Here is a 144,179-nt window from a genome sequence, read left to right on the forward strand (position 1 = left end):
CTCCAATGGGACAGGCCCGCCCCACCTTTGTCAGCAGAGAAGGCATGCTGCAGATCCTGTCGGAATTCCGGCCTGCAGGTTTCAGAGCCTTCTCTGCCATGGCACCTGTTTCCAAGGAACCTTGGAGGTCTTCTAATCCAAGTCCCTGCTCAAGCAGGAAACCCTATGCCATTCCAGACAAGTGGCTGTCCAGACTCTTCTTGAAAGCCTCCAGTGATGAAGCTGATAACCTTGGATTACTGCAAGAAGGTGGAAAACAATGATACATTCATCTCTCTCTCTCTCTCTCTCTCTCTCTCTCTCTCTCTCTCTCTCTCTCTCTCTCTCTCTCTCTCTCTCTCTCTCGCACACACACACACACACACACACACACAAAACACCAGCTCAAATATGGGAAACCAAGCTATTCCTTTTTAGTAGTTTTCTGACAAAATATGGCAGATTTCTTGTGGGTCCAAAAAGTGCAATGGACAGGAGACACAAAGGCTGCATGTGACTCACAAATGCTCATCTCTGGACTAGAGAACTGCAGCCTTACAGAAAGGCTGTATTTACCACCTTAATATTCAGAAGTCCTGTTGTTTCCAATTTAATCTTCTAATTAAATAAGTAATTGAATTGCGTGGGCTGAGCGAATCTCATTCCAAGAAGGAATTCATTGAGAGCCAACAGATCACAGGAAAGGATTTGCAGTATAGGATACAAAATGAAACTTGATCAGCATGTTCAGCAATGGATAAACTGGAGAATTCCCATATAAGATCTGCCTTTCCCCAGGGAGAATTCTTCAGATCTCCATTGCACATTTCTCAAACCACATCTGAAATGCTATTATGCTATTATTATTATTTTCCTGAATGGATTTCCTGTTGTAAAAAAAACAACACAGAAGACTTGATGGAAAAGTCTGGGAGGGTTGCAATGGGATGTCAACTGATGCTTCTAAATTTGCATAAAGGAGGCCTTGCAGTTACTCATTAAACATCACATATCCAAGCACCATTGTTAAGTGAGTTTTGCCCCACTTTATGACCTTTTTTGCCACTTTTTTGTTAAGTAAATCACTGCAACTGATAAGTTAGTAACCTGGATGTTAAATGAATCTGGCTTCCCCATTGACTTTGCTTGTCAGAAGGTCGCAAAAGGTAATCACATGACCTTGGAACACAGCAATGGTCATAAGTATGAACCAGTTGCCAAGCATCTGAATTTTGATCACATGATCATAGGAATGCTGCAAAGGTTGCAGCTGTGAAAAACGGCCGTAAATCACTTTTTTTCAGTACTGTTGTAACTTTGAACAATCACTAAAAGAACTGTTGAAAGTCAAGGACTACCTGTACATGGAGCATAGCTTAGTAATTCAGAACTGCTAGTTTGCCATTACTAAAAATGTCAGTTTGAGGAAAGTCTGTGTGCAAATGGCAGATATTCATGAATATATGCAAATATGCATTCTATTAGGTGAATGATTCCCAAAAATGTATATTATAAAAATACATAGGTTTTGTAAAATGTGCACCAAAATACATACACACTATAGTGTAGACTTTAAGGAACTGGTATTTTCAATGAACTAAATTTGATGTATCTGCAGAAATAAGTAAATTGAGCTTACAGGTAGTCCTCGACATACGACCACAATTGAGCCCAAAATTTCTGTTGGTGAGACATTTATTAAGTGAGTTTTGCCCAATTTTATGACCTTTGTTGCTACAGTTGTTAAGTGAATCAGTGCAGTTGATAAGTTAGTAACCTGTTTGTTAAATGAATTTTGCTTCCCCATTGGCTTTGCTTGTCAGGTTGCAAAAGATGATCACATGACCGTGGTACACAACAACAGTAATAAGTATGAACCAGTTGCCAAGCATCTGATTTTTGATCACATAATCATGGGGATGCTTCAAAGGTCATAGCTGTGAAAAATGGTCATAAGTCACTTTTTTCAGTGCCATTGTAACTTTGAATGGTCACTAAATGAATTGTTGTAAGTTGAAGACTAGCTCTAATTGGTATTGGGTTGTTGAAGACTAGTGGACAAAGAACAGCCAGAGATCTTTACTATTATCCTCACACAATTTTTCCTTTTCTAACTATTCTGTGATATTTTTATTACTTTGATCTCTGCTATCCTATCCTATAGTGGTTTAAATGTTATTTTTACTGTCATTCTGTTAGCTGTTCCGGAAATGCATGTAGTGAAGCAGAAAAGTATAAAGGTATGAGGTAAACAATAATTTCACCTAAGATCACCACTCTCAAGTCTTTAACAGGAGTGAGTCAGTGTGCTATTCAGTTTGAGGAAGAATGCAACCTTTTACCATTATTCTTTAAATAAACTTTTTTTTCTTCAATGAATGGCTTTTGCCCATGAGTAAGCATCCCACAATCAGTTTGTTTCCAGACACTTTGGGTTATTTTTAGTTTTAAAGTAATGTTACATTTTTGCTTCTTTGTCTTTAGGGCAGTCTTCAGATGGGTGACTGTACAGATCTATGGATGTTGACCGGGCATTGCTCAGTGACTAAAACCGTTGCTGTAACATTCTGACTTTTCTACTCCTCCAAGTAGCTAAATTTCCTTCACTTCTAAAGCCCACTCTGATAGGACAGGAGTTTCCTTCTGCCATTTCAGTTTGTGACAGACTTTTGTTTCTACTATTTCTTGAACCTGCCGCTCCACCAAGTAGTCAAGTATCTTAAGGACTCTTTATCCTAGATTTTTTTTCACAACCTATAATTTTAAAGATTTATTCTATGCTCCAAGTAAATCCACTGAAAGAGCTGATAAGAAAAGTACAAACATCAAAAAATGAATGAAATTGATCTACATGATGTAACAGCATTAATACAGAATTAGCCCCGAAATAAAGAAAAACTGCAGAATTGGATCTAGAGTGCCAAAGGTAGGGATTTAAATTCTATAGCATTTTTTTTCATTTACAGGGGAGAAAAAAGTAATTACATAATTACATTAAAAGTATGTCCCCCTACTTTCTATTACCATATTATCTATTCAGAATGTTTGGGGGCTTGTTTGTTTGTTTTGCAATTTTCTGACAGAAATTGCAACGTGTGGGTAATTTTTAGAAAAATTCACACTATCTGCCACCATCACTATTAATGCTAAATGTGTTGGAGACACTAGACTGGTTTGTTCCAGAGTGAGCCACATGTTCAGATGGGATTTGTCATTTTTATCCGCCTAATAGTTCCTTCCCAAGGACCTAAGAGGCAGATCTTGATGTTTGATGATGATAATCTCAAGACGTAAGTTGTTCCAAGTAAAGCTCTCTTTTGCACTTGACTGATGGTGAATTTATCAATGCCAGTGGTGTTCAAATGGTCTCCAGTTGTTTGGGGATTACACCTAAAATGCCTATTATTATTGATACGACCTTTGCTTTCTTTTGCCACAGTCATTCTATTTGCAGATCTTTGTATTTTGAAATCTTCTCTAGTTCTTTTCTATTCTGCTGTACCCAAGAACTGTCATGTCCACTATCCACTTTTTTGTTTTTCTTATTTATAATTGTTAAATCTGGGATGCTGTGTGGCAGTTGCCTGTCAATTTGAAGTCCAGAGCACTTTAGCTTCTTTGTTTCCGATATCTTTCTGTATTTTATGGTCCCACCAGTTCTTCCTTGCAGGCAAATAGTATTTCTTCTAATGCAGCATTGTTGCTACTTTGTAGTGCCATTGCTTGCAGTCAATCTGTGCAATCTTCTTGCAGCAGCAAAACAGGGTGGTCCAGCCTTTCTTTAGCCTCTTTGCAGAGATGGTATTTGCTGTCTGTGATTCTGGCTTGCATGCATCTGTTCGTAATGCTTGGCAGAACTAAAAGCTTTGGATAAGAGGACTATAAAAATAATGACAATGAATCATACCCTTCACCCAATCAGTGATGTTGGGAGACTCTTTTTACCAAAGAAAATATGTGGCCGTTGTATATTGCAAGTGCATAAGACAGCTGAAGAACATCAGGCATCAGACTCTGGAAAGATATCTGAACAACAGTGAAGACAATGTACTAAACCATGAAGGCTTAGTCAGTACTGGGGAGACCAAATTGGTTCAGAAGAATGAAGAAGAGAAAAGAGACACAGCAAGGCAAAATGTTACATGGCCAACACATTAAAAAATAGCAGGTAAAGCAGGTAACAACAAGACCTGGCAATGGCTGTGAATAGAAAAATTGAAGAAAGAAACAGAGAGGCTACTTCTGGCTGCACAACACCAAATGTGTACAAAGACAGAATTGAAAAGACAAGAACAGATAGCAAATGCCTCCTCTGCAAAGATGCTGAAGAAAGTTTGTTTGGTTAGATGATTAGCTACTGCAAGATGGCACAGAATGATTACAAACAATGGCATGAGAAATAGAATGACTGGCAAAAGAAAGAAAAAGTAGTACCAATAGTAATAGGGGTCTTTTATACAATACCAAAACAACTGAAGCACCACTTAAACACCACTGGCATTGACAAAATCACCATCGGTTAATTGCAAAAGGCAGCTTTACTCAGAACAGATTACATTCATTGACTATACTTTTAACACTATCAAACATCAATATCTGCCTATCTCAGGTTCTTGGGAAGGACTCAATAAGTGGATAAAAATGCCAAATCCAGTATAAACATCTGGCTAAATATGCAATAAACCAATCATTATATATATATATATATATATATATATATATATATATATATATATATATATATATATATATATATATATATATATATATATATATATATATATATATATATATATATATATATAATTAAAATTTACAAAATGCATACCCATGCATACTCATACTGGAGGATTGTATGAGTTCATCTATAAATTTTGGCCCGATTCAGGTTTGTCATCTTTTCCAATCTGTTCTATAAATGAGTTTTTTTTCCAGAAAAGCTTCATGAAAAGTATTAAATATTAATCCATTAATATTTGGGTTTTGTTTGTATGCTTTTGTATGTTTTTGAAAGTGATTTCCCTTGACATGTATCCTCCTGGGGCACATTTCTCCCTAAAATAAATGATTTAATATGTATTTTAAAAATATGATTGAAAGACATTATGTTATATGATTGGGAAATCTGAACTGATATGTTTGTATTAAAATAAAGACCATGGTAAAACATCTGTTTAAAAGAAAATGTAAAAGAAAATGCACTGCTCCAGGTGGACTACAAGGTGATGGTTTGCTACAAATAGTTTATTATTTGTCCTACAGCAAAGTGATTAGTTATTATTTCATGTTATTATTACACATTACAAGAAAATTCTAAGAAAATGTACCATTTTTTAAGCATTTGATATATCTTCTCTTTGACTTCACCTTACCTTTTTCCTACAATTCCAGGCTTTAAACTGAGAGGAAATGGAATAAAAGCTGTTCTTTCCCAACCTTAACTACATCTTCTCTAGAATGTTTTTTCCTGTTTCGGCCTAACCCAAGGCCATCCACAGGCAGTAGTCACAGCAGTGACAGCTCATATTCGTGTAAATTTTTTGGATTGCTAACAATCCTTTAATTCTTTGTTAGCAATCCAAAAAAAATTCATATATGTGTGTGTGTTTGTGTGTGTGTGTGTGTGTGTGTGTGTGTGTAAATTTTTTGGATTGCTAACAATTGCCTAATGTGCAATTGGCCCAGGTTCGAATCTCAGAAGGGTATGGCTAACTGATGAGAACAAATGAGTTTGAAATGGCCATATTAGTCTCCCTTTAATTCTGTGTTAGCAATCCAAAAAATTTACACAAATATGAGCTGTCACTGTTGTGACCACTGCCTGTGGATGGCCTTGGGTTAGGCTGAAACAGGCAATAAGATTTGTCCCGTGTTTGGGGCCTAGCAAGGTATTCTAAAATACATAACAAACACTTAACATATATATGAATATGGCTGTTTGACAGATACTTCAAATACATATATATACATAGAAAAAAGCCATATATATATATATGGCTTTTTTTCTCATAGAACGCTCAGAACAGCATTCCGGAACCTTTTTTTGCAAAAAAAAAACCAAACAAAAAAAAACAACAACCCAGCTCCCTTATTGGTTTTCCTAAGCCTATTACAGGGCTAGCAATCTTGGCTCTTTTTTATGACTCGTGGACTTCAACTCCCAGAAATCCTGAGCCAGCCATGCTGAGGGGAAAGGGAGAGGTTTCCAAAATGAGCCATGCTGGCTCAGGAATTCTGGGAGTTGAAGTCCTTGAGTCATAAAAGATCCTGCACTAGAGGAGGACATTAAAATTATTTACAGGATTACTTCTTTAGGAATTAAATGTTTAGAATTTAAAACAGCTAATTCAGAAAAGCCAACAGGAAAGAACCTCACATTTTTCATCTGCTTCTGTCTTTTGGAAGGTAAAATTAGGTAACAAAATAATCTATTTCTTATGTTAACATCTCTGCAATGAAATCAATGGTAACAGAAAAGAATTGAGAAACATTTTTCTCAATGTAATATGTCTAATTTAGCTGATTCTAGAAAAAAATACTATCTTTTGTACACTCTTGAAAACTATTTTGAATCTAAACAATTCTTAAGAATGAAATATTCTTAATTTGGACTTTACTTTTACTGTTTGGACTGTTGTGTGTTTTGAAAAATAGATTATTTAGAATCTAGTTATGTTGCACTTCAGTCTTTAAATAATTAACCTAGTATATACATAACAATATATGATGTTTTTCCTTTATTAAAAAGGCTAAAATAATTTCTGGGGGTATTATCTGTATAGTAAAATTTTGGACAAGCAGTGATCATGTTACATATGTGCATAAGCGTAGTCAGTAGCATATGCCTTTTTAAAAATATCAAACATGCAAAGAAACAAAAATAAGTCCAAAATATCTGTATTACATCCAGAAATGCCAACTTTGCAACCAATATTTCTCATCCATAACTATGGCACCCTAAGGATACCTGCATATATGCAAATGTTTCTCTGGGATCAGTAATGCAACAGGGATTGCTTTTTCATTCCAGTAACATATACCTAAAAGCAGTTTATTGCATTTGGCAATTGTACTAAAAAAAATCTCATTCATTTAATTTGAAATCAAGTAAAAATTGATTTAAATTATTTTATTAAAACAAATTAATGGCAATTCTTTTATAAAAAGTTGTCTCAAACAAAATGAGTTTGACATGCCTGCTCTAGCTAGTTGAATGCTCCAAAATAAATTCTAGACCAGGCCTGTACATGCAGCCTCCCAAGCACCCTTAGACAGAGCACAGACTTTTTTTTTAAAGTAATAAAATCACCGCCACTGCCCTGAAAGTACCCTTCTAGAGTCTCGACATCTTTTTTACAACGTGGTGACCAAAACTGGATGCAGTATTCCAGGTGTGGCCTTACCAAGGCATTGTAAAGTGGTATTAGTACTTCACGTGATCTTGATTCTATTCCTCTGTTAATGCAGCCTAGCACTGTGTTGGCTTTTTTGGCAGCTGCAGCACACTGCTGGCTCATATTGAAATGATTGTCCACTAGGACTCTGAGATCTCTCTCACAGTTACTACTGTTGAACAAGGTACCACCTATACTATACCTGTGCATTTGATTTTTCCTGCCTAAATGTAGAACCTTACTTTTTTCACCATTGAATTTCATTTTGTTAGATAGTGCCCAGTGTTCGAGTCTCCAGATCCTCCTGTATTTTATAAGCCTATCTTCTGGAGTATTGGCTATTCCTGCCAGCTTGGTGTCGTCTGCAAATATGATGAGTTCCCCATCTATCCCCTCATCCAAATCGTTGATGAAGATGTTGAAGAGCTGCACAGACCTCTTCTAGATTTTCCTCTTGCCTTTCTGAGTTAACTCCTTGGTCTGTCATTGAGTAAGAATTGACTTTGTAGGGAAGCATATTATCATTTGATGTATATTTAACATATGTTCTACCTTTATTTACCAATTATATAATATTTATATGCAATCCACATGGCGAGCTTTGGGGAAACTTACAATAGAAAAAAATATATTTTTAAAATCGTAAGATTAAAACATCGCCTGGCCCGCACCGCCTCCGCTGCCCGCATTGCGCAGCCCCGCCATATAGAGAGGACTCTCGTGCTCCCACAGCACCAGCTGCGCTGGCTCCAGCCCCAGGGAGGGGAGCCCGTCGCCAACACCCTTCGCACCTGTGACTGCAGCAGCGCCGCCCCCCCCTGCCTCCTGCGCCCGCCAAGATGAGAGTTCCGGCACCTTTTTTTTAGAAACAAAGATATATATATATATATATATATATATATATATATATATATATATATATATATATATACACACACACACACACATATATATACATATATATAAGTTCTAGTTGCATTCACGTAAATATTGTTAGTTCTAAATATTAATAGTGGCATGGATTAATGGAATTCAAGTACTACATTTACCAAAAGCCATAATTCAAAAATCTTTTAAGCTGAAGAAGGACAAAGGAAATGCACACATTAAATATGCATAGCAACATTGACATGCCTGTTAGAAAATATATCATACAGTATTAATAAAAAATTTTAGATAGCTGCAGAAACGTTGGGATCATTTGCTGTTCTCCTGTGCAAGAGATGAATCAGTACTTTAGTCCAGAACAATATGATTCAAACTTGGCTAAATTTAACGTGTAGACTTAAACTCCCAGAATTCCCCAAAATGCTGGCTGGGAAATTCTGGGAGTTGGAAGTCCACAATCTTAAAACTGCCAAGTTTGAAAAACAGTGGTCTAGTAATTTTGTTTAGATAAGGGTGGAATGCTGTAGCTCTGAACAGGCATTTCCTACTTCTCAGCTAACATTACTTAACGTTTAAAGATGAAGAAATTCCAGTTCGAACAAATCTAAAGAAAAGCTATAACTAGAAGGACAGTACCTCCACCAGCAATTTGTTTCTGGAACAATCTGGTCTCCTATTTCTAATGTGCTGACCTGACAATAGGGCACATTAACATTGTGTTGTGGGTTATCCAAAGGTTAGTTTTGATGTAATGTTTGGTTTCATTATGAATTATGGGTGTGTGCCATTTTAGGACAAGATGCAAATTGCTCTAGAGAACAATGCTCAGGTTGATCTGTGTGGACTAAGAAGTTAAATTAAGAACAAAATGTAACAATAATATTTGCTGATTTCCATTACAATACAGTAGCACATTCAGTAATGCTACTGTACAATACTGTACAGTACTGTACATATTTCATGTTTTGAATAGGGTAGATTAAGGGAATGGGATTGGTCCATAGCCATCTACTAAAATTTTCTTCTAATTATGGTTAGTATATGTTTAGAATAAATAAATTATCCTATTTATTTCTCTCACCTATGACTTCTGTGAGAATGGATCTGTACCTATATTATAGCATATATAGCATTTCAGTCTTAGATGTTGACGCATTCAGTTGGAAAGTTTTTGCGCAGTAAAGATGAAAATTTAGCTCAAGCTTTAATCACTCTGTCCCCAGAAATAAACAGCAGTAAATTCACACACAGCCTTTTGTTCTTCCTACATATACAGATACTATGACTGAACAGATGTGAAGCACAGAAAGGCATGTCATTACATAACACTCTGCAAGTCAGTACAGCAAAATAGACTATTTAAAAAAACCCAACAGGAACTTGGCATTTAATTGTACATTCCTATATAAAATACTAATAAAGGAGGAAGCAAATTCCATTGGAAGTCTTCATCTTGTAATCTCACTTGATTTTATTCTTTACCATCCTTTAAATAGCAACTGCTTGAACTTTTAAGAATTGCTTGCATGTGCATGTCACATTAGACACCCACATATACATTGTTTAAAGCTTTTATCACAACTTCTAAAGGTATGCTTATATCCGTTAATGATCAGAAAGATCATAAGTGTTGGAATAAACAGAACAGGTTTTTTTTAAAAAAAAACCAGTGTGACTCATACCTAGCCAATTTTAGTAAAATACACAAAGGAAATATGAAAGTGATGGATTAGGAAGAGCAGGATGAAGTTAGCTTCCTGTATTTTATATCTTCAACAGCCAAATGCATTGCAATTGAATGATTCACCTGTTGAACCCCTTGTTTTGTTGATAAAGTAAAAGAAAAATAGAAGCAGCAAGAAATATAAAAATTCAGGTATTTAAAATATTTCTGATATAACAAAGAAAATAGATAAGAATTTGATATAGATTAATGATGGGGCAGAGGCTAGAAAAATGTAATAAATAGATGCAATATGAAACTATGTTTTATATGTGTCTCACATAAATATATTGAAATATTTCATCCCTATTTAAACTGTCCTTTTTCATTTCAGTTTTATAATAACATTTATAATGATTTATTGGCAAGATCACCGCAGATGAGGACTGCAGCCAAGAAATTAAAAGACGCTTGCTCTTTGGGAGGAATGCTATGGCAAATTTAGACTACACACTAAAAAACAGAAACATCACCCTGCCAGCAAAAGTGCCTATAGTCAATGCCATGGTTTTACCAGTTGCAATGTATGGCTGTGAAAGTTGGACCATAAGAAAAGCTGAGCGCCAAGGAATTGAGGCCTTTGAACTATGGTGCTGGAGAAGACTCCTGCGAGTTCCTTGGACTGCAAGGCGATCAAACCGGTCAGTCCTAGAGGAGATCAACCCTGACTGCTCTTTAGAAAGCCAGATCCTGAAGTTGAAACTCAAATACTTTGGCCACCTAATGAGAAGGAAGGACTCACTGGAGAAGAGCCTAATGCTGGGAAAGATTGAGGGTGAAGTAGCCGAAGGACCGCTCGGGACGACAGGCTAGTTAACAACAAGTTTATTAGAGCAAGGCAAACAGAGAATAACTTGTCCGGCTTTTATAGCCGGCAGCTGGTAGCGAGGACCAATCAGATGTATTTATTTTGGCGCCGTGTCAGGCAGGGACCAATCGGCGTCGTCTTCTGTTGACAGCTCCGGCTTCCTCGTGGTGTGGTGTTTTGACAGCCGCGAGCTGTCAGTGGCTGCGCCTGCGCAGTGTGGCGGACGCTTTGACAGCTCAGTCTTCTTCACGGTCCGGAGTTTGACAGCCGCGAGCTGTCAGTGGAGGCGCCTGCGCAGTACGGGGAACTTTGACAGCTGTCAAAGTTCCCGCGTGTATTCCTGTCAGGCGGCTTCCCTATATATATGCTTTGACGATACTTTTGTGCTGTTAACATATACACTCTAGGGAATGTTTACATCATGTTACATCATATATAATACACCCCTTACCCCTCCCCTGGTGCGTTTCTTTCCTCTTGGATGTTTGACCCTGCCCACTGATAGTCCTTTAGGTAGGTGGGTGGTCTTCGATTCCTGGATGATCGGCGAAGGGGTGGTGGATGGTCTGGTTCTGGTTCTTCGTTTTGGTGTTCCACTTCCTGGTTTGGGATAGGCAGCATTTCCGGAGGGGGTTGTAAGTCGGCGTTGGTTGGTTGCTCGGAATTGTGTGGCGGTTGTCTGGGTCTGAGCTGGTCAATATGGCGGCGTATGTTGCCCTGTGCCTGCGTAGCTATGAGGTATGAGATGGGCCCTGTTTGTTTTATTACTGTCCCTTGAACCCACTTGTTTTTATCTGTGTATGATCTTGCCCATATTAATTGACCAGGTTTGAGTGTGCGGCCGGGGTGGGGGTGCTGTTTTTCTTCTGGGTATGTGTCGGGGTGCAGTCTGTCGAGACGTGTTATTAGCCTCCTCCCCCATCTTAATTCCGCCGGTGATTTGCCCGTTGTGGAGCATGGCATTGTGTGTTGTGATAAGAGGAACTGGCTGAGTCGCCTCTGCCAGTTCCCTTTAACGAATTTTTTTAATGCTTCTTTCGTGGATCGTACCATAATTTCAGCCATTCCGTTCGACGACGGGTGGAACGGCGCCGACGTGACCAGCCTAATACAATTCTTCGTAGCGAAGATCTGAAATTCACGAGAGGTGAATTGAGGTCCATTGTCGGAAACTATGGTGTCAGGTAGGCCGTGCGTTGCGAATATTTTTCTTAAGGCTTGAATAGTGGCTGTGGACGTTGTTTTTCTAAGGGGCGTGACTTCCAGCCATTTGGAATAGCTGTCTACTGCTATTAAGAAACTTTGGCCCTGGATAGGTCCTGCAAAATCTATATGTATACGTGACCAAGGGTTCCTTGTAGTCTCCCATTTATGGATCGGTGCCTGGGGGGGTTCGCTCCTGGTCTCCTGACAGGTATAACACCCACCCACATACTTTTCAATTTGTTTATCTATGCCAGGCCACCATACATAACTTCTAGCCATTGCCTTCATTTTTACAATTCCAGGGTGCCCCTCATGTAAAATGTGTAATGTTTGGTCTATGTTTTTCTCTGGTATGATGACCCTATTTCCCCATAGCAGGCATCCTCTATGTGTTGAAATCTCGTTTTTCCTGTTATAATAAGGTTGGAATTGGGGTTGTGGGTTTTGAGCTGGCCACCCTGTTGTGGCCCATTTGAGGACTCTGGCAAGTATTTTATCTTTTGCTGAATTATTAGCTATAATGTTTGCCGTCAGGGGGCATTCTGGAAGCTGAGAGATTGCTAAAATTAGGCTGGCTGGGGCTGGATCTGAGTCCCTGGTTTGTATGGGCAGTCTGCTGAGGCAGTCAGCATGTCCCAATTCCTTACCTGGTTTATGTATTAGTTGATAAGAATAGGCTGCTAGGAACGTTGACCATCTTAAGATTCTCGGGGAGAGAATTTGTGGTGTAATTTTATTCCAAGTAAATATGCCTAGCAGGGGTTTGTGATCTGTAAATATCGTAAATGGTCGTCCATACAGATAATCATGAAATTTTTTGACCCCTGCTACTATCGCTAGGGCTTCCCTGTCAATTTGTGCATAGTTTCTTTCAGCTTTGGTCAGAGTGCGAGAATAGAAGGCTATGGGTCTTTGTGTGCCGTCCTCGAGTAGGTGACTTAAGACTGCCCCAATTCCGTAGGGAGAGGCATCGCAAGCGATGCATATTGGGGTGTCTTCTCTGAAAAGGGTGATGGTTGAGCTTTGACAGATGATCTTTTTTAACGATTGGAAACTATTTTCATGTTCCTTGGTCCAGGACCAAGTTGTACCCTTGTCGAGGAGCCTATGGAGAGGCTCTGCAATAGTGGCTTTGTGGGGAATGAAAGCATGGTAAAAGTTTAACAGTCCCAAAAAGGATTGAAGCTCTTGCTTATTCCTAGGGCTGGGTGCGGTTTGAATAGCCCTTAGTTTCTCAGAGGTGGGGTGGATGCCCTGGCTATCGATTTTATACCCTAGGAATTCTGTAGAAGTGACTCCAATGGAGCACTTTTCCCTCTTAAGTTTGAGGCCGGCTTCTCTGAGCCGGCTCAGCACAGCTGACAGCCTGTCAGCTAAACTAGCTTCATTTTCTCCGGCGATGAGAACATCGTCGAAATAGGGGCAGACCCCGGGTATTCCTTTCAGGGTCTTTTCCATGATACCCTGGAAGATACCCGGGGCTGCAGATATGCCGAACTGAAGCCTCTTAACTTTAAAAGCACCGCGGTGGGTGACAATAGTTTGCGCTTCCGCGGTGTCGTCTGTGACAGGCAGCTGTAAATACGCCTGCGAGAGGTCAAGCTTGGCGAAAATGGTGCCAGAGCGGATGGAAGCAAATACGTCCCTTACCGCTGGCACCGGGTAAGCATGGGGGCTGAGGGCTAGGTTGACTGTCGCCTTATAGTCAGCGCATACTCTCACTTCGCCATTAGGTTTGATTGGGGTGACAATAGGGGTCTCCCAGGTTCCCCCATCTGTTGGCTCTAGCACCCCTAGACTCACTAGTCGGTCAAGCTCGTTTTCAATTTTTTCTTTGAGGGCGAAAGGTACCCTCCTAGCTCTTATTTTAATTGGTTGGATTGCTGGATTTAATTGCAGGGAAATGGGGGGACCTGTATATTTCCCTAAAGTGCCCTCGAAAACGTCGGCGTACTTTTCGCACACGGCTTCCAGGCTGGGTGTTTGAATGGTATTAACCCCTGATAAGGCGATGCCTAGTGGAGTGAACCAGTTAAGCCCTATCAAGTTGGTACGGTTCCCTGGCGTAACTAAAACCTCTAGGGTGCCTTTGAACCCCTTATACTGTACAAGGACCTTGGCTTTCCCTTCCAACGGAATAGGGGTTTTCTGGAAGTCTGCAAGGTGAACCTGAGTTTGTTTCAGGGGAATTTGTCTTCGGCCTTTCTGACAGATCTCCTGATAAGTAGTTAGCGAAATTAAGGAGACCGCTGACCCTGAATCCACCTCCATGTGGCAAGGCACCCCCTGAATTCTGACCCAGACCTTAACCTTGGAACTTATGCAGTTTACCCTATCGATTGTCTCAACCCGGTTGCCTGGTGGGGTTTCCCTGTTGGCCTGGGCAGCTGGCCTACCTGGGGGGTTTGCCTCCACCTCATTGACGTTGTCCCGGCCCTTGCTGCGGCACACCGGCTTGATGTGGCCAGTCTTCCCGCAGTTGTGGCATTTTGCGTTCCTAAAGCGGCAGTTTCCACGGGCATGGTTGCCCCCGCAGCTGGCACAGGCGGCTCGTTGCACGTAACGTGGGGGTGGCGGTGGAGGGTCCCTGGATCCTCGGCGGTCCGACGTTTTTCCCCTCCTCGGCTGTCGGTGCTCCATCCTGCGCTGTAGGGCTTCTCCATCGGTGAAATCTACCGACTCTCCGCTGTCGCTGAAGGTTGCGCTTTCCTGGTAGACGGTCGCCGGGGACTCTGGGGTCGTGTTCGTCGGCTTCTTTTTGTGGCTGTGTTCGTATGCCATGATCTCCCTGGTCAGCTCAGCCAGATTCATGTCGGGTTTGGACGTCAGTTTTTTTTGTAGCTTCTCGTCCCTCAGACCGATCACCACCTGATCTCTGATGCGGTCTTCCAGGTCGGGGAAGCAGCAGTTCCGCGCGGCGTGTCTGACCCCAGCGATGAACTCGTTGGCGGGCTCGTCCTGCCGTTGTTTCTTTTGTGCGAATTGCACCCGCCAGTACAGTTCCGAGCGAGCCGGCATGTAATACTTGTTCAGCTGGTCCACCAGGTCCGCGTAGGAGACTTCCGTGATGGGCACTGGGCTGAACAGCCCGACGGCTGCGTCGTACACCGGGGGCCCGCTGATGTACAGCAGGGCGGCGGCCTTTGCTCGGTCGTCAGTGATCTTACTGACGAGGAGAAATCCTTCAACTTGGCCGAGGTGTGATTGCCATCTCTCGGGATGGCGGGTATCAAACTCCCTCACACGGCCGAAGTTTGCCATGTCGTCCGGTCCTGGGTTGCTCCGATGGAAGTTAAAACTTCCGTGTCAGCTCTTGCCGGGAACTCTCTTCCTCGGCCGTGACTTCAGCTCCGGAGCGATCCCACCTTCGTCGCCAGTGAAGTAGCCGAAGGACCGCTCGGGACGACAGGCTAGTTAACAACAAGTTTATTAGAGCAAGGCAAACAGAGAATAACTTGTCCGGCTTTTATAGCCGGCAGCTGGTAGCGAGGACCAATCAGATGTATTTATTTTGGCGCCGTGTCAGGCAGGGACCAATCGGCGTCGTCTTCTGTTGACAGCTCCGGCTTCCTCGTGGTGTGGTGTTTTGACAGCCGCGAGCTGTCAGTGGCTGCGCCTGCGCAGTGTGGCGGACGCTTTGACAGCTCAGTCTTCTTCACGGTCCGGAGTTTGACAGCCGCGAGCTGTCAGTGGAGGCGCCTGCGCAGTACGGGGAACTTTGACAGCTGTCAAAGTTCCCGCGTGTATTCCTGTCAGGCGGCTTCCCTATATATATGCTTTGACGATACTTTTGTGCTGTTAACATATACACTCTAGGGAATGTTTACATCATGTTACATCATATATAATACAGAGGGCAAGAGAAGAACGGGATGACAGAGAATCAGGTAGCTGGATGGAGTCACTGAAGCAGTAGGTGTGAGCTTAAATGGACTCCAGAAGATGGTAGAGGACAGGAAGGCCTGGAGAAACGTTGTCCATGGGGTCGCGATGGGTCGGACACGACTTCACAACTAACAACAACAACAACAATTAGCAATCTCCCAGCTGAAAGTTCAGATGATTTCCTTCATGTGGAAATTAAAAATCATGTTGCTATTGGGTTTCCCAACTTTGTGATACAATTCTCTAAAATGATCAATAAATTTAGATGACTTCCCCACAATTAATAGTTAATTGTGATGAAGATTGAGGAATAAATAAATATGCCACTTACTAAAAAAATACATAACTGCCATCACACTTTCTTGATTTAGGTGTACTTTTATTAGCAATATCAGTAGACTAGTCTTCTTTAGCTTCTTTCTTACCATCTAACAAAAATTTCAATTTTGCAAGTTAAAAATGTAAAATGGATAAAATATATTGAACTTCACTAAAATGTACACTTCTATAAACACTTCAGAGACCATGGATATACTATGAGATATCATAGTATAGATAGGAGTCACCAGCCCTCAGGAAACCAACTGCCAATCAAAAATCTTTTCAGGCTTGCTCAACTGTTTTGTCTGTGTACGCCCAAGCTCAGGCTTTTCCAGGCAAAGGGGAAGTGAGTTTTGACAGCACTCAAGCTTTATCTGTGCAAGTCTAATCAGCTGAAAAAGTTTACAATCTCTATTTTGTCCATGATCTCCTGGTAGACTATGAGTCACAATTTGAGAAACCTCAAATTAGAACTTTGTGATGTACCTTATAATCCCAGGGCACCATACTTGGAAATCATGTCTTCTAGCTCCTGATAGATAGAAGGATGCAGGTAGCCTTCAACTTATGACCACAGTTCTGCCCAAAATTTCTGTTGCGAAGCAAGGCAGTTGTTATTTAGTTTTGGCCCATTTGCAACCTTTTTTTACCACAATTGCTAAGTGAATCACTGCAGTTGTTAAGTGAAACATGCAGTTGTTAAGCAAATCTGGCTTTGCCCATTGACTTTGCTTGTTGGAAGCAGGCTGGGAAGGTTACAAATAAGTGATCACATGACCCTGGGACATGGCAATTGTCATAAATACACAAATACAATTGCCAAGCGCCCAAATTTTGATATGATCATAGGGATGTTGTAGTGGTCATTAAGTGTGAAAACAAGTCATAAGTCACTTTTTTAATATCGTTGTAACTCCGAACAGTCATTAAATGAATGGTTATAAGATGAGGACTTCCTGTATTTTAGCCATATGATACCAAATGTTACTGAGAATGAGTTGTAACTTTGAACCATTTTCCCAAGCTCAAAGGCTTTAAAGAAGTTGTTAGTGAATCTGAGTTTGTTACTGATGGTATGCAACATACTATCTATTTGTTGTTGTTGTTAACTGCGAAGTCGTGTCCGACCCATTGCGACCCATGGACAATGTTCCTCCAGACCTTCCTGTCCTCTACATACTATCTATACATACATGCAGATATACGCATAAGCACATTCTCAAGGCATCACATATCTCTACATAATCAGTGTGTTGGTTATGGCTTCATAAATAATCTTCTAGTTAGCTGTTTTCTGTTTGTACTTCAAGTACTAGTTGAAATTCTAAACTAAGTTATCAGGAGAGAGGTGCTTCGTATATTTCAGTGGTGTCAAACTCGCAATGTCACGCGACGTGTTGTGATGTATCGCGACTTTCCCATTGCTGGCAATGGGGGGGGGTGCCGTTTCGGCATGATGCATCTGGCCCATGGGCCAGCAGTTTGATACCCCTCGTATATTTCATTCTCATGTTGATATTTTTAAAGCATATATCTAAAGATTATTTGATAGATAAACAAAACACACAGTCATTAGAATGATAGCCTCAGGGACAAATGTTTGCTGCATGGTTGATTCAAATCCAGAGATACCTTTTTCCAGTATTAAAAAAAAGAAGCAACTGACCTGTATAAATATGAGCTCAATTGTTTCTGTATTATCCATAATAGCCCTGTGAGCCCATCTGCTAAAATTCTACATAGAATTTATAAAATTCAATGGGATTTAGATAAACGTATAAAGCACCTAATAGGATCAAGAAGAACTATAATAGAGGTCTAACTTTAATAATTAATATAATAAATTATAGGTACTGAAAATGATACATGTGATCACCTATGAGGAGTTGTGTATGGAGACATAACAATCCACTGGAACTATTTAATTATATAGTGACAACAAGAACAATGTGTAGTAGCAGTATTTGTTATGAATACAAGAGTCATTATAATGTAGCGGCTGAGTTAACAGAATTGAATCAAGGTGTTCCTGACTATAGGAGCTACTGTCACTTCAAATGGATCATACCGTGTCTGAAAATAATGAAGTTACAGCAAACAAACGAACAAGGATACAGTAGATGAAAATGTGTTACACATTACATTAGAGGTATGGAGTATCTTGATGTGGGAATGGACCAAATCCAACCTCCTCAGGACTATGCGTCTTGGGCAGCAGTTTGGCAATTTATGAAAGTAAATTCTTTGAACTGAAGCAATGAGCCAAACACTGCCCAAGAATGATGTCGTCCGAAGGAATTTTGGCATGTTTCCGAGGGAATAGAATGGTACACAATGCACTGGAACAATACGTTCCTAGACTGATGAACTTTGAAAATCTTTACATCACATCTATTTTTCTGACAAACAAAGCAAATTACATTTTGCAATTTGCAATACTTTCTGTTTTGAATAATAGAACTGATTTTCTGGCTCTGGAATAAGATATGCTGGAAGGGGGCCTCTGCTGGATCTCAAGAGGAAGGGGGTATTTCAGAGGGTAGGGGCTGCCACGGAAAAGCTTTGGTTTAAGGTGTTTTCAGGCACTTCTAGTATTTAAGGTCTGAAACAGAATGTAAATCAACAATGTTGGTTTTAGTGGTAACATTTAAAATGGAGATAGCACACTAACAAAACTTCTCTTTATGGAGTGCTTATTATAATCTACAATATTTTAAGAATTGAAATCTCTTTAATTTCTTCAAATTAGTACAGCAACTAATTTTTCCCCAGCTTTGTTGTTATAAAATCTATTTAATTCGTTTCTAATTATGTTTTCCATCTATCAAGAAAATTGTGTGTTTCACATAGGGGGTCAGAAGAGTTTATGTAATTTCTGGATATCATGTTCTTCTTATTGGGACAACCACTCTTTGCTTATTTATTCCAGCTGTCCTAAGGGCAGACAAAGTACACCTCTCCAATAGGTAACTAGAATATTTCTCCTTTAGCGTTTCATCCCAACACTGTGACTAGTTGAAGATTACATGCAGTGCTTTTTTTGTAAAAGAAAAAGGTGCCAGAACTCACACATGTCATATAACCCACCTTGCCCTCCCTACAAGGTTCCATCCAAAAAAGGTGCCGGAACTCCGTTCTGAGCGTTCTATGAGAAAAAAAGCCCTGATTACATGAATTCAGGATTAACTTCCTTCTTCAAATGCCTCCTAATGAGTTCTGAACTTGTACCTTGCATTCTCTTATTATTTTATACATTGATCTAGCAAAGTACTACCCTAATATAGAACTGAAGAGGATGGAGGTGGGGGAAATTAAAGGGAAGTTTATTGTAAAGAAGCACCAGACTCTAACAAAGAACAGCTGCATACAACACCTTCTTAGAAGACTATTTCGCTCAGTGTTCCAGCAACAACAAAGCATTCAGTGTACTGAAATATGGTAATTTTAGCTCTCTATCTTGGGAGAGAATATGTTGTGATGAGTTTTGCTATCATGAGACAGCAGCTCACAAGATCAGATGCTGGGTTCCCAAATCACATGACTGGTAAGGTCCCACTGCCAGGACAACAGTGTAACAGGCATCCTATAGGCCTTTTCATCATTTAGTGATCACAAGCGATAATACATCTTTGTTTTAAACAGGAAAGCTGTTCCTTTACTAGTGGAATACTTATCTTCTGCAAAATGCTGGCCATGCAAGGTAGTAAGAATTGTGATGGGAGAAATATGTTTTCTGTGATATTTTCCTGTGGTCTGGATCTAAGAAATTTTAGTCCCTGGATTTCATACACCTATAGAACTCCCTTTCTGAATTGTGAGCTACTTCTGTTACGAAGCATGCAATCAGCATGTGATCCACTATTCCATATTTTATGGTTTATAATTGATCTTCCTCACTGGAGTGAGGCAATTTGTTTGCCAGAAAGAGAGGGGAAAAAACACATTGGGCTTTTCTAAAATATCCTAAATTCACTTAAATCAAATTGCATAATGGCTACTTTTATTGAGTTTTATAAGCAGATTATTATAGTAGAAGACTATGGTAAGCTTTTAAATAAAACAATATAATAAACTTGCACATGCTACTGTAGTTGCTCCAACTATAAAGAGACAAAACAACAGAATAGCAGATTTGGAAGTGACTTGGGAAGTTTTCTAGTCCAAACCCCTGCTCAAATAGGAGACCTTGTATTTTTCCAAATGGTTGTCTAATCTCTTCTAAAAAACTTCCAGTGATGGAGCACCCACAACTTCTGGAGGCAAGTTGTTCTACTGATTGTTTTCACTGTCAGAAATTTCTCCTTGGTTCTAGACTGGATCTCTCCTTCCATCCATTCCTTCTTGTCCTGCCTTCTGGAGCTCTGGAAAATAGGTTGATCCTCTCTTCCTTGTGATAGCACCTCAAATGTTGGAAGGCTGTTATCATGTCATCCCAAGTCCTTTTCTTTATTAAGACTAGGCATCCCCTGTTCCTGCAACTGTTCTTCATATTTTAGCCTCTAGATCCCATCACCTTTGGTACTCTTCTCTGCACTTTTTTTCCTAAAAGTGTTTCCAAACATAATAAGGAATGAATTCTGCAATAAGTAGCCTCAGCCCTAAGAGCTATTGGCACATCCATACCTGCCAAAGTGCTGTTTCTGAGTCTGGTTTCTATCACTGCCATAATTGGATGCTTCCTAGGCAGTCATGATCATTTGACGTTTCTCTCATGATTAAATCCGAGTGACGAAACCTCTAAATTGGGGTGGGTGGGTGGGTGGAGTAGACTAACAACAGATACCTCTATTGTGGATTATTTCATTTATCCTTCTCTTATATAATCCAAATTGTATGGATTAAACTGTTGTGCTATGAAACTAAATACAAATTGCACCAAAGAGATCTAATGAATCAGTGTCCAAAATGGTTTTGGACTCATTTTGTATGCAAGCATTTTGACTAATTACTGCAATGACAAACATTCCTCTTTACTTTTATTTTTACCAAATGAGAACCAGATGAAGAAATGGATATGACATACTTAAATAGCCAACCACATTTTAACCTACTGTGATCTATAAACCAAGCCCATTTTGCCAGTTTATTCCTTAATGTGTCATATGAACCCAGAAAAAGTGGTGAATCAAATAAAGCCATGGTTTAACTAAGTACAAATAAATTTGAATTGAGAACACAACCAATAAAATAGATTTTATTAAAGGCTTAAGAAAAAGGAGGCAGAAGTAGAAAGAATTAAAATTAATCACCATCTAGATTCTGGAAACACTGCAAAAAATATTAAGTTATCACACCTCTTTGAATAGTGTGGAGCCAGGCATACAAACATTTTCCCTAAGACGTATTTTCTATGGTATTACTTCTGAGCTGTATTTACTCAGAATATATGATTACAAATATGTAAGTTCACTTCAATTAATAGTCCTATTTCATTTTCCTCACAACCGATATCACAAGAAATCATTAGCACTCAAAGACTGTAGCAATCCAAGTTTTCTGACTTGTATTATGAGTCCCTTCATATAGCCAATCTATGTGTTCCCTAGGAGTTGGAAATAACTTAATAGCTCTTAATCATTCATGAGCCCTTATCTGTTACTACTGATCTACAGCAAAATCTTGCTTTGACTACACCAATTGTTCTCCTTGTCTGCATGATGGTGCCCTCTTAGTTCAACCCATGAGTGAAATAGCCTTGCAAATTATCATTAGCTCTATTGGTATAAAAATAACATTTCCCCATTTATCTTTGCACTGCCCAATTCATATCTAAGATGAATAAAACCGGATATACTTTGTGACCAATTATCTTGCAGGCAAAGTCAGCTGAGCTGTTGTGGGTATAACTGGAGAGGAGTTGGGAGTGTTGATGAGTGTTGGGAATCTTAAGAATGCCCTTTTCTATCTGGTCACTTGCTAGCTTCCCCAGTTGGCCTTCCCCTCTCACCATCTGCTGTCTCCATTTACATGTCATCAAAATAACAAAGGAGAGCAGAGCAGATTTAGTTACAGTAATTCATTCAGGGAAGAAGAGACTATGTTTTGCATTTTCATAACAGTTAATATAATAACAATTTATTAAATCTACATGGTCCCCCACTCTGTGAATCTAGGTAATTACAATTGTTAAAACATTAAAAAAGAATAATTCAACATAATACAATCAGCACAAGATGAAGGAATACCAATGGCAAATAAGCCCAGAGGGGAACACAAAGAAGGCACATCTGTCAATTAAAAATTAATCTTTTACCTTAAACCCTGCTTTTCCAGAAATTGAGGGATGTTGACCTGTCCTAGGCCTTTCTTGAACACATGCTGCTCTCCCTATGTGATCAGTTCCAATTACTCCTTGTTCCCATGAAGAATAGTCTGAGTTCTTTTCCCTATAAGCCTACCTAGTTACACAGTCATAATGGGGTCTATCTTTCTTCTCTCTGAGGCAATTTCTTTCTTGGTTCCATATATTATTTCAACTTTAAGGATGCTGCAATGGAGTGCAAGAGGATGAACAGGCAGATTAGCTTAATTAAGACAATGAAATGAGATCCACCCCATTTCTGCCACTGTGCCTGATTGATGGATATTTTATTACTGGCTGGTGAGAGCTGAAAAATAATAGCAAAGCTAGAGATGAAAATCATTAATTTTGCCTAAAAATAGAAGTATACTTTCAAATATTCTAATAGAAAAACCAGTACTTTAGAACAGATACAATAAGAGTAAGGTAGGGTCTAACAATGGAGACAAAAGCATGGTAGCATTGTTTTGTCAGTCCAAGGATGATTAATTAATGAAAAGTGTGGATTCTTCTTTAACTTATTTACTTCTGCTTATGTCCAAATAACATTTTCCTTGCAGAAGAATCTATTTATTCATATATATGACCTTATCAAAGCAAGGTAATTTCTCTGAACCAGCTATCAAAATTATGTCCAAACGTGTTACCCATCATTTACCACCTCCTGGACGAATCACAATTTTGTATCCAATAATCACACTGGCCAAAGTGAACCAAGTCGATAGGAGTAATTAAATTTAAAATCTCCCAAAGTCATGAAGCTCATGAAATAAACTGGGCCAAACACAAAGGAAATTTGTGCATTACAGTATGACACAATGTGGTTTGGTTTATATACTAAGAGTACATATCACTACCTCACAGAGAAGAGTGGAGAATCGTGTAAGCTATCTTTAGTATGTACTAGACAATTTGTGACCCACAGGGTCATTGTTTCAGAGAAGCAGAATGATTGCATGTGGGCAAATAGCAGGAGTGGGAGGAACTTGACTTCCTGCTGGCTTCACCACTTCCTCGTGGAAAGCTAGAGGGAACATGAGAAATCTTCCTTCCCCTTCCCTTTCCTAGTAAGCAGCTAGGTGGTTGCTGCATTTGGGGGGAGGAAACATGTGAGTGGCTGAAAGTGTGAGTTCAGAGCAACTATCAGACAATGCACCATTTTTCTATTTACTTTCTCCCTATGGGATTCCCACAACCAAACACTTTGCTAGTGTGAAGGTGGCAAGGAGCATCAACAATCATATCAGTACCTTCTGGTTACCCATGGACTTGTGGAAAGCTGTCAAGGAATATTGAAAATGAGGATAACGTAACCATGGCTGGTGGGTGGCACCATACAGCAAGTACTGAAGCAGCGAAGTGGCAAAAAAAAAACACCCCAAAATCCCCAGACTTCATTCCCTTGGGAATAGTGGATCCCAGGGTTTTGTAACCCATTCATTCTCAATTTAGTAGCCATTTGAGGTACTTTTCTTAACAAAATTTTGCCCTTTAATGCATTTCTCCCAACAGGTTACAAAGTAACAGTCACAAGAGATTTAGTTATATATAGCTTATTACTGGACAAAAATAAATCCTAAACAGAAATAGTTATCGAAATTGTTATATAGATTAATGCCAAACCTCTTTACATTAGAATAGATTGCACACTGATGTTAGGAGAGGCAAACATCAGAACTGTGTTTGAAAATGGCATGATAAAGATGGTAGTTAACAGATAATTGAAGTTCTTGTGTATTAAGAGGCACAGAATGAAGAAGAGTCTGAGGAGTAACTCAAAAAAGTGAAGACAAACATGGAACCCATTAGAAAAATTCCATAGTCTGTTTAGGAGAATCCAAGGATACAAAATAATATTCAAGCCTTTAAGTCTCCCACCCATCCCACAAAAGTTTATTGTGCAAGATGATAAACAAAACAAAATGAATGAAAAATTGGCACTTCATCATAGTCTTGAAATGAGAGAGGAGGTAGCAAATATGCAGACCTTCCAATCAACAGAATCTGAAATTTATATGCTCCACTGGCTTAAAAAGGCATCACCTAGTAATTAGAAGGGATGTGGTCACAAAGAATAAAACCTCATCTTCAATACTGATCTTTTAATGTAGGACTGGTTATAGTATGGTAATTAAAAAAACAAACCAAAGTTTTATTTTAAAAAGTTCTCAGAATGGTATTCAATATTATAAACAACTTTTTTTCATGAAGAGTTTTGGAGAATTAAGAACGTTGCATCTTATACCTTGGTTGGTTTACTGGCTGAGCCATCATTGTTTTTAATAAATAACAATTTAGTGGGTTCAATAAATTGTCATGATTCCTGGTTTGCAGACCAGTGGCTGATTATGTATTAACAATAACAAATAAAATGTTTTGTTATGTGAGAACCTAAGTTCTGAGTTAATTATACTAATGGTTTGGGTGTTAACAGGGATTTTGGAATTTCAGAGGTTTAAGTAGAATTAGAGGAAAATATTATATATGTGGTCCCCAGTTTTTTGACAAATGTAGTATCTTAAGATATAAACATCACCACTTATATAAGTCTACTGGAAAGGGAAGCCACAGAAGTAAAGACTGTGACCCCAAATTAACAGGTATAGATATCAAATTTCAAAGATGACACTACAGAGGATAGGCCTTAACATCTATATTTCATATAAACTTTAATCAATTATATAGAAATTTGACTAAATATGAAAGCAGCAAGTACAACAGTGTAAAGCAAGATTAAAATAATAAAAACAAAAAGGAGCCCAAGTTTTAATAAGTCAACTTAACACCAATTTTTATCTAAATAAAAGGCTTGTTATTTTAAAAGTAACGATGATGTTAAATCTGGCAAAATTTAGTAGGCATTTCTCCAAACTGGGAGCTATTTCTCATAAGGATCACTGCCAAGCTCAGTCTTTTAACCAGCTACAAATTTAAGGCATGCTTTGTAATTATACTCCATTGAGTACACAGGTATATCATTTTGTATGGGATCGAATTCAATGTCTACGTTAATTCAGTGGCTTTGTTCGCAGAACACTCTGAGTCATGAAGTTGCCAGTTACATCTCAACGTAGGGGTTAGTTGCGCAACCTCAAAAATGACTAAGTAAACAATAAACATGGTTTTAGCTGGTCGTGGGAACAAAGCCAATGCAACCTACTCCCTCCTTTCCGTCCCTCCCTCCCTCCACCCACCACAACCCCAAAAGCTACGCGATTTCTTCTCGGCGGAATCGGTTCAGTCCTTCCTGCGCTACAGCTCGAAGCGAAGGACCCAGAACCCCGCTTTCCCCTCCGCAGCCCCTGCGGCGCGGAGGCATCTGGCTTGCGGCGGATCGAACCTACCAAGAGGAACTCTCACTCCTCGCGGGTAACAGATCTTGAGAATGCCAGAAGAAAACGAAAGTACGGGTTGCGGAGCCTGACTTCTTTCACGAGCTCCCCCGAGATTGGCTGAGACAAATGGGAAGGCGGAGAGAGCGAGAAGGGGCTGGTGGGAAGCTGTTTCCTAGGTAATGTTCGCCAGCGGCGCCACCATTGCTTACCCCCCCACCACCACCCTCCGCGTGTGCCTGCATCAGAGGAGTAAAAGGCTTCGCTTCCTTAGCTGGACAGCCTCTGTCGCAGCCTGAAGGCTACTTGCAGCCCAGCAGGTAGTACGTGTTACTGGCGACGGGGCTGAACAGGAAAAGCCGCCGCCGCCGCGGATTCAAGGAACAGGAAGCGAGTTCGACTGCCGCCTGCATCCGCGCTTGAGCAGGTAAGTGTCTGAAACCAGATGCGGCTGGCCGGAAAGTGAAATCACCCGAGCTGTTTGACGAGAAGGCAGCCCCGGCGCCTTTTCCTGCCGTAGTGCCCATTGCCGTCCAACTGGGTTCGTAAGTGGGGAGGGAGCACCACGGGGAAGGCAACTCGGTGCGGAGAAGCTGTGCGGAACACATTCGCGGTTGAAAAAAAAGTCTGCCTCCTGAACTGCCCTTGGGAATCTCTATCCAGACCACTGACGTATATTTTACTACTCGGCTGTATGTCCAGCAAAACCGTCTAGACTAGAGAGATGAGATGTAAGCAAAACAAAGAAAGGAAATCCCCCGCCACAAGGCTGGTTTTATTTAATTGAAGATTCTATTCTTTCGTAGATTGCATTCAGCTTAAAAAGATTGTGGCGCCATCGGAGGTGTGTACCGTACGTGGGTGTATGCATTCCTGCTCTCCTCCTTTCTCTCCTCCCCAAATAATATTTAACTCCCTCGTAAGCATAGTAAGAAGGCAAAAATGTGTGCCTTGACATCTTCATTAAAAAATTGCAAGAGTAGTTTGCTTAATAAGCACAGAGGCAGACGCCTGCTGCCTTCTTTTTCAAATGGTCATGTGAAGTTTAGTCACCTCACAATCAGTTGGGATGAACAAGAAGGCTAGAAAGAGCTGTGCTATGCTTAGCAGAACTGCTAATGTTAAAAACCTTGGGCTTTGTAGAAAAGATGTTATCAGTTTTTGGGCATGCCATGTTCTGTAGAGTGCTAATCTTCTTTGATTGCACCATAGCCCTGGAAGGTGAGAGTCAGCTACTTCCATTTTAATGATTACAATGAGTTAAAGATTAGTAGCATTTATTGTTTTTATTTAGATAATATTTGAGAGGATATAGCTTTCATGTTGTGATGTTTGGAACTCTTCTTACAAAAAGCTATTCTCCAGCTGTTTCCACTTTTTCGCTTTCCAGGAAGAGGCAACAATAGTATGTAATAAAAATACACGGAAATATAGTCCAAAAATCTGGGTGTTGGGTAAAAATGGCTGAATTCTCACTATTTTCTGAAATTAGATGAGGATTTATAGTGTTATTTAATTAAGATAAAGATTATTGCTGTGTCAACCGTATAACAGACCCAAACCCGGCCCTTCCTGTTGACAGTTGGTATCTTTCTGGGTAATCCTTTGAAATTCGTAAATGAGGAAGGGGAAGTTGCTTGGGTCAATTATGCTCTCTCTTTCCAAATCCTAAGAGCTCATTGTGATACTTCTCATTACAGTCTCAGAGCCTTGAGTAAATTAGTCATTTTTCTCAGTTTGCACATGCTCACTGAATTTGAGATTTCATTGAAATACAAGCCTTGCAGTTATGTATATTGCTTCATTAAAATAGTTTTTGGTAGTTGTTGGCAACTTTCTTATAGTATATTTATGCATTTGTGTACTTTTTGGGTGGCGTTTTAATTAATAGAAAATAGGTGACCTATTTAAATCAAGATGTGGATTCATTGAGGGTAGTTTTTCAAAAAGATGTTTTTTGGTAGTGGTAGAACCAGAGTCCATATTGAGAGTTCTTGTGTTTCTCCTCCTGCCAGCCAATTTATTTTCCTTTCTTCCTCTGCTAAGATGGCTATCTGATGATTACTGTAGATCACTGTTATAGGCAGTCTAGGCTGATGGTTTACAGGGGCATTTTTTCATTTTGGTTGTGGGTTTCAGGTTGAGAAAAACCACTCATTAAACATGATTATATTGCAAGTACTTAAGTGCTGTGAAGAATATTAATTTTATCTTGAATACACTAGAAGAAATGCATTTTGTGGCTTGATGAGCTTTTCATGGAGATAATTAGAGAATAGTTTTAATAATACCAGCTATGGTGCCTGCAAAATAGGGAGATGATTGTCATAAAGAATAATGTTAGGTTTTCAGATACGCATTCCAGTCTTGCTAGAAAATTCAGGGATGTTTGTGCAGATTCAGAAAACCTTGCTTTTATTAACTTGATTTTGTAAGCCTATTCAAGCGTTATGTAAAGTGGGAATTTTCATGTTTGACTATTTAAATAGTCTTTCCTGACCAATATATTTAAATGTTGTTTGCTTCTATGGTTGGTTTTTGTGGGAAGTTAATGTAATTTGTGAAAACCAGGCCCCTCTCTTGGTAATTAATTCTCCCTTTGAACTGCTCTGTTAAGAGGAAAATAAAATTATTTCTGTGATTTAGAATTGTGCTTCTGTTGGTGTAACTTAGAAATTACATTTGCCTTTTTTGTAGACAGTGCCTTATAGTGAATAGGCAATGAGATGCTATTCCGATTCTTTTTTTCTCATCTAGTAATTATGCATTTGGTCTGTTTCTAGAAAAAATAAATGTATAGTTAAAATTTTACGCATTTTAGTCACCATATTACTTTCAGCTTATTTCTGTAACTGCTCAAAATCCTTTTGAATTTTACGGCTTCTAGAATATTTGTGTCATCAGCAAAATTGACACACCTAGTTATTCAAGTAAAAAAATAACTTTAAAATGGAAAACTGATTTTTGTAGCATTTCACTTGATGCCCCTGCTCAATTTTATGATGTACTAGTGAGCACTTTGAGTATTAATTTTCATAGATGAGGCCCTCAAGCCTGCTAATCAATGTCCCATCTGCTGTAATGTACTTTGATACAGTTAAAATGTATTTATTTGAAGCATTTATATGACTGCCCAATTAAGACACCCTGATTCTAAGTGGTATAGAAGCAAGGAAAGAAAAAAAAGAACAAAATACAACAGTTACCATTAAAATGTCCTAAATAATAAAATAGTGGCTGGAACTGAAATATACTGTAAATCTTCAAATTGAGAACTCCTGGCCCAAATGTCTAGGAAAGCTTTAACTGTAGCTTTAACTGTATTGATAAATGCATGCTAACTTCTGATTATTGTATTGTGCATTGATCTCTATGATCCATTATAGAGTCTTCCTAAATACAAGTGTCATTCTGAAATGTAGTTTGCTGGATCTTCAAATTTCCATTTGTTCAAAATAGGAACATCTGGTACTTCACCAGCAATTGAGGATTTCTGAAGATAACATACAAGGATTCTGTGATACCATCAATATCGTACAGTGCAGTTCTTCTGGTCTTAAGCATTTAAGCTTAAAATAATTTTTCCCACCAATCTGGAGCTTTATTCCTGTCCTTCCCCATTTCCTGATAGAAGATACACTTTTTTTGTTGGACTACACTGAACTAATCCAAAAGTTTGTGGCACTGCCTTTTCTTTATTACCTGTTAGGTAACTCATTATGTAACCTTTGTTACTTATTTAGAATCTGTTCATTATTCTAAACAGTCCCAAACTGTGGTTGAATTAATTGAAAATATTATAATAATTCCAGTTAAAGTAATAAATAATATACAATATTAAAATGTTAAAATGATAAATCCCTTAGGCAGCTATAGTAGGGTTTCTGAGTCCCAAGAAAAGAAGCCTGTAGGGACTTTCCAGGAAATGTTAGAAGCACTGGGACTACAAAGTGGAAAACATGCAGGATTCTACATGAAGGTACACACGTTCACCTACCTTCTCTCTCAGTTGTATTATATCATACTAAAATATTTCCTGAGCTTTTTAACCTTGCAGTCCAATAATTTTGGAGAAAACTGTAGGCCTGCCACATTTTCACATGCATGTTTTGTTCCTCCACTCTACAAATTGTCAGTAACAACAAAAAGATGAGGAACCTGAGCATGGCATCAATTACGTAGTGTGAGAATAGTAAGAAAAGTATGCTCAGATGATATTGTTTGTCTCCATATGTATGAGTGAGATGGGCTGTTAAGTTTGATAAGTAAATAAATAATTATAGTACAGAACTATCCTGGAGAAGTATAAAAGAGCTTATTTGAATTTGCATTCTGCGCTTCTCTTTTCTTCCTGAACATTGAGTTATATTTTGCTTTAAGTAATTTTTTATTTGATATATGCTAATGATGTATATTTTATATTAAATTTAGTCAATTGCTAAGCAAGTAAACCGAATAATTCATACAACCTATCTTATTTAACTATTTATGGGGTTTATTTTAAGCTACAAATAAATAGTTGCCTTTATTTATTTAGCTATAGAAATCAAATCAAATCAAATTATAAATAAAGAAATAAACAATAGAACAGCAGTAGCATAACCATAACAGCCACAAGGCCATAATGTGTCACCCCTTGGAAAGCAAAATATTCAGGCATTCCAAATACTTCTCTGAAAAGGTATAAATATCATGAATCTTTGAAGAATATAATAGGGTTTGAGTATCTGAGTTAAAAGGCAGAGTGTCATCACTAAGAAAGTTCAAGCACAGAGTTCTGTAGACATCTCTCTAGGTTTGGGATTTTCCACAAATCCTTTCTACTACATCTCACTGTGTGGGCAAGATCATTTCTGAGAAGATTGTCATGAAGATATCCAAGACTAAGCCACAGAGGTTTTAAAGATAATAACTGTCAACTAAACTAACGAGTTTCTAAATAGTTTTCAAGAGCAGCTCCGTGTAGCATAAATTACAATCATCTGATGCAAGGTGATGAGGTCATTTGTACAGAAAGCAAAGCTTCCTGTTCCAAAAATGGCTACAATAGGTCTATTTGCTCCTCCAATCCACAGGCTCTACTTGCTGTTCAAGAACAAGCCGTGATGCAGGAGAACTCCAAGATTACAAAGCCAGAGCCATTTGTGAGAAGTGCAGCCAAACCAAGTTGAGGGGTCTCTTTGCCAGCACTATTCTAACCACTATCTTTCTGGTATTCAGTCTAAGCTTCAATCAGGAATTCAGCAAAAAGAACTAAGTCTTCATTTATACCCTTAAACAATTTAGTATAATAATGGTTAAAGGTGAGCAAAAAGTGTGTCAGTTTTTCACTTGTTTTTTTCTTTCTTTCAAGTTTTTAAAAACAGAACAACATCAGAGAAATCTTAAGGCAGAAAATATAAAGAAATGGACTGGAGTCTTGTAAATTTTCTGTGTTTTAATTTGGATTGTCGTAAGCAGGTAACAATTAGGAGTATTTGATTCAACAGAACCATGGATCAGGTGGAGACGGATAATTTGGAGCAAATTCTCATTTATCTGTAACATGGCCAGGCTTGAGTTTTCTCTGGTCTGATCCAGATTTTTTTAGCAAGCCTTGATTCAGTCTGTCTCTCTGCAGCCAAAGCATGCTGCAAAAGGCAGTACTTGCAGCAGCCAATTAATTACCCATTCTAGCAAAAAAAGAAAATACTTTTGAAATTGACATAATATTCTATTGTAGGGAAGGAGTGGGATGTAGAATATTCATTGACTAATAGGCAGTCCTGTTCCCCAATTCAGTGATGGCGAATCTTTTGGGCCTGGCATATCAAAAATTTGGAAAATGTCAAACCTGATTCTGCTGACATGTCATCCCCACCCCCCAACAAAGGAGAAACAATTCTCTATCTCCCCACCATCTAGGCCACCCTGAACAGTGGCCCTTGACTTCAGCTGTAGCACCATTGTTGCCACTCTAAAAGGCCACCTCACACTGTTCCCCAAGGCACACAAGCCTTCTCACCTGACTTCTCGAGTCTGTGGGGGGGGAGGGGAGGCACACCCCATTCTTTCATGGCTTCTGCAGCTTCCCAACATCATGAAAGAATGGATGTGTTTCCAAAAATAGTTGTTGGGTGCCTGGTGAGTACTGGTGTCTCATCTTTGACATGCTAATCATAGGTTTGCCATCACCATCCCAGTTAGTTTCATTATAGAGTACAGACCACTATTGGTTGCTTCTTGGTTGCTCCTGCTTCTTTGTCTATCAACAGGTCCCCATTTATAAATGATCAAATTTAGCAAATTCCCATCATAAAAGGGGACCCTAAAGAATTGATAGTTGTGCAGGACTTTGGCTTCTGGGGGTTATTTTTATAGGTCCATTGTTTTTTGTTTTATTAGAGATACTAAGAATTACCTACAAGACATGTAATATGTGTTTAAGTGGAAGACAGTGAAAGATGTTTTGATATTACAGAAATATTGCTTGGGCAGGTTGTTATTTCTAACATTTAAAATTTGTAACAATAAAATAGATATTCTTTGCTTGAATCATCCTAAACTGCCTTGTAATTAAGCTACTTCTTGGAGTTCATTTCTATTCCATTGTGCTATCTGAAGCAAGAACGGGAGAAATCAGACAGGATTTTTGAAGGTAACAGTTATCCTTATTATGCTTTTAAATAATGTTTTTTTAATAGGTTTAAGCTAAAGATGGTGACTTTGAAAGTTGGACAACTAGTTGGCTGGTTGTTTTACATTTCTCCTACCTTGTCTATTTAAAAATTATTTTTATTATTGTATTTTAATTATAAACTCCTTCACTATTGATTGCAAGTAATGGATATATAAATACTGAATGTCTATGACTTCTAGAAGGTAGAAGAAGACAATGAATAAGAGTCTTGCAAAACTATGAGTTGACCTTGGTTTGGCTTTTGTTTTATATGAGTTTTTTTCCTGCTTGAATGAACTTCTGCTACTGCAGGTGTGCATGTAATTATTGAATGGACTTGTACTAAATATTGTAAGTTTATAAGAGAGCAGGATGTGTTTAGATCAGGCAGATAATGTTATTTTACATACTGTCATGGAAACAGACATGACAATCACAATGGGTAGAAGTGACAAACTGAAAAGCTAATGATCATAGACTAATTTGAAAAGGTGCTTCATGAATCTTATGGGAAAATAGAGTGCAATTTTTATAACTTATTTAAGTGATATTTACAAGGTTACATAGACATTACATATATTTTACATCTACAGTAAATATACAAATTGTCATATAACCCAGTTATATTTGAGTGTTTGTATTAAATGTTATTAATTACCAGTGATGAAAAATGCCCACAGCAAAAAAAAAAGTTTCTAATGAGCTGAGAGCATCGGTAGATTAAAAGGGGAAAAATAAGATATTTCAGATAATCGGTCCAAATATGTTTATAGCATTAAAATGTTTAGGACCATCTTGAATATGACTTGTTCTTTTCCCCCTCCCTAATTTGTTATTTTTGCAAGTACAATATAAAACAAAAACATTAAAAAATGAGATTTGTGAATATTATAAAATTAGTTTAAAATATAGAAACATTATAAATCTGCATATTGGAAGTATCTTATATGAATTTTAAGTTTTTTGTCAATACTAAATAAGTTAATATCTGGGATTATGCAATAATTCATAACTATAACTGGTAATTCAAATTATGAATTCTAGACCAAGATAAAAAAAAATGCAATTAAAAAGTTAGATGTTGAAATTCAGGCCACCAGTCCATGAGCTAGCAGAAAAATGCCAACATAAAGTTTATTATAATAGCTGTTAAGGTTTAGTCTGCCACAGTAACATGACCTGTTTCAGGTGTTGTCCTTGCAGTTTTAATTCATGGCAAGTTAAAGCAGTTGCTGGATTCTGTTGACTTCATTTGTTCTTTAAATGAGTATGATCTCCTAGAGCAAGGGGTGTCAAACTGCTGGCCCATGGGCCGGATGCGTCACACGGAAGCCATGCCCACCCCAGCTCTGACAATGGAAAAAAAGTCACGATACATGTCACATGACACAGCAAGTTTGACACCCCTGTCCTAGAGCAAAAAACAAAAAAAATCACTCTCTTAGAACTAGATTGGGATGGGAGGTGAGTTTTCACAAATCTGTTGATTGATGGTTTTATCCATCTGTTGTTGTTGTTATTATTATTATTATTATTATTATTATTATTATTATTATTATTATTATTATTATTATTATTATTATTATTTATTCAATTTGTATACCGCCCTTCTCCCGAAAGACTCAGGGCGGTTAACAGGGCATATATAAATAACAGTACAAAAATTAAAAAGAAATTAAACAATGCCCAATTAAAATACAATAACAATAAAAACAGTAAAAAAACCCATTAAAAAACCGTAATATTCCCCATCAGGCCAGACCAGCTAGTTCAAATAGGTGGGTCTTCAGCCCGCGCCGGAAGGAGCGAAGGTCCGATGCCATCCGGAGCTCAACCGGCAGTTGATTCCATAACGCCAGAGTAAAAGTACTTGATGATTAGATGGTCCTTGAAATGGAATAAAATAATAAATGAGAGAGCCTTCTGCTTTATTCATACAATGCTGTGTTATTGTACATATGTTGGGGGAAAATGCTGCACACATGGAAGAGAAATAATGTGTATTTTATATAATGTCGATTGGCGGCCCCCAGGGGGAGGGCGTTCTCTGTGGGCGTGCCAGACCTGTGGAACCGCTTGCCAGTTGAGCTCCGGATGGCCCCCGACCTTCACTCCTTCCAGTGCGATCTAAAAACGTATTTATTTGAGCAATCTGACCTGGTTTGATGGGTTAGGGTTGGGGTTTTAATATGTTTTTAATTACTGTTTTAAACTTGGGCATTATATTTAATCGTTTTTTAACTTTTGTATTCTGTTTTTATATTTATTGCCCTGTACACCGCCCTGAGTCCTTCGGGAGAAGGGCGGTATAAAAATATAATAAATAAATAATAAAAATAATAATCTGACATAATCTAAAACTGGTACATAAGCAAAGAAATTATAGATTATTTGGTAGTTTCTGATTCCCCCCCTCCTCGTTTTTATCTGCTGTTGCATAATTCCTCCGTAGATCAGTAAGAAGCTTAGGGAGGCATAAAAACAAACAATATGTAAGCCAGAAAATTGAAAAGAAACAATGATGCCTTGTTCATGCTGAACTGCAACCAGTAAGCTACAACAAATCCATATCCCATAGTCTCCTGCCCTAAAAACATGTTTTATTCATTGACTTTCATTAATATACTGCCCTCAGACCAAACCAAATATACTACTGTATGGCTTAGTACAAATTTGTGAATTGAGATACTTCTTTTTTATATAGTTGTTACGCATTATAACTAAAAGAATTCAAATGTAGAGAACTACAGTCCTCTCAATTCTGTCTTTCCATTTTCAGTGTGACATAAAAAAGCCAGTGTACATGTGGTACTTACTATAGCCTTCAGCATCCTTACACAAAAAATCATATCCCTGGTTTATGGTTATGATGTCCAATTTATAATATTTCAGCCAGAAGTAATCTGCATTATACAGGATAATGCACTTGGTTTGCCTCAAGTCTTTATGAGTAAGCATGTTTTGCTTAACTGGGCTTTATGCCAATACCATGTAATAGAAAACTGTTTTTTGTGAAACTTTTTTTTTTAAGAAAATGGATGAGGAAGGATATAAGTACAGTGTGCTTTGTTGGCTGGGTAAATCATTATTGTCTGAACCAGACTACTATGAAAATGATGACATATAAACATTTGTAAATTTGGAATTACTGCTTCACCATTGGGATTATATTTGCATTTACTATTTTTACATTGTTCTTTTTTGAGATTAACTATTAACTATGTTTATCAAAAAAATGTTCAAAATACTTTGATTAAACATGGCAATGGAATACTTCAGGTTTTCTGTAAGTGCAATTTTATTTAAAAAAACTTTTGGAAGTGATTGTACTGTACTGTTCAAACAGGAATCTACTGCTACTGAACTTTGGCGGGGACAGCAGCAATAACAGCAAAAATACTTAGTTGCTATGGTCCACTAGGCAGTAGCAGTTGCACTCATCTCTGATAAATCAAGGAAATTAAGGACAGGAATTCCTTCAGTTTAATTTCAGGCTAGTTTCATAATTTGTACAATAGCTAGTTTCTTAAATCCTTAATTCATTGTAAAGCAAGAGTAAATTCATATATATTTTTATTAAATCACTTTTCCTTTTCCAGCTCACATGATGCAGTGGTTTGATCAGGTGAAAAAGAAAATTGGACTTTGGCCCACTGATTGCTTGACCAAGGGCCATAGCACTTTTATTCCCATTGTGTATTCAGGCTGACATGTGCAAATTCACTATGCTTGCACATATCTCAGTCTTTACCTTATACAGTTAACAACTCTTCAAAATTACAGTGGCTTTGGAAAGAGTTCTTTATGACCCATAAAGTACTTCTGCTATTGTAAAATGACCCCTCCTCACCATGTAACTGCATTTTGCGCACTTGGCAAACCAGTACACATTTACAACTGATTGTATCATCCCACTGTCATGTGACCACAATTTCCAACATTGTTTGCCATTTTCTGGAAACTGAGAAAAAATGGCCATTGAGTGTGCTGGATTGACTTAACCACGTGGTTTGCTTAATAACCACAAGGAAAATAGTATTAAATGCGACTAGCACGCATGTGCGGGGGAACCTTTACCTTTACCTTTAATCATTCCAATATAGATAGATACTTTGTATTCAACTTCCCAAATGTAGGACTACTCTACATCTCCTTAAAGTAGCTGTGCCTTTAAGGAGTTTTAGACAGTTATTAACATTTACACTCTGAATCATCTTTGGAGATTAAATCTGAAGTGTTGCAGAACCATAATACCATATTCTTGATAATAACATATTTTCAGTTAATGATGGTTATCTGAGTAAACATCAGTGCTATTCTGTTTTTATATTGCTATCCCTGTATTTGAAGCTGTTGAAATAATTAAAAATTCTGAAATTGCATCAATAAAAACAAATTGAAACAATGCAAAAGATATTAGTATACTTGTATGACCGTATGATTCTCAACATAAAAAAGAAGTTAAAGCTATTCCAAATCTGTTAGTATCTTACTTAAAGGCATGTTTTAACTAGTGCAGGAAAGGAATGGGGAACTAAAGAAATTAGGTTACCCACAGACTATTTCAAAATGTTAACAGAAACAAAGAATCAGGAAATTAAGGCTGTATGAAATTTCTTGCAAATAATAGAAACTTGTTACATTTTGAAAATGTGGCTAACAATAAATTTTGCTAAGCTTTGGGTTAAGATCATCAAGTAGTACCAAGCTCATTTAAATAGGTTAGATTTTTATCCTGCCTGCAACACCTGTGGCATACAGTATGGAGCCACACGTTCCTAAACTTCATCATGTTGTAGTGCACTCTCTTCAGAAAGATCCTACATCCTGAATACCTGTGACTCTGTGTTGAATATGTTGTCCTGTGTGAATATGTTGTCCTGTGTCTGCATTCCTGCATAAAATCAGTCAGTTTGCCCCTGGTATTACTATTGTTCTGTAAAGCTGTTCCAGAGTGCTCTCTGATCTCCGCATCATTTACAAGGCTGCTTGTTCACATTTATCAATCTTAGGTTTTTATATTACTTTTGTATGTTTGTCCTCTGTAATGCTTAATATTTCCATCAGTGGTGATCAGAACCGATCACCAGTAACAGCAGATAAACCAAATATTCCATCCATGTATTTTTTGCAAATTATTTTGTAATTTAGCCTTCAGTTTTTATTGCTATATATTTACATACATTAACATATATACCATTTTAAATGATTTTTTTATATACTACAAAACATCAAAAAAAATTCCTGTGCTGATATTTGACTGCTACATAATTCAGCATGGGCTATTTTCAAGACAGATATATCTTTGAATGTAGCCAACTTTTTCAGTGAAGACATACATTAGAAGCTCTGTGACTGTTGACAGCATTGAGGAATCTGGTGTGGAAATATCTCTGAAAGGATGACCCAAGGGGTTGTAGGGTGTCTAATTGTGTTATAAAATGCTTTATGATCATTTTATGTCATAAAATATTTCATAAAATTTGCCAGATTTCAGTTTTTCAGCAGCATGGGTCCTGGATTTTGTACACATTCTGTAAATTAGCCCATTTGAAGAGCCTAGAGTCTAAAATTGTTGTCCTATGATGCACCATTTTGCCCAGTTAGAGGTTATGGAAGGTAGAATTTTAGAATATTTAGATTACATTTATGTCCTTATTAAATGTATCTCTTTAAGATATTTAAATTACCGTACATAGTTTTAAGATTCTTGGAGTTTTCAATTTTAATTAGACATCAGATTGTTTCATAAGCTGCATTAAACATTGATATAGCATGTGGTGGAAACCAGTGATGCAACTTTGAGTATTTAGTTGTCTATTTCCCATTTGTCTATTAGATTTATTTTCATAACATTGTTTTGTAAGGGAGAATAGAGACTGCATTGCTTATACTTTGGCAGAGCTGTTGCCTGTGAATTTATCTATTCTGTTGGATTATAGCAAAAACTATTTGTAAAAGTTTCACTCTACTAATCTGAAGGGAATTTTATCGGCTTTTTGGCCCCATGAATGGTGTTGGAAATACACTGTTAAGTTATAGCAAACTTTGTATGTTATCCTTCAGAGCAATTGTCACAATAACATCATAGTTGATTAAGGCTTTACCTACACTTCTGTTTTGCCTTTGAGAAGGTTTATGGTAATAAAACAAAAAAAACATTTATAAATGTAGAGGTGATTCTTTTGTACTTGAAATATGTTTGCTTATGTTTAATTAGCTTATACAGAGAAAAATATTTCAATACTAAACCAAGCATAATTATGCAAATACAAGCATACAAGTACATAGTAATAGATAATACAATAGCAACAAAAAATTCCAAATTAACATAAAGAATAAAATATTTGCAAGGCATTTATTGACTGTTCTCACTCATAGCTCCTGTGTTGAACATATGATTCAGAAGAGTTAAAATATTACTTATTTTAATAGTTGCAATTAAAAGTATAATTTAAGTGTTCCAGACTGTTTTCTGCAGCCTTTAGTTAATCAGTAAACTTCTGTTGTTAGGTTGCATCCATGAGGTTTCTTTTGAATAAACAACCTATTTGATCTATACAATAATCTAGATGTTAGCGAAACTGATTAATTATTATTGGCAAATAGCTTCAAGTAATACAAAATAGGCTTTGTAATAAGTTATCTGCTGTTTACCATTGTTAATATTAGGCTTGCTGATAATGCAGTAAACCCAGAGCATGACAGAATTACAGCATAACTAGCAATGAATGTACAAATTCTTGTACACTGCCCCTAATAGAGTAGAGACATAGCGGTTCTTCCTCAATAGGTTTGTTCTATGATTGGCAGCCAGTAAAAAGTGCTAGCCTCTGTTATTTTGTATATGATCCATATTGTCCTAGTAAAATGTTAGTTGCCTTTAATCCAAAGCAAGTGCATTAAGGCAAATTACAGTTCCCTCCTAAGATTGTGAAGGCTTTGCCAAGATACAGTGATTGTATTAATACCTTCTAAGAGAAGGAACAACATCTGCATCTTTTGGTATATTCTATGTTCTATGTTATGTTCTATGTTCTATGTATATTCTACATTCTATGTTCTTGCAGACAATGGTAGGTGGATGAAAGAATTAAAGAAGTACCACTGGAGAAGCACAGCACCTGAATCTTGCATTGGTGCCTCAGAGCTTTTAATGCTATAGACACAATTTTTGGATTAGTGATTGACATCCATTCATTTTCAGATGCATAGCCTGCCAGATCCATAATTCAGGGGTTTTGATAAAACAAAATATAGGTAGTCCTTGACTTATAGCAGTTCATTTAGTAACCAAAGTTACAGCGGCACTGCAAAAAGTGACATGACCTTTTTCCACACTTACGACCATTGCAGCATCCCCATGGTCACATGATCATACTTCGGATGCTTGGAAACTGATTCATATTTATGACGGTTGCAATGTCTTAGGATAATGTGATCAGCTTTTGTGACCTTCTGACAAGCAGAGTCAATGGGAAAGCCAGTTTCACTTAACTATCATGGCACTTAACTGCAGTGATTCACTTAAGAACCATGGCATAACTCAAGGACTACCTGTAACTTTAAAAAAAAAATAGAACACTGTTTACCAGTTTAGACATTCTTGAGATATTTGCATGTGGAGATATAGAATTTCCAGCAAAATGGGTATTGCTTAGAATTCTGGAAGTTGAAATATCAAATATCTGGAAAACAGTTTAATTTGCGAAGGTTTATTCCAAAGCAAACCCAGTTTTGTTATTGTTTATTTAGCACAATATTTATTTTGTGACAAGTTGAGTGTTTCAGAATTCACGTTGTTAGCATTTTTAAACCTAACAAGAAGATTCAATATGGCTTCAGTCCTCTGTATCTGTCACAACAAATTATCTTCCAGGATGGTGCTCAAAGTGCTAAATTTACCAGTGCTGGATATTTTGCTGGCTTTACTGCAACATATTAGAAGATAACAAAGTAGGGACATTTATTTATTTGTTAGATTTATGTTCTGCTTGACCTTCAGGGGCTTGAGGTAGTGTCGCTAGCCTTCCATCCTCCCATCTTTCCCAAACAAAACCTTGTGAATTGGTTGGACTGAATGAATTGTGTTACTGACCAGAAGTCAACTTCTTTGGCTGAGGGTAAACTAGAACATGGATGTCATGACCTACTTGATGATTCAGATTTTGAAGTGGAGGAGCAGGGCCTTCACATGTTCTGAACTTGAACTCTCAGGTACCAGTTGGCTCTCTAGAATCTAGCAGAGTACCTGACCTGCCACCTTAGCCCTCATATACAAGGAACGATCAAGTGAATAGACCAGAGGCATTTAGTGAAGCTCCTCAAAATGACTCAGGAAAAATGGGCCTCCCTGTGTCATTCCTGTGTTACTGTGAGATTTATAGCTGCTATAAAGAATTCTGATTTAAGTTCTTGCCTTCTATTGCTGGTACAGGACTGCAAGTTTCCCTTAGCCATTATACTATATTGGCTGTCATTTCTGGATGGATGTCAGATTGGGGAAGACAGCAGTACAGCTGTTTTGGCATAGTAGTAATGACCTGGCATTTCATGTCTTTCACTGTGGATAGTTGGCAAATACAAGTGTTGCTTTCCTTCTCTTGTCCTTTCCAGTTTTTTAAAGTTATCTCTTATGCTTCCAAGGAAATAAAGAAACCAAATAGAAAGCTGGAAAAAATAGAGATGAAGATGATTCCTTTTAATTCCATGTTTATGTTTGTGTTTCTTTAAAAGGAAGAAACATAAATCTCACAATTCTTTCCTATATTGTTTCAAGGAGTTAAAAAAGTTGGATAGAAAAATCACCAACATCTATTTAAAACAGATTAAGTTCAGGGCTTTCAATTGCAAAGTGGTCTAATATTGATTTTTTTTCAGGGAATATTTTTGGAATATTGGAATTATTATGTACTAGAGATGTGAGCTCATATGGTATCATGATATGAAGTATACATTGTGTACATTTCAATTTGCAATTAATTGGAAATGAGCATAGAGCTAATATATTTGATGATTCAAATACCTTCTCTTCAAATATGCCATTTTATTCTTCTTCTTTTTTTGGAACAGCTCTGGCATCCAGTGCATCTTTCCAAGAAAACCAAGAGAAAAGATGGTTTGCACAAATAAGCTTACATGGCCAGAATTACTTTGAATGAATTCTGAACAGAAAAGCAACAATGTAAGTTATTTCTGTTAAAATTACAATTTCATAAGCATATGCCCAAAGGAGAGAATTTTGATTGGTTTTTTCAGCATTTTTAATATATTTTTTATTTCACTTTTATTATTTTTATAAGTAACTCAAGGTGGCAAACATACTTAAATACTCCTTCCTCCACCTATTTTCCACACAACAACAATCCTGGGACGTGAATTACGCTAAGTGTGAATGACTGGCCCAAAGTCACCCAGCTGGCTTGCATGCCTAAGGCAGAACTAGAACTCCCAATTTCCTGGTTTCTAGCCTAGTTCCTTAAACACAAGACTAAACTACATTGTAATACATAATGAGGTGAAAATGCGAATGATTCCCCTCATATCATATTTTCAATCAACTGGGCATCTATGTAACTGAAGTGAAAAGGTGGAAAAGACTGTCCAAACTTGTTTTAAGAAGTAAAGTGTGGAGTTCTTTCATGATGGCTTTACTAGTCAAAGTGAGTAGTAAATGATTGTAATTATGTGGAGAAATAAATACCAGTTAATAAAAGAGCTCATTCCAAGGATTATTTTCCTAATTTATATATATAAAACACTTCTATTTAAATTAAAGTTAAGGAACTGGAGGCATTAGGATTCATCCAAACCTTCTACTTATTATATGAGATACATTAATATATCAAATACATTAAAATATAATCTAGGTATATATTAGAACACATATAAACAGTTTTTAATTGCTTTCAAAAGCTAGATGTTGCATTAATCAGTACTGAAATGTTTGTATGATAATTCTTTTATTTTTCAATTATTTGAAAGGGCAGGAAAGCTTGTATAAGAATATAAGACATATCTACTAAATAGGCTATTATTGTCTCTAATGAAGATTAGATTACTGCAAGTTTAGACCTGGGAAAGAGCTGAAATTTTCTTTGTTAATGTAACTATAACAATTAAGCAATATCTTATCTTATATGGGCCCACAAAATTCACTAATATCCTTGTTCACAAATCTACTTCCAACTCTACAAACTGGAGATGCTACGTTCATATGTGCCAGACCAATACATACCGTAATTTGTTTTGGCTCAGTGAGTATATGAATCCAGTAGCATTAGATACAAACTATGCAGGAATTAGTAATTCAGCTATATCTAAAAATTATGGATTTTCCAAATTTAATATAAATGATAACAAAAGTAGCTTATATTTTTCAGCATGATTCTGTTTCAAAATTTATCTCACCTGTTTACTACAAGGATGAAATGTGAATGCACACTGACATCTTTGCAAGGCAGAAGTACAATGTAAATATGAGGTAAACATAAGTCACTTTCAATCATCTGGACAACCACTGTCACTGATTTTAAAACCAGCTGAATGCTGATTTTAAAAATATATTCCAGTGTGTTGGCAAAGAAAGGTGAGATGCCAGTTTGCCTTCTAGGTCTGTATGTGACAGTGGCAAATCTCATATAATATATTTTTCACACCAATATAAATCTTTTTTTATATTTTTGAAATCTCATCTTGAGGAATATCATTTAAAACAGCATTTGTCAAGAAATCCACAGCCCTATGTAAAAAATTAAAAATGTTACTCATGTCTACTGCAGAACTTTGCTTAAAATTACTTATAAAAATCACTGTAGCATAGATTGGAAAACTGTTTTGCTAGTCTTATAGGAACAAAGCTATTCAGAGGGTGAAAGCCAACGTCATATAGTAACTAATACACAAGACTTGGATATTAATAATGAATGAAATATTTGTGGCTCTTTCTATCACATGGAAATCAAGAGTTCTTGGCTGATGATAATTGGTTTATTGTTGAAGTGCTGCATTTTTGCACACTGCACCTAATTTTTATGTAAATAAAATTGGCAAACAAATTCAAATAAGGGTTTAAATCCACCTACTGAATGTAACTAGATGGTGGCCACATACAGTTTAACAATGATCCTTTATTTGATGAAAACTTCCGTGAGTAGGGAGACAGTTTTGATAGAATTATATTGTCACTAACGTTGAAACTATCCACTCAAAAAAAAAGGATTAAGCACTCCCTGCACTTCTGTTTTCAGTCAAAACATCTTCATACAGCGACATTTCTTTCTAATTCAATGGGAGGCCTTACCATGGAAAAATCAGTTTATCCCTTTGCTTTTACTAGATTTGGGGAAAGCTCTGTGATATATTAATGCTTATTAGCTGTGATTAATAGTAAGTATGTATTCCCCAATTATTCTACCCCTCTCATTGTGGTGGGGATGGTCTTTCTGGGAGGAATGAGCAAAGAATACTAATAGTGTATGCATAATACATAATCAATAGCTAAGGCATCACACTTGCTCACCTAAACCAAACAGGCACATACAGTATAATGGACAACAGCAATACAATACAAGAAGATGCTTCAAGTAACTGATCTCGTAGACAACAGAAAAGGCATAATTTCCATACAATAAGGGAGAAGCAATGGAAATCCACTACTGTATTTTAACCAAAAAAAACCCTCTCCTTGGATAGATGTGGCTAGATTAAAACTTTCATGGCATCTGGTTGCTGACCTTATCATACAGGAAAAGAAAATCTGAAGCCCCAAAGAGAATTACAATTGACACATGGAACGTAAGAAGCATGTACATGAAAAAGCTAGACACAATGAAAGATGAAACAAATTGGTTAAACTTTGGCATCTCAGGCATTAGTGGACTGAAATGGACTGGAACTGTGCACTTTCAGAAGATCATACTGTTTACTATTAGGACATGAAAAGTTAGGGAAAAGTGGCATTGCTTCCATAGGTAGGAAAAATATAGCAGATAGTACTTGCTGGAATGCAGTCACTGCATACACTCATTGTAACTGCAAGAGAAGGAAGGCCAACTTAAAAGCAGTTTGGATTGATTATAAGAAGGCATTTGACTCCCTGCCATATGATTGGATAATCAAGTGCCTAAAAATAACAGGGGTCAGTAGAAATATCACAAGCTTTGTGCAAAGATCAATGGCACAAAACTCACTATCACCACTACTTTTTGTCATTGCATTGATTCGTTGTCAACAATACTGAACAAATCAGTCCATGGCTATCAAGCATCAAAAATCATCAGCAAGACTATCACACATCATTTACATGGACGATCTAAAGCTATATGGAAAAACACCATCTGAAATAGAATAACTGCTCAATACTAGTTGTTTATATAATCAAGATATTGCCATAGGGTTTGGACTGTACAGATGTGCCAACCCTACCATCAATAGGGGAAAAATAGTGAAGACTGAAGGAATCAAGATGCCCTATGGAAGTAACTTCAAGAACCTGGATGAGGAAGATCATTATAAATATCTGGCGATCCTTCAGACTTAAAGCATCAAGCACACTGAAGTCAAGGTTAGTGAATACATTATGAAAGTGAAGATTTTAAAATACAAACTCAGTACAGCAAAGACCATCAAGGTAATTCCAGACATTAGACACAGCTGGAATAGCAGACTGGACTCAAGCAGAACTAGAAACCTTGGATAGGCAGACAAGAAAAATAATGAGAATGAATCATACCTTTCATCTATGAGCAAAATTGAAAGACACTTACCATGGAAAATAGGTGGCTGTCGAATGTTGCAAATACACCAGAGTGCTGAAGACAAAGGAAACTGGAAGAATATATATCTGATGAACAGTAAAGAAGAATCATTGAAGTTAGTATACCATGAAGGCATATTAAATCCCATAAGGTCCCATAAATAAATAAATAGATAGATAGATAGATAGATAGATAGATAGATAGATAGATAGATAGATAGATAGATAGATAGATAGATAAATAAATAAATAAATACGGACAAGGCCTACCAAAAAAGAACAAATGAAAAATAGAAAAGAGACATGGCAATGGTTATTTTTTTATTTATTTATTTTAATTCCATTTATATCCCGCCCTTCTCCGAAGACTCGGCAGCTTACAAGCTTAGCAGTAGCCTTCATTCTATGTATATGCCTGCTTGTTAGGGCTTTCACACACACCCCAAGCGGCATTATTACAAAGTCAGCTTAATTGCCCCCAACAATCTGGGTCCTCATTTTACCTACCTCGGAAGGATGGAAGGCTGAGTCAACCTTGAGCCTGGTGGGATGCGAACCTGCACTAATTGCAGGCAGCTGGTGTTACTTAAGGAGGCATTAGCCCACTGCTCCACCAAGGCTCCTTTTACATTGCCAATATACACACACCAAACAACTAGCAGGCAAAGCAGATAACAATGAGATCTGGCAAAGACAAAGAGCAGGAAAGTTAAAGAAACAGAGAGAGAGAGATTAATTCTGGCTGCACAACGCTAAGCCTAAAGCAGATGTATACAAAGCCAGAACTGAGAAGACAGCAACAGACAAAAAAACGTCACCTCTGCAAAGAAGCTGAAGAAACAGGGACCACCTAGTTAGTTGCTGCAAAATGTTTGCACACATTAACTACAAACAAACATGGTATGACAAGTAATAAAAAGGGTGCGTTAGAATGTCTGCAAAAAATATCATTTACTTGCAAGCAAGAATGGTTGGATCACAACATACTATAGATAAAAGTAATACAAAATGAAGAAGCTAAAGTGCTCTGGGACTTTGTAATTCAATCAGATCAGCACCTGCTCCAGAACCCCAGACTTAACCATTATTGATCAAGAAGACAAAAAAAGTTTGGATAGAGGACATAGTAGTACCTGGAAAGAGCAGAAGAGAAAGAACTGGATAAAAAAACGCAAAATGCAAACACCTGCAAAAAGAAGTAGAATGACTGCGGCAAAAGAAGGCAAAAATAGTGCCAATAGGAATCGGCACCTTGGATGAAATCTCAAAACATATGTGGTACCACTTGAACTTGGCATTAACAAAATCCCCACCAGTCAATTGCAAAAGGCAGCTTTATGTCAAATAGTTTACATCCCGCACCATTCAAAATGTGCCTATTCCAGATTTTTTATCCACCTCAGCAGGTGGATAAAAATGCAATCTACATTCTTTCAGTTTTTGAAAAATGTAGGAGTTGCACAATGTGGTCTGGATTATAGATAGTCCTCGACTTACAACAGTTTGTTTAGTGACCAAAGTTAAACAGTACTGAAAAAAGTGACATGACCTTTTTTCATACTTAACGAACTTTGCAGTATCCCCATGATCATTTGGATGCTCGACAGCTGATTCATGATGGTCATAGTGTCCCCAGGGCCATGTCATGTCCTTTTGCAACCTTCTGACAAGTCAAGTCAACGTGGAAGCCAGATTCACTTAACAACCAGGACGCTACTTTAACAACTGCAGTGATTCACTTAAGAACTGTGGCAAGAAAGGTCATAAAATAGGGCAAATTTCACCTAACAAATGTCTTGCTTAACAACTGCAATTGTGATCGTACGTCGAGGACTACCTGTATATGATAGATGGAATAAGATAGTGAAATCCAACTTTGTAATATTTACATATAATATGATCATCTGCTTCATCCCTGATCATACAAATCAGCTCTTTGAGGTTCATCATTTTTTTCTTTTCTTTTTTTGTGCCCAGGGATATGCAAAACTCACATCAATACAGTCATCCTCATAAGTAACCTGCATTTGGTGGTGAATTTCAGTTGGGGAGTCTTCTTTGGCTGTGACAATTCAGTGGCAGCATCTTTCTTAAATCACACCAAGTTATCACAGGCTTCTATTTTACAATGAATAGCAACACAAAGAACAGATGCTAAAGAACATGTCACAGCTTCTGGAATATCAGTAGTGACATCTGTTGATGGGATGTAGCATTGGAGACACTAATGTTCATTCAACCCTCATGTCTGCGGAGATTCTCAGTCATCCAGGTCATGGTTGCTCCAAAGGTGCTTTTTCAGGAGGCAAATGGACTTTCTTTAGCTATGCCTTTTGGGATTAACACCCTTTGAATGGTGAGGGAGTATGAAACAGATTTCCAGAAAACATTGCAGAGTATAGGAACCATTTGTGTTTCAGTTTGAGATATAGAGAACACAAACTCATCCCCAACAGTTTGTGCCTGTCTTCAGCAGTGAAGGGACAGAAAACATCCTGCAGCCAAGAAGGCTCCACACACATCTGCACCACTTGGGTGACCCTGAGGACATAGGTAAATGTCCAAATGGTCTCAGTGACTCTCTAAAAGAATGCAAATGACCAGCTATCTGCAAGGAACATAAATCCTTCCATTCCCCACCATCCAGTCAGAGCTGAAGAAGCTTCTTGGATGAGAAATGAAACATCTTCAAAGAAAAACAAGAAGTCCAGTTGCCTCCTGAAAAGCACCTTTGGGACATTCAACCTTCATATTGTGATAGCAGCCTGCATTGTGAACTACAGTTCATTGGCGACTTGAGCATAATAATAAATAATGCTTTCCTGTTCCTCTAACCAGTGCTCATGTTAGCTATTCTAAAGGCATTATATCATTGTTTTTTTACAGCTAGTGAGCTATATTTAATGCTTACTGTTAATAGGATGATTGAAAAGCTAATCAAGGACTGTTTAAAGGGGAAAAGAGAACAATGGCAAAAGCTTCCAATTTTTATTTATTTATTAATCAAATTTATATGGCTGCCTACTGCACTGAAGGCAACCCTCAGTGGCACATAAAAATGGATTACAATCATTGACAAAAATAGCTTCGTAAAAATGGAATGCTAATGTTATATATAATATTAAAATGTGATAAGATTTTTCTGGTATATTTATATCTATATTTACACTAAATACTTAATTTGTCTTGGTAGCTGGATTCCTTGGACACAGTGGCTGCATATGGGCATAATATTAAGCTAGTGGTAATGCCTGGCTGACTTTATCAAGATTTAAAGGTAAGCAGAGGCAGGCTTGGTTGGTGTTTGAATGGAAAACCTCCAAGGAATACCAAGGAATAGGCTAAACTGGAAAGTCAAAAAGCTTCTCATAGTAGTAGAAGATAGTAGTAGACCACTTCTGTACCTGTACATTTCTGTGAAGTCGCCAGCAGCTGACCTTGGCTTAAAAGGAGACGTTAGTGCAGCCTCTTCTAGCATATCTAAAGGGTACCAGACTGGGAAAAGTGCTTCTGTGTGAATAAGTCTTGAATCCTTTCTCCTGTTTCTTCTTTTAATTAAGCCATGAGGAAGAGAGTAAAAGAATGGTTTTCCTTTTGAACTAAGTAGAGTTTGCCATATAATTCTATCTGTGACAAATGGTGATTTAACTAAGTTGAGTTTAAGGAGCTCATTTCAATTACTTGCTTGAATAATTTCATCTAGGTAGCTTGTTTGAGCCACTGTAAAGCTACCTATAGTTTGGATAGTTAAAAATGGAAGTCAGTGGTTGCAGACAACTATCTACATTGGAAGAGAGTGAGTGAGTATTTGAAAAATTAGAATTGGAGGATAATTCTCAAGCAGCAGTAATGTTTGTATTTCCGAATTGTAGGCATTCATTTTATTTTATTTTAAAAGATATCTAGAATTTCTTGTAAAATAAATACTTAAATGTAAATATTACAAATAATGTTCAGGTGAACATGAGTCCCAAACAACTTTACTTAAATAATAAGGCTAGTTCCTTTATGATCCTGGATTTGTTCTTCATTTACAAATTCTAGATTACTTGAAATTACAGGGACAAAGTACTAAGTAAAGCATGTTAGATTCTTCAGCAGCTTACCTTATCAAGAGAAGACAAGTATAGCAACTGTCTTTTGCACACCTGGCCAAACAGGACCAGGCGTTGTAAGTTGTTAAATGGAAAACCATCAAGGAGTAGTAGACTAAAGGCTAAACGGCAAAGTTTAAAAATATCCAAGACAATGACAAGCAATTTCTGTGTTACTGCCAAGAAAGGTTTGTGGTTGTGTACTCAACAGTAGTTGAGAACATCTTAAGGGTACCCTTACATGTTCATAGAATTCATTCATTATGAGGCTGCTTCTACTAGGATTTGATTTATAATTCTGTAAATTTTTGTTCCATTTTTTCAAGCTGATCTGAGGGATGAAAAAAAAATTCAGCTTGCTCCATCTTGGTTTTTCTTTTTAGGTCCATGTGGTTATGATATTTAAAATCTATAATGCCTCCTGCCATGGCAGATATCCTGGACATCTGGGCAGTAGATTCACACATAGCAGCTGATAGCTCAATCTCTGTGGATTGCCTGCTTCCCACTGGAATTTACATCAGTCTAGATGTTCCTCGTGATGCCACTATTTGTCATATCAAACAGGTAAAATGCTGCTTAGTTATTTATATAATTTTAATTGAAACACATTTTCTGAATATTTTTACTTAGTGTTTTTACTAGGTAACATTCTTAATATGAGTTATTAAGACATTTTTAAGAGCAGATACCTTTTTTCCCCCTGTTAGGGCATAATTCAATTATTTTCATGAAACATCTGGTAAGTATTGAATATAATAAATAAATATTTTGAACAGAAAACAATCCCAATGTACTCCTTAAAAAAGAATCAATAGTTGCTGTGCTGAACCCCCTGTATCTTTAGGACCATGCCTGCTTAGCCAACTCTGTCTTCCATTACCTAAATTATAAATGTACATCTCTGTTTGGTACTGAAAATGGCTGGGCACATTTATTCTATTTGTATGGAAATAAGTCTAATGATTGATTAATAGAGATTATACATTTGGCTTGGAATTGATTTTTGCTTTAATAGTTAGCCAACCCAGCTTAATAGTTTGAAAAACTTATCATAGAGATCACAAAAGAACCAACTTGGAGAAAAAAGGTCTTCCTTAGAACTTTCTGGATGAATATAAATGATATATCTTTTTTGTTCCTGAAAGGCTGTTCTAGAATACTTATTGTAGTAGAATGAACTAGTTTTCTCTTAAGCTCAATATACCAACACACTGAAATTTGATGCATTTGTTGTTCTTTGAGGGCTTGAATCAGCTGGATTTGATTTAAGGATGTTTGTTTATGATAGAGTTTGTGCTTGCAAGAATAGGAAATGAACTAATGCTGAATTTAAATTGAAAAAAATTACTTTTCAATGAATCAATTGGAGCATTCTGTTACCACAATTTGGTCTTATTTGCAGCTACTATGGAAACAAGCACACAGCTATCCTCTATTTCATCTTCTTCTGGAGATTGATTCATATATGTTCTCCTGTGTGAACCAAACAGCAGTACGTGAGGAACTGGAGGATGAAACCCGAAGACTCTGTGATATTAGACCATTTCTTCCTGTTCTCCAGTTAATTACAAGAAGCTGTGATCCAGGAGAAAAGTTAGACTCTAAAATAGGTGTTCTCATAGGAAAAGGTAAATGTCCATGTTCTTGTTTTAGGGATAAGGCACTAGAGGCACATTAACTTGAGGTGAATTGAAGCAAGATAATGATATTTTTATTTTACACTAGATAATCCATGACCTTTTGGGTCATCCTTTCAGGGATATTTTCTTACCTAAACAGAGAAATAGAATGACCACTGGTGGGCATAAAAACAGTGGGAGCAAGAGTGCCTTCCAACTTCCTGTGGGCTTCCCCACTGCTTTTGCTGGAAAGCTGGCAAGGACTATAGAAAACAACTACTACTTCTCCTTGGCTGGATTGCAGAACTGCATGTCACTTTGCTGAGGGGATAAATGGAGTCATGGACCATGAGAAAAATGGTACTCCGCTCCCTGTCCCAGCGTGTTCCAAGAGTTCCCTCCCTCCAAGGAGGAAGAGGGCTTAGCCATAGATCACCAGGACTCTTCAGACAGCCCTACCCCACCGGCAGGCATCTGAGTTGCTCCCTCACCATCCATCACCATTAAGAGATTTCAGATTTCAACTTCAGTTTCAAAGCAACCAATTGGTTTCTCAGTCTTTGCCATTAGCTATTGGGTATAGGGAGGCAGAGGGAGGGCGAAGATATGACTCTCCCATCTTTCCTTGCATAATGCAATCTCGATTTCTGGAAAGTATACATTGTGGCACTGAAGTGGCCACAACTTTCCAAAATTCCATTCCCACAGGAGTCATGGTTCCACCATTCTGTAAGTAAATAAATTGTAACTTCAAAAATTTACATAATGTCTCTAAATAAATATTAAATTGTAGTTTTAAATAAATATACAAATAGCTTTGTCAGTATTTTCCAGAATGATCAACATAGGAATTTGTAGATCAGCATGTATGAAATCCATTTCAATTTTGCATATATGCAGCCATAAATCTGTTGTCAGATTTTGAAATCATACTATTATTTGTTTGGGTTTTTAAAGATATATCTTATTTATTTATTGCTAAGAGCTGCATTAAGCCTAGAAAATTTGGAGAGCAGACATGTTCTAACTTGCATAAGAGTTTGAAAATTCTGAACTGGGTCAGTTTAAACAATATTGTTCAACTTCTTTAGCTCTCCTTTTCCTCCATCCTGTTGCACTTTATACACAAATATAAGAGCCAAGAGCCTTGGTGGAGCAGTGGGCTAATGCCTCCTTAAGTAACACCAGCTGCCTGCAATTAGTGCAGGTTCGCATCCCACCAGGCTCAAGGTTGACTCAGCCTTCCATCCTTCGAGGTAGGTAAAATGAGGACCCAGATTGTTGGGGGCAATTAAGCTGACTTTGTAATAATGCCGCTTGGGGTATGTGTGAAAGCCCTAATAAGCAGGCATATACATAGAATGAAGGCTACTGCTAAGCTTGTAAGCCACCCTGAGTCTTCGGAGAAGGGCGGGATATAAATGGAATTAAAAAAATATATCCTCTTCTCATTTAGCGACTGCAATTCATTTCCTAAATTGGATGTAAAATGGTCGCCAGGCGAACAGAGAAAGATGCGTGAAGATCTCTGGTTTCTGCTGTCCCATTTCAATAAACTTCTCTTGTACAGCTGTGCCAGCATTACTCTCACTCTACATGCATTGTAGTCAGGTCCATGAAATTAGTTATTAGTGCATGCATTAGTATTACCAAATACAATTACCATTGTATTTGCAAACTCTAATTAACCAAGGTAGCTGCTAAACGAGTTGTTATAGACAGAAGTGTAAAATGTACATATTGTATATTTAAAAAATTACCCTACAAATGATTAAATATGCATTATAACCAACCTTTGAGTAGGTATAAAGAAAATAATGTAATTTTATAGTGATGAAAAGCTTTAATCTTCAAGCTTCATGGATTGTAAAAGGTCCTTAGTATGTGATTTCATAAATGTTCATATATTAAATGGCCTTTAATGATTATAATAATCAGTAAGTATGTACAGTAAAATACATCTAGCTTTAATGCTGCTGGTTTTTTTTAACAAAAAAAAATTCCAGGCCTCCATGAATTTGATGCCCTACAGGACCCAGAAATCAAAGAATTCCGGATTAAGATGCGACAAATTAGTGAAGAGAAAATGCAATCACTGATGGGATTATCTTTGATGAATTGGTTAAAGCACACATATCCACCAGAATTAGAACCAGCAATCCAGGACAACTTCCAGGATAAACTTTATGGCGGCAATATTGTTGTGGCTGTTCATTATGAGAACTCTCAGGTAGGGTTCTTAATCTAATTTGCAGTTTTTTCTATCCTTTAAATAATTTTCACTAAATGTGAACGATTTAATGAGCATACTTTGTGTTTCTGAAAGAGTGGTCCCTTTATTGTATTATTCTTTAGAGGCAGCTATTATTTTAAAACCAAAAACAGTTTTAAGATCTAATGTGATACGGCATTGCAGTTGATTGAGAACAAACATGATAATTCTATGAGTGAATTTATGTATTTTACATTTTGTTAAGTCCAGAATCTTTGTTAAGTTGGATGACATCAATACCCAATAAATTACATGGATGATTTCGTATCCTACTCCTTTCATCTTCCTTTTTTAAAAAAAATAAATACCATTGTCTGGTACCATCTGAATTAACTGTTCTCCAGCATGATAGATGGAGAATCCATGAATGGGTTAACTCTGTCTTCTTGCCCAATTAGACTAAGTCAGTCAAACTTGCCATGCCTCTCCTGGGCCAGGATACCTCCCAGTCATGACTTAGTCTGTGCCCAGAATAGACGTGGTGATTTTGGCTCCCAGAAATCTTGCTGAATCATCTCTTCTGAGTAATTGAGCAGGTCATATATGTATAAAGGTAAAGGTACATGTGTGCTAGTTGTTTCTAACTCTAGGGGCCGGTGCTCATCTCCGTTTCAAAGCCGAAGAGCCAGCGCTTGTCCGAGGACGTCTCCGTGGTCATGTGGCCAGCATGACTAGACGCCAAAGGCGCACAGAACGCTGTTACCTTCCCACCGTAGTGGTCCCTATTTTTCTACTTGCATTTTTACGTGCTTTCGAACTGCTAGGTTGGCAGAAGCTGGGACGAGTAACAGGCACTCACTCTGTTATGCGGCACTCGGGATTCGACCTGCCAAACTGCCGAACTTCTGATTGACAAGTTCAGCGTCTTAACCCACTGAGCCACCGCATCCCGTGTATGTATAGTTGCTAGTTGCAGCCGCCATTTTAAATTCTGGCTTACGAGCAGCCTCTTCATCAGAAAGCCTCTGCTGCCTTTTTCAGCGTGCATCAGCGGCATGTGAAGACTCTCAGAACTGCCTGCCTTCTCTCCTGAATTAAGGGGAAAGGACAGGTTGCTTCTCTTTTTTCACTACCAGCAGTAGCGGCCACTATTTTGGGTGCCACGGTCGCATTGCTTTTACTCTGAAAAGACTTGTGCAGCCTTCTTTGCTAGCTTCTGAGAAGGGGGGTAGATTTCAGGCCCCCCCCAAAAAAAACCACTACAGAGTTCAAAGGTGTTGGTCCCTGAGCCTCTAGTCAGTTCACAGGGGTCCTTTTTCAGGCTCCTCCTCTCACAATCATTGCAGAGGGTTCTGAGTTCAGATCCCTTCTGACTGTAGCACAATCATTGTTTGCCTTGCCCAAAACCTTTCAAAGTGGATGATCAAGTACAGGAGGCTTCAGCTGTAGCTCTAGGCCTCAACCTAGCTGTCTCATTGTCAATTCAAACAGAAGACGTGTGCTGGCCGTGCCATTCTTGGCCTTGCCGCCACCAACTAGGACCAGTGAGCTGGCTGTTTATCACTGAGGTGATCTGTCGCCACTAGGTTTCTACATGTGAGCTGGCTGTTATCACTGAGGTGAGCCGTCGCCACAGTAGACTTGGCCTGTGCTCCAAAGGTGATTCAACTAGTCTTAAGGCCATCAAGAGCTTTGCAGGTGTGCCAGTTATCCATTAAGTTGGGCCTGCAGCCACCATTGCCAAAGAGTACTTATTGATCCCTGGGATGCCATTCCCAGGTCCCTTATGGCCGAGGCACAACGGTTGGGCTCTTGGGCAGAGACCAACCTCTCATCACTCAGGGCCAAGCACATCTCAGGGGAGGCAAATCAGCAGGTGGGCTTTCTCATCAGGTCGACAGTGGATCATTCCGAATGGTGCCTGCATCCCGGTCTCTTCGAGGAGATATCGGAGAGGTTTGGTCGGCCGGTACTGGATCTGTTCGCTTCTCCAGCGAATTCCCAGCTTCTGAGGTTTTTCTCCTGGTTCCCCTCTCCGGGGGCAGAGGGAACAGATGCCCTCCACAGCCCTTGGCCTGGGGGCTTGCTGTATGCCTTTCCACCTCTCCCTGTGATCCCGGCAGTCATCCACAAGTTACTGCAAGAGCAGGCAGAGGTGATACTTGTTGCACCACACTGGCCAAGACGGCCGTGCTTTGCCGACCTCATGAGTCTGTCAATCTCTTCCCTGTGGAGGATTCCTCCAGATCGCATTTCACTCAGCCAGGGGGCTCTGCATCATTCAGAACCCCAGTGGCTCCAGTTGACTGCCTGGCACTTGAGCGGCAGCTCCTGACTCATGAGTCTTATTCATCGGAGGTAATTATGGTGACTCAGGCCTCCAGACGGCCTACAACAAACAGGATCTATGACTCCACTTGGAAGAGTTTCTGTAGTTGGTGTGCAAATAACCAATTAGATCTTTCGGCTGTTACTATCCTGACGATCTTGGACTATTTATTGTAGGGGGTCAACAAGGGCTTGGCACCCAATACCATCCACCAACAAGTAGCAGTTCTCTCCACCGTATTTACATGGGACAATTCAGAGGCATTGACTCAACACCCTATGGTACGCTCATTTCTCAAGGGAGCGACCAACACCAAGCCTCCAGTGGTTCACCGATATCCCACTTGGGATTAGTCACGGGTCTTGCAGGCCCTTACCTCTCCTTCATTGGAACCTATCAGGACCTGTACTCTGCGGTTCTTGACAATTAAGGTGGCCTTGATAGCCGTCACGTCGGCTAGATGCATTTCTGAATTGGCAGCTCTCTCTGTCAGACAGAACATGCGTTTTTCATGCTGACAGGGTGGTCCTTTGATTGGATCTCTCCTTTATTCCTAAGGTCAATACCTTGTTTCATAGAGTGCAGGAAGTCATTTTGCCAGATTTTTGTCCTCATCCATCTCATGCCTTGGAACAGCAATGGCACACTCTGGACGTCCGCAGGACTTTATGCCACTATATTAAGTGGACAGCGTCTTTTTGCAAGTCGGAAGCCCTCTTTGTTTCCTTTCAACCCTCTACTATGGGGCGGAAGGTTTCTGCCTCCACTATAGACATGTGGATCAGGGCTTGTATTGCAGGGGCATACCAATCTCATTCCCTGTCAATTCCCAGGCATATCACTGCTCATTCCACTCGTAGTGCTGCAAGTTCTGTGACCTAGGCGACACAGGCGTCCATTGAGGACATTTGTAGGGCGACGACATGGTCCTCGCCTTCCCCTTTCGTGAGGCATTATAACCTGGATAAGTTTGCCTCCGCAGACGCCTTCAACAGGTAGTGCCACAGAGTGGGACACAGGCCCAAAATGATTCCCTCCCATAGGGACAGGCAGCTTTGGTATGTTCCATTTGTGGATTCTCCATCTATCATGCTGGAGAAGGGGCGCTGTCTTACCTGAACACCTTTTCTCAGCATGATGATGGAGAATCCACACCCACTCCTTAGTGTCCATCAGGTCCTGTGTCAGGGGTATGGGAGCCAACACGTCAGACTGTCGTCATTTGCTTCACCTTCGTCATGACTGGGAGGTATCCTGGCTCAGGAGAGGTGTGGCAAGTTTGATTGACTTAGTCTAATTGGGCAGGAAGACAGTTAACCCGTTCGTGGATTCTCCATCATCATGCTGAGAAAAGGCGTTCAGGTAAGACAGCGCCCTTTAAATTTTACATATTAAGGTTGGATGTGCTTTAAGCATTGCAACTTGAATTGTGAAATTACAATATAAATCTATTTTTTTTCTGAATTTCTGTGAATCAAGTATGGCATTTTAAAAAGTAACTAAAGTAGGTGGCATAGGAAGATCTAATTTCATTCTCAAAAAATCAATGTACTTATATCTGATTGTTGATCTTCTGTTGAAGATTGTTTCTTTCAATTCCAGACTTGCCCATTCATATTAAGATAGCTGCAGTTGATGTCCTTTCTAGTTAAAACAGCAATTTCAAAATGAAAGATAGCATAGATGTATGAGTTAAATAATTACTAACAAAAATTGTTTTGTTTCTATATGCATAAAAATAAAAACATACTATAGTGATCCGAAAGTAAAATTGTATTATTTAATTCTTAAGATTAATCAATATGTTGTTTATAAACCTGCTTGAATCCTATACTCAATTCCTATTGTCATTTTTCTTTACAAACAAAAAGCTGGCACATAAAGAAACTAAGGGCATATTTTTCTTGCCATGTTTTCTGGCTCAAAATTTCCATTTCAGCTGATATTTTCAGGAATTGTAATTTAAGAGGAATTTATCAACTGGAAAAATAGCTTTTTTAGAAAGGTTAATTTCAGTCTCATCTCTCCTAGCAAACAGGTGACTCCTCTGAAATATCCACTATAAAAAAAATTGCTATTTCAGTTTGAGTCCTGGGCTGTGGCAGAAACTTCAGAGAACACAACAGTTTTGAGACAAATACACTTTGAAACTAAGAAAACATTAAATTGATTTTGACAGCCTACTTCATTATAGCTATGATACTCCATCATGAGGTTTGGCTGATTACCAAAAAGCTGATACATAAATAAGTTGCCAGGCAAAAAAAATATTAAAACCAAATGAAATGAAAACTGAGCTATGATTTACATTTGTCAATAATTGCTTTTGAATCCTTACATTTTTCTGAAATGAAAGTTCCATATGTCTTTATAAAAGCATTTTGTGGATGTAGAATAGACATTGGTAGGAGATTTCTTAAGAGGGAAAACATTTTTCATGCTTTTTTTCAGATGTATGATGTTGGTATATATCTGGCTAATTTTGAAATGTCTGGAAGAATCAGCATCTGAACTCTGAAATACCTTTCAGAAAATTTAAAAATTACTTTTCATAGAATGTTTTAAAATACTAAAACATAAAGCTTTTGTTTAATTTCATTTTTTTCTGTAGAATCAGTCTTTTATTCTTATTTGCCATGTAATAACCCTATATTAATTATTGTATAAGGTTTAAATATAATAATGCTATGGTATGCATAGAGACTAGAATATAATATTTTCACACATTGCTGTGTTTAATTAGTAACTTTTTTCCCATTTTAAAGCAGTTTCTTTAAATTTTATTGGCTTATTTTTAAACCTTTGGAGTCATTTGTTATAAAAATGTGATACGTATTCCTTGCTGCAATAGCACATCATCAGTACAAGCATTTATATATAAATCATTTTGTTTTAATTCTCTGAGTGGTCTTTATTAGATATAAATATCTATAAATCAACTTAATATGTTTTAAAAGAAAAAAAACTTAGTGATGTTTATAATTGGGAAGATTCTAGAGAAGGTTATAAAAAGGTTGATCTGAAAGCACCATAGAAACAAAGGATACAATGCAGTATTTAACTGAAATTCTCATTTATTTATTTTTTCCAGAACAACCTTTATTTCATAATTTTATTTGCTAATTTCCTTAGCAGATTGTGGGAGTGCAGTAGACAAATTTTGAATTTAGCGAAGTAGTTAATGACAGTGTTGTTAAAGACATACTTAATTGGATATATAGATGATTGCAATCCATCTATATTCAAAGAGAGAACTCAAAGACGTTCTTTATCAAACTGGAATGAATACCAAATAGAGAGCTATAAGATTCATTTCTTGGCCCTCTACTCTTCAGTATTTCCCCTAATGATTTTGAAGAACAAAGGGAGAGGAGCCTATAATATAATGCAACAATGAGTGAAATAGCTAATATCTTAGAAGATAAAAATAAAATTCAGATTAATTTTGGGTTTGGGAAATGGGCTGAAAATAATAGTAAAATTTAACATGGGCAAATGAAGAGTTCTTTCCTTAGGAAACAAAAATTAAATACATAGGTACAACAGAGCAAAGAACTGGCTTAGTCAAAAGATATTGAAGTGATAATTGAGTTTGTAATGTAGTCAGCAGTATAAAACAGCTTCTATAAATGTAAGTTTAGTTTATTTCACCAAATCAAATAAAAAATACAGCATATTGAAATACATAAATATTCAGTAAAATAATAAGATCATTACCTTGGCAGTTGACCCCAGTCTAATCTAGATGGGAAATCAGATGGCTTTAGCTATCAGTTTTGCCGTTTTTCTTATAATTTCATAAACAAATTCCTTTTAATGTTTGATAATAATAAATGCTGTTTCTTCTTAATAGGATGTATTTAGTTTTCAAGTGTCTCCTAATATTAACCCTATTAAGTTGAATGAGTTGGCAATTCGGAAATGGTTGACTATCCATGGAAAAGAAGATGAAGTTGAACCTTATGATTATGTATTACAAGTTAATGGAAGACTGGAATATGTTTTTGGGGATCATCCATTAATTCAATTCCAGGTATGATTCTTGCAAAAGAGCATGCCAATTTGGGACTTGGAAAAACAAATCATATTGATTTAAACTGTGAATAATATTCTTGAATTTTTCTTTTTTAATATTAACTTATGTGGTAATACTAGTACACATGGACTTACAGAAAGAATTTTATATAAAGTTTTGTTGTATTAATAAGAAATATATAGTTTTATACATATCCCAATCAACATTTTTAAAAACTTAAATCAGAGGAGTTGGCAGCAAACTTTGAATGTGTTGCTTAATTGGTAATTAATAAAAATATAATAAATCTTTTTCCAATTTACTCTTATTTTCTGAGGTTCTTTGACCCTAATTATATTTTAATATATGGGAGTGCATATTGTGTTTTTTGACTGTATACCTGTCACTGCATTTCAAAATCTGAGCAAAATAAAAGTATATATAACTGGAATGAGCTAACATTAATTATTCATTAAATGTATATGCCTTTAATATGTTTAAAAATAATAATGATTATCAATATACTGGATGCTATAACAAAAAAAACCTTAAATGGCACTTAGAAAATTAGTGCAGAGACAAAATTTCCATCTGTCAATTGAAATAGGCCACGCTGTTTGGATCCACACAATAGCATGCCTATACATTATGACATCCTAGGATCTTGGGAAGAACTTGATATATATATATATATAAAGGCCAACACAAGCTAAAGAACTGGCAACTGTAGCTTCATACTGTTGTGAACAGATAATAATTTATTAACCGCATGTAAAAATAATAAAAAATTATTAAATTTATATGCCACCTAGCTCCCAGCAACTCTGGGCAGCTAAATGTGATTTTAATTTATTTAAAATACAATGGTTACAGTTCACATATAAATTAACATTTTCTTAAGGTTAGGTTAAAGTTAATTAAGTGCAGTTAATTAAATTCAGTCATCTACATTTAATAATTCCGTGCTTCCATTACAACTTTTACAGTAGCTGCAGGGCTCACATTCTGTCCTCTGGAAGGAGCACAAACTCCCTTGGGGACTCTGCACATTCCTATTTGAAATGCTCTATGTAATTTTGAACTTCCAAATAATCATATGATTTTCTTTTTCAGTATATCCATCGTTGTGTAATAAACAGAGCTCTTCCTCAGCTGACACTTATTGAATGCAGCACAATTAAAACAATGTATGAACAGGAAATGATCGCTATAGAAACAGCAGTAAATCGAAAGTCAAATAATCTTCCTCTTCCTCTACCACCCAAAAAATCACGTGTGAGTTTCATGTATATATGTGAACAGGATGTTACTATTTGGGGGGGGCGCAGCGGCGTGGGGGCTATTATTGCTTTAGACCTAAGGGGAAAAATCAGTCAGAAAAAAGCTGGCTGCTATCCAGAGATTTTCAAACTATAATTTTTATTTATTTTATTATTTTATTATTTTATTTTATTTTATTTTATTTTATTTTATTTTATTTTATTAATTTAATTTAATTTAATTTAATTTAATTAATTTAATTTATTTTAATTCCATTTATATCCCGCCCTTCTAGAGTGCCTTAAAATAAAATATATTTGAGTCTTTCTTGAATAAAACTAAATCAAAAATAATAAGTGACCATGACTACAAAACTGCTTCAGCTGTCATAGTTTTGATGGCTACACCCATGACTTAGTCAAGGCTCAGACGTTGTTCAGGATTTTGCTCTCTGCTTTGCTTGTACAAGCTCCTTTTAGGCTTGTTCAGGGAGTCTTGACAGCAATCCCAGTTTGCCTGAACAAGCCTGATCATTTTTTTTAAAAAAAATTGAAATATTCCCAACCCACAATGTGAGAACTTTTGCAGTAAACAGAACTTATGACTTCAGTTTAATGTTTCTGTTCTAATCTACTGAAATGTTATTTACAAAACAGAAATGATTCTGAAAAGAATCCTAGCAGGTATTTTTGCATTTTCTCCTGTTCCTGAATTGGAGGGATGAATTACTACATTAATGCCAGACTTCTTCCTGGGCTCCCTGGGACAAATAATATCTGATTTGGGCTTATTGGCTGTAGATTTTCTGCAGTCACTCAGGGCTTCCGGAGTGGATCTTTCTTTTCTCAACACTTGGAACTTCTGTCCAGTGTTGGACAGGCACTTACTTCCGTTCTATCCAAAACCATTCCTATCAGATGCTCTGCAAATTAAAATTGTATTATTAGTGTACAGATTTTGAACTCTGTATGTATATATGCATTGCTGGTGATAACCTATAAAGCCCTAAATGGCATGGGTCCGGATTACTTACGGGAGCACCTGCTGCCGGCGTCATCTTCCCTTCGTCCTGTGCACTCCCACAGAGAGGGCCTCCTCAGGGTGCCATTGGTCAGGGACTGCCGGCTGGCGGCCCCCAGTGGGAAAGCATTCTCTGTGGGCGTGCCAGCCCTTTGGAATCAATTACCGGTTGAGCTCCGGATGGCTCTCGACCTTCGCTCTTTCCACCGTGATCTGAAAACCTATTTATTTGAACAGGCCGGCCTGGTTTAAGGGTTTGGGGTATTTTTAATTATTTATTGTTAGGGCTTAATTAATTTAATCTTATTTTTAACTTTTGTATGTAATGCTTTTATTGCCCTGTACACCGCCCTGAGTCCTTCGGGAGAAGGGCGGTATAGAAATTCAATAAATAAATAAATAAATAAATAAATAAATAAATTGCTTAAAAAGAATGAAAATCACACAGTGCTGTTTTCTTTCTACCACAGGTGACTCAAAGTGTCTGGGAGATTGGCCAGCCTTTTCAAATTTTGCTAGTAAATGGTAGTAAATTGGATACAGAAGAAACTGCCAAAGTAAGTAACTGTTTTCCAGTACAAGAGATACATTGCCTGTTCATCCCAGTACGTTTTGTATATTATGATCCTACTTGAGTTATTATTTAATTTATGTGCATAATTATCAGATAAAAGTTGATATAACTTATCAGTGTGTTATTTGATATTTAATGTTCCATGTTACTCAGTTTACAAACTATGGACAATTCAAATTCAGTCATACATAAACATTTTTTCTGTGGTGAGTATAAAAGGAAATGAACCATCATTTCCTGTGAAAAAAAAACAATCCTTTTAAAATAATTGTTTTATTTATTTATTTATTTATTTATTTAATTGAATTTCTATACCGCCCTTCTCCCGAAGGACTCAGGGCAGTGTACAGGGCAATAAAAACATTACATACAAAAGTTAAAAGTAAAATTTAATTAAGCCCTAACAATAAATAATTAAAATACCCCAAACCTTTAAACCAGGCCGGTCTGTTCAAATAAATAGGTTTTCAGATCACGGCGGAAAGAGCGAAGTTCGGGAGCCATCCGGAGCTGTGTTAAATGCCATTACACTAATGTTCAGTAGTTTAGAGATGAATTGTTTTGAATAATTTAAATAGAGTGATGCCCAAGTACAACATATAAATGTGATATTTAACTACCATAGAGCCATATAGGGTGTATTTTATTGCATGCTTATTGATTTTTTTTTAACTGCTCAATTTGTATGAGTAGATTTACAAAGCAGTTACTTTTTAATTCACTCTTGTGCTCCTTGGTGTCTCAATAGCTTTCAGTAGTGTTCACCATGGTATCTTTCTGAGATAGTTCTGCAGGCAAGGTATTGGGGACACCATTCCAGGGTGATTCTCTTCCTGTCTCCAGGACTGGTTCCAGTAAGTGCTGGTTGGGGAGAGGGATGTTCTCTCGCCCCCCCCTTTGTGGAATGCCTTAGGGTTCTACTCTTTCTCCCCCTCCTTTCTACATGAAAGCAGTAGATGATGTGAACCCAGTTATATCTTTTGACCCCTCCCAGGCCAGCAAATGAGGCTGTTGAGGTTCTGTCTCAGTGTCTCTAGGCTGTCTGGGTTTGGCTAGGGAGGGACCATCTCCAGCTCATCCCATCAAGACCAAATGGCTGTGACCTTGTGGGTCACTAAGAAGTAGAGATATTTCATTTCTGACCTTGGATAGGGTTGCTTTTCCCAATTCAAGAGTGGTGTGCAGTCTGTGCATCTTGCTGGACTCACAGCTGCTGCCTCAGCATAAATGCCACAGAGAGTTCAAGGATATCTAAGAAGGATGTATTGTCTTCATCACAACCCCAACAGTGGTCATCAACAAATGCAGTCATGCTACCTAAGGTCTATAACAAGCCCTGAATCCTGACTAGAAAGGATTCAGATAATCTGTTTCTTTCAGCCCCTTCTGGAGCTGTAAGCTTTTCTCAACAACCCTCCCTAAATAGAGTTTCCCTCATCTCATGCAGAGAAGCATTTACCCAATCCCTAATACTTCCCAGGACAGTTTAATCAACTAGGAGATAAGGGAATTTAAACCACAGATAGGTGAATTCACAGTACTGAAGACTCTGTCTATTTCATCAGGGCCAACAGGCTCAAACTTTTCCCAGATAACTGGACTAGATTGTGCTTCAGATAGCACTAACAGACACTGATTAGATTTTCATTTCTATTCATATGTCAATATTTAATACAGTGTGTTCATTCTTCCTATTCAAGTCTTGTACAGTTATGCTCGCAACTTACAAAGATTTGTCACCACTAAGAGGGTATATACAGGCAATCCTTGATTTACTACCATTTGTTTAGTGACCATTCAAAGTTACAATGGAACTGAAAAAAATGACATAAACATTTTTTACACTTACATTCCTGTAGTCACCTGATCAAAATTCAGATGTTTGGCGATTGTCATGTATTTATGACAGTTGCAGTGTCCTGGGATCATGTGGTCGGTCACCTTTTGCGACCTTCTGACAAAGTCAATGGATAAGTCAAATTTACTTAACAATGTAAATGTAAATTTGCATTTGTAAATGTACAAATGTAAATGTAAATCCCACGTTACTAACTGAATAACTGTGGCAAAAAGGTCATAAAATGGGACAAAACTCACTTAACAACTATCTTACTTAGCAATGGAAATTTGGGATCAATTGTGGTCAAGGGCTATCTGTATGTCTGATTAAATTCCATTTCATTAAAATCTTATAACTATTCTGCTTATGTTAGTGTTTTATCTAAAGTACCACACTTCAGTTTGTTTACATATCCTGCTTTGATTATTTTTATAAACTACTCAAATGGGCAAACCTACCTAATACTCTTCCTCCTATTTAAGTATAATCTATATTGGTTCATTTCCTGGCTGTGATAATGCCGACAGAGATGGAGAGTTTATTTTAAACCATTCTTGTTCTAAAAATGTAAATTAACAATTGCATAAAATAAATTTGTCTCCTTACAGTAGAATTGTTTAAACTTTATTTGCATACAGCATACAGTAATATCATTAAGAGCAATTGCACAAAAGCCACTTTTTCATGTTTTTTTCAAGTACATACTTGTATTTTAATAATCCTTGGTATTATTTGTGTAGTTGGTACAATATTTTAAAGTACTTTTCTATCGTGTATCTTGTAGGTTCATATCAGGGCTGGCCTCTTCCATGGCAATGAACTCCTTTGTAAACCTATTGTAAGCTCAGAAATAGCAGGGAGAAATGACCATGTTTGGAATGAACCCTTGGAATTTGACATCAATGTCTGTGACTTGCCGAGAATGGCCAGATTGTGCTTTGTGGTTTATGCTGTTATGGATAAAATGAAAAATAAAAAATCAGCCAAGGCCCTGAATCCATCCAAATACCAGACCATGAGGAAAGCTGGGAAAGTGGTAATGAATGCATTTAATTTCTTCTTCACAATCCGGTTCACAGCAGGGGATGCTACTTCATGTATATCTGTGTGGCTGTAGATATTGCAGGTTTCTATCTCCCTCTCTGTATATGCAAAGATATTTAAACTCCTGAAAAGCTGTTTCAAATCAGCCATTGTTTCTTGCAGCCTGGTCTACCTCACAGGGTGGTTACTGTGAAGATAAAACAAAGGGAGAATCTTCCCATGTGCTGTGATGGAAACTGTCAAAGGCAGAATATGCAGGTTGTCCTTGACCTATGACCATTTATTTGGTCAGCAATGGTTCCAGGTTAGAATGATTCTGAACAAATTATAGTTATGACTTGTCCATGGAGTTCCAATTCATCCCAGCACCCTCACAGTCACAACTAGGGTGCTTAGCAACCCCTTCACCCAATCAGTTGCCAAGCATCCCACAATCATGCGATTGCAACCTTTTCTAACATTCTGCATATTGTCAGTGGGGAAGCCATCAGGGAAGATTGCAAGTTGCTGGGGAAAGTTTTCCCCACCCATACACTCTCCCCCACCTGGTAGCAGCCACTTAGCTGCCCGAGGAACTGGGAATTGCAGCTTCCTGCCAGCTTCCTCATTGGCTTTGGTTGTGGGTAGTAATCAGGGAATTCCCTTGCACAACAGCCATAGTATTCAGTTAACAATGGCAAACAGGACTACAGGAACTGCTGCCACTAAGTGACGTAGTCACATTTTATGACCACATTGCTTAGTGATGGAAATTCTGGTTCCAGTTCCAGTTCGAGGACTACTTTGGAACTGAAATAAGAATACGGTGTTTGAGGTTTCAGGTTATTTCAACACTTCACATTTTGTTTAGAATTCCCTAGAGCTTCCCTAATATGTTCTGTAATAAACATTAATCTTAACAGTTTTATGTTTGTTTTATGCACTAAAATGTTTTTATAGTCTGAAAAGACAAAGGCATTTCATCCTGCAAAGATAAATTATTGGGCTGATTAAATTTAAAACAAATGTTAAACTGTTCTAGCATGTTAATGAAGTATAAAATTTAACTATAATCAACTTGAATATGTTTATTAATTATTGGAATCATTCATCTTTAAGTTCACTCCAGCTGATAGTTCTGTACATTTTGTTGTAAATGTTTATGTATTTATTTGTTGTTGTTGTTAGTTGCGAAGTCGTGTCCGACCCATCGCGACCCTATGGACAATGTTCCTCCAGGCCTTCCTGTCCTCTACCATCTTCTGGAGTCCATTTAAGCTCACGCCTACTGCTTCAGTGACTCCATCCAGCCACCTCATTCTCTGTCGTCCCCTTCTTCTATTGCCCTCAATCTTTCCCAGCATTAGGCTCTTCTCCAGTGAGTCCTTCCTTCTCATTAGGTGGCCAAAGTATTTGAGTTTTAGCTTCAGGATCTGGCCTTCTAAAGAGCAGTCAGGGTTGATCTCCTCTAGGACTGACCGGTTTGATCGCCTTGCAGTCCAAGGGACTCGCAGGAGTCTTCTCCAGCACCATAGTTCAAAGGCTTCAATTCTTTGGCGCTCAGCCTTTCTTATGGTCCAGCTTTCACTGCCATACATTGCAACTGGGAAGACCATAGCCTTGACTATACGCACTTTTGTTGACAGGGTGATGTCTCTGCTTTTTAGTGTGCTGTCTAGATTTGCCATGGCTTTCCTCCCCAGGAGCAAGCGTCTTTTAATTTCTTGGCTACAGTCCCCATCTGCAGTGATCTTGGAGCCCAGGAAAATAAAATCTGTCACTACCTCCATTTCTTCCCCATCTATTTGCCAGGAATTGAGAGGGCCAGATGCCATGATCTTGGTTTTCTTAATGTTTAGTTTCAACCCAAGTTTTGCACTCTCCTTCTTCACTCGCAACAAGAGGCTCTTTAGTTCCTCTTCACTTTCTGCCATTAGAGTGGTATCATCTGCATATCTTAGGTTGTTGATGTTTCTTCCGGCAATTTTAATTCCAACTTTTGATTCATCTAGCCCTGCCTTTCTCATGATGTGCTCTGCATATAAGTTAAATAGGCAAGGCGACAGTATACAGCCTTGCCGGACTCCTTTCCCAATTTTGAACCAATCAGTGGTTCCGTGTCCAGTTCTCACTGTTGCTTCTTGGCCTGCATATAGGTTTCTCAAGAGACAAATAAGATGGTCTGGTATGCCCATCTCTTTAAGGACTTGCCACAGTTTGTTATGATCCACACAATCAAAGGCTTTAGCATAGTCAATGAAGCAGAAGTAGATGTTTTTCTGGAACTCTCTAGCTTTCTCCATGATCCAGCATATGTTAGCAATTTGATCTCTAGTTCCTCTGCCTCTTCGAAATCCTGCCTGTACTTCTGGTAGTTCTCGATCCACATACTGCTGGAGTCTAGCTTGTAGAATTTTAAGCATAACTTTACTAGCATGAGAAATGAGTGCAATGGTGCGATAGTTTGAACATTCTTTGGCACTGCCTTTCTTTGGAATTGGAATGTAAACTGATCTTTTCCAATCCTGTGGCCACTGTTGAGTTTTCCAAATTTGCTGGCAAATTGAGTGTAGCACTTTTACTGCATCATCTTTTAAGATTTTGAATAGCTCAGCTGGAATACTGTCACCTCCACTAGCTTTGTTGTTGCTCAGCTTTTCTAAGGCCCACTTCACTTCACATTCTAGGATGTCTGGCTCGAGTTCAGTGACCAACTCATTGTGATTATCAGGGACGTTAAGCTCATTCTTGTATACGGTAGTTCTTCTGTGTAATTTTGCCACCTCTTCTTAATCTCTTCTGCCTCTGTTAGGTCCCTGCCACTTTGGTCCTTTATCATGCCCATTTTTGCATGAAACGTTCCCTTCATCTCTCCAATTTTCTTGAAAAGATCTCTGGTCCTCCCTATTCTATTGTTTTCTTCTATTTCTTTGCACTGTTCATTTAAGAAGGCATTCTTATCTCTTCTAGCTATTCTCTGGAATTCTGCATTCAATTGGGCGTATCTTTCTTTTTCTCCCTTGCCTTTCGCTTCCCTCCTTTCCTCAGCTATTTGCAAAGCTTCCTCAGACAGACATTTTGCTTTCTTGCATTTCTTTTTCTTTGGGATGGTTTTGGTTGCTACCTCTTGTACAATGTTGCGAACCTCTGTCCATAGTTCTTCAGGTACTCTGTCTATCAGATCTAATTCCTTAAATCTATTTGTCACCTCTACTGTATATTCAACAGGGATATGATTTAATTCATAACTGACTGGCCTAGCGCTTTTCCCTACTTTCTTTAATTTAAGCCTAAACTTTGCAACAAGAAGCTCATGGTCTGAGCCACAGTCAGCTCCTGGTCTTGTTTTTACTGACTGTATAGAGCTTCTCCATCTTTGGCTGCAGAGCATATAGTCAATCTGATTTCTGTGTTGACCGTCTGGTGATGTCCATGTGTAAAGCCGTCTCTTGGGTTGTTGGAAAAGAGTGTTTGCTATGACCATCGTATTCTCTTGACAAAATTCTATCAGCCTGTGCCCTTCTTCATTTTGTACTCCAAGGCCAAACTTGCCTGTTATTCCAGTTATCTTTTGGCTTCCTACTTTAGCATTCCAATCCCCCATGATGATAAGGACATCATTTTTGGGTGTTAGTTCTATAAGGTGCTGTAGGGCTTCATAGAACCGGTCAATTTCATCCTCTTCAGCACTGGTGGTTGGGGCATAGACTTGGACTACTGTGATATTGAATGGTTTGCCTTGGATTCGAACTGAGATCATTCTGTCATTTTGAGGATTGTATCCCAGTACTGCTTTTCCTATTTTTTTATTGACTATGAAGGCTACTCCATTTCTTCTGAGGGATTCTTGCCCGCAGTAGTATACCTGATGGTCATCTGAATTAAATTCACCCATTCCTGTCCATTTTAGTTCGCTGATACCTAAGATGTCGATGTTTAGTCTTGCCATCTCTTGTTTGACCACGTCCAGCTTTCCTTGATTCATGGATCTTACATTCCAGGTTCCTATGGAGAAAGAATCTTTACAGCATCGGACTTTCCTTTCACCACCAGACATATTAACAGCTGAGCGTCCTTTCGGCTTTGGCCCAGTCGCTTCATTCTTTCTGGCGCTACTAGTACTAGCCCTCTGCTCTTCCCCAGTAGCATATTGGACGCCTTCCGACCTGAGGGGCTCATCTTCCAGCGTCATATCGTTTTGCCTTTTGGTACTGTCCATAGGGTTTTCATGGCAAAGATACTGGAGTGGTTTGCCATTTCCTTCTCCAGTGGATCACGTTTTGTCAGAACTCTCTGCTATGACCTTTCCGTCTTGGGTGGCCCTGCACGGCATAGCTCATAGGTTCATTGAATTACGCAAGCCCCTTCGCCACGACAAGGCAGTAATCCATGAAGGGGATGTATTTATTTACACTTGCATCTTTTCTGTCAGGGAGTGTTTATGCTCATCAGCTTTTTAGCCTCATAACCGTTTATAGTAGGTAACATTGGGAGAATAGGGCTGGTCAACGAGTGGGAAAATAAGTTTGCTTTAGTTTGTGCCTGATGTCCTTCCCCAATATGGTTCAAGCTATATTGCTCTTGAATGTCTTCCAAGATCCTCTCACTATCAGCAACAGAATTAGTAGCATTTTTTTTTCTATTGATTGTACCTTTGGATTTGTTTGTCTCAGTGTCACTGTACCCTGTTGGTTTTAATTTTCAAATTATTTGCTTTTATCTTTACAGCATTATCCTGTGGCATGGGTCAATACTATGGTATTTGATTTTAAAGGACAGTTGAAAACTGGAGACCTTCTCTTGCACAGCTGGTCATCATTTCCTGGTGAGACTGAAGTTGCTATATGGGCTTCATAACCTCCCTTGATTTCAGAGTGGCTGATTTGCTGGGACTGCCTACAACAGCTACTCTGGAATGAAAGGCATGCAGTATGGATTACAATTAAGGCAATATTAGAGAACAGGATGGAGATCCGTAATGTATAGTTATAAAAAAAATACTGTTGATAATGAAATACTGACAGGAAAGATGAATGAATGAATCCCAAATAGAGACCTCTTTTCCTTAAGGTGTAATCTTTCCCATCTACTTGGCTACCAGTAGTAGAAACTTTCTCTGTTAAGAGATGGATATTTTATGGTGGCTATGTTAATACTTAACCTTTGCAAGCGAAGGGGTAGCTGCTGTGTCATTCTCAAGAAAAGATGTATCAGGTTTAAAAGTTGATCCACATATGTGCTGCATTTACTGTAGTTCACGTTCTGAACTACTTTTTAGTAGTTCTACTTGCCCTAATAAACCTCTTAAAGATTCCATCCTCATTAAAATAGTTTAGAACTTGTTTCTTTGTCATTATATTTTGTTTAAGAGTAAGATGAAGAATGGAGAAATATGAATATGTATGGAATAAATATACTACCTGTGTTTATTTTAATACAGGCATACAAAAGATTTTAAGGCAGATAACATTCCAATTTTGAAACATCCCATTCTGATTGTAACACAAGTGACTCAGCCTCAAAAAACAAAACAAAACCCACCCTGTGAAATAGAGGAGTAACTATTTTGACTTTGGACCACTTACCGTAATGTCATATAGAATATTTTGACGTTGGAACATTTCCAGTGAAGTCAGAATAAGATATTTTATGGTCAGAATGTTTCATCCTTCTATTCACCTGTGTTCAGATTATTTACATTTCCATATAACCTCCAATTACTTTAAAATGTCCATTAGTTTATGTGGAAATATATTGGGTTTCTGTTTCTTTGAAGGTTGTTCAATGATCTCCTGGCCCTCATAGAAGCAACTCAGTTAAAGTAAGCTACCTCTGATTATAAAAATTATATTTAGCAGTGGAAATATAGTCATGAAGATCTTGAAATATGTTTCTGTATTTACAGATGTAATGCCCTTAAATTAAACAAAATGTGTAGTTAAACAAAATATGTATTATTCTGGTTATCTAGATGAACTTGAAGAAATGTTGAATCCAATGGGAACGGTACAGACTAACCCATACACTGAAAATGCAACAACTTTGCAAATCAGATTTCAAGAATATTCAAAATGTCCTATTTATTACCCCCCTTTTGATAAGGTAAGGTATCATTTAATTTTTGCCTACGCTTTCACTTCCACACCAGTGCCCCAAAATACACAAGCCCAACATACCTCTTTGTCCAATTGTATTGTTACCAGGGAACTTACCACATAGCTAAAGAACTCACAAAAAAGCTTGGACATTTCACAGAGGTGAGCAAATATTCTATCAACTCCCCACTACAATGACTCCAGAAAATCAAAGACCTAATATAGAAGGTAAGATGGTGGTTTCATTTGATGTCACAACACTCCTTACAATCTATAGATTCAGAACTGGGGGGGGCAGTGGAATCCTGACAGCACTACTATACAACACACCCCAAATAACCAAGTACGCTAAGATTAACATGCCCAGAACCATAGACCTGATCAACCTCTACCTCACTACCTATTTTCAGTACAGTTGAAATTATATATCAATAAATCACAGGAACACTCATGATACCATGTGGCTCTTTAAGGACTCAAACCAAAACACTCCCATGCATTCAACCAAAAGTATGAATCTGATATGTGGACAACAGTTTTGTCATAATAAAAAAGAAAAACTAAGGAAGACATAAAGCAATCTACAACATCTTCAAAGAAATAAAATTCATATGGAAAAAAGATAACAATGCACGGCCCTTTATGGATGACCTCGTTAGCAGGAGAAATGGTGGCAAATTAGAAAAATAACTTTAAGGGAGAAACCACCCACACTTATTTAGTGATCTACTACCAAAGTAACAACTCAACCTCCCATGAGCGCAAAAGCACAGCAGCAACCCAGGACACCAGAAAAAGGAAACAGATCATCTAAAAAATATCTTCTAACAAAAAGGATACCTACACAACTTTATCAAAAAGTACCTGACTACTCAACCCACTACAGCACAACCACCACAAGCTATGAGAAAGATAATGCTACTATACATCAAAAACTTATAAAAAATAATTAACAGGCTATTGCAACCACACCGCATCACTAGCACACAAACGAACTAAATTCCTCTACAACATCTTCGGTAAAACAAAAGACCCAATAGCCCAAGGAAAAGAAAAGATAGGAGTCATCTGCAACATACAGAATAAAATCTGTACCAGCCACTATGCAAGAAAGACAGAAGAATAGCAGAGCGTACCCATGAACATCAACTAGCAGTCAGAACACACAATGAAAAATCCTTAATTTCACAGCACACCAACAGATTTAATCATAGTTTCAGCTGGGAAACTCAGCATCCTAGACCAAACTAAATCCAAAACTGATAGGGAATTCCTGGAAGCTTGCCACTCAAATCAGCCATCAACAAGCACATAGACAACATTTATACAACATTCAAGGTACAATAAAAAAAATCTTTAAAAAAAGACCAAAACATCACCTAACCAGCAATCAATATTCAGATAAACAGAAATTAACACAAGGATTAATACCAGACAATCAAGCAGTAAAACAACAGCCTAATCAAAGAAATACCAAGAAAAAAACAACACCCCCATCAACTCTGCCAGGGCAAGCCACTGTATATAAACAGAGCAAACTCCACTTTCTTCTAGCACTGAAGATCTTACCTAACAAAATGATCTGCAAGAAAACAACCAAGCTCAGAGATCACATGGACTCAATAGTCACTTCAGTTTTAAATCTGTGAGATGGTCTTCAAAACGTAGGTTGAATACAAGTTCTTTCTGTGTATATAGGTGAGCATATCCTGCAGATATTCTACTGTGTGGCTGCAGAATCTCTGTATGTTTCATTATGTGAGGGAAATCATGTAAATCCACTGTTACTGAAAACATGTAAGATGTGGTGCAGATCATTTGAATCTACAGTATCTTTGGACAGAAAGTATATTTTGTTCCTCCCACATGTTGGGGGATATAAACATATATTTTAAATTGTCCGTGGAAGTAGCTGAAAAATTAAATAATGCTATAGGTTCAACTTGGAAACTTTAAATTGACAAGTTGCATAAATAGTTGCCTAAAGCAGCAGTCCCCAATCTTTCCAGCGTGGTAGCCTGGCCGGGAGGGGGGTGCGTGGAGAGAGGATGTTCTGTGTGAGTGGTCGGCATGTGCACAGCTCCATTTCCATAAGCACAAATGGAACATTGCTTGGATATAAGTATGGAATTTGCGCACTCTGGATTGGGTATTAGTATGGAATTTGGGCCAGTTTGATGCCTATTTTCATTCTTCATTCTTTCACTCTTTCTGTTACCAACTACTGCTAGAAATACTGAACTGAGAGTTTGAAATCATGAGGAATTTGAGATTAAAATTCTTTTTGTCATAAACCTGTCCCCAGTAGAACCTTGCATTTCACATATCTCAAGTTGAATCTTTGGCATCCCTAGATAGATCTGGGTAAAAATTCCTGGATGTAAGGTAGAGGGGTTTTTTTTGCAAAGATATTGAGCTGGAAGGGCTAATGGGCAAACCCAGTATAAGCTTCCTTCTCCTTTAATTAAAAATGACCGCATGATTCCAGCTAGCATAGATCTGAAATATTCACTAATGTGCAACTTCAAGGTCTGAATTCTTCTTTTAGTATTTAAGTTTTGTTACAGAGCTGTGTTTATTGTTGGTACAGTGAATTTTCTTACAATGAAACAATGGAACCTGATTCATGTTAAAATAGGATGGTATAAAATGTAGATTTTGTACCTGAACAAGGACAGAAAGAGCAATGTAAATAACATTCGTTTCCTTGCATGCACTTGCCATTTATCAGGCTACATAGAAAACTAGTTCTTTACTCTTTAATTCTAATATTGTCTGGTCTAGTTCAGTTGTATGTGTGTGTGTCTGTGGGCAGTAAATTTTAAATTTAAACTTAAATTTCTTAACATGAGTTACGTTTTCTACAGATACTTGAAAAAGCAGCTGAGATTGCAAGGAACAGTGATTGCTCTGGCATGGCAGTAAGTATCAAAGATGAAATAATTGCCATTCCCCATTTAAAACAGAACGTATTTATTTTATGTATTTGCTTTACCATGTGCTAAATACTAGTATTCAGAAATAATTTAGTTAAATCATGATATTCTTTCAAAATTATATTTCTTGTAAAATGCATAAAAACACTGCTCATTAGCAGCCCACTAAATATTGTGAAGTGTACGAGAAATTGTGAACATATCTGAAAATGAGAGTAAATTAATTCTTAAAAGTATGAATAGTTTTATCGTGATTTTCTATAGATTTAATATTTAGAATTATTAAAGCTTTTAATAGTGTAAGATAACATTTATTGTCTCAGTAGAATGTTTTGACTTAAATATTTATTCTATACTAACTGTTCTGAAAGCACTATGTTTTGATTGTTGCAGCTTTATTACTAGACAATAGTCTATGTGTTTTATATGGAGTAGTCAGAAAAGAAATGATTTTAAATCAATCAGATTTGAACATAGCACTGCACTTTAATTTCCTGATATGTGAATGAGTTATTGTCTTTTGCAAGGACATTTACATTCCTTGCTCCTTTCTTCCCCTGTTATTTTTATTACCCTTAAATTTTTATTTAGCTTTTTATTATCCATAGCTTTCTAAGTCAGTTGAGCCAGGAATTGGAATTGGCTGAGATTTGGATATCATGTTTTGAAGTTGGTTTATTTAAATAAACATAACTTGAATACAAGACAACATGGCACATTGTGGGTAAATAAGAGCCTAAGTGGATGCATCTACATTCCTTTTTACCACATTAGATAGGCCACAAAAGCTCAAGAGAAGACTTAGTGCACTAGGCATAATTCCAGATTAAAGCAACAAAAAAAATCACAATTTATTACAGGTTCACGGCAGTAAGAATAAATTTAACACAGCATTGGAAAGTACCGGTAGATAAAATTACCAAAGATATCAGACCGGGAATTTAAACTTGGGAGAATATGCAGTAATGGCAAAATGCAGCAAAGCAACTATAAATATCAATAAATAGCAATACTGGATGGGGAATTATGGGAGTTGTTGAAGTCCACACAACCTAAAGTTGTTAAAGTTGAGAAATACTAACCTAGACTACAGTTTTTAAAGGGGAAAAAATTAAAGCATTAAGATCAAAGATAAACGCACAAAAAATCAAATGTCTATAAATATTCTACATTAGTCTACATATGATAAAAGGCAAGTTAGAAACATGTTTAAAAACTTTCAGTTTTTTTTACTCTTTACTGGGTTTAATTGTTTATGTTGTATGTTTGAATATTGTACTGTGGGAAAAATAATCTCTAAAATGTTTCTATTTTTAAAACAGTGCTCAAATGTAAATATCAAAAGTTCTGTTGGATGTTGACTTCATATAGCAAGCTTCACTCTCCTTTAATCTGTACATTTACCTTTAAATAATATGTTTTGCTTTTATCTATTTTTTGAATTTTAAATTCAAATTCATTTCAGCAGAAATATTACCCAAATGAAATAGTAAAATAGCAATACTGCCTCTTAGTGGTCTTCCTTGAGAGGTGCATATTTTATGAACTACAATTTTGGCATTTGTGATGTATATGAAACTTGTAAAAAGAATGTGATTTGATAAACAATTACACTAAAATAAGAATGTGTTATGGCCTCATGGCATTTGCAGCAGTACATTGCTTGTTTTGATACATATGTAAAATTTACAGAATGTATGCTTGAACATTTATCAACATGCAACCTTCTAGGGTCGTGGTGGCAAAAAGTTCTTCATTGAGCTAAAGGAGATCATGGAAAGGGATCCCTTATCCCAGCTGTGTGAAAATGAAATGGATCTCATTTGGACATTACGATTTGACTGTCGTGAAAATTTTCCACAATCCCTGCCAAAACTGTTGCTATCTGTGAAATGGAACAAGCTTGAAGATGTTGCTCAGGTAAGATATACAGTAAGCTATGTAGAGCAATAGTAATACCAGGGTCAAAATGACTGATTTTATGCAGGAATGCAGATTATAATTTTTTTTAAATCCCATTTATATCCCGCCCTTCTCCGAAGACTCAGGGCAGCTTACAATCTAAAGCACAAATCAATGTGCTTAGCAGTAGCCTTCATTCTATGTATATGCCTGCTTATTAGGGCTTTCACACACACACCCAAGCGGCATTATTACAAAGTCAGCTTAATTGCCCCCAACAATCTGGGTCCTCATTTTACCTACCTCGGAAGGATGGAAGGCTGAGTCAACCTTGAGCCTGGTGGGATGCGAACCTGTACTAATTGCAGGCAGCTGGTGTTACTTAAGGAGGCATTAGCCCACTGCTCCTCCAATTATAATTTAAATGAGATACTGTTAATTGGAAGAATGTAGACATGCCAATGATTTTTTTACAAAGCTGACATGCTACAAAGTAAAGGCCTAACTCAAGCATCTTACTTATTTGCAGCCAGGCCTTGAGCCCTGCAAAAAGTCTTCTGGTAAGGTAGAGAGCGCCCTGGGAAGCTGATTCATCTTGTGGTAGACAGAGTTTTGTGATTTGCTGTGGCTACCATGGCAGCCAGTCAGTGACCAGACAAGTCACCCATAATTACCACCAGAGGTCCTCTTTGAGGGAGATGAGTGGTTTAGAAATATTAAATATACCGTATATACTTGAGTATAAGCCGAATTTTTCAGCCCACTTTTTGGGCTGAAAAATTCCACTTCGGCTTATACTCCAGTGAACAAAAAAACTTACCGAGGACTTGTGCGCGGCCGAGGCTTTGGTGCTTCAGGGATCGCGCGCACCTCTCCCAAGCCACCGCCGTCCGGAGACCTACCGAAGTTTGGGGAGGTGCGCGCGCACCTCCCCAAACCTCCCCAAACGTCGGCAGGTCTCCGGACCTCCGCGCCCTGCCTGCCTGCTTCTTTCCGCTGCCTGGCTGCCCTACGATGTAACCCGCTTCATGATCGAGTGCGACGCCTGCAAGGACTGGTTTCATGGCAGGTAACACAAAGCGATCGGGCCTTTCCTCCCCCCCCCTTTCCCTCCCCCCTCCCGCTCTAGGGCAGAGATCCCCTTCCTGCCGTGAAACCAGTCCTTGCAGGCGTCGCACTCGATCATGAAGCGGGTTACATCGTAGGGCAGCCAGGCAGCGGAAAGAAGCAGGCAGGCAGGGCACGGAGGTCCAGAGACCTGCCGAGGTTTGGGGAGGTGCGCGCGCACCTCCCCAAACCTCCCCAAACTTCGGCAGGTCTCCGGACGGCGGCGGCTTGGGAGAGGTGCGCGTGATCCTGGAAGCACCGAAGCCTCGGCCGCGCGCAAGTCCTCGGTAAGCTCCGGGCGGTCACTTGCTTCGCGTCTCCTGAGGGAAGGGGGGGGCGACTGGAGCGGGCGTGTTTCCTCGCCTGCTGGGCGCCGCGATTTGCCCGGGGAACGCGCGGGCCCCGAATGGCAGCGTGGAGTGAGGAAGCGGACAGCCAGGGCTTCCCCGAGAGCCGCGGCCACACAGGGTATTCCTGTGTATTCAGGCTTGCAAAATGGCGGATCCAGCCTCCGCCAGCGGCGGAGGCTTGCAGAACGGTGGATCCCAGCCTCGGCTTATACTTGAGTCAAGAACTTTTTCCAGTTTTGGGGGGTAAAATTAGGGGTCTCGGCTTATACTCGAGTCGGCTTATACTCAAGTATATACGGTAAGTAAAACAAAAAAAATGCTGTTTAGTCTGTGCTATCAAAATTCAAAAAGACACAATTGTTTATCCGTAAGGGTGCCATCTTGATTCTGTATTTTACTTACTAGTGTTTTTTATATGAGCCTACTCTTTGAGATAATGTCCAACTAAATCTATATCTTGTTTTGGTAAAATTGTTAATTTTTGGAAAGATTACTCATACTTCTTTTTTTAAGCAAGAGTGTATTTTATGATCAGCAGCTATCAGGCATTCTTATAGAAAGGTGTTATTACAAGAAGACATAGTAGTGTACAAATCATTAGCCCTATTTCTGAATTCCAAATGGGATCAACATATTTTCAATAGTAAACTAGGTGACAAACAAGCAATCTCAATTACTTTCTGTAAATTACTTTCTGTATAATTACTTTCTGTATAATTACTATCACTAAATAATGCATTTATACTTTGGCTGATACAGTGACAGTTCTTATAATCTTAGCTTTATAGGAAAATGTCCTAATTTAATTTTTATCAATTCAATTAAAAATGAAATTGTTATTGTAAGCTGCTTTATCAGTATTTTTTCATTTGTAAATTCTGTCCATTTTCTCAATTTTTGCATTGTTTTAAAATCAGGTATTTGGGGGGGTGAGAGTGGGGAAGGGTACATCATTGTTGCCACACAAACATGGCTAATGTTTCCTCTTCCAAATCAGTCTTGAGAAATTGTTGTTGTTAGCTGCGAAGTCGTGCCTGACCCATCGCGACCCCGTGTACAACATTCTTCCAGGCCTTCCTGTCCTCTACCATTTTCTGGAGTCTATTTAAGCTCACGCCTACTGCTTCAGTGACTCCATCCAGCCACCTCATTCTCTGTCGTCCCATTCTTCTATTGCCCTCAATCTTTCCCAGCATTAGGCTCTTCTCCAGTGAGTCCTTCCTTCTCATTAGGTGGCCAAAGTATTTGAGTTTCAACTTCAGGATCTGGCCTTCTAAAGAGCAGTCAGGGTTGATCTCCTCTAGGACTGACCGGTTTGATCGCCTTGCAGTCCAAGGGACTCGCAGGAGTCTTCTCCAGCACCATAGTTCAAAGGCCTCAATTCTTTGGCACTCAGCCTTTCTTATGGTCCAACTTTCACAGCCATACATTGCAACTGGGAAGACCATAGCCTTGACTTTACGCACTTTTGTTGACAGGATGATGTCTCTGCTTTTTTAGTGTGCTGTCTAGACTTGCCATGGCTTTCCTCCCCAGGAGCAAGCATCTTTTAATTTCTTGGCTGCAGTCCCCATCTGCGGTGATCTTGGAGCCCAGGAAAATAAAATCTGTCACTACCTCCATTTCTTCCCCATCTATTTGCCAGGAATTGAGAGGGCTGGATGCCATGATCTTGGTTTTCTTAATGTTAAGTTTCAACCCAAGTTTTGCACTCTCCTTCTTCACCCGCAACAAGAGGCTCTTTAGTTCTTCTTCACTTTCTGCCATTAGAGTGGTATCATCTGCATATCTTAGGTTGTTGATATTTCTCCTGGCAATCTTTATTCCAACTTTTGATTCATCTAGCCCTGCCTTTCTCATGATGTGCTCTGCATATAAGTTAAATAGGCAGTGCAACAGTATACAGCCTTGCTGGACTCCTTTCCCAATTTTGAACCAATCAGTGGTTCTGTGTCCAATTCTCACTGTTGCTTCTTGACCCACATATAGGTTTCTCAAGAGACAAATAAGGTGGTCTGGTACTCCCATCTCTTTAAGAACTTGCCACAGTTTGTTGTGATCCACACAATCAAAGGCTTTAGTATAGTCAATGAAGCAGAAGTAGATGTTTTTCTGGAACTCCCTAGCTTTCTATATGATCCAGCGTATGTTGGCAATTTGATCTCTAGTTCCTCTGCCTCTTCGAAATCCTGCCTGTACTTCTGGTAGTTCTCGATCCACATACTGCTGGAGTCTAGCTTGTAGGATTTTAAGCATAACTTTACTAGCAGGTGAAATGAGTGCAATGGTGTGATAGTTTGAACATTCTTTGGCACTGCTTTTGTTTGGAATTGGAATGTAAACTGATCTTTTCCAATCCTGTGGCCATTGCTGAGTTTTCCAAATTTGCTGGCACTTTTACTGCATCGTCTTTTAAGATTTTGAATAGCTCAGCTGCAACACTCACCTCCATTAGCTTTGCTGTTGCTCAGCTTTTCTAAGGCCCACTTCACTTCACATTCTAGGATGCTTGGCTCGACATCAGTGACCACCTCATCGTGGTTATCAGGGACATTAAGCTCGTTCTTGCATAGTTCTTCTGTGTAATTTTGCCACCTCTTCTTAATCTCTTCTGCCTCTGTTAGGTCCCTGCCATTTTGGTCCTTTATCATGCCCATTTTTACCATGAAACGTTCCCTTCATCTCTCCAATTTTCTTGAAGAGATCTCTGGTCCTCCCTAATCTATTGTTTTCTTCTATTTCTTTGCACTGTTCATTTAAGAAAGCATTCTTATCTCTTCTAGCTATTCTCTGGAATTCTGCATTCAATTGGGCGTATCTTTCTTTTTCTCCTTTGCCTTTCGCTTCCCTCCTTTCCTCAGCTATTTGCAAAGCTTCCTCAGACAGACATTTTGCTTTCTTGCATTTCTTTTTCTTTGGGATGGTTTTAGTTGCTACCTCTTGTACAATGTTGCGAACCTCTGTCCATAGTTCTTCAGGCATTCTTGTCTATCAGATCTGATTCCTTAAATCTATTTGTCACCTCTACTGTATATTCAACAGGGATATGATTTAATTCATACATGAGTGGCCTAGCGCTTTTCCCTACTTTCTTCAGTTTAAGCCTAAAATTTGCAATGAGAAACTCATGGTCTGAGCCACAGTCAGCTCCTGGTCTTGTTTTTACTGACTGTATAGAGCTTCTCCATCTTTGGCTGCAGAGCACATAATCAATCTGATTTCTGTGTTGACCGTCTGGTGATGTCCATGTGTAGAGCCATTTCTTGGTTTGTTGGAAAAGAGTGTTTACTACGACCATCGTATTCTCTTGACAAAATTCTATCAGCCTGTGCCCTGCTTCATTTTGTACTCCCAAGGCCAAACTTGCCTGTTATTCCGCTTATCTTTTGGCTTCCTACTTTAGCATGCCAATCCCCCATGATAAGGACATCATTTTTTGGTGTTAGTTCTATAAAGTGCTGTAGGGCTTCGTAGAACCAGTCAATTTTATCCTCTTCAGCACCAGTGGTTGGGGCATAGACTTGGACTACTGTGATATTGAATGGTTTGCCTTGGATTCGAACTGAGATCATTCTGTCATTTTGGGGATTGTATCCCAGTATTGCTTTTCCTACTCTTTTATTAAGTATGAAGGCTACTCCATTTCTTCTGAGGGATTCTTGCCCACAGTAGTATACCTGATGGTCATCTGAATTAAATTCACCCATTCCTGTCCATTTTAGTTCGCTGATTCCTAAGATGTCGATGTTCAGTCTTGTCATCTCTTGTTTGACCACGTCCAGCTTGCCTTGATTCATGGATCTTACATTCCAGGTTCCTATGTAAAAAAATTTTTTTACAGCATTGGACTTTCCTTTCACCACCAGGTACATCCACAGCTGAGCGTCCTTTCGGCTTTGGCCCAGTCGCTTCATTCTTTCTGGTGCTACTAGTACTAGCCCTCTGCTCTTCCCCAGTAGCATATTGGACACCTTCCGACCTGAGGGACTCATCTTCCAGCGTCATATCATTTTGCCTTTTGATACTGTCCATAGGGTTTTCATGGCAAAGATACTGGAGTGGTTTGCCATTTCCTTCTCCAATGGATCACGTTTTGTCAGAACTCTCTGCTATGACCTGTCCGTCTTGGGTGGCCCTGCATGGCATAGCTCATAGCTTCATTGAATTACACAAGTCCCTTCACCACGACAAAGCAGTAATCCATGAAGGGGTTGAGAAATTGTAGCATAATAAAATGTAGATATGTCAGAACAATTCCTAAATGTAGTTTATTTATGCTTCATCATGTGCAACAAAATACAGTAGCAACAGTAGTCAAATCTGAATATTGTGATATAGTGGCATTGTGTTCCTTTTTGTTATCCCTTTTGTCCCTAACTTTTAATTTATTAACACTCTTAGTACTTGAATAGTGTTTACCCCAGTGTTCATACTAAGATTTTTAGATACTGTTCTTTGGACCAGTTGCAGAAATCTGATTGATTGATTGATGTCCCCTCAAGTTGTTTTCAACTTCTAGTGGCTGTATAGCTATACTTTCTCCATGATGATTTATCCCAAAAATGTTTCAGATTTGTTAAAATGTGGGTAGAAGATGGTAAAAAGATAGCTAAAAGTGGCATAGTTCGTTAATTTATGAAATAAGGAGAAAGATTCCAAGATGCTGTAATTTTTCCATTATAATGGAATGTTATGTGTGTGTGTGTGTGTGTGTGTATGTATGTGTACTTTTGCTCTGAATCAATATCATTGACTGTTCTGCAGAAGTATTGTTTTTTTGGGTTTTGGTTTAAGAAAAGAAAGGAAAGCTTTGAGCCCAGATGTGATAAGTCCCCTTGTTGGCCTCTGACCAACACTCTTAGATCAGCCAGTACCCACCTGGGATGTTGATCTAGCTGGTCAGCATTTCCCTCCTTATTCAAGCCCAGAGAAAGAATGTAAACAAGAATTGGCTGTATTTTTGGAATCTTCTTGGCTCCTTCTCAGGTCATTGAGCTCTTGTTTCCTCTAAGGGTCATATCACTTAACTTTTTCTAGTTCAATAACCTCTGCCTCTAATTTTAAGTTTTTTTAAGCAGTCATAATCCTAGTGGCAACAGAACAATATTCCATATGTTGCACACATTTTTGAATGCTTGGATTCTGTTATCTGATATTGTAGAGATGAAGCCAAATATACACAATATTAAATTCCATGTTTCCTGCAATGAAGGGCTCAAGTTAGAGCTCTTTGGTGCTCTGCACGTTGAGTTCAAGTGTGAATTCAGGGCTACATCACTTCTCAAAGGATGGTGTCATTTGCACTTTTAAGATGGGGCAGCTAATTTTAATGCTAGCTTTTAATCTATTTTTTTATTCCTATTTCCATATTTTAGCAATTGTCAATTGCTTTAGCATTCAGTTGAATGGATAGGTAGGGAACCAGATAAGATACAATAGATCATAGGTTGATAATATACAACTGTTAATTTTACAAAAATAACCAGTCATTGTTAAATTAATTGCCAAATAGCATTTGCATCTGTTTCTAGAATCTGCAAATAAACAGAACTGAGCTCATTTGTGTCCAGAGATTGAGATTATATAAATATAACTGACACAAATCTTTCTATCTTATTCTTTTAAGTATCCTGGATGTCTTCTCTAATATCTCTTTTGAATTTGATTTGATTTATATCAACAACTACTACCCCTTTGTTACTCCGCAGATCTCCCTGATTCTTCTACCTTGTGCCACAGGAGATAGAGAAATAATGAAAAGCCTTAAAATCTCCCCTTTTACAGTATTAGAAGGAGAAAAACAAATGAAATTATTGACATTTTCACCAATTAGCTAGAAATAGGAATATTAAAGAGTCAGTAGTTTGTGCTACCATCCTCCTCATTAGTTTGAACTACAGTATATTGCAAGCAGAGAAATGGAATCTTAACTGGTCTCCCACTATATTACAGTGAGGGGGGAAAATATTTGACTCCCTGCTGATTTTGTATGTTTGCCCCCTGAAGCTTTGCACCGACTCACCACAGGGCTGTGTGCTTAGCCCCTACCTGTACTCTTTATACACATATGACTGTGTATCATCTGACCCATCCACTGCAATAATTAAGTTCGCAGATGATACAACTGTGGTGGGTCTCATTACAGGTGGGGATGAGACAGCATACAGGGCGGAGGTACAAAAACTATCCATATGGTGTAGTAACAACTTGCACCTGAACATCAGTAAGACGAAAGAGATGGTGCTAGACTTCCGGAGAAAAAAGGAGGAACCTGCCCCACTTTACATCGGGGACGACTGTGTGGAGAGAGTTTCCTCCTTTAAATTTCTGGGAGTCTACCTCTGTGAAGATCTGACCTGGAAAGTTAATACAACCCAGGTGGCTAGAAAGGCCCAACAGAGGCTTCACTTTCTCAGGGTCTTGCGGAAGAACAGGGTAGAACAACGGCTAATGACCCTCTTTTACCGGTCTACTATAGAGAGCATCCTCTCGTATGGTATTGTGGTTTGGTATGCTGGTCTGACAGCCGCGGATAGGAAAGTATTACAGAGGGTGGTAAGTACAGCACAAGACATTGTAGGATGTCCCCTGACATCACTGGATGACATCGCCAGGGCTCGCTGCCTTGGAAGAGTGAGGAAAATTCTCAGGGATGACTCACACCCTGGATGGTATCTCTTTACTCTCCTACCATTGGGTAGGAGATATAGGAGTATAGCCAGCTACACCAACAGGCTGAAAAACAGCTTTTATCCGTGGGCTGTTAGGCTTTTGAATGAGAAATAACTTTTGTGAATTTTATGCAGAATTGACGTGGGAGGCTGGTGTGTGATGTAGTTGGTTCACATGGTGTAGTAAGATGGAGGGTTTGTTGTCACTGTGTGTTGGGGGGTGGGAGCACAAAGGGAGGCTCAGCTAATCTCAATGTACACATAGTTGTACTTTGACAATAAAGGTTCATTTCATTTCAAATGATCAGTCTATAATTTTAATGGTAGGTTTATTTTAACAGTGAGAGACAAAATAACAAAAAAGAATACAGAAAAATGCATTTCAAAAAAAGTTATAAATTGATTTGTATTTTAATGAAATAAGTATTTGAACCCTTCTCAAAACATGACTTAGTACTTGATGGCAAAACCCTTGTTGGCAATCACGGAGGTCAGATGTTTCTTGCAGTTGGCCACCAGGTTTGCACACACATCTCAGGAGGGATTTTGTCCCACTCCTCTTTCCAGATCCTCTGCAAGTCATTAAGGTTTTGAGGCTGATGTTTGACAGCTCAAACCTTCAGCTCCCTCCACAGATTTTGTATGGGATTAAGGTCTGAAGACTGACTAGGCTACTCCAGGACCTTAATGTGCTTCTTCTTGAGCTACTCCTTTGTTGCCTTGGCCATGTGTTTTGGGTCATTGCCATGCTGGAATACTCATCCACAACCCATTTTCAATGCCTTGGCTGAGAGAAGGAGGTTCTCACCCAAGATTTGACAGTACATGGCCCCATCCATCATCCCTTTGATGCAGTGAAGTTGTCCTGTCCCCTTAGCAGAAAAGTACCCCCCAAAGCATAATGTTTCCACCACCATGTTTGACGGTGGAGATGGTGTTCTTGAGATCATAGGCAGCATTCCTCCTCCTCCAAACACGGCGAGTTGAGTTGATGCCAAAGAGCTCAATTTTGGTCTCAGCTGACCACAACACTTTCACCCGGTTTGCCTCGGAATCATTCAGATGTTCATTGGCAAACTTTAGACAGGCCTAGACAGGTGCTTTCTTGAGCAGGGGGACCTTGCGGGCACTGCAGGGTTTCAGTCCTTCATGGAGTAGTGTGTTACCAATTGTTTTCTTGGTGACTATGGTCCCAGCTGCCTTGAGATCATTGACAAGATCCTCCCATGTAGCTCTGGGCTGATCCCTCACCATTCTCATGATCATTGAAATTCCTCAAAGTGAGATCTTGCATGGAGCCCCAGACCAAGGGAGATTGACAGTTATTTTGTGTTTCTTCCATTTCTGAATAATTGCACCAACTGTTAACACCTTCTCACCAAGCTGCTAGGTGATAGTCTTGCAGCCCATTCCAGCCTTGTGTAGGTCTACAGTCTTGTCCCTGACATACCTGGATAGCTCTTTGGTCTTGGCCATGGTGAAGTTTGGAATCTGATTGATTGATTGATTGGTTCTGTGAACAGGTGTCTTTTATGCAGGTAACAAGTTGAGATTAGGAGCACTCCCTTTAAGAGAGTGCGCCTAATCTCAGCTCATTACCTGTATAAAAGACACCTGGAAGCCATAAATCTTGGTGATTAATAGGGAATCAAATACTTATTTCACTCATTAAAATGCAAATCAATTTATAACTTTTTTGAAATGTATTTTTCTGGATTTTTGTTGTTATTCTGTCTCTCACTGTTAAAATAAACCTACCATTACAATTATAGACTGATCATTTCTTTGTCAGTGGGCAAATGTACAAAATCAGCAGGGAATCAAATACTTTTCTCTCACACTGTATGTATTACATCTCTGTTGAATATGTTTCGTTTTGTGTGTGTGAAGGGGCAATACTTATTTATTAACTGACTAAACCTTGTTTTTTGTATTTATATTCTGCCTGTCCTCCAAGAATTCAAGGCAGGTCAAATGGGATTTCACTTTATTTTATCCCCCCAAAAAACCCCTGTGAAGTAGATTGAACCAATTCATTTTCTCTCTTTCTGTCCAAAGTCATTCAATGGCTAAGATGCAGAAACTTGGGTCCAGTAGTCCAACTCTGTTCATGAATAAATTCTGTTCATAAATATTTAAGTTATTGAATTCTACATGTATTATGTTTATTTTCTGAACAGCTTCAGGCTCTTCTTCAGATATGGTCAAAACTGCCACCTAGAGAAGCATTAGAATTATTAGATTTCAATTATCCTGATCAATATGTAAGAGAATATGCTGTGGGCTGTTTACGACAAATGAGGTAAGTAGTATGGTTACTTTATCCTACTATTTGTCTCACAAGTTGTATCTCAACAAGAAATCCTGTGACTTTTACCCTGAGTGAAATAAATTCTCTAACTCAGGAAACAATTCCAGCTGTGGGCCAGGCTAAAATCCCAGTTTACTGATGATATCAGCAAGATCAGGCTGGGTGGTCCTTTGGGAAGTGGTATCTAGTCAAGAGAGGACAAGTCTCCCTTTTCTCACTGGGGCAAATGCTATAGCATTGGAAAGACACAGATGTTTTCAAAATGCCAATTTAGAAAGCATCCAACTAATGTCCTATGGAGGTGAATCTTCGCAAATTTAGGATTATGTCATGTGAAGCATACAGGAATTTTCACTTGAGCAGATGTGCAACAGATTTGGTATGTGCGTTTATATAATAGGTTTTCCAAGAACCTTTTCATTTGTTTAATTTTGGTTAAAGCATAGATTTATGTATTCAATCAAGATTTTTTTCAGTGCTGGATGTTGTTGGATTTTGTGGCCTTGACTTTTCCGTACAGTGCTGTATAAGATTAATAGCATTTCTTCTTTATTTCCAAGGCTAAATTGTTAACAGAATATTTTGAGATCCTCAGAATGTAAACAAGGTGTTTTTTTTCTATAAAACTTGTCAAAGTTTGATATAGTATATAGTAATTCCAGAGGATTGTTTCTACTGAGCATTTGGCATATTGTAAATTATTTTCTCCAGTATTATCTTCTCTGGAGAAGGAAATGGCAACCCACTCCAGTATCTTTGCCATGAAAACCCTATGGACAGTACCAAAAGGCAAAACGATATGACGCTGGAAGATGAGCCTCTCAGGTCGGAAGGCGTCCAATATGCTACTGGGGAAGAGCAGAGGGCTAGTACTAGTAGCGCCAGAAAGAATGAAGCGACTGGGCCAAAACCGAAAGGACGCTCAGCTGTGGATATGTCTGGTGGTGAAAGGAAAGTCCGATGCTGTAAAGATTTTTTCTCCATAGGAACCTGGAATGTAAGATCCATGAATCAAGGAAAGCTGGACGTGGTCAAACAAGAGATGACAAGACTAAACATTGACATCTTAGGTATCAGTGAACTAAAATGGACAGGAATGGGTGAATTTAATTCAGATGACCATCAGGTATACTACTGTGGGCAAGAATCCCTCAGAAGAAATGGAGTAGCCTTCATAGTCAATAAAAAAATAGGAAAAGCAATACTGGGATACAATCCCCAAAATGACAGAATGATCTCAGTTCGAATCCAAGGCAAACCATTCAATATCACAGTAGTCCAAGTCTATGCCCCAACCACTGGTGCTGAAGAGGATGAAATTGACCGGTTCTATGAAGCCCTACAGCACCTTATAGAACTAACACCCAGAAATGATGTCCTTATCATCATGGGGGATTGGAATGCTAAAGTAGGAAGCCAAAAGATAACTGGAATAACAGGCAAGTTTGGCCTTTGAGTACAAAATGAAGCAGGGCACAGGCTGATAGAATTTTGTCAAGAGAATACGATGGTCATAGCAAACACTCTTTTCCAACAACCCAAGAGACGGCTTTACACATGGACATCACCAGACGGTCAACACAGAAATCAGATTGACTATATGCTCTGCAGCCAAAGATGGAGAAGCTCTATACAGTCAGTAAAAACAAGACCAGGAGCTGACTGTGGCTCAGACCATGAGTTTCTCATTGCAAATTTTAGGCTTAAACTGAAGAAAGTAGGGAAAAGCGCTAGGCCACTCATGTATGAATTAAATCATATCCCTGTTGAATATACAGTAGAGGTGACAAATAGATTTAAGGAATTAGATCTGATAGACAAGAGTGCCTGAAGAACTATGGACAGAGGTTCGCAACATTGTACAAGAGGTAGCAACCAAAACCATCCCAAAGAAAAAGAAATGCAAGAAAGCAAAATGGCTGTCTGAGGAAGCTTTGCAAATAGCTGAGGGAAGGAGGGAAGCGAAAGGCAAGGGAGAAAAAGAAAGATATGCCCAATTAAATGCAGAATTCCAAAGAATAGCTAGAAGAGATAAGAATGCCTTCTTAAATGAACAATGCAAAGAAATAGAAGAAAACAATAGAATAGGGAGGACCAGAGATCTTTTCAAGAAAATTGGAGAGATGAAAGGAACGTTTCATGCAAAAATGGGTATGATAAAGGACCAAAACGGCAGGGACCTAACAGAGGCAGAAGAGATTAAGAAGAGGTGGCAAAATTACACAGAAGAACTATACAAGAATGAGCTTAACGTCCCTGATAATCACAATGAGGTGGTCACTGGCCTCAAGCCAGACATCCTAGAATGTGAAGTGAAGTGGGCCTTAGAAAAGCTGAGCAACAACAAAGCTAGTGGAGGTGACAGTATTCCAGCTGAGCTATTCAAAATCTTAAAAGACAATGCAGTAAAAGTGCTACACTCAATTTGCCAGCAAATTTGGAAAACTCAACAGTGGCCACAGGATTGGAAAAGATCAGTTGACATTCCAATTCCAAAGAGAGGCAGTGCCAAAGAATGTTCAAACTATCGCACCATTGCACTCATTTCTCATGCTAGTAAAGTTATGCTTAAAATTCTACAAGCTAGACTCCAGCAGTATGTGGATCGAGAACTACCAGAAGTACAGGCAGGATTTCGAAGAGGCAGAGGAACTAGAGATCAAATTGCTAACATACGCTGGATCATGGAGAAAGCTAGAGAGTTCCAGAAAAACATCTACTTCTGCTTCATTGACTATTATAAAGCCTTTGATTGTGTGGATCATAACAAACTCTGGCAAGTCCTTAAAGAGATGGGCATACCAGACCATCTTATTTGTCTCTTGAGAAATCTATATGCGGGCCAAGAAGCAACAGTGAGAACTGGACACGGAACCACTGATTGGTTCAAAATTGGGAAAGGAGTCCGGCAAGGCTGTATACTGTCGCCTTGCCTATTTAACTTATATGCAGAGCACATCATGAGAAAGGCAGGGCTAGATGAATCAAAAGTTGGAATTAAGATTGCCGGAAGAAACATCAACAACCTCAGTTTTTGCAGGCATCTTCCTTGCTAAGCAATATATGAAACAGAAAAAATGTTTAAATAATCTCAATTGACGAGAGTAATAAGTGCTGAGGGCAAAAAAGCCATAGTTACCAGTACCCTCTCTTATGTTGTGGCATTATATAGTGTACTAATCACATCGTTATTATGCTCTAGGTTGTCTTGAGGAGAATGTTGGCAGCCATACTGGATGACTGAGTTTAATGATCTTTTACTTCAGTGCATATAGTAATTATTTTTACATATGAATGGACAAAATATATTTTCTCTGTTGATATAAACTATAATTTCCATTTCAAATTAAAAAATTTATTTGTAATTTCATTTGAAATTAAAACAGATGCATTATTTTCTTACCTCTAATCAGCAAGAAAGTTGGAAGGTAGAGTGTTTGAACTTTCCTATTGATCTTTAAACCAAAATTCATGTAACTAATGCTAAAGAGGTAAAGTTGTAGATAGCCTATGATACTTGAGGAAGTTGACAGTATCTTTAGGGATGATCCCAGACACCTGTAAATTATAGCTTTCTCCTTATGATGATTCATGCATCCAGGCAGGGCACAAAGATATGAGCTCAGTAGATAGTGTGGGCATCTTTGACAAAGGGGTCCCATTGCCTGCCTTGAAGGAGGTGATAGTGTATCTCCTCCTCAAAAAGCCATCCTTTGGTCTGAACATCTCAGAACATTATCAGCAAGTCTCCAACTTGACATTTCTTGGTAAGATTGTTAAGAAGGTGATTAGGTTTCAGCGACAGAGGATCTTGGATGAGACAGATTATCTTCTTTAATGGAATCAGGCCAGAGCATGGGACAAAAATTGGTTGTTCTTGTGAATGATATGGAACAGAATTGCTTTACCAGATCTCTTTGTTAGTCCTGTTATCCCTTTCTAAGGCTCTGAAGACCTGGCTGTTCTCCAGGCCTTTGGGTTAAGCAATTAGGTAAGCTCTGTTGGTGGTGTGGTTTTGTTTTAGTGGTTATTGTTTAACTGAGGCATCATGCATTTATACTGTTATGATGGTTTTAATTTTTGTGAACTTTCCAAAATCACTGCTGTAAAGTGTTTAAATAAATATATTTGCATGGTATTCTTTTGGACCACCTACAAAGACTGGAGATTGGAGGCATTCTTTTGTACCCCTCCCCCCATGTTACATAAATAGAAGGCTACTAATAGATTCTTCCAGGAAGTTTGCACTGGACAGATCAAAACTGAATGGAGCAGATAGTTCGGGAGATACCTTGGTTTTGAAATCAGCATATTGAATTATACACGCAATAGGAAGTCACTGCAGAGTTGAGTCACAGGTGTTCATGTTGAGCATGGCACTGCATTCTAGACTAATTAAAGCCACTTCCTGCGGAACACATTGCAGTAGTTCAGTCAGTGAAGGTATATGATAAGGGCATGAATAACTGTTGCAAGACCCTCCTTTTTTAGATTTGAGTACAGCTAGAGGATCAACTGAAAAACTCCTAGGTTTATAGCCTGCCAGCAACAGCCATAGATCCACAAGGACAGAATACAAAATACAGAAAGGCAGAGTTGGAAGAGACATTGGAGGTCTTCTTTGTTCCTTTGGGTCAACGGCACTTTGTTCCTTTGGGTCAACGGCACTCCCATAAGAGACTCACCTGAAGAAAATATTGGGGACACTTTCCATATCCATTCAGGGAGAATAGATCTGTTTGAGTGGCGTACTCCCAGGTACCTGATTGAGTCGATGGAATTTTAGAGCGGTTATTTCTGATGCACTGGTGCACAGTTCAGCTGAGAGCCTGGTTGCAGTTTGGAATGAACATGTTCCTCTGTGGATTCTGTGTTCATGGATCCTATAGAATCCAAGAGATGAAACCATGTAAGCAGTGGTGGGATTCAGATATGTGAACAACCGGTTCTCTGTGTGGATGCCACTTCCAGAAGTCCATTCTGGACCTGGGCAACAAAAAATTAGCTACTGGTTCTGCTGAAGTGGTGCAAACTGGTTGAATCCCACCACTGCATGTAAGAGACATCTAATGACTTAACCCTAACCAGAAGGATTGGGTGTAGGTTTTGGTGTCCCCTGGATCTGTAGAGTAGCACTCCCCCAATCAGCGTTTGTAATACGGGGATCTTCTTGAATTTGCATCAGCTATGCTCAGTAAGGAGATAACAACTGGCTAAGGAGCCAGTTATATATATGCAGATCCATCTTATATATCATGTATCTTGGACTGGGAGGTCCTGCCCATGGTCACTCAGCTTTTGAAAAAGGAGGAGTTGTATTCAGTCGCTTCAACCTGACCTTTTTGCATTCCTTTCATTATTTCAGGTTTCTCCTACTTTATTTCATCTTCTATTATGTACCTTAAAGATTGCCCTTCTACAACATTTCCCATATATTCTACCTAGACCAGACATGTCAAACACAAGGCCCGGGGGCCGGATGCGGCCCGCGAAGTGGTTTCATGTGGCCCGCGAAGCCATCCTGGAAACAGTGAGGGAACGGCCCCCACTGCTTTGGCCCTGGCCCAGAGACCCTCCTCCTGCCAGAGACCTTCAGATCTGTCCCACTCCTGCCCGGGCCCCCATAGGCACCCTCGATGCGAACGATGTAGAGCTGGCCATGCCCACCCAGTAGGCCATATGCACTCTAGCCACGCCCACCCAGTAGTCCACGCCCACCCAGGCCATACCCACCCGGCCCCCTGAGGGCAACCGCAATGCTGATGCGGCTCTCAATGAAATTGAGTTTGATACCCCTGACCTAGACCATTATGCAGTCCTTGCTGAGGAATCCCCTCTGTAGAAGATGTACAGCAGCATAAGAGAACTCAACAGCAACCATTTTCTGTAGCTGGCCATCTCCTCTGGGATAGTTTGGCCTCTGAAGCATAAATGGCTCTCACAACCATGGCATTAGGGAAATTGATAAAAACATGCCACTTTTTGACCTGTCTTTTGACCACTTCTTAATTTTCAAAATGTTTACTTTTGTGCTTTGTTCTTAATTTAAGTTTTGGATTTTTATCTTATTTTAACATTTAATTTTTAAAAAGATAGCTATATTTTTTTGGTTTTAGGCAGCTAAATACATCTTACAAATCAGTAAATATATAAATACATTCTGTTTTATTGTTGGTTTTAATTTAGTTTATTATATTCTGTATTGGGAACATTTTATAGAAGACAATATAGAAATAGTATAAAATTGAGAATGCATTTATCCAGAATCCTATTAGTTTATCTACTTTTTTTAACCTCTTTTTAGTGATGAAGAACTTGCTCAGTATCTCCTGCAGCTTGTGCAAGTCCTGAAATACGAAGCTTTTCTTGACTGTGCCCTCTCCAGATTCCTATTAGAGAAAGCCCTGGCAAACAGAAGGATAGGACAAATGTTGTTTTGGCATTTGAGGTAAGACTTATAATCGCTTGTTATACAAAACACCTGTAGCAAATAAGTATGGAGAGCAGTTTCTGTTCATTCTGAGTTATATTTGATTATTCTGTTTTATATCATATGTGTATAATTTATGTTTTCACTATCCAATTGAATTGGTTAAAAGTAGATAACAATTAAAAATGCTTTCATTGTGATTTCTTTTCAAACAGAGAAAAGGGTTTATTTTTTACCGCAAACCAGTAATACGTCTATAGTAAATAAGTGAATTCCAAATAGTTATACAATATACAATTCTTTAATACAAGCAAATAAATAAGAATCAATAAAATGCATATAAATATAAATGCATAAACATAGTCAGCTGGATAAATCAACTACAATTGAATGATCAACCAAACTTGGGAAGAAATAGCTAAGAGTTGCTTAAAGGAAGATATCCGTATTCTGTGAAGCAATTTTTTGTGACATTGATCTCATAAGAGCTGGAGATAAAGGGAGTGAAAGTGCTTGATCAGAAGTGATAACAATTCTTGCTTAATGTCAGCATAAAGCAGGTAGTGCAGTATGATCCAGTGTTTCAATATGATCTCATTTGAATAGAGACACTGTAGGACTGTTAACCTAGATATCTAGCATGCTGGATAAATGAGAGTAAATCAAAAACATGTTTCTAGGCAAAACTGATAAGTCTATTTGTATCTTTGTGTCCTTGGCATATTGTCTAAGGTTGGTGAATGTGCTTTCATAGCCCATCTGGGTAATTGTGGCTCATGAAAATTGAAGTGGATAGCCAAGATTAGCGAAGACAGAATGGCTGGAAGAAAAAGTAGCTTAAATTAGTAAGAAAACGTATGAATCCAAGTATATATTTCAATTTTTAAGTAACTGGCTTCATGGTGCAGCATTGGATTAGGAATGTAGTAGGAAAATTGGAAAATGGAACTTCAAAATAGGCTTTGTATCAAGGGGAAGGGAATGACTTGTAGAGACAACTAAATTCTAAAAAGGAGCTGAATGTGAATCTCAGCCAAGAAGAGTTTAGACACTGCAGGTACAAACAGAGCTCCTTTGGAGCTTATCAAACTAATTTTACTCTTTTCATATCTTACATCCCACAATGAATTCATCAAGGGAGTTTATAAGGCTTGTGAGAGATGGTGCCCATGAAGGGGAAGCTGCTGTGACAGACTACAGTGAGAATAGTAAGGGTTTAGTCTGCAAGTAACTTGCACTATATAGAAGATGGCATAAATATTATTTTGATAATAGTCAAGTTCTATCTGTATGGTTTTTCCATATATTTATTTTTTTTCCAAGTATATGTTTAGAAGCAGAACCACATCGTTTCTTTAGGCAGTTTCTTTATAATTTATCAAGCATTTCATTAAAGATATTATATATCTTCCTTGTCCCTTTTAAGGTTGACTCAGTTCTGTTCTTCAAAAGCAGCAAGGTAACTTGGGAAAAGTTTTGCTTACTACTTGGAATTAAGTGAACATTTTATTTACTACTTGAAATGAGGACCAGTCTTGGATTTATTTATTTTATACATTTGTGATAGAATGTATCAGAGGATTCTTTGTTCCTCATAAAAACCACAATCATACAAGACTGTTTTACATCCTAAGGCACGGGTGTCAAACTCGCCGCGTCACATGACATGTGACGTATCGTGACTTTTTTTGCATTGCTGGAGCTGTGGTGGGCGCGGCCTCTGTATGATGCAACCGGCCCACGGACCAGCAGTTTGGCACCCCTGTCCTAAGGCCTTATTCATTAATCTTTAGATCCATGTTTTTGTCTCCATTGAATCAGCATCTCAAAAACCATTGATCCAGCTGAAGGATCCTTCAGATTGTTCTTCAAATATTCCTGCCCACAATTAATAAGTCAAAACAGTAATAATCAGGCTTTTAAACTGCAGCAAATTGGTGCCTTCAAAATGCCTTCTTCGCCATTACCTTTTGATTTCTAAAGCTGCAGTTTCAAAAGTCATGTTTCCACTCCTTTTGATACTTCCATAGTCTGGAGCTCTGAAGCTATGTTGGAATTTCACTCCTGTAATCAGCCATGTGTAGTGAGATTACAGTATCTGAAGCCCAATTCATAAAGTGCTTATCATTCGAAAAGCTGCTATAATCAATAGGTTCATACCTCTCAAGAAAAGGTTCTTCTATGGCCATCTTCTGATTTTGGCAGAGCTCTCCTCAAGTTGACCTTTTATTTAAGCTTTAAGAACATCAGAAACTTGCACATAAGACCAAATTTCTTTTCTCACATTGTTTCCTGAATTTTGCAACAAGAAATTTTGACTCATCTCTGTGCATGTTCCTTTTTAGAAGATGGGGAATTAAAAAGACACAGGATTTAACTTGGGGGGTTAGATTGACTTCTACTGCAAAGAGATTGAGTATTGTATTTTACTTGGTATATATTTCCATGTGCAAGGGCGTACTTGGCTTGGCATCTGTTTATTTGTAGAGCAATGACAACATAATTTTAAAGGCTGCACATTTAACTATTTATACCTTCTGGATATATATTATAAATATGTCTTTAAAATACATTGTTATACATTTATACACATATGTCTTGTAGATCAGAAATGCATATATCTGCAGTCTCCTTGCAGTTTGGCGTGATATTGGAAGCTTATTGTCGTGGAAGCATCAGTCACATGAAAGTTCTTTCCAAACAGGTACTATTTATTTTAAATCCTTCCCCTGAGTTTATTTGCACGAAGACAACATGATGTAAGATGCTTTTATAGGCCACAGTAGCCTTGTTACCTGTAGTAGAAATAACCAGTAATTGTTGCTTAACCAGTTGTGAAATGCTGTTCACAATATTCATTGGGAAACTGGCAAAATAATACTTTTAGAGGGGTTTTTTTCAATTTATCTCCTGCAATCAGTGCATGAATCTGTACCTTACAAAATAATTACCTACTGCTGTATAATCTTAATTATAAGTTAATGTTCTTGAATAAACCATTAAAAATTAATAGCTGTTTTAAATTTATTCAGTTTAGTCTTTTGTGGGCTGTGACATTTTCTGTGCTCTTTAGAGGAAGTGTATGTCAGTGCAATCAAAGAAGGGGCAAGAAATTCCCAACTGTGCAAACAAGGAAGAAATTGAACCTAGAAATACTTCAAAAAGTTCCTGTTTGTGCAGCACAGGTTGAATTTGTTCCCTCATATAATGTTTGTACAGCTCCTAGAATTGTAGAAAAGGAGGACTCTTGGTTTTCACAGATGTCTGACCTGACAAGTCTTTCATTTTCTATAACCGAACTCTGTACACCTTCCACAGCATCCTGCTTGGAATGACTTGGCCTTCTGTAAGAAAGTTTGAGCCTTTAAAACATAATTTACACTAAAATTATTTTTTCCTTACAGAACCTTCTGAAAATTTAAAAGTGTATACTAATTATTAACAATATATATTTCCCAAGTTTATTAACACTGGTTTAAGTTTCAGATTTATAAAGAAGCCATGATTGTTCTAGAATAATGGCTTGTTTTAGTAGTAAAACTATCAGCACACTGGATATTAAGAAATTCATGGTCTCAGTCATATTCATTGATTCAGCATTATCTTTCTAAAATTCTAAAACCAAGGAGGTAGTAATTTAGCAAAATTGGGAGAAACAACAAAGAAAAAATATTTGTTAGTGGATCCATATTAATAGTCAACATTTGCTAAAAGTAAGGTTGGATTCTGTATCTTTTCTCCAAGATTTAAGGACACACAGACTGGGAAATTGATGGAGAACGTAAACTAATTATGTTGAGGACCCAGATTGTTGGGGGCAATATGCTGACTCTGTAAACCGCTTAGAGAGGGCTGTAAAGCACTGTGAAGCGGTATATAAATCTAAATGCTATTGCTATTGAAGCAGGCAGACATAAATCTAGTAAATTGACTTTTTTTTTATTTTGCTCACCACAGCCTTCACATTTGTTACATTTTAACTATGTTTTTGAACCCTGATAGATACAGAGAGCAGACATGTTTGCATCCTGTAGAAGTAAATGTACCAACATGAAAATTTCTCTTCTGATAATTTTATTCCCTAATTGCTATGTTATCTGTAAAAAACTGTATTACGGATGATATCAAGGTCATTCTGATCCGTTCAGATTAGACTGTTGAAGATGCTCCTGTTATTAAAGGCCTTTTTATTGACCGGATGGGAGAAAGACTTCCTACTTCATGCTAAAACTTGCTGGTCACCCACTTGTAGCCATATTTGGGTATCATTTTTTTTGCTCCTGGTTCAACAGTTGACAAATGTTGTCAGCTAAATCTTCAAATGTAAATGACTTTAATATTTTAATATGTTTATGTGTTTTAGTTGCCAATAAAATAAATAAATAGCCTTTTGGTGAATTCTCTGTGAATTAGGAGAGCAGAAATTTATTGTCAACTTCTTTTGACACAGTGCTATCTAATATGCAAATTAAATTGATAAGCAAAGGGGTTATGGAGGTAGAAAATTTATAAAAGTTAACACTTACCTATGATTGCCCCAAACAAACAAACATTAAATTTCACTTCTGTGACTCTCTTAAAAGTTGCTGCTTTATATAATATGTCAAAGGGTAGAATTGGTTTTGCTGCAGCTAGGGACAAGTGCTTTTAAATTTGCCGTATATGCATCACTTTGTCTTTTATATGGTGAGGATATGTATGAGGGGGGGAAAAATAAAATCCTTGATTATTTTTTTAAAGGACTTTTTAAAATATTTTTTCAATATGCTGAGTGTTAAAAGGAGTTTGCCTACTACTCTAGTTGTGTTAATTTTAGAAATTATTGCCTGTACTTTGGATTATTTATTGACACGTGGATACATCTTAATAATTTATGATTTGATTAAGTGATATTTGCTAAATAAGCCACAGTAGCCAGAACTAAACAAAGCACACATTAGCTTAATATGTGAACCCCTTCATTCTAAAAAGTAGTATTTTCAAATATCTATTCCAGGTTGAAGCACTGAATAAGATGAAGACTTTGAATAGCTTAATCAAGCTGAATGCCATGAAGCAAAGTAAAGCCAAAGGGAAGGATGCGATGCATACCTGTTTAAAACAAAGAGCATACAGAGAGGCCCTTTCCCATCTCCAGTCCCCTCTGAATCCGTCTGTTTTACTTTCAGAACTTTGGTAAGATGACCTGCTTTCATTCATCCATATACTGTACACTGTACTATAAGTGGTAGTATTAAAAAAAACCAGAAGGCTCCAAGTCCTTCACTTCTCTGCTTTTCATTGCTCAGTAGACCCGACCATGCATAAGGCAGCAGTTCTACATGTGGCTGGCATTCTTTTTCTCCCTCTTAGCCATGTAAGCCAATCTCTGTTATCCCAAGGTTAAGATGTCCGTTCTTGGAGTGAAGATTGGATTAATCTTTAAACTGTTAAATGTTTAGCATTTCCAATAATAATGGCTTAAATTAAGAATTTTATCACTAATTGTGTTATCAAAATGTGCACAATAATAGCTTACGTGACAACTTTTTAAACACAAAACCCAGTAAAATTTGGATGAGAGAGAGAGAGAGATTTTCAAAGTGTATATGCATCTCTAGTTCAGGTGTTGTATTAGTGGCCACTAGATAGGGATCCAAGAATTATTTAAGTAATGTGCCAATTTGCAAGTGTTAACTGATATTGAAGCAACAAAATGAAAGTTTTGAAAAGCGTTTGACCCGTTTCTAAAATTCCATTACGGAATAATCTTCCATCAGACTTATTTCTTCCCAATACATTTTTGTGGCTCATTAATCTTTTAACTGAACTCACCAAAAATGTTATTACCTTTCTTCTAGTATAGAGAAATGTAAATATATGGACTCAAAAATGAAGCCTTTATGGATAGTGTACAGTAACAAAGCGTTCGGTGGTGACTTGGTGGGAATCATTTTTAAAAATGGAGATGGTAAGTACACAGAAAATTTCATTTTCTGTTGTTGGCATTTTAATGTTAGATTTACTATCATAGTATTTTGACCCTGAAGGTGTGGTGGAATATTGCCATTATTTCAGGCAATTTATGTTGAAATTCAGTCTGAGAAATATTTTTTTACAAATCCAAATATGCTTTATAGATGTTTAAAAAATTTCTATGTACACGTAGTCCTCAACGTACGACCACAATTGAGCCCAAAAACTCTGTTGTTGAGAGAGACAGTTGTTAAGTGAATTTTGCCCATTTTACAATTTTTCTTTCCACATTTGTTAAATGAATCACTGTGGTTGTTAAGTTAGTAACACAGCTATTAAGTGAATCTGGCTTTCCCATTGACTGTGCTTGCCAGAAGGTTGCAAAATGTGATCACATGATTCTTGGACACTGCAACCGTCATAAATATGATCTGTTGTTAAGCTTCCGGATTTTAATTATGGGACCATGGGGATCCTACAAGTCGTAAGTGTGCAAAACGGTCATAAGCAACCTACAACCAGTCTACAAACCCCTCAGAATCTAAATCAACTACACAGCCAACAAGAGACAGCACCAACTCTCAACCAACCCATGCAAACCCCCACCATCAGCAGTTCACTTACCAATGACCCGGACCTGTTGTAGCCTCTCCATTACAAGACCCATCACAAGACTCACTGATGACTCACACCTGACCCATCACAAGACCTCACTTGACACACCCACACCTGAAGCCCTTCTAAACAGAAGAACACTGACATTGACATCCCCTAAACTCCGCTGAAGATGTTACCTAGCCTGGTAATGAAACGTTCAGAAACCAATCCACAAGCTCAGAGAAGGAACCTTCTACACTCAAGCTACAGATACTCACCACTATTGCATAAGTCACTTTTTTCAGTGTAGTTGTAACTTTGAATGGTCACTAAACAAACTGTTGTAAGTCAAAGACTATCTATTGCACATTTTTCAATTATTTTAAACTATCAATTTTTGTTACAGATCTACGACAAGACATGTTGACTCTTCAGATGTTACGTTTAATGGATTTACTTTGGAAAGAGGCTGGGCTAGACCTTCGGTAAGAGGGCCTCTAAGTGGATTTTCTTCTAGTGTTGTTTAGATTGTTTCTGTTACTATTATCTTTAGTACTTATTTGAAGACATACAAAATGATTCAAAGTTATCTGCGCAACTTCAGTTAATTTTTAAAACATACTTCCTTATACTTAGCAAGGAATAGAAGCATATATTACCATTTTTAAAGAACAAATCCTATGTAAGTGTGCTAGTTTAATTTGGTAAATAAGGATTTTCAACAATACCAAAAGTGTTGCATCCTCGATTAATTGCTGCCCTATAGAGCAGGGGTCCTCAAACATGGCAAAGCTGGCTGAGGAATTCTGGGAGTTGAAGACCACAGGGCTTAAAGTTGCCAAGGTTGGAGACCTCTGCTATAGAGGATAATAAAAAGAAGCCTCGAGTCCCACCAGGCTCAAGGTTGACTCAGCCTTCCATCCTTCCGAGGTAGGTAAAATGAGGACCCAGATTGTTGGGGGCAATAAGCTGACTTTGTAATAATGCCGCTGGGGGTGTGCGAAAGCCCTAGTAAGCAGGCATATACATAGAATGAAGGCTATTGCTAAGCACATTTGATTTGTGCTTAGATTGTAAGCCGCCCTGAGTCTTCGGAGAAAGGCGGGATATAAATGGGATTAAAATAAATAAAATAAATTAACCAAGTTTCTTTAGTTTTTAATAAAACGTCAGATACAAGGATATTTCATTATCTACCATAGTATACTGTTCTCTTTTTTAGCCCGGCTCTATAGGGCAGCAATTAATCGAGGATGCAACATTTTTTAAATTTTATTTATTTATTTATTTTCCAGTCTGAGGCTTGGATTAGAATTCTTCCAAAGTCCCTTCTAACTCTGTTTCTGTTTTTTATGTTTTTTTTTTATTTTTGCTGTTACTTAAAAACTACCTAAAAGTCCCCCAGCTTTAATTTGCAACATACAAGAATATTGATATTCTTGATAAATTTGATATTAAAAATATTTTAAATGTAAGAATTTCAGTTTATTTTCCTAATTGGATACGTACATTATTTTGTTTCATTATAGAATTAAATAGAAAAATCTCTATTGATATTATTCCCTACAGTCATCTGAACAAATAAAGTTTGGTGATTGTGTGCTGTTAATTAGGAATAAAAGGTCAATACTCTAATTTCATTCTGTCTTCAATGACAAAATTCCCTTGCCCATAAATCATCACAGTAACAATTTATCAAACATTTTAGATGTTAGATGTTAGATCTAGTACAAGGTGCTCAGTTGGGGAAGACTGAATTAATTAACCATTAGCAAGGAAAAAGAATAAAAGGCCTATTCTTTGATGCCTTTACTAGTGATATAAAAATGGTACTGGTTGCAATATTCATATATCCTTCAGCATGACCACACTGACTCATGCTCGTCTTGTTACCCAGTTTGATTTCTAAGTGCTACTCTCTAAGGAATTTCTGTGCTTTCCCTGAAGCCTGTGTTTTTCTACTTGGGCCCCTTACTCTCTCTCAGCCCAACCCAGCTTTCCCTGGGTGGTTGTTGTGCAGAAAATAGGAGGAGGTATTAGGGATGTTCACCACCTTGAGGTTCATATATAAGAAAGGCAGAATTAACAACAGCAGTAACAACTTCATAAGATTATTTTTTTCCCTTTGTTAATGCTTAATGTATTTACTTAGTCCTTGTTTAAATGGGCAGTTGCGCAACATTTGAAATGCTAATTTGCCTTTTCTCAACAGTGGATGTAAAAGAAACAGAAAATCATTTTTTTTAATAATAGAAATTATATTCCTAACACACCAGATAGTAATCTGGAGCTCAACTCTTAAATATTTTTAGTTTAGCAAACAGAAAGAACTTCAGGCATATGGTAATCACTCACACAGATAAGAACAATATATTTCAACAAGTAACCCAGCAAAGAAATAAACTATTCATGAGAAAATGTTCTACAATTATGCCTCTGATAGCAGAATAAATTAAATACAAAAGATTCATTTAGGAACTATAATACTCAAAAAAAACGTGTGCATATGTGTTCAGAAGTCAGTTACTGATTTACCATCATTTTGGAAACCAAAAAAAATCTCTCCTGATTTTATAAATAAGCACTGTAATTCTTACCAATCTCTTAGGAAGTGTTGGGCCAGAGTGGGAAAAAGGATTAAAATGAATTATAGCAGAAGACTTTATGCATGCTTTTAAATACATTTTTGACAGTGCTAAAAGCTACAAAGGAAATTTAAGCCAATATTGATGTTATTGAATTGCAGAATGGATGAGAACTTAAAAGATCTTAACAGCTAAGTTCATGCCGTAGATTTCCTCAGTGTTTTCCTTAAAATCCTCAAATAAGAATTTTCACTTTTTTCATTTTTTAAAATTCTCATTGAATTCAATTCCAATTTCCATAGAGTAGAGGTGAAGAGCACAGCATTGCATGTTCATCAGAATACTCAATAGACTCTCATTCTTCAAGAAGAACTTTAAACATATGTATTTAGTTAAAACATTCTTGAAATTGCTCAGAATTTGATGTTATGCAAGATCTTGTGTTAGAAGATTGCCTGATTTTGGAAATCTGATATGGCAATTTCTGCTGAAATCTTATGAGATTTCTGTAGAAGAGGACAGAAAGTTGCCAATCCTTGCCATAGATAAGCAGAATACAATGTGATTAAAAATGTGATAGTTTATGTTAGAAAAAAAGATTATGCCAAGAATCTTGTCTAGGAATTTATAAGAAGTACATGTTTGGCTACTCCACTCAGACAAATAAGATCCAAAACCTATAGTTGTTAGGATCAACCAAAAAAAACCTACTAAAGGGTACATAAATGAGTTTTCTAGAACTTTTCATCACCCTAGGTAGATGATGGATTGAAAAGAACCAGAAAAATTAAAAATGTGGGCCAAATGTTTAATTAGTAACTGCAAACGATCAGATCTCTACATAAATGTATTTTTCTGGAAACCTCACGCATTCTTCCTTTTTTAAAAATTGCATTTGGCCAACATTCAATTGTAGTACTTTGAAATAAGGGAGATAGCACCATCTGTTGTTTGAGTACTAGAAATTCAGAACAATGCTTTCCTCTCTCTCTCTTTTTTTAATTAAATACTGATTTTGGACAACATATTGATTTAAACTCTCTTTGAAGAAGATAAAAGGAGATAAAAATAATTTAAATAAATAAAAATATTTTGACTTAATTATAAACTCATATTTTTTCCAGACTGTTGCCTTATGGCTGCTTAGCAACTGGAGATTATTCTGGTTTAATTGAGGTGGTTTCAGCTTCTGAAACAATTGCAGACATTCAACTCAATAGTAGTAATGTTGCTGCAGCTGCTGCATTCAACAAAGATGCTCTGTTAAATTGGCTTAAAGAATACAATACTGGGTATGTAGAAAATTCTTAATTACTTTGTTTTTTTAGCATCCTTTCAGTTTGTTTATCAGATTAGTGACATTTGAGAAAGTCACTAATAAAGGAGTTGTGACAAACTAGTTGGTCTTCAGTGGTGCCTCTGCCCAGGGACTTAAACAACAAACCTCTTGTAATTTTGCAATCACTCTTGCTACCCTTCCATTTGTGTAGGGGAACAGAATGTTGTTAAAGAGTCTCTGTCAGGTACTCACACAGGTTTCACAAATACATTAAAATGTTGCACAGTACTCCATAAGCAAATACATCTATATTTTCATGTAATAACCTCTACACCTGCAGAATGTCTGTGTGTGTGTGTGTGTGTGTGTGTGTGTGTGTGTGTGAAAGAGAGAGAGAGAGAGAATAAATTGTAATTTCTAATGTGAAACAATTCTAGCAGCTGTTATCATGTACAAGGCCAATTCAGTATACTTTATAAAAATTACTAAATATTTAGGAATATTTAATTTTAAAAATAGGCTGGAAGGAAACGTTCATACTGTTATAAATCATCTTCCAGAATTGTTTGCAACATTGCTGCCATGTAGGAAAGAAAAATCCAACATGATTATTGCATTTTCAACTATTGTTTTAGTGAAAGAATTTGCTACAATCATATCATTTTTAACATTCTCACCACACTTATGATTTCCTATAATATTAGATTTTTTAAATTTTAGCATTTTTAAATGTTAATTTTCCTTTCCACTGCATTCTTTGATATGCATGTAACCCTTGCTTAATTTCAATTTATTCAGTGACCATTCAAAGTTACAACAGCACTGAATGAAGGAACAGCTGGCCATGACCACTTCCCTCGCAGTCACCTGAACAAAATGTATGGCCATTTTTTGGTTGTCCACCTACCCACTACAATCAACTGCTCCCTCTATCTGGCCTTCCCTGCCATTACACTGTAAACCACTTCTGCACCACCCAGAACCATCTTTTGCAGCTTGAGCCTTCTCTCATGTGCTCAGTGAGGGCTTTCATGATAAAATGGCAGAATGCAAAAGAAGGCCCCTGCTGCACCAACACCTGCTATTTTTTTAATGTGTGAACTTTATTGCAGCACTCTTCAGTGTTCTTGCAGAAAAGCAGATCTGTAGGCAATTCAGGTGATACAGGTTTTAGGGCATAACAATACACGTTTTCTTGCTAGTAGCTTACAGTGTAGTCATACAATCGTGTCAAATAACAATAAAAAAATAGAGCTTAAATCACTTCAGTGATAGTTGCATGATGTGAGGATGTAATTAATGAGGAATTGGTGGGAAGTAATTCCAAAAGTTCCTTCTGCATTTGCCATTTCCTTTTGCAAGATGTTTTCTTAATAATGCTCTTGGAATTATTTTGGTAAATAAACTAAATGAGATTCAGCTCTGTAATTTAAGCAGCTCTTAAAAATATACTATAATTTTTAAAATATCTGGTTTAAGTCTATTTATAAACACTATTATCTTTCTAATTCAGAGAAGATTTGGATCAAGCCATTGAGGCATTCACTTTGTCTTGTGCTGGCTACTGTGTAGCTACTTATGTCCTGGGCATTGGAGACAGACACAGTGACAATATCATGGTTAGGAAGAATGGTCAGGTAAGAGTCAAGATATTAATGGGGAAATGTTTGTTTGGAATATTCCAGTAGAAACATTCACTTCCAGCTCAGAATGATGATTCCTATGCTCCTCATTGCCATGTGGCTTTCCAGCCCGTAATGGTTCTAATGGTGATTTTGTTGGGGAAAAGTTTTTTCACATTATACTGTTACCTTCATCATTCCCATAAAATGTATATCATTCTAAAAATATTTAAACCTTTCTTATGTAACATTTTCTAATAAACATAACATTTCTACATATTAGGAAAATGAAGTCATAAGTTTAAAAAAATAGGCTTTTAGGTATGTTTGTGCCTTAGGAGCACAGAACTTCCTTTGCTTTGCGAATCTTCTTTGATACGTGACAATAGCTTCAACCTTGGATATGTGTGAAGTATTGTGTATTGACCTAATAAAAGAGTCATTGCAGTGGAGTGAGACCTACCCTTTTCTGCTCAGGCCATTTTTCTCCTCTTGCCTTCCTTGCACTAGATGCCATTCACAAGTAATCCCAAGTTGTCTTACTGATGCAAGCAATTTTCTCTCTGTGAGTAAACTGCTAGCACATGTTTTGATTTTTTCCCCATCCTACTTAGCAAATATTAAATTAATTCAAGATTTAACTCAAAATTGTTAGTGGGATTATCTTTTTTCAGCCAGTTATAAAGTAGCAAGCAAACCTTTGCCAAACATATATCTGAGAATACCTGCCTAACTATAGATCCTTTTCTGGGTGAATATTTCTGACTTCCATATGGACGTTAAGAACTGAAGATTAAATATCTCACTAGCCCAGAAACTCACCTTGTCCCAATTCTCTTTTTTCTTTCCATCAACTGACCCAATTGCCATTTCCTGCCAAGGAGAAGGAATTTAATCATTTAGGTGGTTTAATTAAAAAGATACAAATTAATAGTTGAAAAGTTGCCATTATTCATCATAATTGAAGAGAGACAGTTGCATTTCATTGCAGAAGAATTTAAAAATAAGATGATAGTGTTTTGTTATGAATAATATGAATATTTTGCCAGATGTAATGTTCTGTTTTCCAGCTGTTTCATATAGATTTTGGTCATATTCTTGGAAACTTCAAATCCAAATTTGGAATTAAAAGAGAACGAGTCCCTTTCATCCTTACATATGATTTTATTCATGTCATCCAGCAGGGAAAAACTGGAAACACTGAAAAATTTGGCCGGTAAGTACTAAACCTGTTAGAATAATTTAGTTCTGGTTTAGTCTTAGATCCCTATGTGACAGAATCAAATTGATGCTATACTAATTTAGATACGTGTCCAGCGGGTGGGAGATGGGAGATTAAGCAGGGTTAGACCTGGTTAGTATATAGGAAACCTCCACACTGTAGGATAGGAGTGGAAAATCTAGAAAGGCAATAAAAAAAACTCTTGCTGCCAAAAAACCCCAACAACCTGTAAAAGGACATATTCAGGTCATCATAAACCGTCAAGCTTAACTTGGGAAAGTATATTTTACATAATGTCTAGCTTCATATATGAAAAAACAAACAAATAATATGATAGACATTATAGGAAAAGTAGGCACTTGTTAGGCATTCTTCTGTACATAGTTCTATTTTGCTTGTTCTCATTCGTCTAATAATATATCAGATTATCAGAATTTGTACTACTATTGAATTTTAAGAGAATTCTTGAAGTGTGTGTGTGTCTATATGTCTGTATGTGTATGGACACATGTGCATACATACAATCTACTATTTTCCCATATAAAAAGCCATATATTTGAATACTTTTGAAATAAATAGTCTCCTTTTAAAAAAAAGGAAAACGGTTTCATTTACTTATTAGAAAACATGCAGAAGTATTCCCATGAATACCTTAAGAACATAAATAAAAGTTGTTTTTGGAATTCAGTGTTAAATGTAATAAGATAAATTTGAGAACCACTTTTTTAAACAATGTCCAGTTGTTTCAGTGGGGGAATAATGCCCTTAAATTTATATAGAATAGTCAATAGTGGTAATACTAGAAAACATTATTCCTTCTCTTGGGGAATAGTTTAGAAAAAACTGAATAACTGATATCCAGGGTTGCATGAATTCATTCCTGACATCAGACACTGATGTAATTGTATTTCTGATCCTGAGAACCTTTATCTATGGTTTACTCACTTGTTCCATGTCTGTATGAATATTTGTCACTCTAATTTGGATTATAATACACAACCTCATTCTGTCTCATAACTAGAATTATCATGTCTTATACATGCTGTTGCTAAGTAAAAAATAAAGGTAAAAGTAAAGGTTCCCCCGCACATGCGTGCTAGCCGTTTCAAACTCTAGGGGCCGGTCCTCATCTCTGTTTCAAAGCCGAAGAGCCAGCACTTGTCCGAGGATGTCTCCGTGGTCATGTGGCCAGCATGACTAGATGCCAAAGCCGCACAGAACACTGTTACCTTCCCACCGTAGTGGTCCCTATTTTTCTACTTGCATTTTTACGTGCTTTCGAACTGCTAGGTTGGCAGAAGCTGGGACGAGTAACAGGCGCTCACTCTGTTACGCAGCATTCGGGATTCGACCCGCCAAACTGCCAACCTTCTGATCAACAAGCTCAGCGTCCTAACCCACTGAGCCACCGCTTCCCTTAAGTAAAAAATAAAGCAAATTATTTGCAAATAAACACTTTTCAGAATAAATAACCTGTACATCTTTTTTTTCAAACAGTTGCAAAATAAGAACAAGTGACGGTATAAACATCAGCTCTCAGTGATGAATCTATTTTGTTCATCAGTGTCTTAAACCAGATCAGGCCTCCTGTCCAGTCTGTCTATTTCTGTTGTCCTGATTTACAGTGTCTGTTTTTTGAATGCTAATGTTAAGGTTCCGCCAATACTGTGAAGAAGCATATTTGATTCTGCGAAGACATGGCAACCTATTTATCACCTTGTTTGCACTAATGTTAACAGCTGGGCTTCCAGAGCTAACGTCTTTTAAAGACATTCAATATCTAAAGGTACATCTCTAATAATTTAGTGATATGGGGAAAACATGTTCAACTCCTTACTTGTTGATGAAACGCACTTGTTAGTTTTCAGTCAGATCTTATGTTTTCCAAGAAAACTGGATATAGATTAAATAAATAATTGACAGTTTTGTCAGATAGTATTGTACATTTTTTTCTAAATTCTCTCCAAACGTTTTCAGAGTAATTAATATATTTTTACTATTTCTCATACAAGATGAACTTCTGCATCTACCTAGGCAACAGTATTAATTCCAACTGGTACCATCTTCCTAAAATCTCAGGCAGAGACCTTTAACAGCCCTGCCACAATATCCACCTCAACTGCCTAACCTAACCCAAGTTACTATATTATTGCAAGGCTGTTCCTATCATGCTTTTTCATTGATCGTGAAGGCTAGACCAGACAGGAGTTTGGATTCAGCAGTATCTGGAAGACATCATGTTGCCCATTATTTCTCTTTAGAGACTCTTTATCTTATTTCTTGGACAATATGTGTTACAACCAGTGCTTTTTTTGTAAAAGGAAAAGGTGCCAGAACTCACACATGTCATACAACCCGCCAAAAAAGGTGCCAGAACTCCATTCTGAGTGTTCTATGACAAAATAAGCCCTGGTTACAACATAGATACACTATATGCACTTTTCTGATAGCTTCTACTGAGCAAATACACAAGTATATGTAATATAATTTTGCTTGTTTTTTTCCATCTGAACCCTGAATAATTCTTTAATAAACAGTGCAAAAATAATTTTCCAAAAATTGAACATCACTTTTAACACTCTCATATAAAAAAAGGTGAAGTAAATAGATTTTCTAGCTTAAATCACATGCTTTAGAAAGGGCTCTATATTTGGAGCTTTTCAACTTCATTTTTACAGAACTGATTCTTTCATGAAGGAATATTGTTCATTTTCATTTATAAATAAATACGCAATTGATGTTTGCTCAGAGCAGCATCTTCAAACTTTCAACATTATCTTGGTATTATGTAAAAATTACTATGTAATAATTTTTAGGAATTTTTTTTGCACCATAAAATTTCTATCCATTTGTCTCTGAATCCTGTATTCTGCTTAATCTTCAGATTTATGGGGTAAAGTGAACAAGCCCCTTGATATAATTTTTTGGTAAGATCATAATATAGTGAGTTTCAAATGGTGGGAGGTCCTTGTGCATTTTGTAAAATGTCTTCTTACCAATTCATTCATAATTCAAGCACAAGTTAATAGAATTTTCCCAGAGATGAGTTTAGGAAGAAATCTTTGAATCTTTGAAGTACTTAGGGATTATACTTTGTAAATTAATAGCTTTTGATTGTAAGAGAATCGAAATGCCAGTATAATTCCTGAACTGCTATGATTATCATCATAGCTTTCTGTTGAACTGTTTGTTGTAACACAAATTCCTTTCATCTAAAGTAAAAAATGCTAGCACTATCTCATACTCTTGTTGAGTTCTGCAAACCATAGGAATTAACTGCAGAACAACAGATTTGGTCAACAGTCTGCAAAATGATCTGAAAACATAGAGCATAAAAGTCAAATAACATGTTTTTGTTACTTTTCTTAGGACTCTCTTGCCTTGGGAAAGAGTGATGACGAAGCAATAAAACAGTTTAAACAGAAATTTGATGAAGCACTCAGAGAAAGTTGGACTACAAAAGTAAACTGGATGGCACACACAGTTCGGAAGGATTACAGATCCTAAATGGTGGATGAAATTGCACTAACCTTAGAAGTTATCCTGACAATAAAGCATTAAAGGAGGGGAAAAAAGCCCAGACTATTTAAAAAGATACCCAAGAACTTGCCTAAAGATTCCTGATTGTTTTGCACTCTGCTTTGGGAATGCTTCAACAAGATTTTGCAGAATCAGTAATCACTTCTGCTTACCGTACTTTGCACACTGGAAGTGACTAGTAAACTTTTATATTGTTTTGATACAGTGTATATATTTGGGACTTTTTCTTGCTTAGACTCAAACTCTGATGAGATGATTAGAGATTTTTTGACAAACTGGTACTAAACTCCACTAGAGGTTTTGACACCACCTTTAATTTTGCTTCAAGTGAACTTTAAATGCATCAATATATCTATATTTTTACTTGCTTAAAGATTCATTCTGCTGCACATAACAGCATCCATAATATTGCACAACAAATAGCTGCTTATTGGTTTCTACTGCTGCCAGAAAACTCTATATACTTAATAATGGGAAAATGTAAAAAGATTATGCCTTTTATTATAATGTTGTATAATGTGTTCAATGTAATGTTTTAAATTTTATGTGGAGGAATTATGTTTAAAAGAATTTTCTGTTGTTGGAAAATTCTACAAAATCTACTGCTAAACCTCTTTTAAAAACCACAGCATCTGAAATGTTAGACAAATGTCAATAAAAGAAGTTGCCTTTCAGTTTTCCAGTGATATCTGTTAACAGTCCACCCCATGTAATATACTGAAGTGTAAAAACATGAATAAATATGAATCAAAATCTCCTTACAAGGTTTATATCTCTCCCAAAAGACAAATTTCAAAATGAAGACAAATCCACCCAATGCTGTACTCAGTGACAAAACATTAAAAAGGAAAAACAGATGTATTAAAACATAAAAAATGAATGATTCTGATTCTTTTTCACCTTGCTTTGGAGAGCTTCAGCAAGGTTTTGTAAAATTAGTATTCTAATTCTGATTAGAATTCTGATTATAATTATTATAATTATCTGATTCTTCATGTTGTGATACTCTTTGTCATAAAACGATTTTCCCAGGATGTTTGTATTCAGCCTTAAAATGACTGGTTGAAAAACTGGACATACTTTAATTTATGAAACGAGGTACCATGCTTTGAGGTGCTTAAAAGAACAGTTCAGATTAAAAGTGCAATAGAATTTTTTTGGTTTAAAGATGTAACATGAAATATTTTGAAAAAATGGCAAAATGTATTTGTAACAGGCTCTTGCTCGCCAAAGAACATAGTAGCTGTTAATTTCTTTGGTGGTTGAGTGAACATATAATCAAAATAGTGATTTTAAGTAGGAATTGCATTAAAAACTATTATATTTTGTCAAATGTTTCTGTTTCTCTAAACAACATTGTGAATAATGAATGTAGTTCATTTAAAATCTTGTTAAACTGTTAAGTGTCAAATACTGATAATATAAGTGTGAAGCTAAATTACAAAATGTAGTAACAAGCTTTCATTATGAAGTGATTGTTACAGATGTTTCCCATTCATTTTCATTATTGAAAGGTCAATTTTTTTTGTTTCCATTTTCAGTTCATTGCTTTAAACCAGGGGTGTCAAACTCGTGACGTCGCGCGATGTATCGGAGCTTTTTCCCCATTGCCGGCAATGGGGTGGGCGCAGTTTTGTTGTGACGTGTCTGGCCCGTGGGCCGGCAGTTTGACACGCCTGCTTTAAATGATCTTATTTCTATTAATTTTAAAATGCATATTTTGCTACCTATGACTATGGAATGTTTTAAATCATATGAGCTTTTAATATACTAGTGTTTTCCATCTATTTCACCCCCATCCCCCGCTTTGTGCCTGCTGAATTTCAGACCCAAATAAAGTCAGTTTTATAAGCCATTTATATATATTTTGCCTTGGGTATCAATGGGAAGCTGTCTGCTCTTCTCTCATTTGTAACCCCTTTACAATATATCATCTGGTGTGAAATATTAAAGGCTTAGGTAAAGGTAAAGGTAAAGATATTTTCACAGCCCTCTACAACATCTACATCATCTTGAATCTCCAAGGACTATAAAAGGGTCCTTTTTGTAGACTTCAGCTCGGCATTCAATACCAACATTCCAAATGTCTAGTTGTTACTTTCCTGAAAGTAAGCCCTACTCTGAAAATAAGCCCTAGTTTTTGTGCAAAGTACACACCTAAAAAATGAAGCCAGGGCAGGGGTGAGAGGGTGGAGCTACCCCACACCCACTTACCTTGCAGCCAGACCTCTCCTCACTGGCCCACTTCTGCGGCATCCCCAGGCCTGGATTTTGCAGTCAGTGGCCCTTCCAGAAGGCCACTGCAGCTGAGAACCAAGCTATGGATTTAATCCATAGCTTGGTTCTTGGTTGCAGTGGCCTTCTGGAAAGGCTTTGACTGCAAAATGTAGGCCAGAGCTCCATTCTCAGCTGCAGAATGAAGCTGCTCCTTTGTCCCCAGAAGTGGGCCAGCTGGGCAGGGCTATCGATACCGGACCTGAGTGGAAAAGACATACCCCCAAAATAAGACCTGGTGCCTCTTTTGGAGGCAAAAAAAAGACCCGGTCTTATTTTCAGGGAAACACAGTAACAGCATCATCTGCCAAGCTACTAGCTTGGTAGGCAAATTACAAGCACTCTAACAGCAGATCCATAATGGTTTTCAGGTGGTCCAGCACTAACCTTTCAAAGGTTTTCAAAACTACGGATGTCAGAGCAGCCAGTCTGTAGTTGTTCAACTTCTTGATGGAGGGTTTCTTCAGCACCGGGATGATAGTAGAGCATTTGAAGCAAGAAGGAACATAACACATCTCTAGTGATTTATTAAAGATGTGGGTGAAGATGGGGACCAGTTTGTAAGCACAAGCTTTCAAGCAAGAAGGAGTTATCTTGTCTGGACCTGGTGTTTTTCAAGGCTTTTGTCTGTGAAATAGATCTCCCACATCTTTTTCTGTGATCACCCAAGGTGGGAGTCCCAAAGGGATAGGGTCAGTTGTAGGAGGCTTGGCTGTTGTTGGTGAATCTGAGATGGAGATGGTGATGATGATAGTTGACGTGGTTTCCTCTCAAACCTACAGTAAAACACATTCAGATCATCTGCCAGTTGTCAATTCTCTTCAGGATGGAGAGGAGGTTTGCTGTAACCAGTGATACTTTTAAGAGTTTTCCACAGATTTGCTGGTTCATTTGTTAAGAGCTGATTCCTCAGCTTTTCAGAGTAGCTTCTTTTTACTGCTCTGATCTCCCTTGTTAATACAATTCTGGCCTGATTGTGCAGCATTCTATCTCCTTTCCTGTAGGTTTCCTCTTTTCCTACTTGATTTCTTAGAAAATTTTCCACTAGTTTAACGTCATGCAATGATTCTCATTATACCATATGAAGCAGAACACATAAAAGACAATACTGTGATTCCCACAAAAATGTTTTATAATTTAATAAAATGTATGCATGCAACAAACTGATTAGGACTACCAGTTTCATTGATCCAAGAAACATTATACATCTGACAATTTACATCAAGAAAGAATGAATATTAAAGAAATATTTCTCAGTAGACATTCCAGAATGCTGAAGCTTTGAATTGATATAAACAGGATGAATAATCCAAAAGCATAAAATATATACATTTAGGATAAAGTTGCTGAGAGTTGGGAAGGGGGGGTGTATAAATGTAATAAATTATTAATGCAATCTTTTAATAATATTTTAAGAGTATCTTCATGTCCACTATTTTCTAATTATTATCTGTATAATTTTTCTGAAAAGATCCACAAACATGAGCCAGCAGGAATTCATGACCTTACTGTTTTGTTTTATTTCCTTTAGTATGGATTAATTCTACCACAATGCAGGAAATATATAAACTCATGAAGGGTATTGTTTCAGAGGCAACTGGATTTAAAGAATGATGTTGTAGGGCACAAGTGGGCAAACTTTTGACCACTAAGAGCATTTAAAATGGGTGAAGATTTTCATGTTTTTTTTCTTAGGTTTGAAGGATAGTATGAAAACTCAGTCCAGGTTTACACTATGTTTTTATGACTTCCTTTATTATATGAAATAGATAGTAACTCCCCATAGAGATGCTTGTAATAAAAAAAAGGCCATATGCTCCTGCTGTGTGTTCTGTCCCTTGGTGCCTGTTCACCATTCTCTCAGCATGCTACTTCCTGCTCTTTCCCTGCCTACAGACTTTAATGCTCCTGTGTTCAATTAGCTGATATTCCCAGATGCAGATTAAGTGCCATTTTTTGTGGTAAGCTTAGAAAAGCTATATTGAAGTTTGCACTATAAACGGAATCAGAAGTTCATGGTTGCTTGCATATATAGCTATATAAAATGGAGCTATGAGATAGCTTCCTTAACTTATAACCATATATTTATGAGAATTACTAATGCATCCATGTGGGTCATTGGAGCTCCATCAGCCCTAGGAAGCAAAAGCAATGTCAAACTGCTGGCCCGTGGGCTGGATGCATCATAGTGAAACTGCGCCCAGCCCATTGCCAGCAATGCCAAAAAAGTCACGATACGTCGCAACACGTCACATGATGTTGCAGGTTTGACACCCCTGCAGTACAAGATTCTAAATGGCAAAAGCTATAAGTAACTGCCTCTATGTATAATCAAGATCCTATATAGCATATACTAACTAAACACACTAGTAGTCAGCATAATTAGGCCTACTCAACTGATCTGTTTTTCTATATTTGTTTTCTTTTCCCCATTCCCTACACAAAAAGAATCAGAAGATCAGAATTTAACAAAAATCCATTTATTCAGAACCAGATTTAGACCAGGTACGACCTTAAGATATGGGAAGGGTTTCTGGCAAGTATTAACAGAGAACAAAGTTATGTAACAACTGAAGTAGGTAAGAATGTTGCCAGGATATAAAATAAACCCTTCAAAGGTATTAAAAGGGCCAGAAATGAAAAGAAATATGAAAAAATGCATGAAGAAACAATGCATACCTTAATGTGTGTCATGTGAGCTATAAGAAAAGCTTAATTTATGAAAAATTCATATTTGAAAACTAATTAATGAGAAAAATTCTAATTATGAAGTGCAGAGCTATAGCCTGCTTAGCTCTGCATTTACTGTTGTGTAACCATATTTAAGCTGCACATATCAACAAAGTTTTATCATTTAGAGACTATTTACCCCCTTTTAATTCAAAAGTGTCTAAGAACAGTTTAGATTAGATATTAGCTGCTACATACAGAGGTAAAATATAAAAGGCTTGAAACTAATAACAAGAAATAGAATTAAAGAAGAAAATTCACATTCCAATTTGTCACAATGCATGATTAACTAGAATGGAATCAACAGGAATTGAGCAAAGTAGTTTTGGTGTCTCAGTAAAAAAAAGTGGCTGTTATTTGGCGCCATTTGAAAGGTAAGACCAGTACTGATAGACTTAAAATAAAGCTAAGAAAACAGCTGCCAATCTCTCCTCTGCTATTACAACCTGATATACAAGATATGTAGAAGAACAGTAATATTAAATATAATTATATTTCAGTCTTATTTTTATTACTGCTATGATTAAACATAGAATATTTGCATCTATGCATTGGTGATGTTGTTATGTACATATAAGGTTCTGGGTATGAGAGAGGCAGTCATATGAAAGAGGTATGCAAGTTTTCTGGTTGGGAAATTCCAGGGTCTTGTGGATCTTCTTCAGTTTTACATAGGATAGACTTGAAAGCAATGTCAAATCATATTATAGAATGAACCATTATGATTCACAGTTACAATATTTTCTGATGCAAAAATATCAGTCCCAAGAGTCTGATCCAATACATTTCATAGTATACATGAAACTCATCTGAAACCATTATAAAAACACGGAACACATTCATTTTTTTTTTAAATGACACATAATAATTGTAAATGTCATGCTTTTTCAGCTTTTCCAAATATAAGATTCCATGTGGATCCATTTTTTACACCCTTATGATTTTGTAACTAAAAAAGGATCTATCTGAGAAGAGTCTGTATCTTTTCAATTGTCATTAAATAGTGAAAGACAAAAAAGAAGAAACTTGATCAAGTTATGAAAATAAAGGTCTTTTAAATGTGCCTTCCTATCTTGTGGTTGTTTTATAAGTTTTGGTTCCAGGGTGACAGAAATGTGTGCAGGAAGAACTTTAAGAAGTGCGATGTCCTTAATTATTTGATAAAGATACCACTGATGAGAGTATGCTAATACATCTACAATGCATAATACATCTATAATGCTTAATACATCCCCCAATATGATGCATTATACTAATTTTGCAGGCAGGAATTGAAGAGGTACATGATATATTCCTTCATGGTCTCAAAGAGATCTTGCTATGTAAGTTCAATGCAGAATACAAGACTGAACATTATAATAAGATTTCATATGGCACAGAATATATACCTTGCTCTTGTATCCCAATGTTAGGGTTTTTAAAAACACAGAAATCGGACTAATATTTTGCAGTTATCTTAAACTGAAATTTGGTTTCCTTGTTAAATATATGCTACTTCAACACCACAGTCCTGGACACAGTAATCAGAGTGGCTCCTCACTGAATTTGATAAGACTCTTGTCTCTTAGTAACCACCTATGAAACAAAGAATTTAATTTTTATCTAGGCATAAACAGTTGGATACAGAAAGCAGAGAAATGGAAATGCTGCAATGATTTCAATCTGCTTGATAGGAATGAAATTTAGAGAAACACCTTTCTCTTTTTGCATACTTAACAAACCTGTGCTTTATTTGAGGCAGATAAAATGTGTGACACTTCACATTAGAAAGCAGGTGCTATATCCCTTGACGTGTCTGGAAGTGCTGTCCTTGTCTGAAAATGGTATTTTTGTTCTTAATGACCGAGTTCAGTTCTTTAACAACACTCCATTCTTAGGGGAATTGGTCCTTGCTGTACTGTATAGGTAATCCTCAACTTACAACAATTCATTTAGTGATCATTTAAAGTTACAATGGCACTGAAAAGAGTGACTTATGACCATTTATCACAGTTACAACCTTTGTAGCATCCCCATGATCATGTGATCAAAATTCAGTTGCTTGGCAACTAACTCATACTTGTGACCATTGCTGTGTCCCAAGGTCATGTGATCATCTTTTGCAACCTTTGGACAAGCAGTCAATGGGGAAGCCAGATTCACTTAAAAAACTGTGTTACTAACTTATCAACTGTGGTGATTCACTTAACAGCTGTGGCAAGAAAGGTCATAAAATGGGGCAAAATTCACTTAACAAATGTCAACAACAGAAATTTTGGGCTCAATTGTGGTCATAAGTCAAGGACTACCTGTACTCTCCAGTCATGAAAATGTCATGATGGTAAAAATCTCTATTGCTTTAAATGATCTGATATTTGCAGATTGGTATTAAAATAGTTTGTTAGATTCTGAAATCAGGCAAAATCTTTTAATATTTCCTGGCATCCGTATTGCAAATTGCTCTTTAAAAGTTACTTCTGAACAGATTGTTTATAATTGCACTGACATTTCCCCACAGGCAGGAAGACTTATTCACAAATCAGTACCACCAGAGTGTTTGCGTGTCAGGTATTTTAGACTAACATCTGCTGAAATTAGCACAGCTGCTTAAGATTATATGCCATTCTCAACTATTTCAAGAGAAATGAATTCTATGTATCTGGGATGCTGCCCCGTCCCCTTGATCTGATGTTAATCAAGTTAAATCCCAATATTTCAATTTTTTTACATTTGCCTTTCCCTTTAAAATGTGATGCCTTTTTCAAATTTTGAATAAGAGTACATACAAGCTTATTGTTTTATACCTTACTATATACACTTACATAGCTAACAATGTTGCAGAGGCATGAAAAAAATACTTTCAAATTTATTTCAAACCAAAACACTCAATGCTTGCAGATTACTAGTGAAAATCATATATTTTATAGAAAAGAAAGGAAATACATAGTAATGTGTTAGGAAGTTTATCTAACATCAGAAAGAAAAAAGACTAGAAACCTTTTATGTACTTTTTTGCTGAAAATGGGAAAAAAAGTGAAGTACAGTAGTAATTTTCAGATTTTATGATGTAAATAAAGGGTTAAACATGAAAGAGAAAGGATCTGGCAACGTAATTTTAAAAAGGGAGAGGGATATTTGCAGTTGCTGCAAAGAAGATAATAAATTGCTTCTTTAATTCTTTTTTCCTTTTTTTAGTAAATGTTGGTTTTTTATTTTTTTTTTCTAATGTTTCTATATATATTTACACATTTACCTTTTCTATATAAAAAAATCTTAAATTAAAAGTTTTATATACACACATATAGGTGACACAATGGCTCAGTAGTTAAGACACTGGGCTTGCCGGCTGGAAAGACAGCAGCCCAGGTTCAAGACCTGACAGCCATGTGATGGGGTGAGCTCCCATAATTGCCCCAGCTCCTGCCAAACTAGCAGTTCAAATGCATGCAAATGTGAGTAGATAAATAGGTATCATTTTAGTGGGAATGTAACAACACTCCGTGATGTCATGCTGGACACATGACCGCGGAAATGTCTTCACACATTTCAATGGCCTTGAAATGGAGATGAGCACTACTCCCTGTAGTTAGCAATGACTAGTGGAGTAAAATCCACAGGGACTCCTTTAAACACACACACACACACACACACACAGTCACACATTTATATTTTATATTAAATCTCTCCCTGAGATTTGATCTGATCCATTTCTGGGTAAAGGGACTTTAAGGAAGAGAGGGAGTATACCAATGAGCTTATGTGAATTTTTACAGTCCAGAACCATTTGTAGTATGGACCTTATACTTTTGTTTAAACTAGCATCTTACACCTTGTGATGACAGCTCTGTGTGGCATCTCTAATGTAAATCCCAATAAGAAAAAAAGTCCTATGAAAATAAATAAGGTGTGGGAGAAATTACACAAGATTGATGAAGACCTTTGCACTAAAAAAACAGTCATAAAATGAGTCTGAGTACAGAAAGTTGCACTTAGGTAACTAGATTTCTTCTCAAAGCCAGCAGAGTAATCTTTCTTTTCTCTTACTGTTTGAAGAAGAACAGAATAAAACCTTCCTTGATAAGCTTTCCCCGGGACTGCAACTGCTGGAAAGCTTTGCCTTAGCACTTCTTTGAGGGTGGGAGAGGGAGAGATGAAGTGCAGACATGCTCAGTAGCGGATGTCTCCTCCACAGCAACAGTGTCTACAATATTAAGAGGTTGTTTGCTTCAGAAGCTCGGTGAGAAAGCCATCTTTGCTAACGACTGATAGAGAGAACCAGGACTAAATCATCAAGCAACAAACAATGTAAGTAAATCTTGATTAAATAGGGGAAGGAATCTTCAGAACGGCCGGAGGCTCAAGAGAGCGGGTGTTGCCAAAGTGGCGCTCGGGTGCTATCCGGCACCGATGGTGCTGAAAATCTCAAAACACTCTTCTTATATATGGGCGTGTTCCTCATTCTAGCAGAGCACTGGAAATCCCCAGTGATTTGGGATTTCTCCCAAGATTCTTCCACCCTTTCAGATTTTTTGCTTGTAATGTTATACATTTCCTCGATACAAGAGATTTTATTTATAAATATATACATAACGCCCAGAAAGTCCATGGAGGTAATGAAAAGTTGCTATTTGGGTCCTTACATAGTCAGATTAACCCATCCCCCCTTCCCATAAATGGATTTACAATTAATGACTAGAAAGAGTTGCTGTGGAACAGATAACCTCCACATGAAAGAGAAGAAAATAATAAATGGATCTCCATCAGAAAGTCCATCAATAAATGAGCGAGCCCATATTAGATTGTCCCTATTGGTACTCAAAATCTTGAACATCAGATTTGATGTCTTGCAAAATGGTTATATGGCAGCTTCATTTTCAGCACTGGATCACCTTGGCATCACATGATGTGCAAAACCATTTGTCATCTACCTCTTGTGAATTTAAAAGAAGCAAATCAATCAATCAGAAGACATTTTATGATGTAGATATCTGGCCCAATGGACTGGAAGTAATGAACCCACTCCCCACCTTCAATAAAGAAATCCAGAATTCAATGGTAAAATACATTCTTTCAATCCATAGCATTTTGATCCTTCCCTAATCTTTTTAATAAAGGACCATAATTGGTATTGCTTTTGGTATTGCTCTTGTTCCAGCCTTCATTAGAAGTTAGATAGATTCTTGTTCTGATTAATAGTGGAGATTTACCTGGTTTATTTTATTATTTGTCCAAATAATTAATATATTTATTTTATTCTTCAATGAAAGCTTCACCCACTGTAGCACTTTACAGTAGGATATGTTAGAATTGAACTAATCTCAACATTCTTTTGATCTGAGGCTTTAATGAGACAACTCCAGGCTTCTGATTTCTTTTCAGGGAGTAGCAAAATTACAGATGAATTCAAACTTTTGTATTTACTTTGCCTATTCCTTTTGTATAGATTCATGGGAGTCTGTGGAAAAAAAATCAAGGGAAGAATAAGCCACAAATTAATATTCTGGGAATTTATGTTTTGGAATTCTGAACCCTGTTATAAGTTGTAATGTTATGTTTCTAATATTTTCCTAAACAATATGAAAGTGACCAAATGTGAATCAAAAAGTTTCCTAATACTTAGGCTGCTCTAAGCTCTTCAGTTGGTTTAGATTTTAATTAGAGATAGAATAGATAGATAGATAGATAGATAGATAGATAGATAGATAGATAGATAGATAGATAGATAGATAGATAGATGATAGATAGATAGATAGATATTTTGAAAGGAGATATATTGAACAAAATGATTATTTTAGTAATTGAAATGTTTAAAAGGATAAAATAGAGATATTTATGTGATATTTCACATAAATTGTATATGATGTTTCTATTTATATCCCATTTTATGTCAAGAATAGTCAAAACTACCAACAAAAGGGAGAAAACACCAATATATAATATTTTACAGTTTAAAAATATTAATCACAAAAAAGTAATTGATACAATTTAAAAGTCATGGCTGAAGATGTTCTTGAGGCTTCTCATAAAGATGCAGATAATATGGACAACTGAGAATAATAAGGAAAATGTCTTACACACTTGTCTCACAATTTGGTCTATGAAATTGCAGGCATCATTATGAGAACTTTTCCTGCTAATCTTATGGCCTGGACAGTTTCATACAAATTAGGTGGTCTCTCAGGTAGACAGTTCTTTAGATTAACCCAAATCTTTTATTGTGTTTGGAAAATAACTGACAAGTCAATTACTTGGCAGGGAATTGATAGCCTATACAAGGAAAGTTCACATTTGAGCCAATATTTCACAATGTTAATTGCTTTTGTGCATATGTTTGCACAAGCTAGTTTCCAGCATACAGAAGCTAAAAGTAGCAGCAGAGTAAATATTTATATTTAAATCTCAAGAGCCAATTGTTCTAGCCCTATTAAATCTATGTCAGTAAAAAAAAGGTATGTTCAATTATTTTCACTTTAATGCAAAGCTTGCAAAGCAGTGCTGTGTAATTTCCTTCTTTGTAAATACAGTATGCATTGAGTTGATCAGCATGTTTTATACAATGTCTTTATGTGTTATATATGTTCGTTATTATGGTTCTCAGGTAGCCAAGACAAGCAATTAATTCCATGTGACTGGAAGACTTGCTCCAATGATCCAAGAAGCCAAATGCAAATATCAGCATATTTCTTCCCTTACAGTAGCTTTCTGAACAACTAGAGGCTTGGAAGTCTATTTATATTTGTTTCATCTTTGAATCTCTGAGCAAAGTGTTTTAACTGTACATCTGTCTTTTCCAGATTCTGCTGGGTTTAATGTAATCCCCTATACCTTTCCAGCAATTATGAACTTGTTCTTCAGTTCTTGCTATTGATGTTGTTGCCTAGCTCTGTGTATGTAAGACAGGATGACGTCAAATACTTTTCTTTGTGTGAATGTTCTGTAGTGATTAAGGCACCCATTTCCTGCTGTAGAATTACATAAACTCTACTAACATTTCAGCTAGATTTAACTTGTCTGTATTCCAGTATGACCATGTTAATTCAATACAAAAATATGCTACTGATCCTCTGTAGCATATTGCTAATGGTACCCTTCCTAAGAAAATATCCTGACAATTTCTTGCATTCATTGTTGTTACTACTACCAATAGTACTAAAATAGTACTCCTTTAATATGTTCTATTTTAAATCAGTGGTTCTCAGCCTATAATCCAGCACTCCCAATTCTGACTGATTATGTGCCATCAAGTCAGTTAGTGACCACATAAGATTTTCTCCTTGACAATCTCCCTAACCTGGTCTTTCAGATCTAACAGTAGTGCACTCATTGTCTTGTTGCTGGTCATCCTCTTCTTGTTTCTCCTTCTACCTTTCCCACTAATGGATCCTTCTCTAGAACAGAGGTCCCCAACCCCCAGTCCGTGGACCAGTACTGGGCTGCAGCATGCCAGCAACCGGTCCACACAAACAAATAAAGCCTCATCTGCGAGATGCAGGCAGCACACAAAACCACACCCCTTCTGGTCTGCGGAAAAACCTCTCTCCACTGAACCAGTCCCTGGTGCCCAAAAGGTTGGGGACCTCTGCTCTAGAAAGCTAAGTATTCACATAGTGTCCGAAGTAGAAAAAAATGGCCCTGTTCTGTTCATTCTGAATTCTGTTCCTTCTGAACCATTAGTCTCCAATTGTGTGTATAGGCAGTCCTCATTTAGTGACATTTGGAACCAGCACCTTAGTCATTAAATGAAGCAGTTGCTAAGTGAAATTGTGACTGTGTTTTTTAATCTTACTTTCCTTTCCTTTGCAGAAGGTCATAAATGTGGGTATTGGTCAAAAGTTACTTTACCATCATCGGCATCACTGCAAAGCAACTCACTAAACAGACTACTTCTATCTCTTATATGAAGATATACTGCATCTTTAATGTGAATAAAAATGGGACGTAACAGCATTTCTATTTTAGAAATAATTATTCTATTTATTATTCTAGCTACATAAACCTTCCTCTGTGATATTCTACTCCCTTACTTAGCTCAGCTGATGTCTGGTTGTCTATGTATCTATCTAATCCTCTACTCCAATAATCAACCCCAAAAACAACTTATTTTCCATATCCATTTATTATGCTTAGTCCTCCATTCTTATCAAAAACCTGGTTTATTGTAAACCATACTTTTTTTACAGTAAGTCAAAGAAAGAAGCAAACAGAACCTTTACAACTTTTGTAAATCTTCTGGAAATGTTAGCATCAAAGAACTGTATAGGAAATGTCTCTGCTGTGTAAGTGACTAAGATGGTAAGCTCAGGGCTTTTTTTGTCATAGAATGCTCAGAACGGAGTTCCGGCACCTTTTTTGGATGGAACCTTGTAGGGTAGGCAAGGTGGGTTGTATGACATGTGTGAGTTCCGGCACCTTTTTCTTTTACAAAAAAAGCACTGGGTAAGCTAGAGCACAATTCACTGTGCCACATCACTCCTGTTTCACTCGGTGGCATCATGGGTTCTAATCATGCACAAAATGTGTGCTATGAGTGCTTTCAATGCAATGAATCACGAACTGAATGAAAACTTTCATTACTGGTATTCTACTTTTCTGTTATGTGAAGGATTTATATTGTTTTACACTATTACTCTTGGATAACCATGACATCTGATTTGGTGATGTGGGTTGCATAGGTTTTCAACTTCTGCAATTGGCCTGATCATAGCAGCATCAAAGCCATTCCCTATAGTTTCTTCACAGAAAAGAATCCTTTTAATGATTTAATCCAGGGGTCTTCAAACTTGGCCTTTTTATGACTTGTGGACTTCAACTCCCAGGAATTCCCCAGCCAGCATGCCTGGTTGAAGAATTCTGGGAGTTGAAGTCCACAAGTCATAAAAGGGCCAAGTTTGAAGACCCCCGATTTAATCCATGTGTAATAAGTAAAGAATTATTCATCACATGGATTGTTTTTATCAACTGATTTGCAAGAGATGATAAGCCTAGACCAGGGGTAGGCAACCTTGGCTCTTTTATGACTCGTGGACCTCAACTCCCAGAATTCCTGAGCCACCATAGCTGGCTCAGGAATTCTGGGAGTTGAAGTCCACGAGTCATAAAAGAGCCAAGGTTGCCTACCCTTGGCCTAGACTAGTGGAGGCTTACTTTATTTTTACATAGACATTGAATGAGGATAATTAGTAATTTTCTTGTCTCCAGATGTTTCTGAGTTGTACTTCCAAGCAACATCAGTCTGCATGGTCAGTAATAAGAAATGCTGGGAGCAGGGATGTCTGCATGGTATAATCAAAAAAAGTCAAATGTCTTTGCCTGTTTTTATGTGCATTGCATGTGTGATGCATGTAAATGTGTAGAGCTTTGATTGGACCTTCATGGCTACCGATCTTGATGTTTTTGTCCATATTCTGCAGACATCTCTGGATGAAAGCAAAAATATAAAGAGCCATAAGAATATGTCATTCATTTCACACAGTTATACATTCTTTTATTTTTTTAAAAAATGCCAATACCAGCCACTGCCTTGCCTTATCATTCCCAGTGGTGTAGATTTAAGAACTATAAAAGCAACCATGAGAAAAATGATACATTTATCTGATAAACTGAAAATTGGAGGAAAACAATACATAAAAAATTGAAGGAAGCAGTACATTAATTAAAAAAATCAGTTGGCTGGAATATAAATGTATTCTTTGACCTGGGGAAGAAGATGCTCAAATGGAATCTAATCTAATGGAATGTAGATTTGCAAGCATCCTTCCTCAGCATTATCTATTTAAATTATGTATGTAATGAATTTTATGAAGTACAATTATTAAAATTATTTTGTTTGAGTTGTAGTTTCCTTTTTTTCTTAAGATATTGGCCATCCAAGGGTTAATTATGTGAATGGTTTTTTTTTTAAAGCCAGTGGTTTATCATAAGTTTACACTTTTTCCATGCATGCAAAAGGTGTGGCTGACAAGTCCTTGGTGTAAATATATTCACTGCTTATATCCACACCTTTGCTTTACAGGACTGTATTTTTAAGGATGGTGTTAACAGACTTCACTATACAAATTTTGCAGGCAATTTTATACTTTTTCACTGAATAATTCAAATTTGATCATTATGAGGTTTTTAACAGAGGAAGCGGTTTTGTCATAAATTTACTGAATTCCTTCCAAAGTGTTCAGAATCAATATAACATTCTTTGTCTATGTTCACACATTACACTAAGATCATTTGCTTAATCATGGTTAGTGATTCAATCTTAATACTCTGGATTCACACAACAAATTAAACCATGGACTATGTGATCAATATATTTTACTGGAATATATGTGAACTCCATTTTTTGCTATATGTCCCACTCCTACATTCCACCAATTATCTTTAAATTGTATTGGTGTTGGTTTGATTACAAATAAAATCTGGTTAGAATATATCATATTTAATTCTGATGCACAACATATTCAATAAACATATATTCTGTTATTTCCTTGATGCATCCATATAATTTAGTCATTGCCAATGTTAATTAGTAACTTTTGAGTAAATGATCATAAGAAATATATATTGCATGCTTAGGATTCCAGATTCAATTCTCAAGATCACTAGGTAGAATTGAAAAGACTTCCTGCCTGAAACCTTGAAAATTTGCTGCCTATTAACTAGATGAGTAATCATTTCATTCATTTGAAGCAGCTTTCTATGCTTTTCTATGTTCATTTTCTTTCCTGCTTAATCCTTCTCTGTCTGCCACACCCCACAGTTCATTGTTTACTTAGTGTTGCTTAGCATTTAACAAGCCTGAAAGCTTGATTCCAAGTAGCATTTCTCAGGTTGGCATTAGATTTTAGGATTCACCATTTTTCTAAGGCTACTTTTAACTCTAACTATACTACTAAATTAAAACCATAGATATATCATCAAATGTAAGAGAGGTAGTCCTCGACTTACAACAGTTCATTCAGTGATCGTTCAAAATTATAACAGTACTGAAAAAGGTCTTATGACCATTTTTCATTTTACGACCTTTGCAGCATCCTCATGATCACATAATCAAAATTCAGATGCTTTGCACCTGGTTCATACTTATTGCCATTGCAGTGTTCCAGGGTCATATGATCCCCTTTTGTGACCTTCTGACAAGCAAAGTGAATGAGGAAGCCAGATTCACTTAATAACCAGGTTACTAACTTATCAGCTGCAGCAATTCACTTAACAACTGTGGCAAGAAATGTTGTAAAATGGGGCAAAATTCATTTAATAACTCTCACTTCACACAACATAAATTTTGGGTTCAATTGTGGTCATAAGTCAAGGACTATCTGTATATTTCCTTATAAAATGCTGCCTTTGTGTGTGTGTGTGTGTGTGTGTGTGTGTGTGTGTGTGTGAGAGAGAGAGAGAGAGAGAGAGAGAGAGAGAGAGAGAGAGAGAGAGAGAGAGAGAGAGAGAGAGAGAGAGAGAGAGATTGTACTAAGGATTTATTACATTTATTTATTCATTTACCATGTATTGATAGCAAGGACCATGGATGGCAATGGAAAAAGAGCAGGTTGGTGATCCTGAAAAGAAATTCATTTGTGTCCTGCAGCCACTGTAGGATAATGGCTATTTTGGCCATCTTCTTTGTATATAGAGGCTGAGAGATGGCTGTGGGGAGATATAATGGGAGTTAGGGGACATCTATAGGGGACATCTATCTGAATGGAAGGTGTGGCACAATATTGACCCCAAAGTAGTGACAGGGATACGACTATGGTCATCTGAGAAACTCTGGTGGCTTCCAGGGGCATTGCTCCATAGATAATTGAACATGAAACTGTGATTGTAAAGTTGAGCCTTGGAGATAAAAGGTACTGTGGGCTTTCTGCCCAATACTAGCCTCCCGGTTGCTTCCTCTCTATACACTTTTTTCCCATAGCTCAGCAGCAGGACAATTCTCAAGATGGATTTGAAAGCAGGGCAGGAGAACAAAATGGACATAAGCTTAAGAGAAGAGTGTAACATTACTAAACAAGATGGGTTTCAAAACTGGAAACCCTTAAAGAAGCTAGAACAAAAAATAAAGACATCTCCATTGAAGGTATAATATTGGCTGATTTCTACTTTAGGTCATCTCCAGTTCCTTTCCAAGGTGTCAGTTCTGCTTCCAGTCCAGGAGTTCCCCCTCAGAGCAACATGACCAGCAATCGGAGACTGCAGCAGACCCAGGCTCAAGTGAATGAGGTGAGCTTCACCCAAGACATCTTTGTAGATTTTATTATGATGATTTTTAAATTTGGAACATAGGGGGGATAAAACATGGAAATGAATCAGGTCACAGTTTATAGGAGCATAGAAACATGGTTAAGTTTATGGTTTTATGGTCAAGTAATAATTGTTAAGCATATGCATTCTGGCATTGTGGAACTTAAAGGTAACTGCAGCAAAATACTCAACATGTATGTAAAGTTAATCTAGAAATAAGAACACCAGTCAAGTAGTACTAATTCATTAATGATCAAGGAGTTCAGCATAAGTATTATCTGTGCAATTAAAAGAAGAGAGAATTTAAGACTCAAGGTACAGATACATTTATTGCTTTCCTTAGATGAAAATTCTCTATGGTACAGGAAAATTCTCTAAACAGCTGACTCACTATCAAGAAGTGGGAACACAGAAATATCCTGCCACTGTTTATCACATGCACCATGATCAATCAGAAATACAAAGAATCTTTTTATGCAGTGGGTTTTCTGAAAAATACTGAAGTGATTTTGGAGAATACGGTGTCCTTGAAACAAATATCTTAAGAAGGTATTTGGAGATTAGTACAGAATAATTGTGTATTACTTGGATGAATATTTTCTTGGTTTAAACTTGATCTTCCCACCTTCTCAAGATTTAAGTAGAAACTCAGATTATTTCACTTATTGATCAAAATGTGAAAATGCCCTCATTACTTTATAAGACCCAATTTCCATATACTTCCCCATCTTAGTACAAAAAGTAATTGCTTGACCTTAATCTTTTCTTTTTCCATTCAGAAAATGTTAATTTAATATAAAAAGTGCTCTAAAACATGGGCAGTCTTGTTGATGTTATCTGGGAGGAGTTCGATCCTGTGACTCTGGACGACATGGACAGGATCATGGGGAAGCTGAGCTCCACCACGTGTTTATTGGACCCGTGCCCCTCCTGGCTGGTTTATGCGGCTCAGGATGGGACACGAGGCTGGCTCCAGGCAGTGATAACTGCTTCCTTGAGTGAGGATAGTTTTCCCGCCGCCTTGAAGGAGGCGGTGGTGAGACCCCTCCTTAAGAAGCCTGCCCTGGACCCAGCTGTATTAAACAACTTTCATCCAGTCTCCAACCTTCGCTTTCTTGTGAAGGTTGTTGAGAGCGTGGTGGCGCATCAGCTCCCTTTGTTCCTGGAGGAAGCTGATTATCTGGACCCGTACCAATCGGGTTTCAGGCCCGGGCACAGCACGGAGACGGCATTGGTTGCTCTGGTGAATGATCTCTGGTGGGCTCGGGACAGGGGTTGTTCCTCTGTCCTAGTCCTATTAGACCTCTCAGTGGCTTTTGATACCATCGACCATGGTATCTTGCTGCGGCGTCTCAGGGGGTTCGGAGTGGGAGGCACTGTTTTTCAGTGGTTCTCCTCCTACCTTCTGGGACGTTCACAGTCGGTGTTGGCAAGGGGGCAGAGGTCGACCTCGAGGCCTCTCATTTGTGGAGTTCCTCAGGGGTCGGTCCTCTCGCCTCTCCTGTTCAACATCTATATGAAGCCTCTGGGTGAGATCATTCATGGTTTTGGAGTTGGGTATCGTCAGTATGCTGATGATACCCAGCTTTTCATTTTGACCCCAAACCACCCCAGTGATGCCCTCGACGTGATGTCCCATTGCCTGGAGGCGGTCCGGGTCTGGATGGGGAGGAACAGGCTTCGGCTCAACCCTGACAAGACTGAGTGGCTGTGCGTGCTGGCATCTCGGGAAATTCAGATTATTCCACCTCTTACTATGGGGGGTGAGTTATTACCCCCCGTAGATAGGGCTCACAACTTGGGTGTCCTCCTAGATTCACAGCTCTCCTTAGAAGATCATATAGGAGCTGTGACTAGGGGGGCCTTCGCCCAGGTTCGCCTAGTGCGCCAGTTGCAGCCCTATCTGGACCAAGATGCCTTGCGTACAGTCACTCATGCGCTTGTGACCTCTCGTTTAGACTACTGCAATGCTCTCTACATGGGGCTGCCCTTGAGGACCACTCGAAGGCTTCAACTGGTGCAGAATGCAGCCGCGCAAGTTGTGTTGGGGGTCTCCCGATACTCCCATGTTACACCTCTGCTCCATGAGCTGCATTGGCTTCCAGTTGCCCTCCGGGTGAGATTCAAGGTGCTGGTGATGACCTATAAAGCCCTACATGGCATGGGTCCAGATTACCTACGGGAGCACCTGCTGCCGGCGTCAACTTCCCTTCGTCCAGTGCGCTCCCACAGAGAGGGCCTCCTCAGGGTGCCACCGGTCAGAGAATGTTGACTGGTGACCCCCAGGGGGAGGGCGTTCTCTGTGGGCGCACCAGACCTTTAGAACCGCTTACCGGTTGAGCTCCGGATGGCTCCCGACCTTCCCTCCTTCCGCCGTGATCTAAAAACTTATTTATTCAGCCTGGTCTGATGGGTTTGGGGTTTTAATATTAATTTTAATTAATTTATTTCATCGGGCACAATTATTATTATTTTTTTAACTTTTGTATCTTGTATTTTTGATATTTATTGCCCTGTACACCACCCTGAGTTCTTCGGGAGAAGGGCGGTATATAAATCAAATAAATATAAATATAAATATAAATATAAATATAAATAAATATAAATATAAATATAAATATAAATATAAATATAAATATTCAATATAAATAAATATAAATATAAATATAAATATAAAATAATGTGATCATTTCCTCTGTTCAGTAATCCTCTCCTGCTCATAGCAAATTAACAGGACAACGGGAAGGTGCCTTCCTACCCTGTCTCTGAAGTTCCTGCTCCTTTAGCTCTTGGTTCCTGAACTCTCTCTTATCACATACGATTAATTCTTAGCCTTTTGGACCCTGCACAAATTAGACAATGCCAACAAACATTCCCACTTCTTTTTGCATACATTTAACGTCTGCATCTAGAAGGTATGTTATAAAAGACATGAGCAGAAATAATAAAATAATAATAGTAATAATAATAATAATAATAATAATAATAATAATAATAATAATAATAATAATAATAATAATAATAATAATAATACCTGGAACATCTTACATTTTAAGGAGATACCTGGTTGATACCTAGGATGCTGGCAGCAACCCGTGTCAACTATTAGTGACAGTCAATTTGAATGTTCAGTTGACTGAGTTTCATGTTTTATGAATAAAAGTTTTATATAATAATAATAATAATAATAATAATAATAATAATAATAATAATAATAATAATAATAATAATAATAAACCCCCCAGTGAGGCACTACCTTGATGTGGTTGTGGGGCTTGTGTACTCTGAGGAAGGTGAGAGCTATGCCAGAGGTTCAACCATATTGGACAGGTCTCATCAGAGGAGTCAAAGAGTGTCTCTCCCATAAAAAATATGGTGAGATGTAAATTTCAAAATGCCATACTGGCTCGATGTCACCTGGGTTAACAAGGTCCATACTAGATGTTGGAGTTCCTGGGTATCTGGTGAAAAATGGGTTACAGGACTCAGGACTGTTGGCTGAGCAACCAGGGCCAGCAGCTGCAGAACTACTGGAAGAAAAGGTGTTTACCCGTTGCAAATACACAGTGATTGAAAACAAAGAAATAATGATCCGTTATTACAGATCAAGTCCAACAAGAGGATATCTAAAACAAATGCACCAGTTCTGGAAAAAAACAACATCCAGAATCAGAAATGTATTATATATGTAAACAGTTAATATACATCATTTAACAGGTTGTTTCAACTAGGGAAAACATTCTGACAGGAGAACACGCGGGAACTTTGACAGCTGTCAAAGTTCCCCGCACAGCGCAGGCGCAACCACTGACAGCTCGCGGCTGTCAAAACACCGGACCATGCGGAAGCCTGAGCTGTCAAGAGAAGACGACGCGGATTGGTCCGGATTGACGCGGCGCCAAAATGAACGCTCCTGATTGGCCCTCGCTGACAGCTGCCGGCTATAAAAGCCGGGCAAGTTATTCTATGTTTGCCTTGCTCTAAATAAACCCTTTTAGCAACTAGCCTGTCGTCCCGAGTGGTCCTTCGGCTACTTCACTGGCGACGAGGATGGGATCGCTCCGGAGCTGAAGTCACAGCCAAGGAAGAGAGTTCCTGAGCTGAAGTCACGGCCGAGGAAGAGAGTTCCCGGCAAGAGCTGTCACTGGAAGTTTTAACTTCCATAGGAGCGACCCAGGACCGGACGACATGGCAAACTTCGGGCGTGTGAGGGAATTCGATACCCGCCATCCCGAGAGATGGCAATCACACCTAGGCCAGGTCGAGGGATTCCTCCTCGTCAGTAAAATCACTGACGACAGAGCAAAGGCCGCCGCTCTACTATACATCAGCGGACCTCCAGTGTATGATGCTGCCGTGGGCCTGTTCAGCCCGGTGCCCATCACAGAGGTCTCCTACACGGACCTGGTGGACCAGCTGAACAAGTACTATATGCCGGCTCGCTCAGAACTGTACTGGCGGGTCCAATTCGCCCAGAAGAAACAGCGGCCAGACGAGCCCGCCAATGAGTTCATCGCTGGGGTCAGACACGCCGCGCGGAACTGCTGTTTCCCCGACCTGGAGGACCGCATCAGAGACCAGGTGGTGATCGGGTTGAGGGACGAGAGGCTGCAGAAGAAGCTGACATCCAAACCCGACATGAGCCTGGCAGAGCTGACCAGAGAAATCATGGCCTACGAGCACAACCACAAGAAGAAGCCGACTACCACGACCCCAGAGAGCCCAGCGACCGTCTTCCAAGAAAGCGCCACCCTCAGCGACAGCGAAGAGTCGGTGGATTTCACCGACGGAGAAGCCCTGCAGCGCAGAATGGAACGCAGGCAACTAAGGAGAAGCGACACTTCGGATCGCCGAAGGTCCAGGAACCCCCCTCCGCCACCGCCGCGTTACGAGCAACGGGCCGCCTGCGCCAGCTGCGGGGGCAACCATGCCCGAGGAAGCTGCCGGTTTAGAAACGCTAAGTGCCACAATTGCGGGAAGACCGGCCACATCAAACCGGTGTGCCGCAGCAAGGGCCGTGACAACATCAATGATTTGGAGGCAAACTCCCCAGGTAGGCCAGCTACCCAGGCCAGCAGAGAAAAACCGCCAGGGCCCCTGGTAGAAACAATTGACAGGGTAAACAGCCTAAGCTCAAAGGTTAAGATCAGGGTAAGAATTCAGGGGGTGCCCTGCCTCATGGAAGTGGATTCAGGGTCAGCAGTCCCCTTAATTTCGTTAAAAACTTATCAGGAGATCTGTCAACAAGGCAAGGAAAAAATTCCTCTGAGGCAAACCCAGGTCCACCTAGCAGACTTCCAGAAAACCCCCATTCCTCTGGAAGGGAGGGCTAAGGTTGTCGTGCAGTACAAAGGGTTCAAGGGTCCCTTAGAAGTCCTAGTTACGCCAGGAAACCGCACCAACTTGATAGGGTTAAACTGGTTCGGCCCGCTAGGAATCGCCATAACGGGGGTAAATACAATTCAATCACCCAGCCTAGAAGCCGTTTGCAACAAGTATGCAGACGTCTTCGATGGCACGTTAGGGAAATACACCGGTCCCCCCATCTCCTTACAGTTAAACCCAGCAATCCAACCAATAAAGATAAGAGCTAGAAGAGTACCCTTTGCCCTTAAAGAAAAAATAGAAAACGAACTCGATCGCCTCATAGGTCTCGGGGTGCTCGAACCAACGGAAGGGGGAAGCTGGGAGACCCCTATAGTCACCCCTATTAAACCTAACGGGGAAGTGAGATTATGTGCGGACTATAAAGCGACCCTGAACCTAGCCCTCAGCCCCCACGCTTACCCGGTGCCAGCGGTAAGGGACGTATTTGCTTCCATCCGCTCTGGCGCCATTTTCGCCAAACTTGATCTCACGCAGGCGTATTTGCAACTGCCTGTCACTAATGACACCGCGGAAGCCCAGACAATTGTCACCCATCGCGGTGCCTTTAAAGTGAAAAGGCTCCAATTCGGCATATCGGCTGCCCCGGGTATTTTTCAGGGTATCATGGAGAAAACCCTGAAAGGAATACCCGGGGTCTGCCCCTATTTCGACGATGTTCTCATCGCCGGAGAAAACGAAGCAAACTTAGCTGACAGGCTGTCAGCTGTGCTAAGCCGGCTCAGAGAAGCCGGCCTCAAACTTAAACGGGAAAAGTGCTCTATTGGAGTCACATCCACAGAATTCCTAGGGTACAAAATAGACGGCCAAGGCATCCACCCCACCACAGAAAAACTAAGGGCTATTCAAACAGCACCAAGCCCAAGGAATAAACAAGAGCTCCAAGCTTTTTTAGGATTATTAAACTTTTACCATGCCTTCCTTCCCCATAAAGCCACTATCGCTGAGCCTCTGCATAGGCTCCTGGACAAGGGAACTGTTTGGTCCTGGACCAAAATACATGAGAATAGTTTCCAATCATTAAAAAAGATTATTTGTCACAGCTCAACGATCACCCTTTTCAGAGAAGACACCCCAATATGCATCGCTTGCGATGCCTCTCCCTATGGAATCGGGGCAGTGTTAAGTCATTTATTCAAGGATGGTACACAAAGACCCATAGCCTTTTATTCACGCACTCTGTCTAAAGCAGAAAGGAATTACGCACAAATAGACAGAGAAGCCCTAGCAATAGTCGCAGGGGTTAAAAAATTTCATGACTACCTTTATGGGAGGCCCTTTACTATATTTACAGATCACAAACCCCTTCTGGGCATATTCACGTGGAATAAAACTACACCACAGATTCTCTCTCTGAGAATACTACGGTGGTCCACATTCTTATCGGCCTATTCCTATCAGTTAATACATAAACCGGGGAAGGAATTAGGACACGCAGACTGCCTCAGCAGACTGCCCATTCAAAGCAAGGACTCAGACCCAGCCCCAGCTGGACTGATTCTAGCAATCTCTCAACTTCCAGATTGTCCCCTGTCTGCAAACATTATAGCCAACAATTCAGCTAAAGACAAAATACTTAGCAGAATCCTCAAATGGGCCACAACAGGGTGGCCAGCACAAAACCCACACCCCCAATTCCAGCCATATTTTAGCAGGAAAAATGAAATATCCACTCATAGGGGATGCCTGCTGTGGGGAAATCGGGTCATAATACCAGAGAAGAACATAAACCAAACATTACACATTTTACATGAAGGACATCCAGGCATTGTCAAGATGAAAGCTATGGCTAGAAGTTATGTCTGGTGGCCGGGCATAGATAAAGAGATAGAAAGATATGTGGGAGGGTGCTATACCTGTCAAGCGACCCGAAACGAGCCACCCCAAGCACCAATTCACAAATGGGAAACTACGAGGAACCCATGGTCACGTATACATTTAGATTTCGCAGGACCTATCCAGGGGCAAAGTTTCTTAATTGTAGTGGACAGCTATTCTAAATGGCTAGAAGTCACTCCCCTTAGAAAAACAACGTCAGGAGCCACTATACAAGCCTTAAGGAAAATATTCGCCACACATGGCCTTCCAGACACCATAGTTTCAGACAATGGACCTCAATTCACCTCTCGTGAATTTCAGATGTTCGCTATGAAGAATTGTATTAGGCTGGTCACGTCTGCGCCGTTCCACCCATCGTTGAACGGGATGGCTGAAATTATGGTGCGGTCCACAAAAGAAGCTTTGAAAAAATTCGCAAAGGGGAACTGGCAGCGGCGTCTCAGCCAGTTCCTCATGTCACAACATGCAACTCCATGCACAACAACGGGCAAATCACCGGCGGAACTGAGATGGGGGAGGAGGCTAATAACGCGGCTCGACAGACTGCATCCTGACACATACCCGGAAGAAAAAGAGCACCCCTACCCAAACCGCACACTCAAACCAGGGCAATTGATATGGGCACGGTCATATACGGATAAAAACAAGTGGGTCCAGGGGACAGTACTAAAACAAACGGGACCCATTTCATACCTAATAGCCACACAAACTCACGGCAACATACGCCGCCATATCGACCAACTCAGACCCAGACAACCACCACACAACTCAGAACACCAACCAGAGGAACTCGAGCTACAACCCCCCCCCAGAAATACTACCGATACCAAACCAAGAAGAAGAACAGCAAGAAAACGAACTACCAGAACCAGACAATCCCCCACTTCCTCGCCGTTCCAACAGGAACCGAAGAGCCCCCGCCTACCTAAAGGACTACCAGTGGGCAGGTTCCGGCAACCAAGGGGGAGGGAACGCTCCAGGGGAGGGGTAAGGGGTGTATTATATATGTAAACAGTTAATATACATCATTTAACAGGTTGTTTCAACTAGGGAAAACATTCTGACAGGAGAACACGCGTGAACTTTGACAGCTGTCAAAGTTCCCCGCACAGCGCAGGCGCAACCACTGACAGCTCGCGGCTGTCAAAACACCGGACCATGCGGAAGCCTGAGCTGTCAAGAGAAGACGACGCGGATTGGTCCGGATTGACGCGGCGCCAAAATGAACGCTCCTGATTGGCCCTCGCTGACAGCTGCCGGCTATAAAAGCCGGGCAAGTTATTCTATGTTTGCCTTGCTCTAAATAAACCCTTTTAGCAACTAGCCTGTCGTCCCGAGTGGTCCTTCGGCTACTTCAAGAAATAACAGAACAGAGACTAGCAGATCAACGTCGATTTATAATACAAAATAAAGTATTCACAGAAATAGAATTGGACGAACTGCAAAGGTTTACCCAGGGCAAAGAAATCAAAACCTTGCCAGAAGTAATTCAGAATGTAGAGGCAAGCCAGGGGGAGTTGGCAGTGAAGGAATCCAGCAGAGATATACAACTATTCTCATTTGGAAACCAGGCACCTCTTGCTCAGGAAAAACAAAGCCCTCTAACTAAAGAAATAAAAGAATTGAAACAAAGAATAACTGAGCATCTAGAACTGCACAAAAACAACAGAATAAGGCTGCCTGCATTGAAGCTTGTTCCAAAGAAACAGCTAGCACAAGATGCAAATCCTGCAATATCAAGTATAAGCACCAATTCACTGCAAGAAACAAACCAACTAATGTACAGCACAGCTGCAGTTATAAATGAATACCTGGGATGCAAAATCAACAAAGAAGAAAAACAAATAGTGCACCACAAAAATGGAAGGTTAGACTAGAAAATAAGACCAGCAAGTTAAGATCACATGCAAGCAAGCTAGAACAGATGAAAGAAAAGAAGCTGAAGAACAAGAAGACCAAAGAATACCTAATCAAGAAATACCACTTAGAAACAAGGAAGATCAAGGAAGCACTGGAAATAATAAAGCAGCAAATAACAGCTATAGCCAGGAAAATCAGTAGATACGAAGCTCGAATTGCAAATTATAGGCAGAACCTCCAATTTCAATCCAATCAGAAACATTTCTACCAATCCATCAATGGAGAAACTGCAATGAATCAGTCAGTACCTGTCAAGGAAGAAACAGTGCAGTTCTAGAAGCAGATATGGGATAACCCAAAGAAACACAACAAGGATGCAGCTTGGTTAAAAGAGGTGGATGCAAATAAAACAGAAGTTTAAATGAAAGAACTAGTAATAACAAAAATGGTAGAAAAAAGAGCAAGGAAGATCAAAAATTGGTCAGCACCAGATGAAAATTAACTGCATGGGTTTTGGTTGAAACATCTAACTGTTATATACCCACTCATTGCCAAGCAGTTCAACAATATACTACAAGAAGGAAAAATTGAAAAGTGGCTAACAACTGGGAAAACCTACCTAATAATGAAAAATCCAGCAAAAGGGGCAACATGAGGCAACTACAGGCCAATTACCTGCTTACCAACAACTTTCAAATTGCTAACTGGTGTGGTAGCTGATGCAGTACAACAGCATCTAGATGAAAACAATCTCTTTCCACTCGAGCAGAAAGGAAACTGTCCCAATAGCAGAGGACCAAAAGATCAACTCCTAATAGACAAAATGATCTTGGAAAACTGCAAGAAAAGGAAGACCAACCTGAATGTGGCATGGATTGACTACAAAAAGGCATTTGACTCTCTGCCACATGTTTGGATAATCAAGTGCCTAGAAATAACAGGAGTCAGGAGAAACATCAGAAAATTTGTGCAAAGATCGACGGCACAATGGAAGACACAGTTGCAGGTCAATGGTGAAAGACTGGGAGAGGTTAATATCAAGAGAGGAATATTTCAAGGAGATTCATTATCACCACTACTATTTGTTATTGCACTGTTTCCTCTGTCAACAATACTGAATAACTCAGGACATGGTTATCAAACATCAAAAACATCTGCCAGACTATCCCACCTCCTTTACATGGATGATCTGAAGCTGTATGGAAAAACATCATCTGAAATAAAATCACTGCTGAATAACATTAAGAGTCTGGATGAGGAAGATTACTACAAATACTTGGGTATCCTTCAAGCTGACAACATCAAGCACACTGAAGTCAAGAAAAAGATTAGAGGTGAATACATCAAGAGAGTGAAGATCTTAAAGTCCAAACTCAATGGAGGAAATATCATGAAGGCAATCAACACCTGGGCAATTCCAGTCACTAGATACACAGCTGGAATAGTGGACAGGACTCAAGCAGAACTAAAAGCAATGGATAGGAAGACCAGAAAAATAATTACAATAAATCATGCCCTTCATCCACGCAGTGGCATTTACAGATTCCATCTACCAAGACAAATAAGTGGGTGTGAAATGCTGCAAGTACATCAGATGGTTGAAGACGAAAAAATAATTTTGGAAGAATATCTGAAGGATAATGATGCACTGAAATTAGTATATCAGGAAGGCTTACTGACTACTGGAGAGACCAAACTGGCCTACAAGAAAGATCAAATGAAGAACAGAATAGAGGCACGGGAAGACAAAGCACAACATGGCCAGTACATTAAAAAAAAAGCTGGGAAAGCAGATAATAACAAGACCTGGCAATGGCTAAGAGCAGGAAAGTTGAAGAAAGAGACTGAGGGATTAATTCTGGCTGCACAAGACCAAGCCTTAAAGGACAAATGCATACAAAGTCAAAATTGAGACGACAGCAACAGACAGTAAGTGCCACCTATGCAAAGAAGCTGAAGAAACAGTGGACCACCTGGTAAGCTGCTGCAAGAAGATCGCACAGATTGACTACAAGCAGCGACATGACAAAGTAGCAACATTGGTGCATTGGAAGATCTGCAAGAAATATCATCTGCCTCTAAGCAAGAACTGATGGGATCATAAAATAGAGAAAGTCATAGAAAATGGTAAAGTTAAATTGCTCTGGGACTTCAGAATTCAAACAGAAAAGCACCTGCAACATAACACCCTGGACTTAACAATTGTTGATAAGACAAAAAAGTCTGGATAGTGGACATGGCAGTGCCTGGAGACAGCAGAATAGACGAGAAAGAACTGGAGAAGATAACAAAATACAAAGACCTACAAATAGAAAGACTGTGGCAAAGGCAAGCAAGGGTAGTACCAATAGTAATAGGCACCTTGGGTGCAATCCCAAAACAACTGGAGCACCACTTGAACATCACTGGCATTGACAAATTCACCATTAGTCTTGCAAAAGGCAGCCTAACTAGGAACTGCTTCCATCCTGTGACGATATCTATAATACCATCAAACATCCACATCTGCCTATCGCAGGTCCTTGATAGGGATTTTATAGGTAGACAAAAATGCCAAATCCATCCAGTCTGAACATCTGCCTGACTGTGCGATTAATAATAATAATAATAATAATAATAATAATAATAATAATAATAATCCGTTGCTTCTTGTCCTGCCTTCAGGTGCTTTGGAGAATAGCTTGACTCCCTCTTTCTTGTGGCAACCCCTGAGATATTGAAACACTGCTATCATGTCACCCTTCGGTATTCCAAGTGTGGCCTTACCAAGGCATTGTAAAGTGATATTAACACTTCACGTAATCTTGATTCTATCCCTCTGTTAATGCAGCCTAGCACTGTGTTGGCTTTTTTGGCAGCTGCAACACACTGCTGGCTCATATTTAAATGATTGTCCACTTTGTTCAGTATAAACCTATGACAACCTTTGAAATTTTAAATAAAACTGTCTTGTATACTTTTTTTTTCAATAAGCAGGTTGAGCTTTGTTTTAGAATTATCCTTCCTTCCTTCAACAGATGTTGAAAAAGTGATTCTACTTCACTATTTTGTAAGTAGGTTTCCTAAACACTGTGCCATTTTCAGGTTGTGGACATCATGCGGGTCAACGTAGACAAAGTACTAGAAAGAGATCAGAAGCTTTCAGAACTTGATAACCGAGCAGATGCTTTGCAAGCAGGGGCCTCACAATTTGAAACCAATGCAGCTAAGCTGAAGAGGAAATACTGGTGGAAAAACTGTAAGGTATACTTGTCTACTAAACAATACAATGTAATCTTAGTCCAAGAGAAATAAGGGCAAACATCAGCCTTAATTCAGTTAAAATGAAAACATATATACCCCTAATCAGGACTTTTGGAATTTGGTAAAAATGTATGGGTTGAGATTATAATATTGTATAGATAAAAAACAGTTTATTGAAAATATTGTAGAGATAAAAAACAGTTTATTCAACCTTCCACGTCAAATAGATTGTTTATTTCTTACAAAATAAATGATGGCAGATGTAGGAAAAGTTAGCAAAGAAACTGTATTTTTACCTCCTTTCCTTGTTTAGCAAAATTTAATTCACATATCTGCATGTAATATGCCTATTGATTAGATGGATATTGTAATCACTTTCAGTTACTGGTTCTTTTTTCATTATGTTTTTCTCTCTTCAGTAATGAAAAATACATCAGGCTATGTTTAATCTCTAAATAGACTACTGCAGATAGTTTGGGCTTATCTAACATAATATTATACTCAGAAGAAACATTATGTTTCTTTTTCTTTCATACAAGGACTTGCTTCCAGGTTTCTTTGTACAAAAACAATTTTCTAACATTATTGTTTTTCCTCTATACACATTCTTTCTGCGATAAAACCCACCTGAGAGCAACAGCATCTAGGGCTGTGGGCTGCAGTGCTCCGATTCCAGTAAACAGGGCAAAGTGGTACCATGGTACAGAAAATAAGGTGTTCTACTTCCCATTGAAGTGCAACCTCATTTTCTTTTTCAGAGCTATACAAAGGAACTTTTAAGAGTTTAGCACTCCTTTGTATTGTACAGCTATAGCTGTTGCAGATTTGGCTTCTATTATCCAACCATCCTATCTCATTCATTGAAGTTTGGGGGGGCATCATTTTTTTCATTGTTAATCCAGATTTATTTTCCTACCATTTTTCTTTTACTGCTATGCCAACAATGGGTTCTGTTTTTTTCCACTGCTGTCTGCCTTCAATGAGTAATTCAGAAACACTTTAATACAATTTGACACCTTGAATTCATCTGAGGTTCAGCTTGGAAATTCACCCCAAGGGGCTGATTCAATCAATCTTTTTTTAAGATTAAATCACCCCTTCTAAATATTGTGGTCATATAAGCAGGACACACCTGTAGTCTTTCCATTCAAATAAAAGTAAAGTTACCTTTTAAATAGCAAGTTTGAGATTAATTATTTTGTTTTCTTTTCTAGATGATGATTATCCTGGGTGCAATTTGTGCAATCATTCTTATCATAATTATAAGTGAGTAACAGAAATGTTCATCTTGACAGACTTCATTTCATTTTATAATGATCAGTCAACATTTCTGTATAAATGACTGATCAGAGCATTTACAAATTTTCTTGGCATTGTCTTCTTCCCCACTTCTATAAGGAGAAATACACAACATTGTATCGCAGTTGTAAAACAACTTGATTTTAAAAGGACACATCTGTAAGTGCTTATTTTGCTGAACAGAAAGTGTCTCTGTAGATGGCAGACTTGTTTGGACTGGGATTATAAGAGAACTAGGGGCTGGTAAAAGGACAGGTAAGATTCATCCAAGAAATACAAGGGCTATAGACATCTTTTTAAAAATCCCAGAAGATGACAATGGTAAACCACTTCTAAAGAAAACCTACTTTAAAGGGAAAATCATTTTTATGATTTGCATAAGGTAGTCTAATCTTGGTTTTCTTAAAGTCACCAACAACATCCTTCAAAGCATGATCGGATATTACATCAGCCAAATGCTGTAAAATAGAGACCAGTCATTATGCTTATAGCATGAGCACTGTACTGGATGGCTAAAGGATGCTAAGATTTCATTATCAGAAGAGATATCACCGGCTAGCAAGAACCTGCTTCATATAATATATTAAACGTGTCTGTTGACATCTCTTGTATGAAAACAGGTTGGCAAATACTACTGTATGGCCTTGTACCTTAACTCACAGATAGTTCTCAACTTACAAAAGTTTGTTTAGTGACCATTCAAAATTACAATGGCAGTGAAAAAAGTGACTTTTGACTGTTTTTCACACCTGCAGCATCCCCATGGATCAAACTTCAGATCCTTGGCAACTCATTCATAGTTGTGACAGTTGCAATGTCCCGGGATCATGTGATCACATTTGCCATCTTCTGACAAGCAATGTCTATAGGGAAGCCAGATTCACTTAACAACAGTGTTACCAACTTAACAACTGCAATGATTCACTTAACAGCAGTGGCAAGAAAGGTTGTAAAATGGGGCAAAACTCACTTAACAACTGTCTTTTAGCAAGAAAATTTTTGGACTCAATTGAGGTCATAAGTTGAAAACTACTTGTACTGATCTGCCATGCTGAGTACTCTTTACGCTCATTTTAGTTAGAAGCAAATGGCAATGTGTTGTATCAATGTGACCTTTTTCCTTATGGTCAGCATTTCAGCAAAGTGGATTAATTAACCTGATTTCCTCTGAACTTTTTTTAAATTACTGATTTACTTTTGCTTTTACATTGTGAATTCTAATCATTTAATGTGAAGAACAAGTTACCTCCATTTTTTACTTGACTGAATATTGGTAATATGGAATCAGTGGAGAGACTGAACTAATTTCTTGATTTGAAAAGAACCTAAATGATTAGTTCGCTCCAATTCAAAGCACATCATTCAGTGTACCATGTCCAAACAAGTCTCAAAAAGAAAGAAAAAGCTTACATTGGTTCTCTGAAGTTTACTCATTTGTTTAGTTTTTAAAGTAGTAGCTGGGATTTAAATCTCCAGGATTTATTTTAGAAATAGAATTTGCTAAGTATATTATCTCTATAGATGAAATAAAGCACCATGTTGGGAGCATGAATCATGAAGCAGAGGCGAGTCATGGCTGCCAATTTTAGTAAATTTCTTGGGATTTATTGAATGAGGTAGTTATCCAATTTAAGAGATTTGTTTTAAAGCCGGAGAATGGAAATGACTATTTTATTTTCTGTTATCCATTGTTACTAAAAGACATGTTATTGTGCATGTGTCTGCTTATCAGACAAACCTCATTTCCCCAGTTGGCAGACATATATGGGAGATTAACAATATTTTCATTCTTTTTTCTTCCAGTTTATTTCTGCACCTGAATACTAAGATCAAATGGCTTGGTGTGGCTACACTCATCTTTTCTGATAATTCCACAAATGAAATTGAAATTTATTTTTTACGTCTTGGGGCTGGTTGCTTGCAACTATGTGTAAGGACTGTTTGTTTAGGGTTCATTTTTAAGGGTTTTTGTTTTGTTTTGTTTAGGAGAAGGTGCTGTTCTTAGGGGGGGAAAAGTGTACCAGTTAAAATACTGCCAACCGATTTCACACATCTTGCTATGTCTTAAATTAAGAGAATGCTGATCTTTAAAAGTGCTCATTCTTGAAAGCTATTTCATTTGAATGAAAAAAATCACCAGTATAAAAATAAAAGGGATGTTGCAAATGGGCTTTAACTGAAAGGATATTAAGTAATAACAAATTGTTTTCAAAATTAGATACCTTTTACACCATAAAAACAACCTCAGATTCATAACAGCTGATCTTTATAACAGTAGTTTAAAATAGATTCATAGCAATATCTGGGGCTATAATACAAAAAAGCTTGTATTCTCCCCATTCCTCAAGTTAAAGACAAATAATAATAATTTTAAAATTCACAACAGATTTTTAAGGCAAGGGTTCACAAAATCTGGAAATATTCCAAGATATGAGTGGCTTAGGAAATAAACTTACAAAGTGAAATCCATGGCAGACATCATTGTTAACTTTTGAAGCAGCTTGAGAGTTCATGACTAGGTTCCTAAGGTCATTCAACAATATTTATATGCAAGCAAAGACTTGATTTACCCTTGTCCACATTTTCCATTATACTTGTGGTAAGCATGTGGTACTGAGTAGCTGCTGAAGCTCCAGTGCCTAGTGCACAGGTCTGCAACCCGCAGCTCCGGAGCCGCATGCGGCTCTTTCAGCCGTCTCCTGCAGCTCCCAGTCTTCTGCTATGTGCAGTCCAAAAAAAAAGTGGGACTAAAAAAGTTCAACCAATCAATTCAAATATGCAGGGTAGGTGCATATCTCGCCTTGGCTCCACTCTTCAGTCAAACCCTGTTCTGCGCATGCGCGCATGTACATGCGTGCGCACACATTTTTTGCGGCTCCCAGTTTATCCTTTTGTGAGGGAACCGGTTCCGAGTGGCTCTTTCACTGTTTCAGGTTGCTGACCCCTGGCCTAGTGAGAACTCACCACTGACACCTCTCCTGCTTCTATATTGTTTTCTGGCATTCAGTGTTAGATACTGGCATTCAGTGTTAGATACGTAGGTCAGCAACTCATCATTTACTTTTTACAAAATAGCCTCCAAGATCTTGCTGAACTACAGCTCCCAACATCCCTCATTACTGTACACCCAGTTGCTGGGAATTTCATTTTTATAATCCCCGGAGGACTACAGATCTTTACTCTTAACTCTAGAATGATGCCAGACAATTAGGATCAAATCCAGCAATATAAGATCCAACAGAATACTTTGCCAAGACTCTCCCTCTGTCAAATTTGGAGCCATTTGTAGGTACACACATAGTCTGTATTCATTTTATTAAAATGATCAGTGGATAAATGTTTATACACATGATGATATTTAAAGGCATATCTAATTATAAAAATAGAGTGAGATGCTGTAATTAATTCAGGCTGATGAGAAGCAGTTTTTCAATTGTGCTTCATGTTTTGATATTGTTTATTATAGAAAACTCCAGATACTTGCAATCTTAAT

General features: G+C 38.1%; 1 protein-coding gene across 5 annotated transcripts; it reads left to right on the top strand.

Annotated features, from left to right (window-relative positions):
- Window positions 1-26,011: 26,011 nt before the first annotated feature.
- Window positions 26,012-111,702, top strand: PIK3CB (phosphatidylinositol-4,5-bisphosphate 3-kinase catalytic subunit beta). Of its 5 annotated transcripts, none has more exons than XM_081328912.1 (25): window positions 26,012-26,264; window positions 41,568-41,679; window positions 48,446-48,529; window positions 49,730-49,913; window positions 50,752-50,977; window positions 52,975-53,198; window positions 59,363-59,542; window positions 60,638-60,799; window positions 62,275-62,361; window positions 65,003-65,254; window positions 69,970-70,066; window positions 71,213-71,343; window positions 74,204-74,257; window positions 76,004-76,192; window positions 86,483-86,604; window positions 92,918-93,061; window positions 95,648-95,747; window positions 98,040-98,218; window positions 98,884-98,993; window positions 100,002-100,080; window positions 103,305-103,472; window positions 104,973-105,096; window positions 106,152-106,297; window positions 107,957-108,089; window positions 109,673-111,702. In XM_081328912.1, the coding sequence occupies exons 4-25, from the start codon at window positions 49,761-49,763 to the stop codon at window positions 109,808-109,810; spliced, it is 3,198 nt and encodes a 1,065-aa protein (XP_081185038.1). In that variant the 5' UTR covers window positions 26,012-26,264; window positions 41,568-41,679; window positions 48,446-48,529; window positions 49,730-49,760; the 3' UTR covers window positions 109,811-111,702. The 5 variants fall into 5 exon arrangements, with proteins under 5 accessions (XP_081185038.1, XP_081185042.1, XP_081185040.1 ...); XM_081328914.1 differs by lacking the exon at window positions 26,012-26,264 and adding an exon at window positions 26,307-26,378; XM_081328913.1 differs by lacking the exon at window positions 26,012-26,264 and adding an exon at window positions 26,394-26,568.
- The last annotated feature ends 32,477 nt before the right edge of the window (window positions 111,703-144,179 follow it).

Source organism: Vipera berus (assembly GCF_964194415.1).
Source record: "Vipera berus genome assembly, chromosome: 5".
Taxonomy (NCBI): domain Eukaryota; kingdom Metazoa; phylum Chordata; class Lepidosauria; order Squamata; family Viperidae; genus Vipera; species Vipera berus.

Bases quoted from the DNA above. Each gene is read 5' to 3' on its own strand.
- PIK3CB (XM_081328912.1), top strand. From the start codon at position 49,761: ATGCCTCCTGCCATGGCAGATATCCTGGACATCTGGGCAGTAGATTCA. The intron at 60,800-62,274 runs GTGAGTTTCATG...TTTCTACCACAG, and splicing joins TACCACCCAAAAAATCACGT to GTGACTCAAAGTGTCTGGGA. The intron at 65,255-69,969 runs GTAATGAATGCA...TTATCTTTACAG, and splicing joins TGAGGAAAGCTGGGAAAGTG to CATTATCCTGTGGCATGGGT.